At 44.8% G+C, this 127,140-nt stretch overlaps 6 protein-coding genes across 12 annotated transcripts; 4 read left to right on the forward strand and 2 right to left on the reverse strand.

Moving 5' to 3' along the window:
* Positions 1-368: 368 nt before the first annotated feature.
* Flvcr1 (FLVCR heme transporter 1) lies at positions 369-19,211 on the reverse strand. The gene is made up of 10 exons (XM_051186624.1): positions 18,483-19,211; positions 14,299-14,443; positions 8,272-8,412; positions 6,531-6,598; positions 5,480-5,583; positions 4,950-5,060; positions 4,461-4,566; positions 3,956-4,067; positions 3,224-3,291; positions 369-2,973 (listed from the first exon to the last, which is right to left on the reverse strand). Exons 1-10 carry the CDS (start codon positions 19,200-19,202, stop codon positions 2,899-2,901), a joined length of 1,650 nt encoding a protein of 549 aa, XP_051042581.1. The 5' UTR covers positions 19,203-19,211; the 3' UTR covers positions 369-2,898.
* Positions 19,212-30,935: 11,724 nt separating this feature from the next.
* Positions 30,936-34,218, forward strand: Spata45 (spermatogenesis associated 45). The gene is made up of 2 exons (XM_051186641.1): positions 30,936-31,243; positions 34,158-34,218. The coding sequence occupies exons 1-2, from the start codon at positions 30,970-30,972 to the stop codon at positions 34,175-34,177; spliced, it is 294 nt and encodes a 97-aa protein (XP_051042598.1). The 5' UTR covers positions 30,936-30,969; the 3' UTR covers positions 34,178-34,218.
* Positions 34,219-37,441: 3,223 nt separating this feature from the next.
* On the reverse strand, positions 37,442-53,091 carry Tatdn3 (TatD DNase domain containing 3). Of its 6 annotated transcripts, none has more exons than XM_051186632.1 (10): positions 52,915-53,091; positions 51,381-51,413; positions 50,450-50,523; positions 49,543-49,627; positions 48,069-48,131; positions 46,889-46,998; positions 46,459-46,514; positions 44,700-44,812; positions 42,239-42,313; positions 37,815-38,019 (listed from the first exon to the last, which is right to left on the reverse strand). In XM_051186632.1, exons 1-10 carry the CDS (start codon positions 52,984-52,986, stop codon positions 37,876-37,878), a joined length of 825 nt encoding a protein of 274 aa, XP_051042589.1. In that variant the 5' UTR covers positions 52,987-53,091; the 3' UTR covers positions 37,815-37,875. The 6 variants fall into 6 exon arrangements, with proteins under 6 accessions (XP_051042591.1, XP_051042590.1, XP_051042589.1 ...); XM_051186631.1 differs by having other exon boundaries at positions 42,239-42,316; XM_051186634.1 differs by lacking the exon at positions 44,700-44,812 and having other exon boundaries at positions 37,442-38,019; positions 42,239-42,316.
* Positions 39,754-40,656, forward strand: LOC127223934 (TIMELESS-interacting protein-like). The gene is given in 3 exon segments (XM_051186628.1): positions 39,754-40,020; positions 40,023-40,455; positions 40,457-40,656. Coding segments are annotated over 3 exon segments (855 nt in total). The 5' UTR covers positions 39,754-39,764; the 3' UTR covers positions 40,623-40,656.
* A 70-nt stretch (positions 53,092-53,161) lies between the features above and the next one.
* Nsl1 (NSL1 component of MIS12 kinetochore complex) lies at positions 53,162-72,623 on the forward strand. Of its 2 annotated transcripts, none has more exons than XM_051186629.1 (6): positions 53,162-53,386; positions 54,825-54,903; positions 59,150-59,280; positions 61,114-61,168; positions 68,759-68,826; positions 70,354-72,623. In XM_051186629.1, exons 1-6 carry the CDS (start codon positions 53,162-53,164, stop codon positions 70,630-70,632), a joined length of 837 nt encoding a protein of 278 aa, XP_051042586.1. In that variant the 3' UTR covers positions 70,633-72,623. The 2 variants fall into 2 exon arrangements, with proteins under 2 accessions (XP_051042586.1, XP_051042587.1); XM_051186630.1 differs by having other exon boundaries at positions 53,195-53,386; positions 59,147-59,280.
* A 16,301-nt stretch (positions 72,624-88,924) lies between these two features.
* On the forward strand, positions 88,925-100,488 carry Batf3 (basic leucine zipper ATF-like transcription factor 3). Its single transcript, XM_051186640.1, has 3 exons — positions 88,925-89,091; positions 91,190-91,294; positions 100,008-100,488. The coding sequence occupies exons 1-3, from the start codon at positions 89,023-89,025 to the stop codon at positions 100,188-100,190; spliced, it is 357 nt and encodes a 118-aa protein (XP_051042597.1). The 5' UTR covers positions 88,925-89,022; the 3' UTR covers positions 100,191-100,488.
* Positions 100,489-127,140: the final 26,652 nt, after the last annotated feature.

The raw sequence follows: 127,140 nt of genomic DNA on the forward strand, positions 1-127,140 counted from the left end.
TAGGTGCTAAGTCACTTTCCCAGTTTATTTATTTATTTATTTTTTTTTTGGTTTTTTGAGACAGGGTTTCTCTGTGGCTTTGGAAGCTGTCCTGGAACTAGTTCTGTAGACCAGGCTGGCCTGGAACTCACAGAGTTCTCTGCCTCCTGAGTGCTGGAATCAAAGGCGTGCACCACCACCGCCCAGCTCGCAGTCTACTCTTACATTATTTTTAAGCAAATAAAATATTTTACTTTCTGCAGAGTGATGACCACAGTGGACTTGCAGTGGACTTGTTTTCCTGTGGTTCACTCTAAAACCATATAATCACTTTCTAACTTCCCACACATACCAGACACTGGAACTTGTTTTTAAAAGACATATAAGAGTAGCATTAAAAAAATAAATTTATTTCAAGTATGAAATGATGAGGAACAAGCACATAAGGAAATTATAAATATAGTAATAATAATAACAGGAATGAAGACATAAGACACAGGTGCTGTCCCAGTTACCAGCACAAACATTTTCACACGACATTTCTCCAATATTCTCAAAAGACAAAGGCTATGTTCATAACATCTATAAACACAACAGCTTCTGAGGACATCTAGTTTTGTTCTTAAAATCATCTGAATGAAATTACCACAGATGATAATTACTGCTAATAAAATCATAACACAGAATTATATCAAATTCTCACCTGATATATTATCCATAACACCCACTTGAAATACTGAGAATATTAATTCATTTTGCCCTATTACATCATACTTTATCCCTTTTCCAAACAGTGACAAACAATGCACACATATGCTTTTCAGGCATTAAATATTCCAACCTTCATCTCTGATTTGTTCAAAGCTTCAGGAACTCAACAAGTACAAGATTGTTGTAAATAGCACTGTCAATTTAAAAAGTGAAACAGCTGGAGGGGGGCTATATTTTTGGTCATTTTTAACCTGTGACATAAATATTAAAAGAAGTTACTGATTACACAGATTCTGCCTGAACTACTACAGACTGACTAAAAAGGTTAGAAAGCTACTTAAACGCTCCCTGTCTTACACAGGAGCAGTCACACTGTTAAATTCCATTGTCCTCAGTGCTCCTCTCTAGCCAGATCCCTAAGTTCCTGTGGGACAGTGATTTGATCTACTCCATGATGAATGACACTATTTTTAAAAGATCTTTTTAGTTTGTTTAATTTTGGTTTTTCAGGACAGGGTTTCTCTGTGTAGCTCTGGCTGTTCTGGAACTCACTGTGTAGAACTGGCTGTCCTCAAACTCACACAGATCCACCTGCCTCTGCCTCCCAAAGGCTGGGATTAAAGGCGTGCCCCACCACAGCCCAGCAAATGATCTTTTAGATCAGTGGTTCTCAAACTTCTGAATGCCTCGACTCCTTAACATAGTTCCTCAAGGTTGTGGTGACCCCCAACCATAAAATTATTTCATTGATACTTCAGAACTGTAATTTTGCTACTGCTATAAAACACAATATAAATATCTGATATGCAATCCCTGTGAAAGGGTTGTTCAACTCCCAGAGAGGTTGCAACCCACAGGTTGAGAACTATTGTTTTGGATCAAAGTGAAAGCATTTATTTCATGGATCATGAAAATGCTTCCAGAGAGGTTAAATGATGTGCCCAGAATTACCATGATAGAAAACACACCAAGGACACAAAACCAGAATTCCAGATCCTAAGTGATATTAAGTTCTTCTAGTACATTTTCCAGTGTCAGATTCCACATAATTTATAGCAATTTGATGAAAGAAAATAATATCAAAATCAATGCATATTTTGCCTAAGTCAAAGTTGCATTTGCTTCAAGCATATTCACTACATGATTGGCTTTTCTGCGTGCATTTTGATATTATGTAATTTTTTGGTACAATTTACAAAATTACACTATTTAAATATTATTGTTGATAAAATGCCAGAACATCAATGACATTTAATTCTCACTGTAAACAAGACACAGTGAGAGGCACTGTGAAAACTCATGTGGTCCTGAGCATGAGTAGAGCCTGTTCCCAGCACTCACAGAACACATGACAACCATCAGAGAGAGAAATTCTGGAAACACAGCAGGCAGTATTTCAAAGGCTCTCCACAGAATGGAGACACGTGGGCTCTCTGAAGTTATCACAGACTCCTTATCTTAGGTATCGCCAAGGCAAATATAGATGTGATATAAGAAATTATGAACTAGCCATAACACAGATGATGCAATTTTCTTGAGAGTAATAGACAATGGGAAGAAAACTATTGTATTTCAAGTTGCACCGAAAAATACAGAATTAGCATTTATCTGTATGAAGGCAGCACAGAGAAGAACTCCAGATGATCTGTGTGGGCCTCAGCTCCTTAGCTAACCAGAGTGTAATAGATTTAACCTGTGTATTCAACTATTGTTTTGTGTGGGACAGAATGTGTCACAACACACTGTATAACAATACAAAAGATGGGGGAAATCTGAGGGCTCTTCTGGAATCCCAATCCCAGCAGCACTTCCTAAAGGTATGCGGTGCTCACACTGTGATGTTTGACGTGGTCAACACAGTGAGATGATAGCTAATTGGAAATGCATTGGGCATGCTTATATGTGAATTGCACATATTCTTACATGTCTTGTAGGAACTAAATCCCCATAAAAAACAAAACATCCTGAAAAAAATGTCCAGAATGTTATTTCCATACACACAATACACAACTGAAAATGGACAATATTAGATGAACAGTAGTGTTAACAAGATGTAAGCAAGGGCCCTTTAAGCAAAATGTTGCTTAAATTAACAATAAAACAAAATAATATTCAGACTTCATCCCATAATTTCCAACAAGTGTCCTCACACAGCTCCCCAAGGACCATGCCACATCCCCATGCTGAAGGACAAATGATGTGCTCTCTTCAGAGTGAAGATTCTGACTGCTTGGACAACATCACCACTTTTGGTTTCTGATCTATCAGACTGTCAACTGGTACCTGTAGAAATAATTGGCACTGAAGAGTTACATATACCACATCTGGCATGCTATCTAACAGCCGATCATTGACTGTCGTCTAACAGTCAACTGACTAAGAGTCATTCGTTGACTGTTTAACAATTGTTGACTGCCTAGCAGTCAATCGTTGACGAAAAAACAAACAAACAAAAAAAGGTTGGCGATAAAACAAGAATGGTTTCCCATTTACCCCTATACACTCAGAGTACAGCCATTAAAATGCTACTTACAGCTTTAATGTCACCATTTGTAAGCCCCATGTTTATGTTGTGTCTTCTCAGATCAGACTTGATCAATGCTGAAACAGAAGCACCAAGAGTTAGCACAAACTGGTCACCCTGTCCTTTCCTATCAGAACATGTAACACAGTGGGTGATGCTGGGACAGCCAATAGCGCTTAGAAGACACCTCAGTGTGTGTTGGGCTTGATTACCAGTCACCCCTCAGCTAACAGCTAAGGAGCACAGGGGGGATATAGTCATGGAGGGAAAGTGGTGACTTCAGAATTTTCTTGTTTAGTTGGTTGAATGGATGACAGCACTAGTTAACTGAAATAGAAAACACAAGAGAAATAGGAACAGTGAATTTGGCTCTGGACGGGGAGGTCTAAGATGCCCATATTCCCAAATGGAAGGTGACAAGACACACACAAGATAAACACCAGAGGAGGTCAGAAGAGGGCATCAGATCCTCTGGAACTAGAGTTAGACTTGTGAGCTACCCTATGGGTTCTGGGAATTAAACCTGGGTCTGGTGAGCCATCTCTCTAGCCCCAGTACTGTCTTTTATGCAGAGTAACAGTATTAAGTTTGGAATCACCAAAATGAAAGGACAGACTTACATTCTGAGAAGAAAACTGTGTCCTGCGTCTTACTCATTTTCAACTCCAGAGCTTTGCAACACCATGAAGCAGCAACACCCAGAACAGAATACAGACAGCATGGTGCACACTCAGCACTCACCTGTCAGTACGATGCCTAAAAACATCCAAGCACACACGAAAATGTTTCCTGCCATGGGACCATAGTCTGACATGAGCTTTCCTTGAGCCAATGTGAACAAAATTCCAAATATCTAAAGTAAAATCCATGAAATAACTTTTAAGTTTGTTGTTTTATAAAACAAGGACACCCCCCCCCATATACACACACCTACCCACAGAACCCTCTTTAACTGACTTTCCTTATGATTTGGTCTCTAGAAACAACCACTGAAAATCAGAGTTATTAAACCACATAGTCAGGACAAGCTCACTGCTCCCTGACCATAGGCATCACCTTGCTTTTTGTGGTTTTGTCTGCTCTGTTTTTTGAGACAGTCTCATGTAGCCAGCCTAGCCTCAAATACACTATATAGCTAAGACTGGCCTTGGACTCTTGATCCACCTGCCTCTACCTACCTAGTGCTTGAAATTGCTACCCCCAGGCCTGGTTAACTGTATGGGGTTAAGAAGAAGCAGAGGATTACCTGTGCAGACGCATTAAGGAGCCCAGAGGATGTGCCCTCAGACTCAGGGTAAGTAATCTCAACAGCAAATTCAAAGCCCAGAGGGAGGTAGCCAGTCATGAAGAAGCTAGGACAGCAAGACCACAAGAGGGTGGGTTAGGAGTGGGCAGCCACTTTGACTGATAAGGCTCATCTGTTTTTCTCCAACAGCATACCAAAATAGTTTAAACTTTGTTGTTTGTTTGTTTTGAGACAGGGTTTCTCTGTGGCTTTGGAGCCTGTCCTGGAACTTGTGTTGTAGACCAGGCTGGATTCACAGAGATCCACCTGTCTCTGCCACCACTGCCTGACCAAACATTTCTGTTATAGTTCTGAGGAATTGTACATTTATACGTACATAATGGAACTTCTAGAGTTCAAAATATCTAAAGAGCTTTTGGAGGACCTTTTGCATACTCTCTTCAGAATCATGGGGGCAGGTGTTCTTTCTTCTACACACCTGACACTTACCCAAGGATCCCACCAGTAACAAACACCACCATGATGTACTGAAGGTCCAGCGTGAAAGTAAACACAAGCATTCCAAAGAAAGACAAAATGTACACTATCAGCGTTGTCTGCCTAAAACAAAGACAAAATTACAAGTGGTTTCATTCTGATTTTCCTAAGTCATAGAGAAAAATGTAAACCACTCCTCATCTGTGGATAATGTAGCTAGCGCTTTCCCATAGAAAGAGAACATTTATTTTTTACATTTAAAAAAAGACAAGATAAAGTCAGTCTGGAACCTGGTGCTTTTTTTTTTTTTTTAAGCTAGAAACAATCTACAAAAGGGTAGCAAGGTTTGTAAAGCTTTCATGTAGGTAGATCACTGAAACACTCCCTCCAAGTCTTAGTCAGATACAATAGCCATCCTGGTAGCTGGGCAGCTGAGGCAGGATGATGCGCTCCAAGCCAGCCAGAACTACCTAGTGAAACCCTGTTCTTTAAAATCAATATATCTTTACTTATGTACCATGCATAGGTCTACTGTAACTTACTTGTAAGTTTTGGTGTAATCCAGCCATAAGCCACAAAGAATAGAGCCCACCATTCCAGCCACCACCAGCGTTAGCCCAATCCTTCCAGCATTAACCTCTTCTCCCTAAAACAATTTGATAAACAGATAGTCCTAATTCAAACTGATGGTTCATTTTCCAATTCATTTACATGGTTAGGAAATAATCAAATAAAATTAAGCACACAATAAGGAGATTCACTACATGGACTAGAGTTATGTTTTTGGAGAGGATGGTTAATTGAGGTATTCTATTTTAAAACAGCAACAACAAAAAATGATAAAATAATAAAAGAAAAAAAAAGGAAACATTTCCTGGGTACCCTGTGGCTGTGCTTACTTTCTGTTAAGACTCTGAAAACATTTATACATGTACAAACAGAGTAAAGAGCAACACTTTTACATAGTTAAGTGCCGGATCATTTTTAAGTGAGAGGCCAGTCTAACCTTAACGTTTAAGCTTAATCCCTTACAAGGTTTTGTGTTTTTCCATATATCCAAATTAAGGTTTGCCACAATGCTAATAAACTTTACTTTCAATGTATGTTTTGCAAATTAGGTTAAACAGGCTTAATAAAAAGTATGGGAGATAGTGATTTTGGATGGCGTTTATTCACAGGGGACCAGAGCAAACTAGAATGGTGATGCACCAGGCATCACACTGACAACATGGGAATCTGGCCCCTTTAACTGTGAGACCCATTCTGCCTTTTGTTTCCTGGGTCTTTCTTCAGCTTTTCCACCTCTTAGTTGTGGATGGAATGCTGCCTTTCAAAACACAGACTCAGTCTTTTGCATCAGTAAGGACCTTAATGCAAATTATACTATACGTTAAAGACAAAGTCTTGGCCAAGCATACAATTTAAAAACAGAAGCTTGCCAGGCATAGTGGCACATGCCTGTAATCCCAGCATTGGGGAGACAGAGGCATGAAAGCTGTTTCAAGTTCCAGGTTAACCTGGTCTATATAACAAATTCTAGACCAGCCAATGGTCCATTAAAAACTCAGCCTCAGAAAACAAAACAAAGCTTACCTCATAATATGTCAAAATCATTTGATTTAATAATGTTGAAACTGAATAAAATGCTCCAGTCATAATGCCTATGGAGAAAAGAAATAAGGTCATCATTCTATGAAATAATATGGAATGCTATGTAATATGTGTAATATGTAATGTTCTCAGACTATCAAGACAAGTAAACACTACCACTGTGGTTTTTCAGAAAGCAGGCAGGTGGATTTAACACTAGGTTTACTAGAGATCCGTGCTGGAATCTTGGGCTTCCCCATGGGTGGGTCAAAGGTGATGGACCCTTCCAGAGAAGGGAGGGGCCTAGAACAAGGAGATGAGGCACAGGGACTCCTCAGAAAGATTCATTCAGGTCTCATGGAGTGAGTCAGTCATTAGCTGAGGAGGCTGTTATAAAATAAGGCCACAACACCTTGGCCTACTTGGCACAAAATTGTATTTTACCCCTCTCATGATGCTCCCAAGGGTTTCTCAGCAGCGACTGAACTGATGGGACTACCTTGTTTTTAACTTTCCAAGGATATGTGATAAGTCCACCTCTTTTCTTTATATAATATCCAGCACTGGGCATTTTGTTGTAGCAACAGAAATGGAAACTAGGATTGTGTTAAACTCATTATTTTGATTCAGGCATGTGGATTACAAATCGTATCTGCACATGTAACTGCACATGGTACCATTCAAGCAACATTTAGTTGTATCGTGAGCTTCAGCCAGTGGCTTTGAAAAGTGAGACAGGGAGCAATGACAGGGTTTGCCTTGTATGCATAAGACCCTTGGTTTGATTCCTAGCCTCACACCCCACTAAACAACAGACAAACAGACAATACCTTACGGGGGAAAAAAACCTCATCATTAACAACATAACGGAATGCTTGTTTCAGAGCCCTTACCCTTGAAGCAAAGACTTACCAAAGAATGAAAGAACACAGCAAAGAATCTAAACAGCTGGTTATGAGGCATCACACGGGCTGTCTCAAACCCTGGTGTGCCCTCCCTCAAAGGCACTGGATCAGTAATGCAGCTGAGATTTAAACGTATTATTTCTCATCACTGATCTTTGTCAGATGTTAACACTATGCCATCTTTGCTTTTAATTTCCCCACTAATATACTTTCTTTTCCAAAAGTACTCCTATTTTCATCTTGGAGTTTTTCATTTCATACGTGTATTCATGAATAATTAGAATTATTCTGCATATAAACTTTATAAATAGTATTTACCTATAACTTGATCTTACCATCAATTATTGTGATTCATGGTGACACTTTATGTTCTAATTCATTAGTTTTCTCTACTACGTAATAGTCCATAGTGTGAATATATCTCAATTCAGTTACCTGTTGTCTATCAATATACATTTAACACTCTTCCCCCCAGGTTAAGATTTTACTCCTAAACACAAGGGTGGGTTTCTCTAAATATATCTCCAAGTAGAACTTCTACATTCTAATTGTAACACTCCACCAGACTCAAAAAAAAAAAAAAAAAAAAAATCATAGTACTTCGGAGATCTGTTTTTTTTTTTTTTGTTTGTTTGTTTTGTTTTTTTCTATTTTAAAAACAGAAAAGAAAAATCCCTTTAGGTACTTTTGCTTTTAGTTCAACATTTAAGTTCATAATTATGCCATGGGGTTCATGAACCAACCTCACTAATGTTCAAGCCACTAGTTTCAATAAAAAGAATCCATAGTGCTGAAATATCAATCAGTCAGTGTACACCAACAAACACAATGCCACTTACCATAACTGACCAGCAGAAGAACAAAAGGGATGTTTCTGAACAGGTTCCAGATGGAAATCTTGTAGGAGTACTCCACAGGAGGGCTGTCTCGAAGAGCTGCCTGAGCCTGACTTGGTGGTAACAGAGGCTTTTCCGTGAATGCTGGGAAGATGTGTGAAAAGGATCACATATGACTGATGTATGCATATTACACCCATACACCATACATGACTAAAAATCTCCTTTCTTAGTGAGAGGAGAGAATCTCATTTAGGAGTAACAAGTCTTTTATGGCAAAGTTGTTTTTTATCTTCACTAAGTGAAGAATAATTTGACATTTCCTTTTACCTCTCTGAACTAAAACTCAGAGATCTGGTCAATTCATTTGAACTGAAAAACCACTGGCAATGAAACCACCTTTGCCCACTGATTACTCCACTTTTACAATCAAGATCAATGTTTACTGTATCAAGGATTTGACTTTTAAATTCAGTCCCTTAAGAAAGGGGAATGCTTGGATTCGGTGACCTTCCTATGTCTCTATTATCATAGACCCTGGATGTACACATCAGCGAATTCATGAAAAAATGTGCTTAAGAATTAACAGGGAAAGTAAAAAAGTAAAGAAGCACATGTTTTCTAAAAGACTAATTTCTGCTTTTCTCTCCACTTACCTCCTCCCTTCTCTCAGAAAACCTTTACACAGCAGAGCCCTTCCCCCATCTCCCTGTCATCATTTCCCCCTTTCCCTTTTCCTAGCAAGTTCTTCTAGGTTCAAAGAGGCCTGTTTTACTTTCTATTTGAAGTGGGTTGGGTCTGATGCCTTTGGTTGGAAATTTAAAATTAATACTGATTTTGAGACTCTCTACAAAGTATAATAAGCAGAATCTCCAGGATGGAATATGAGACTTTAAACACAGAAATTCCTGGACATTCCCAATACACAGGCATATCTGAGAGTTACTGGGGAAGAAACAATCCTTCTAATGCCCACAAAATGTTATGAGTCTCTATTTGCTGATAAAAAAAATAATAAGTTTTTGTTGGAAAAAAGAACGATGTAACTAAAAGCAAACTAAGACTACTTCTATTTCAGAGGTGGGAACTAAGTCATAGGTACTCATTTGTAGCATCCTTACATTAGAGCCTGGTGAACACAAAACCTTTAGCTGCAGCAATTCTTCCTCTTCCTTCCTCCCTATCTGATCCTTGCACTGTTAGGAGGCCTCGTGTCTGTCCTGCAAGTCTCTCTGTAGCCTAGTTGGGTAGGAGATATTTCTTTTTATTAGCACAGGTAACATGAAACTTTCACAGTAGTAAATTAAGGTTTCATACTATAAATGTAGCCATGAGTCTCCAGCAAGTCTTAAATATCTTTCCTAAGTTTTAATTTACTATAGCAAAACAAATCAAAATGAACCAGACGTGGATTGAAAACTTACATAAATTAAAAACCATCATCACCAGTCTTTAGCTCCATTCAAATTCACTTTCTGAATATAAGTATCATCCTCTAGTTCCAGAGAGATGAACTATCTATCTCTAGGCAAATGTAACCTGTACCTACCAACTACACACTGTCAGAAGGGCAGACTCCTGTACCCACCAGCTACACACCATTGGAAGGACAGACTCCTGTACCCACCAGCTACACACCATTGGAAGGACAGACTCAGTGCTACATGAAGAGAATGAGGAACAAAAGGTCATCTGTCTATGATCTTTTTGTTGTTGTTGTTGTGTACCTATCTCAAAGCAGGAAATAGGGCCTTTCTTTTTTCCTTTTGAAATGGGGAACTCTTTCCCACTAAAAATCTGTGCCAATAAAAGAATTGATTATTAACTCCAAATAGCAGCTACTCTCCACTTGGCATTAGGTCCATGGGGCTGCCAAAAGCTTGAAGAGCACAGCATTCACACAGGTCCTCCTGTGATAAAGAATCAGCAACCCAGGGCTGTTCAGAGCCATCTCAGTAACTCGTGAGATGCAGACAGACACTGCACACTGTCTACCAGAAGGTAAATAAACACACTTGTGAATTCTGCCTCTGCCCTAACTTACATGTCTCAGTTTTAGGTTCTCATTTCTTGAATGGAAATAACAGTGATGCTGCTCTAAAGATCACACAAAATATGTAAAATTTTATAATTATCCAGTGCTACAGAAAATATATTGTCTCATTAGAAAAATATTCACTTAAAGTGGAACTCCTTGGTTCAAGTCTTTAACCCCAACACTCAGGAGGCAGAGGCAGGTGGATCTCTGTGAGTTCAAGGCCAGCCTGGTCTTTGTAGTCAGTTCCAGGACAGCCAAAGCTACATAGAGAGGTCAAATAAATAGATAGATAGATAGATAGATAGACAGATAGATAGATAGATAGATAGATGAATGAATAAATAAATATTCACTTTAAAAAACAGACTTTGCTTCAAGAGCTTGAAATACTTAAAGACTAAGTAAGTAAAATGCATTTCTATTAAAAGTTTTGTAGTCATGTAGACATCTTGAATAGAAGAATCAAAAATACAATTGCACATCTAGCCTATACATTCTTTATGTGCACTAATATTGAATTAAATGGTTTTTTTTTTTTTTTTTTTTTTTTTGGTGGGGGCAGAGAGTTCAAGACAGGGTTTCTCTCTGTAGCTCTGGCTGTCCTGGAACTCACTCTGTAGACCAGGCTGGACTTGAACTCAGAGATCTACCTCCTGAGTGCTGGGATCACAGCTATGCACCATCACCACTCAGCTGAATTAAATGTTTTTATTGCTGTTGTTCTTGGTGTCATCAACTTAAGTGACAAAACTTTTTAATAGATACACCTGAGTTAAATTATATAGTTTAGTGCTGATTTTAGTGCTTGAACAGATTCTAAGTTTAAATTTAAAAGCATTGCCATTTCTAAGAAGGAACTTGAATTACTAACAGTGATGTTTGGTGAATTAAACTTATGTGTGAACTTCAGTAAGATGGGAAGAGTATAAGGACTTCCTCAAAGTGGTCTTCCTTTCTTCCTTCCTTCTTTCCTTTCTCCCTTCCTTTCTTTCTTTTTTTGATGTTTTAGTTCTTTTAAGACAGGGTTTCTCTGTGTAGCCCTGGCTGTCTTGCAACTCACTCTGTAGACCAGGCTGGCCTCAGACTCACAGATTCCAACTGTCTCTGCCTGCTCAATGCTGGTCAAGAATCTTGAGGTATAATAAGAACCAACATGTGGTGTGCATTCACCCATGTTTTGGTGCACATCTACCATTCAAATGTGAGAAGCCAGATTTTCAAGAATGGGGAATTAGTGTGCATTCAACGGAAGGACAGGGTCAGTTCCTAGGATTCCTAGGGGTTCCATCCATATACTCACCCCTCGAGGACATGGAAGATTATACAAGTGAACCTTTAAGGAAATCTTTGAGGGAGACTGATGAACATGAATTTAATGTGTCATGTTACTAGAAACTGTAATTATAGCTATACATTATATGGATTTGGTTGAATTTTTAAGTAATTATCAGTAGCATCTAGAAGGCTATTAAACATCTAGTAAATAAAACATTTTAAGTTAAGAATTTCCAAATTCAGTTTTCTTCCTCAGCAAATATATCTGAGTATGACACAAGCCACCTTTCTATTTAATGTCACAATTTCACACAATAATGGTATATTCTCTTGCCTTTTTTTTTTTTTTTTTTTTTTTTTTTTTGAGACAGGGTCTTATGTAGCCAAGAAGAACCTTGGACTCCTGATCCTCCAGCCTCCACCTCCCAAGTACTGGGAATATAGTACAGGTTAACCATGACTAATTCTTAGTTTGCTTTTCTATGATACCTAGAGTCATAAGATTAAAGATGTAGGACACTAAGACAAATGGGACACAGGCCCTTTTTTATCCCACTGTTTCCACACCTCCAGCTCTGCCTCTACTTTCAACCCATAAGCCACAAGCACATCCATGACTAATTAGACGTGTAAGTAGCTCAATCTTTAATTTCTCAAACTACAAAAGGTGATAAACCAATAGTCATACCTATTTCACTATTCTTTCTCCTGTCTTTGAAAACTTACAAACCTATTTGTAAGTTTATACAATATACATATTATGTAAAAAACTTTAACTATAGATATTCTTAAATTTTTATCTTTATTTTAGACTAATTGTATGTGTATGACTGAATTGCCTGCATGTCTTCATGTGCACCATTAGTGTCTGGTGTCCATGGAGCTCAGAAGACAGCATCAGATTCTCGGGAGCTGGAGTTACAAATGGTTGTAAGATAGCTAGCTACATGTGCATGCTCGGAACTGAACCGGATCCTCTACAACAGCAACAAGGGCACAAGTGCTCTTAACCACTGAGCTATCTTCCCATCAATCAATTAATTAAAAATATCTTGACTTTTAATTACTTTTATGTGTATGTGTTGGGTTTTGTTCATGTGAACGCAGGGCATTCATGCAGAGGTCAGATCCCTATAGCTGGAACTACAGGAGGCTGTGAGCCACCCAATGACATGGGTGCTGGGAACACAACCTGGATTCTCTGCAAAAGCAGAAAGTGCTCTCAGCTGCTCAGCCACCTCTCCAGCCCTTTCCTTCTATAAATATGTTCTTATGTAATTAATTATTCATTTTTTGTAAACAGAAGCTCAACTTAACTGAAGATTCAACAAGACGGAAGCCTGAGATTCATGTGATTACACACAAATGGCTGAAAGACATTTTATACTTATCCATTTCTCTAAAGTGTATAGAAGCAATATTTCCTACTTCGTCAAGTGAGCGCAATACACCCACCGGAAAAGCAGATTTAAGAGGTCCCCTCACCAGTATATATTTTTTAAAAACTTTGTTAAAATACTAAGAGTTCAAGGAAAACTTGTGCTTTCTGCAGTGTGCACAGTACAAATATGCCACTCCCCAACTAACTGCAAAGATAAAGACTGAGAAGCCAACTAACTACATGTACTGGCATACTTCAGATGCTAGGAGAACATTCCGTTCATTATCTCAAGGGAAATTGCAGATGTGGGTTGAGCTTCCTATACCTGATCCTGCAGCTCACCACACCCAGGTAATCAGCAGATATTTCTCTGAAAACTCACTTCATATCTGGAGATCATAAAATATGAAGTTTTCATTAACATCATAGCAAGGTAAAAGTTTAATATGTAAGTCTAAAACCTCCAACTATAACATGGTTTAATTACAAACATTAACTAAAAGTCTGTGAACTTCATAGTTTCTTTCCTAATAAAATCCATCTAAGAGATACTGTCTAACCCAGGCACTACTCCAGTTACAACAACATCAATATATCTTAGATACACCTTGGCTATCTTCTCCCCTAAAATCAAAATTGCTTCCCCTTAAAAAAAATAAACTTAAAAAAAAAAAAAAAAAAAAAAAAAAAAGCAGACCTTCCCAAAGCTTCTTCCAAGCTGGTGATGGCTGCTTGCAGCTGACTCTGACTGACTCCTTCAAAAGACAGGCCCAGACGAGAGGACTCAGGGACGAATGATGGTAGCCAGGCTTTGCTGAAGTGGCCTAACAAGCAGATAGTTGCCACAGTTTGAAATTCTGAACAGCTCATGCTGCCCAGAATCATTCACAGGTCAACAACTTTAGACCCAGTTAATCTTAAACTGGGGATCCCTGGGGGAATTTCCTATGAAAGAGAAGGTGGTAGTCTATTTACATCATTTCAAAGCATGATGGGAACTAGCTGCAGGCTAGGTAAGTACAAAATGCACACCACACACATGAATATGGGAAGGGAAGCCAGGCAGCATGTTTGAAATGAACACTTACCAAGTTGAGTTAGTAGAAAGGTAAATGGGATTGATTAGTCTTCAAACCCTTTAGCATGTTAAAACAAAACATGGAGTATACCATAACATATTCCTAGAGCTGTTCCATTCAGTACCTGGGTGAGGCATCGCATGGCCAGAATAAAACAAACAGCATTGGAGACACCATCAGCAAAACTTTCCAGGGTTAGTTATTCTCAATATATTGTCATGCATTTATCTAAGCCTTAGGACAAACAATTCACTTACCAATTACTGTTAAAAAAAATAAAAATGTGGAGATAAATGCTGTTCCGTAAAACATGATGTTGATGTTATAAGCCAGAAGGTCTGTGTTATTCTGTGTGTTGGGCACTAAAACAGGTGGTAACAAAAAGCCAACTGCAGCTCCAAGCTGTAAAATAAACAGTCCTGTTAACAGCTATTAACAGGAAACAAAGAGCAAATATTAGCATCTAACAGAATATAAAGAGAAACAGTAGTACGTATAAAGATGCACTGTAAACCCCCACAAAAAAAATCCATTCTAATGTTAGTTTTACTTCTGTGTTATTAAAGAAAAACTGTTGCCAGACTTTTCCCCTATATCTGATAAGGGAGTAAAAAACTTACAACATGGGGAAAATATTTCCAAATCATATCTGATAAGGAACTAGCATGCAGAATAAAGAACTTTTTACAACCCAACAACAAAAAGGTAAGAATCCCAAAGTTAAATGGGCCAAAGACTTGAAAAGATGTTTTTCCAAAAACACACAAACAACTTAAAAGAATATGGGAAAAAATGCCAACACCTTGTTGTTAAGGGAAATACTCCATCTTACATACACTAGGATGAATATAATTATAGGAACAAAAAATGAGTATTCACACTGGGCAGTGGTGGCGGACACCTTTAATCCCAGCACTTGGAAGTCAGAGACAGGCAGATCTCTGGGAGTTCAAGGCCAGCCTTGTCTACAGAGTGAGTTCCAGGATAGCCAGGGTAGTTAGTTACACAAAGGAACCCAGTCCCATAAAACCAAAAAGAGAAGACAGAGAAAGAGAGAGAGAGAGAGAGAGAGAGAGAGAGAGAGAGAGAGAGAGAGAGAGAGAAGTGTTCACAAGAACTAGAGAAACTGGAACCCTTGTAGACTGTTGGTACAAATGCAAAATGATATAGCCATTATGATACAATTTGGTAATTTCTTCACAAAGTTAACACAGGACTAAAATATGATATTTCATTTTCACTTGTAAGTACATTCCCCCAAATTAAAAACAGATAGTCAAATAAATTATACACAAACATTCACAGCAACCCCATTCACAGACCCCAAACATGGTAATAACCTAAATTTTATCTGGCATGTTCACACAATGAAATATATTCATCTGTAAAAAAGAATGAAGTACTGACGTAGCACTGTATCATGGACTTTGAAAACACAGAGAACTAAGTCATACAAAAAGTACACATTATATAATTTCACCTATATAAAATATTCAGAATAGACAAATCCATATGTGTGGTGATATTTTATGATCTAACAAATAAAGCTTGCCTGAAGATCAGAGTGCAAAACTAGCCACACTAGTTATCCATAGAGGCCAGGCAGTGGTGGCACACACCTTAATCCCAGCACTTGGGAGACAGAGGCAGATAGATCACTCTGAGCTACACAAAATTGATCCAGTGTAAAATAGAAACAGAGCTCACACAATGCTGATCCCAGCACTTGGAGCTACAGGCCTTTAATCTCAGTAGTAGGGAGGTGGAGAGAGGAATGTAAGGAGGGAGGAGACAGGAGCTCAGGCACTCTGAGGATTCGTGGAGATGGATGCAGTCTGAGCAGCAGTCAGTCTGAGGGTTCCTAGAGACAGAATCACCCTTTGGTCTGAGGATTCAGTAGAGGTAAGAACTAGTGACTGGCTGTTTGCTATTTTGCTTCTCTGATCTCTCAGCTTCCCCAGTCTCCAAAATTGGACTCCAGTTTTTTGTTTTTTTTTTTTTTTTTTTTTGCTTTTTTTTTTTTTTTAATTAATATCTATTAGAACTTGTGCTACACATATAGAAAGTATTTAGGGGCTGGCAAGGTGACTCAATGGGTAAGAGCACTTGCTGTGCAAGCATGGGGACCAGAGTTCTAATCCCACCCAGTAGGCTGGGTATGGTCCTTTGCACACCTGTACCACACACACACAGTCTTAGGGTGGGGCAGGGTGATCTCTAAGGCCCCAATGGCTCATAGCCTAGCTGAAAAACCTGAACTCCAGGTTTATGAGACTCTTCTTCAAAAGAATAAGGTACAGAGTGACAAAGGGCATCCACCTTCCTCCTACATGTACACCTGTACACAGACACACAGACAGTCAGGCAGACAGACATAGACGGACAGACAGACAGACAGACACACACACACACAAAGAAATTCAATGAAAGAAAATAAATGAGTAATTACAAAGATGTGTGGAAGGTTACTCTGAGGAAATAATGAATAATGGGCAGTAATGAGCATTAAACATGTATACTTGTAAGTCTACAAATAATAAACAGGAGACAGTGATAAATGCTACATGCAGAGATAAAATTCAATGATGTCGTAAGAAAGTGACTGAGTAACTCTGCATGGAATCTACTGGCTTTTCAATATGAACTTGAGTGGCTCTAAGTGTTAGTCAAGTAATCTGATCAGGAAGAATACTCTAGGCATAGGAAGGAATGTTTCTGCAAAGGTCCTTGTGTAAGTGCAAGTCTGGCACTGTTTAAGAAGCCAAAGATACATTACAAAGGTTTTGTAATCCACAGCAAACACTTCACAAGTGCTCTGGGGAAACCACTGGTGAGCTTGAAGAATTTAAGTGCTGCCGTTCAGGAACCAGACACACTTTTACCTTTGGAAAATGATTCCATTTCTTCAAGTTTCGATTTCCTTATCTATCAAGTGGGGAAGCTTATAGTTCCTAACCTTATAATGTTAAGTTGAATGACACTGTAACCAAGCCACCAAGCTCTTAGTGACTGCATGATGTTTCTGAATATTATCATGCATGATCATTCCATAAATGGGGCTGAGAATGGCACATCTGGTCATAATGAACAACTACAGTTACCTTAGGAGACAATAAGAAGACCCAGAAATGTGCTGATAGGGGGAAGTTCACCTATAAGTAAATGTTTCCATTTATTATCCATAAAATTGATGCCTCATAGATAAGGAGTTGATAATATTTTTGTTATGTCAATGAAACATTAACCTTGAATGTAATTTATAAACAAAAATATATTAAGAAAGCATCTGCTATCCAAATATACAGCAACAACCAAAGTATCAGCCATAAATTATATTTATACACAGCAATTATAGTTTAAGTGATCAGTTCTGCATTTTTAGAGAAAGTAAGTAAATCTAACAAAATAAGCACACATTTCGGGGGTATTTTAGACCACCATGTTGACCCAAGTGATACTTGAAGAAAGTAACACTTTCTGTTTACATAGCTGCATGTAGCAATATATGTATAACAAAGGATACAGATTTGTTTTTAAACTAGATTTCCTTCACCTGAATGAATACTAAATATCCTTTACAATGGTACTGGTGTTACAAGTGCCCTCTACTACGAATTTAAATTACAATAAGAGAACTAGTCTGAAATTAACAAATACAAACATAACAGTAGGGTGGCTCATTCCTATGTTTGGAAGGCTGAAGCCGGATTATCAAGAGTTTGAAGCCTGCCAGGAGTATACAGTGAATTCCAGGCCAGCTCCCCAGAGTGAAAGAAACCCTGTTTCTAAATAAATAAATAAATAAATAAATAAATAAATAAATAAATAGTGCTCGAGTGTGCGTGCACACATACAAAAACAAACCTTTAGCCTAGTACTGCTTGTGAAATTCTAGCGGCATTTGAATTTATGGTGAGAAAACAAGGTCATTTCTTAAGGGAGCCTTGGCTAATTAACCACTAACCATTCCATGATCAGTGATTTGCCTTCCACTACCTGACTGTTAGAGCTAGTAACTAACTCAGTAATATTGCCAAGCCTTTATCACCAGAACATTTGTTGAACATTCACTTATACCTGTTCGGTACGTACCAGGCTGGGCTCACTACTAATATAATTAAATCGGAGCCGTTCCAAAGACATTCGATACGGAAGCAAACCTCACAGAACTCAACCCTTCCTTCTGCAGTGGGTGACAAAAATACCTACGACATCTCCTTCACTGTCAAAGCTTCCAAGTGTGTCTGTGTGTAAGCCAGAGGGCAATCTTGGATGTCCTTTCTCGGGAGCCGTCCTCCTCACCTGTCAGTGCTGGCTGGGAATACAACCTGGGGCCACCAAGCCGGCTTTTCACGTGGTGCTGGCCGCTCAGTCTTCACGCTTCTACCCACCGACCGTCGCCCCAGCCCCGCCCACGGCTTCCAGTCGTTCCAGTCTTTACCTGATTGCCCAGCACCGCAGTGGCACAAGCCGTCGACACCTCCTTAGGTCCAAACCACACCGAGGCGATGCGGGAGGGCAAGCCCAGGATGAAGACCTGGGCCACGGAGCACAGGCTCTGCCCCAGCATGGTGACCCAGAAAAGGTGCCGCTGCACGCTGCCGCACTTGACCCAGGAGCCCAGGCAGTTGAGACCGGAGCCCAGCAACGCCGTGAGCCGCAGGCCTCGCGTGTCCAGCAGCCAGGTGGCGGGGAAGATGAGCGGCACATAGGCCAGCATGTACACCATGGACAGCCAGTTGATGTGCAGTGCCGACACGCCGTAGAAGCCCTCGAACACGTTGCTGATGATGCTGTACTGGATCCAATGGAAGGCGTTCACCAGCGAGTACGAGCTGAAGACGAGGAGCACCACGAAGCGCCGCGGCGACAGCGCCGTGCGCGGGGAGCGCGTGGGGACCGGGCCGTCCTCCCCACCGTCCGCCGGCAGCAGCCGGGCCTGGGTCTCCTCCTCCGCCGCCAGCAGGGCTTGCGGCCCGTCCGGGGCTCCCGCGACCACGGGGCCGTGCGCCGGGCCTCGGTTCTCAGCCTCGGGCCCGTCGTGCGGCTCCGCGCACGCCTCCCCGTCCGGGGCGCTTCTCAGCACCGGGAGGTAACCCTTGGCCAGCGGGTGCCCGGGCACCACAGCCGGCCCCTCCTCGGCGTCGTCCGGCCGCGCCATGCCTCCCGACTGCCCTGCCCAGCGCCCCTCTGTGCTCTCGGCCAGCTCCACTCTCCCACCCGGGGAGGAGCGCTCGCCCGCGCGCCCGCTGATTAAGTGAAGCTGCGCGCGCCGCTCCAAGCAGCGGGGCAATCGCCGGCATGCCCCGCCCCCAGGGCTCCGCGTTAAGCGGGGTGACGGCCCTCTAGCCAATCACTGCACCCCTCCGGAGCCTGCACAGCCAATCGGGGAGTTGCCGGGAAGAGGGGGAGGGATCAAACGTGTGGGGAGGTAAGGGGAGTCCTAGGCAGGCGTTCTCCGCGTTGGGTCGCTGGGTCCCCTTAGGCCCTGCTCGGACGTGGTTAGCCTCGTGTTATCCTAGAGGGAGAGCACCACAAGGGCTTCAGTCCATCGAGAAAGCTATTTCCGAGGGAGCAGGCCCTTATGCAGTCGGAAGCCGCTCGCCTTCTCCTTCCCAGTGAACTATAGGCGGTGGGACAAGGCACAGTAGTCCTTGCCTGCCTCTTCTTCCTCCTGGTGACTAGAACCGGATGAGGACAGAGCTCCGGAAGCCTTGGGGTCTTCCTGGGCCACAGACAAAATCAGCCTGCTAGCCTTTGGGATGATGTGTATCTCTCCTTTCTGCCCTTTTTAAGACAGGCTCTCACTTTGTTGCCCTGGCTGGCCCAGGACTCCGTGGAGACAGTTTTTCCCTGCTTCCCGAGTGTTGGGATTAAAGACGAGTGCCACCACGCCTGGCTGAAATCTGTTTTATGGGCAAGCCGTGGCTGTGGTACTGATGAGCTCAACAGTGGCTGAGGTTGCTTGCACAGGACCCGAACAGGACTGAGGCCTTAAACTTTGGTCATTGGGAGGTAGGAGGGGAATTACTAACAGTTTGGGTCAGCAGAGTGAGAAATCCTTGTGTGCTGTGATGCACCTCCTGGGGAGGTGATCCTGCACCAGGGAATACCTCCACAGACTTTGTAAATGAATTCAATTCTTTAAGAAAAATAATGCAGCTGGGCACAGATGCCTGTAGTCCCAGTTACACAACCCCACAGATTTAAAGGTAGCCTGCCTGGTAGCCTAGGCAACACAACAGAACCACATTTGAAAATTTTATTTGAATGTTTTTTGTTTTTTTGTTTTTTGGTTGTTTGTTTCTTAATTCGGAGTCTCATATAGCCTAGACAGGCCTTGAGCTCACTGCATCCACCTCCCAAGTCCTGAGATTGTAGGCGTGTGCCACCGTGTTCAGTTTTATGAAGTGTTGAGGAGCAACCCCAGGGCTCTGCATACCAGGCAGCCACTCTACCAGTTGATCTACTCCCAGCCCAACCTGTTTTTTAAAAAACAAAAGTGTTCAGAAAGGGGATCCAGGGATTGAATGTTGTGTACATTTCTTCAGTTGCCCAGTCAAGTAAACATTCGGATTGCTTGTAAACTCACTTCCTTTCAAAAGTCCCAGACTGCAAAGTTTATTAGAGATAATGTCCCCTAACCTGGTGGGAACTAGAGATCCTCTCTTACCAAATCTTCTCTCTGTGTGACAGAGGGGTCTCTTGTTTTGCCTCCTTATTAACAGATTGTTTGACAACTGCCTAGGTTTCTGGCACGGCCAATCAGCTTTAATTTCCCTCCACAGACATTTATGTTGCTCTGTTCTCATGCACCTTCTCCGCCTGCACATAACAAAGTTCTGTTTATAGCACTATAACATTACATGGAGCTTAGTACCTAGAGGAGGCTGAAGGAGCAGGGAAAGGCATCATAACTAGACAGGCTACCTAGGTACATATGCAAGGTCTCTCTACAAAGTTCTGCTGTCCTAAAACTCACTGTGGAGATCAGGCTGGCCCCAAATCCACAGAGATCCTCCTACTGCCTCTGCCTCTTCAGGGGATGAATTAAAGGTGTGCAACACTAGCTGTATGATCTCCAACACTTTACATAGCTGTTTTGTAATAGGATGGCAGAATCCTCTATGGGACTATTATGATGATTAAAAGACTGAACAAGACTTGGTATGTGGTAGGCTTTCTCAGTAAGTAATTTAGTGAAGTGGTGAAATGCTTTAAAAGGCTAGGGTTCAAATCCTAGCTTTTTTATTTTTGGCTATATGGCCTTGGAATAATCTTTTCTCTCTCCCTCTCTTCCCATCTCCCTCTCTTCCCTGTCTCTGTGAGTGTCATCCCCCCCCTCCAGGTGCATGTGTGCATGTGTGTACATGTAATAAATATGCTGCTATAAAATGAAGTCAATGTTGATGACACTGTGAAAAATAATTAGTAAATACCACACATTCTAGGAGAACTCTTCCTATATTAATATTTGGTAAATATTATCACCATTACCTACTCTTATCTTTATGCTTATCACATATTCTTTTTGTTAATTTAGGATTGACCCCAGCTTGTCTTAAGCCTGCAATTTTCATGCAATTGTTTAGACCAAGCACTTTCAAACAATTTATAATGGTGGGACCCATCCCTAGTGAGTGTTTTTCAGGGTACTCCTGAATGAAGCACCCAGTGGCTTATCTAACAAGTTCATTACCTAACAAGGGATACCTTTCTTTCATCAGAGGCAATCAACATTTAGATGGACCACTATTTTCCTTACCTGGACAACCACGTGCTTACTGACATCACCCCCCACAAGCATTAAAAACTTGACTGAACAGGGACGTTGTGGATATTATGATTCCTGGACCCAATAGAATCCTCAGAAAACTGAGCTGTGTGATGTCTGAGATTTCTTCTGACATTGTTGCTATTGCAAAGTAAATAAGATGCTTCTAATGATAAGATTGATATGCCTGTTTCAGCAAAGCTCCATAAAGAATGGGGTACAGAAAAGGAAGAAAACTGAGCAGCATCTCTTTGGAGTTGTGTTCAACTCCTTTAACCTTGACTTTTCTGTCTTGAGGTAGTCACTTATTAACCAACACAGGCATGAGTCACACTCCATACCATATGTTAGGGTATAGAATATGACATGAACCTTAATCTCTGTTGGAAAGGACACTACTGGGAGCATCACTTGGCCAGGAGTTGAGATCAGATTAAGCTATAGCATGAGTGCTAAATACCAAGCTGTAGAGATTTGAATAGTTCCAACATAGTGATATATTATTTATGATTTATTAAAGCTTAACTGAGGATCAGAGAAACAAAGTCAGCCACAGGCCACAGAAGCCAAGGCACACACCTTTAATCCCAGCAGCCAGAAGCTAGGAGGTGGTGATAATCCTAAAACTCAGATAAGAGGAAACAGATCTCTATGAGTTCAAAGCCACCCAGATCTACACAAAAGTGAATCAGTCTATAAGGAAATTATAGTTCACATCCTTAATCCCAGGAATCATGAGCGGTATATAGGACAGGACAAGGAACCAGTATGAGGCATTCATTCTCCAGCCACACTGAGGAGAGGTTACCGTCTGAGACTTGGTGAACAGCTCATTCATGGATTAGCCTTTTCAGCCTGAGCTAGAGGCAGAGATAATGGCTGGCTGCTTTGCTTTTCTGATATTCAGCATGAAGTTTGAACCCCATTATCAGTCTCTGGGTCATTTATTTTTCATATTAGAAGTGATGTGGTTGTTCTTGAGCAAAGGTTTCCTACAGTCTGAGAAACTCAGAGGATGGGATACAAGCCAGAACAAGGCTAACAGACATGCGGTCCATTCTGCTTTATGGGGAATGGATAGATTCACCTTTATGCCACTGTAACCTTGTTCTGTGTGCCTGAGCAGCAGTGATTATGCTATTATACTTTGCAAAGAGATGGGAAGTCCCCTTTAAAGTCCTCCTACATGTATACACTTTCCCCTCCTCGCTGAGACAGTTTAACTGTGTGTCTATATTGACTTCCTAGAATAAAACTCTTAGGGATTTCCCTCCTGTTTTTCTTCTTCTTCTTCTTCTTTTTCTTGTTCTTCTTCTTCTTCTTCTTCTTCTTCTTCTTCTTCTTCTTCTTCTTCTTCTTCTTCTTTCTTCTTTCTTCTCCTCCTCCTTCTTTTTCTTCTTTTGCTTCTTCTTCTTATTATTATTCCTCTTCCTCTGTGCTTTACAGCGTTTGAAGTTGTCAGTGAAATGAAACCAAATTGGTGGATGGGAACACATCATTCTTCGAGGTCTTCCAGATAAAATCTAGGGTCAGCCATTCCACGCTTGTTCAACCTCACCATGAAGGTGACAAGAATTGTTCAATCTTAGCAACTTCAGATTCCTCTAAACATTTTAATTCTATTCAAGGTTAAACATGTGGTCTATATCCCCCTAAAGATTCTTAAATATAATGTTTGATTTATAACGAGGCAAACGTAAGCAGTGTTATACTGTCACCAGCTTGTACAGCTTAGGAGAACTGACAGACTTTGCCTTTAGTGAGGTCACTGTTGGTAGATTAAAATTGTCCATGACAGGGATAGAGAGATGGCTCAGCTGTTAAAAGCACTTACTCTTGAAGAGGACCTACGCTTGAGTCCAAGCACTCACCTGGTATTTCACCACCATCTGTAATTTTGGTTCTATGGGATCTGAAGCTCTCTTCTGGCTTATGTAGGAACCAGGCAAGATATGATATGGCAAAATAAAATCTAAAACATTCTTAATTGTTCATAATGGGAATATTTATACAATGGAAATGGAAAAATGCTACATTTAACTGTTAAACACTACTAAAATCTGAGAAAACAAATAATCTGTTATGGTTTGAATCATAAATATTCCCCCAAAGACTTGTGTTAAACATATGGTGGAACCTCAGCCCCTTTCTTTTTCTGTTACCATGAAGAGATGTGCTTTGCCCTGCCTCATGCACCCTACCGTGATATCCTACCCCATCACAGTTGCAAATTAATTCGGCTAACACATGCCCTGAACCTCTCCAACCACCAAGCTAAAGCTTTTCCCTTGAAGCTGTTTGTCTCAGGCATTTTACTACAGTCATGGAAGACCTGACTATCGCACCATCTAAAGTATTTAAAAAAGTATTTACAAATGTACTAAGTTCAAAATGTATTCTTTTTCTGGGGTAGGGGGCAGGGTTTGAGACAGGATTTCTCTGTGTAGCCCTGACTGTCCTGGAACTCACTCTTAGACCAGGCTGGCCTTGAAGTCAGAGATCCACTAGCCTCTGCCTCCCAAGTACTGGGATTAAAGGGGTGCATCAACACTGCCCCACAAAATATATTGTTTTAAACAGCAAAATAGGGGCTGGAGAGAGATGGCTCAGTTGTTAAGAACATGGGCTGCTTTTCCAGAGGACCTGAATTCAGTTTCCCTACAACCACATGGAAACTCACAACTGCTGTAACTCCAGTTCCAGGGGTTTCCACACTCTCACACAGACATGCAGACAAAACACCAAAGCACATAAAATACAAATTAATAATAAATAAATCATTTAAAATAAATAGATGTCAAAATAATACGTGTTTCTTGAAGGCTAGGGAGATGGCTTAGCAGGGAAAGGCATTTGTCCTCTGACCTACTCATGTGCATCAAAGCACAAACACACACACACATACACACACACACACACACACACACACACACAGTGATGATGATGACATAATGACCAAAGCACAAACACACAAAAAATTATGATTATAAATAAATATATTTAAAATATTTAAAATGTTCTTTCACAATTTTTGTGGTTTTTTTTTTTTTCTCTGTGTAACAGTCCTGGTTGTCCTGGCATCTGCTCTGTAGGCCAGGCTGGCCTCGATCCACCTGCCTCTGCCTCTGGAGTGCTGGGATTAAAGACATGCACCACCACCACCCAGCTCTTTCCCAAATTTTAATTGCTTCATTTGAATTAATCAAATTTTGCACTGTCTTCTTCAACTCCCTTACCCTTGGTGCAGGTATTTTAAAAAGATTTATCTTTAATTATATCCGTGTATGGGTTTTTGTATATGAGTACAGGTACCCAAGGATGACAGACCATGGTGTTGGAGGTCCTGGAGCTGGAGTTTCAGGTGGTCATCAGCCATCTAACATAGGTGCTGGGAACTGAACTCCGATCCTTTGCAAGAGCAATATTTCCTAACCCCTGAGCCATCTCTATCATCTCTATAGCCTTATTCAGGAGTTTGTTGTTGATTTTATTGCTTGGAGCTTGTCTTAGGGGGAGAAGTTAAAAGACAGAATGATATACATGGCATTCAAGACATCCTGAATTTTATAGTAAATCGACTACTCACTCTCTCACTTGTGGCAGTTGATATCCTCATTGCCAAGTTTGTGCTGAAACAATTGTGCAGCCTTTTTATATTTCTCTTTAGAGTTCACTACATTGGAATTAATCTGGCAAAACCTTGGAGAAGGAATTGGCAGACAAAAATAGACTTTCCATTTCCTTCCCTACTCCTGGCCATTCCAAAGCATGTTTCCAGAGGAGACTAAGGCATCTATTTGTGTGGAGAATGAGTATTCCCTGAAAGCTGTATTTAGAGGGACTGCCAGATGGAGCGCGGCCACAAGAAGTCATGCACCTAATCCAAAGAGGTCTAGGCAAAGGGGAGAACAGGATGAAGTCCAGAGATCAGCCAAGTAAGCCAGCCATTCTGAGATGAAGACAGAATAGAATGGAATGACTCCTACGAGATAAACAAGCAGTGGCAAGCCGTGGGTGTGCATACATGCGTGCGCACGCGCGCGCGCGCGCGCACACACACACACACACACACACACACAGAGAGAGAGAGAGAGAGAGAGAGAGAGAGAGAGACTCTTTCCATGAGGGAGATTATGAAGAAAGGTTGGTAAGGCCTTTGTAGCCTCAGGAAGGAATGTGGTGGGGAAGTGGTGAAGAGTGGGTCACAGCAAAGTGGAATTAGTGACATACTACAACTTCACTCTGGAGAACTCTCCAGAGTGTGAGAAAAGCCAGCTAGCAGGAGTAGAAATGGCATCTCAGGGAGACTGGGATGCTACAGGGTAAAGAATATGGTCTGGGGCTAAACTGGGTGAGACTCTGAACATCAGTCTCCGCTTCGTCCTCTTAAAGAACCAACCACTGACGTTCTCAACAAGAGCAGCAGAGTGAAAACACACCTGGGGTTGGAGATGAAGATGCTCAGTAGATACTGAAACACACGACGTAACTGTGGCCTGTGGTTACTGAAGGCTCCACGTTGTTCCCCAAGTATTCAGAGAAGCTTGTATAGTTATTACAAGACAGCATATATGTTTATAAGCTCACTTGTCTGCAGAATGACTTGAGGAAACATGCAAACAAATCATACATGTCCCTTCATGGTCCTGTTATATATACAATACTATTTTAGTACTATTAGCCATATTGGTATCTCAGATAACTATTAGCTGTTTGGGACAGAAACCATCTGAAATCATATTTTTTAAAAAGCTTTTTATACTGCTTATTTAAAACAAAGGTTTTTTTATTGGTCTTTTTTTTTGTATTTGTGTTGTTTATTTTGAAACAAGGTCTTACTATTTAGCCCAACCTGGCCTCAAACTCCTGCCTCTTGTCTCAACCTGCTGAGTGCTAGGATCACATGCATGCTGCACCACACACACCTCTCTTAAGTCATCCTAGTATTGGTCTAGACAGGAATGCTCAGGAGAAGTTCAGTAAATGAGTACCCTTGGCACAGCAGTAGGTATGTTTTATGTCAACCAGACACAAGCTAGAGTCATCTGAGAGGAGGGGCCTCCATAAGGAGTCTCCATATGGAGAATGCCTCCATAAGCCCAGCTGTAGGCAAGCATATAGGGCATTTTCTTAATTAGCAACTGATGGGGAGTGCCCAGCCATGGTGGGTGATGTCATCCCTGGCCTGGTAGTTCTGGGTCCTATAAGAAAGCAGGCTGAGCAAGCAGTAAGTAGCATCCTCCATGGCCTCTGCATCAGCTCCTGCTTCCAGGTTCCTGCCCCGCTTGAGTTCCTGCCCTCACTGCTTTTGATGATGAACTATTACATGGAACTGTGAGTGAGATAAACCCTCTCCTCCCCAAGTTGCTTTGGCCATGGTGTTTCATCACAGCAATAGTGACCCTAAGACACTACCATAGCAAAAAATGTCTCAGGTCCAGACCTGAGGATATGTGAATGCTAGCATGTCATCCCTTTGGTCAGACGAATGAAAGAACTGGTGTGGCTCAGTGTTCATGTCAGAATAGAATACAGTAAGGCTTTAGTGAATTGTAGGCTCATTAATGATTCAAAGTACTGGGAAGATGGGGATCAATACAGCCTTAAAGTGCAGCCTACAGGGGAAATAATCTCTGGGCAAGGAAAATCTGTTGCTTGAGAATAATCCAGGGTAAATTACTTATACAACAAATTACCACATTGTAAGATAATGGTATTTGGGATAGCATGCATACTTTTCTGAATTAGTAACCTAACCTCAAATATATATTTTAGAGAAACTAATGTTAAACATCTTTTTCAGCTTTCTTACTTAATTCTGTCAGACATTTTAATTTGTTATCGAATCCCAAAGATCTAAATGGTTTGCCTCATCACTGGATAAGCCAAAACTCACCTCCCTCCAGCTACCCTGGAAGTGAGAGAATTCAGATACAGCCCTGGGTTTGAAAATGCCAAGATCATGCCCAGAGGATGTGTCTTCTTGATAACTTTTGCATTATGTGTGGCATCCAAAACAAGACAAAGTTGTTCTCACCCCTCCAATCACTCTGCATTGGTCCCCACAGTTACCACAAGTTATCACGAGACTCTAGAGGGTGAGCTAGTGTGCATTTGCTGTCACACACCTCTTACGTCTTTCCCCTGTCACTAATTCCTGTAAGGAGATAAAAGAAATTAAGATTTTCTTAAAAAGCAGGAGGAGAGCTCTTCTGAAGAAAGATAATCTGGCTCAGTGTAATGACACACACCTTTAGTTCCAGGCTTGGAGACAGAGGCAGGCCATCTTAATAAGTTTGAAGCCAGCCTCGCCTACATAGTGAGTTCCAGGACAGCCAAAGCTACATAGTGAGACTCTAAAAACCAAACAAACAAACAAACAAAAAGTATCTAAATAGTCCTTTGTGCAAAATATAAAGGTTTTTTTTCTTTTGGAGATGAGATTATGTAATATTATTCATGTTGGCCGCAAATTCCTGGTTTCAAGTGATCCTTGTTCCTCAGCCTCTGTGTGTAGCTGGAACTTCAGGCTCATACCAACACCCTGGGCTTAAAATTTCTGGGATCCTCTAGCACATCTCTTCATGGAAGTACACTCTTATTTGTCACCAGGCACAGAATGGGTACTCAAGAAATTCAGCACACAGCAAACAGAAGCACATACAGCACAGTTTTCCAAGTGTACTTTACATAATCCCAGCCTCTTCCCTGCCATCTGTCATACAAGTCAATGAGTGTCTTTGTTCCCATTTTACAGGTGATTTACTAGTTGATATCCTGGCTTCTTCCTCTCCCCAGGTCCTGGGCAACCTGGCCCTGTTCCTGTGCCCAATTCCTCTCCTCCCTCCCCAGTGGTTTCTCCTCAGCACCTGCCTGTCACTCCTGTGCCTTCTCCTAGGGAATCTTTTCTGGTAGAGGGGGCCTCTCTAATCCTCAGGTTCTCTCCCCACCCCCAGGGATCGCTCTTCTTCTGGAGACCTTTCCTCATCTGTGATCTACCTTTGACAGGTGATCGTTTTGCTCCTCACTGACAGCTCAAAGGCTGTCAAAGTTTGCATGGCTGCCTCTGTAGGTGCTAGGTGGTTGCATAAGGACTCTGCATGCAGAAACCATGTGGAGCCAAGGCCTCGCAGAGCTGGGCCAACAGCAGCTCCACGACTCCAGGTTCAAGGTCCCCAACTGCTGAGCCTCGTTCTAAACCACTCCTTTGCCTTTATAAGCAGGCACCTCTGCCCGTCCTCTCTCTCTCTGTCTCTGTCTCTCCATTTATGCTCCCAATTAGTTAATGCCTACCCCTCCCTTCACTCCCTTTGCCAATAAACTCCATGTGGGTTTGTTGAGTTTGATGGATCATGTTTCATCGCCCGAAGCTGCAGCAAAGAGCAACATCACTGACAGTAAACACAGGTCAGGGCACTTATCCAAGGACACATGGTTAGTAAGGAAGCCGTCTCTGAGGAGACTTCCTCTGTTAAGCAGGGTTCTGAGAACAGAACAGAGATGAGGTGGCAGAGCTCAGAAAGTTCTATCCCCCGGGTACAGTCCAGTGGGTGATTCCCACTGTGGACTTCATAGGATTCGGGTTGGTGGTGTTAAAGGTAATTTATAGTTGATGTACCTATAGAAACAATACTGTTTCTCTCTGTATATAGTCTATTCTCATTATTCTTGTAGTTGTATTCATAAAACCACTGTAAACATTGAACTAGCAAATACCAGTCTTCTAGATGATTAAGTTCCTATAAGCTTTTGTAAACCAGTCGGTATATAACTTCATTTTGTGTATGTTTGTTAATTTGATAACTATATTGCCTAGTCTGTTCTTGAACTGCTGGGCTCAAATGATTCTCCTACCTCAGCCTCCTGGGTAATTTGGGACTGTAGGTGTGCACCAAGGTCACCTGTTTCTGTTTAAAGACACCCTATTTGATCTATATTGAGAACTCAAATTGAATTCACAGCCAACATCTCAGGTCCATACAATCTTCTCTAACACATCCTTCTGCAAGGGTGTCACACCCTCTGTGTGTGTAAAACACATGACAGCATTTCAGTGCTACCCTCAGCCATCTTAAACATTGAAAGGAAAAAACCTCACAAATGTGAAGAACATGATGCTAAATAGACCCCAGAAAGTAAAGTCTGAGAGCTGAGAAAAGAAGGTAGAGTGGCCACGCTTCTCACGCAGGGAGCGAGGCAGCAGGAAATGTAGACTTCTTGCTGCTCTATGATGTCCTCCATGAACTGAGACCCACAGGTACTGACTGGGGCTACAGATTTTAGTGATAGGGAAGCTTAATACAGACTCAACAAATAAAGTCTGCTGTGTTCATGCTTCACATTTTCAAATATCTTCAATGTCACAGGTTACACACACAGCTTATCTCCATCTAGAAGATTAGGAGAAATTAGGAGAACAACCTGTGGAGACTGACACAAAGGGCCACTTTTCTAGGCTTCAGCCTGTGCAGGCTGGTCCTCACCAGGGCCTCACACTGGCAGGTGTTCTGATTTTTAAAACAAGGACCCAGCAGTTTCAGCTTCACTGGGTCCCACCAATATTCATCAAAACACAAGTAAACAGATCAATGATTAGGGAGACAAACATAAACTGTTTACTTATCAGAGAGAATACATCCTTTTTTTCAAGGCACCCAATTACATGATAAATTATGTGACTGTCTGTTGAGAATGGGCAGCAGTAGAATTTGATGTGTATTCACTCATTTAGTCTATGTGATACTCTGGGCTGGCTATCCACACTGACTTGTCAGAGAACTGGGGCTCAGAGAAGGTAAGTAACTTAAACAAGGTGTGTACATGGTAGGCAGCACAGCCAGCACATAAACCCAAATGACCAGAATCTATGGTTTTACCATTGAATTATATAGCTGAGTGTTGGGCTCAAATTTGTAAGTGATATAAAGGGTTAATTGTGTGATCTCAGGGAACCTTTGTGTGTCTGTCTGTCTTTTGCAGTAGATCTATAAAATGGGCTTTTAACAAAATATGAATCCCATCTGCACTTGTTTTTCACATGTATATCCTCCAGAGGCTAATGATACAATCAAAAGCCAGACTCAGAAAGTCAGTGATAAGAGTTCTTGTGTTTTTAGGACGGCAAGAGTTAGCTGATCACCACTGTGTTAACAAAATGGCATCTATGAACAAGAGCATGGATGTGAAAAAAACCAGAGTGAGCAGAAAGCAGCTCCTGGAAGAGCTAAATGAAAAGCGTGAGTCCTACTGTCTGGTGGAGAGAAGCAACCAAGTGAGCTTCCTTCGAGTCCAGAAGCGGCACTTCAGCCAGGCCTACCAGTCCTTAGCTTGCACGCATGTCAAAGAGTCTGTTCCTGAAAGTAGCAGGACCTCCTGGGTCAAACAGGATCTCTTGGTTCACAAGGAGAGAAGGCATTTTCCACCAAAAAGTAAGAATACGGTAGGACTTTTACCAATCTGTAGGAGGGATAAACATGGAGACTCAGCAGAATTTCTGGGTTGAACGGGGGGAGGGGGGGTAATTACCTGGGGATTCTCTGAAGGAAATGTGTCTGATGGTAAAAATAGATTATTTGGTGTAAGACCCACTATAGAACAGAGACTCATTTTCTTGTGTCTATAGGACCCCAGGTCCCACCACAGGCCAGTTCCTTCAGGAGTTTGGTGTCTGGGCCCTGCAGTCTGCATTCCCAGCAGACTAAGGTGGATATTTTTTGTTTGTTTGTTTTCTTTTTGGAGACAGGGATGCTTTGTGTAGCTTTGTGGAACCTGTCCTGGAACTCACAGGCTGACCTCAAACTCATAAAGATCTGCCTGCCTCTGCCTCCCAAGTGCTGGGAATAAGGTGTGCACCACCATTGCCAGCCAACTAAGGAGGTTCTTAACTGCTAGAGGCCTGACAACCACATTTTGAGAAAAGTTGCATTCCCTTCAGAGACGTCCTGTGTCACCACTGCAACATGGAAGTAAAATGAAGTTTTAATAACAAATATGACATATAATACCATAAGTAGCAGTAACAAAACTATGGAAGGAAGTTGGGTGGGAGGTTGTTTTGGTAGTGTTACAAATATGGATTATGACTATCTGTTTTGTAGTCAAGGCAGGCAACTGGAGAAATGATGCACACGTAACTATATTCAATATAGCCAATACATTATTAATTTAGTTCAGAAAGAATTGCCCAAATTGGCCATTATGCGGCCATGACTTTGCATTTGGCCAGTGTCCTCAGGGAGTGGTATAGGAAAGTGGTACAGTGTGGCCTAGAAAGCCCAGACACTATGTTGTGATTTGAGACTATGTGTAATGATTGTATTGCTTTTTAAAAAATAAACAAAGCTCAACCATATTTACAAAATCAATGCTTTGGCATTCCTAGTTATAGAAGAAAAAACACAGTTCTTCGTTCTGGTGGAATTATTCAGAACAGCAGTATATCAGTTCTTACCACTCTGATGGTGGAAAGTCCACTCTTAGAAGAGCATGTATGGCTTCATACAACACAAAGTCTAACATGTCTAACTCTCATAATGTCAAAGCTGTAAACCAATAGCCCCCACCCCAAGCATTAAATCTTTCATATTTAGCCCTTGCCTTTGATTTGAGTTTCTATCTACCAATTTGATAAATAGGATGGGATAAAAATGTTGGCTTATTGAAAAAAAAAAAAAAAAACAGACCCTTTTGTCAATGGAGAAACTCACTATAAAGAAGTCAAGTAGCCATTCCTAAGAGCAGAACTTGAAGTCGGCTGTTCTCCTCTTGGCTAGAACAAATGGGAGAAGGAGCCTGGAGGCCAGCAGGTGCAGAGAAAATCATTTGTTAAATTAGGAGCTGGGACCTTATGGTTTGATAAAAGTGTTAATTTGGTAGGTTTCAACAAATACTAAGTTATACACATCATTTGCTACAAAGTGGCAGCCTCTCTTTGGAAGACAATCTCTCCTATCCTGAATGTTAAAAGGGTGAAGAGGTACAACTCTGGCCCTTGTGGTCCTCTTGGGAGCCTTATGCAGGCAGCTGGCGAACTGTGTGAGTCACTTTCTGTCACTGTGATAGGACACTGTGACCAAGGCACATTACAGAAGAAAGAGCTCATTTTGAGGTATGGCTCCAGAGGGGAAGTGTCTATAATGTTAGGGTGGAGGGCAGCAGCAGGCATTGCAGGTGGTACAGGATGCTGAGAGCTCCTTCAGGCAGGACCATGTCCCCTAAACATCCCCAAACAGCACTGTGAACTGGGACCAAGTGTTGGAATGCATGAGCCTATGGGGAACATTCCCATTCGAACAGCAGCCAGAGAACTTAATTTCATCTCTTCTCTGATGACCTCACAGTGTAATTTCTGACCCCTCGTCTGACCTTCAGCCATGTATTCTATCTGTCGCACTCTCTCACACTGCCACTCTACTTGAAGTCACCTGCAGCTTAGTGTCCCTGAGACAAAGTTCTTGTTATCAACCACATCACTGTCACCAGCCTAACCTTCTTTATCTGGGAAAGTAGCCACGAGTGCTGTCAGTTCCTCCTCCAAAAATCAATCCTGAATCTTAACCTGCCACCAAACTTGCCCAACCTACAATCCGAGTTTATCAGGGGCCTTGTGGCTACTCAGTTTGCACGCTTTCTGCTCCTGCATTTACTTCACAGGACAGCCCCAGCGAACCGTTCAGAACACATTACCTGCTACACAAAACTCATCTGTGCTTTCCTGCTATGGTGAGGATAAAAACCATATTCCCACCCTGTGCCACATGCTTCTCAATGAACAGTCCCAGCTGCAGACCTGCTTTGCTCACCCTGGTCTCTTCATTTGCTTTCTTCCTCTTCTGGGACATGTGAAGCTGTCTCCAACCTCAGGGACTTGGCACAGCTCTTCTCCCTCCCTCCCTCCCTCCCTCCCTCCCTCCCTCCCTCCCTCCCTCCCTCCCTCCCTCTCTCTCTCTCTCTCTGTCTTTCTCTCTCTCTGTCTTTCTCTGTGTGTCCGTCTCTGTGTATGTGTTTGTTTCTCTCTCTGTGTGTCTGTCTCTGTCTCTTTCTGTGTCAGTCTGTCTCTCTTTCTGTGTGTCTGTCTCTTTCTCTGTGTGTGTCTCTGTCTGTCTCTCTCTCTCTGTGTATGTGTGTGTGTGTGTGTGTGTGTCTCAAACATGCACTGTCCACAGTTAATCCCAGTACAAGAACAAAGAACTGCAAGAGTCACAGTCCTCTCTCCCCTTCAGGTTATTCTAAAAGCTGCAATAGACTAGTGAAATGTGTTTCTTTTTGACGTTTTGCTTGTGAGCCTAGCCTTTAATGGCTGAGTCATCTCACCAATGAATAAATGTATTTTTTATCTTTCAGATAATGCCATATTTGGATAAAGTACAAGTCCAGAGACACACAAATAAATTCTCTTCCATCAGTCTCCAATGTCTGTGAATTATTTAGAAATGCTACCAATAAAAGAAACTGGCCTGGTGTCACAGTGAACACCTGTAACCTCAGCATTCAGGAGGACAGTGAATTCCAGGCCAGCCTGGACTCTATCTCAGGACTCTAGCTTGTCCCTAAAAAGGCTGGGGATGTGTAATAAAATAAGACTAGAGCTAAATTTTCACTTCCCAACAGTAAATAGCTAGTTTCAAGAACCTTGAAGGGTGGCCTCCTACTTTCATGAGCATGGGCATTTACAGAAGAGATGAAACTCTTGGTTCACAGACAGAGAACTCTAGCTCTAGCTGATTCTCTTGCCTGTAGCCTACTGCCTCAGGACCCTCAAGGCTAGGCAATGCTGCCAGGTAGAGGCACATAGGTTTGGGCTGCACAGCTGATGATCTCCACTGGCATAAACAACCCAGGCTCTGCCTATAAGGAGACTTCATCTTTACTGTATGAGGTAACCAGGCCTACCTCTGCTCCAACAGGAGACCTTATCTCTGGCCTCTGAGGAAGATCACCTGGTACCAAGGCAGAAACAAGAGACCAGATCTAGAGTTTGTACTTTCAACAGCCCAATAGTCATGACAAAGTACAGTATTCTTTAAGGAGGAGCGCAGAGCAACAAATGCCAGGTTATACACAGTAGTTGCAGCCTCTCAAGCTCCTTTCTCCTTTCCCTGGCCCCATCCCGCGTCTCCTGTAGGTGTGCCTCTGCCTCTGCCTTGGTGGGACTGGTTGCAGTTCTCTGAGCTTGCCTTTGTCTCTGAGCTCCCTCCCCTCCTATGAGTCAAACATCCCCTCTTTTAGAATACCTTCCCTTCAGCCCTTCCCATTAAATATCTCTGCTTTGCCCTGTGTACCCTATAGCAGTCTTCAGTTAAAGCCAGAAACTCTGAAGTTCAGGTGTAGTGGACTCTGACCCTACCCGAAACAGCAGCCACTATTCTCTGGCCTCCCAGGAGGGCTTCCTATCTGCCAGTGACATGTTGCCTCCCTCAATCAGCATGTGATAACAGGCTTTGCTTTTTCTGCCCTGTTTCTGCCCTTCCTGTAGGCCCCAACTGAGCCCACTAGTGTGCATGCGTGTGATTCCTGCTGTTCCTCCAGTGTTCTGGGAAGAACATTAGTGTTACAGCATGGCCACTGTAGCACCAGGCAGCTGACACTTCCTCTCTAAGCTCCCATAAACTCCCATGTCCTTTCTCAGCACTGCAGTGTGCCCACAGAGATGGGCTGGCAGAAGCAGAGGCCAATCAAAACCAACCAGACCGTGACCGTCTAAGTAGGCATCCGAATAAGAAGGGCCCCCGGTCAATCTAGGGGCTGTAAATGGCCTGTCTGAGCAGACTCAGACACTCCACTCAGGAACAGAGAACCTGCACTTTTCTCTTGGAGATTTTGCTGGAAACACCCTTTCATGTAATGACCCCCTGTTGTAGGCTCTTCCTCCTCTGTGAGCCTGAGACTGGTTACAGAGCAGTCTGGACCTCAGGCATTGTTCCTAGGCTGGGTGATGGCACACACCTTTAATCTCGGCGCTCAGCAGGCAGAGGCAAATGTGTGCTAGTTCAAGGCCAGCCTGGTTGGCGTCTGTAGTAAGTTTCAGGCCAGCCTGGCTTACAGGGGTTGGAGGTGGGGGACAGGAATGAAAAAAAAAAAAACAATTTACTGTGGCCACATTGGGAGGAAGTCCAGGCCCTTGTTAGGGTACGTGCACGGGGTTTAGATTCAAATTGAGGGGGATGTATGTCTAAGTCACCCACCGCTGACACAACACTGTCTGGGCTCTCTGGTCTGTCCTGTAAGGTGATCTGATAAGTGGTCAGACCTGTATGACCTCCTCTGCGGAGACTTTCTCCTCCAGGTGGCACCAAGTTAAAGCCTCTTTTCTATAAGCTTATGATTTCTGGGAAAATTCCAATTCTTTGAGGTTTATTGTCTTAATATTCTGATAGCCATCCAAAAGAAGGGGTACACGTCTCTTTAGACTAATGAAAGGTCTTGGATGGGGGCTCTTGGGGACATTGGGATAGACAGTTGTGTTATTAACAAAAGGGTGATTAATGTCGCAGACAGACAACACCACGGGCAGAGGCTTCAAGGAAAGTTTAGATAACATGGTGGGGTGCTGAAGAGGAACAGCACTCACATCCCCCTTCCCCTCCCCCCCATGGCAGAAGTGTCAGTCTCTGCTTATCTCTGAGGACAGTGGAGGTTTCACAGCACAAGACAGGCTCTGATTTCCAGGCAGGAGGTGGGGAGCAAATGAGTGGCTACCAATACCCTTTGATATAAAATCACTCACCAGTGAGAGCTGCAGGAACGTGGAAGTCATTAGCTAGAAGTTCAAGGTTCACAGTGTTTTCTGAGGAGCTGTGGTGTCCTTGCGAGGGGAAGGACTGCTGTGGGCACTGTGACCCAGCAGCAGATGGAGTCTAACATTACAGTCTCAAAAATGTCTTCACCAAGGTGCCAGAGGTAGTACAAATCACAATGGCTGCCATCACCCCATTCAAACCTATTACCCAGGGCCAAATCATTGTGCCCTAACTTTTACGCTTAAGCACAAATGACAGGCTTCCTAATTTCAAGAACCAGTTAACAGGTATATGGACTCTTTTTATATGGTCTCTTTTTTCCTATCTTCTCCATCAATGAAACCAGAAAACATCCCCTTTCTGCATCACAGAGGCCTGCTCACTCCCTCAAAGGTACGAAGGTATGCAGGTGTGTCTTTACTAGCCAGGTGCTGTGGTATGAGGCTCAGGTACAACTGCTTAGGAAGCTGAGCCAGCATTACCGAGTCCAGGCCACAGAGTGAAGTTTGTTTCTTTAAGGGAGGGAGATGGGTATCTCAGTGCTCTTACAACTGCTGTTTCTTCTGGAAAAGGCCCCTCCCCCGCACAGCTGTGACCTGGTTCCTTCTTATCCACACACTTCAGCTGGGACATCATGCCCAGAGGTACCCTACCACATCTGAAGCATATAGAACTCTGCCATGTACACACTGATTATTAAGTATTCAAAGACAAAAATCCCTGGAGTATCTTCTATAAGCTTGTTAAGTGGGGGAAAGCAGGGTTGGGGGGGTCCCTTGAGGCATTCTCCCCTCAAGTGGGCAATAGCTCCACAAATTTAGCGTGTCTGTGGTATCTTCCAGTCTGCCACAGGATTCCGCTAATTGACAGCTGGAATCCAGTGTTTCAGTAGCCAAGCCAAACCTCTCTTTTTAAAAAATAGTTTTTAGAAATTGTTATTTTATTATTATTTTTGTTTATGTTTATGTGAGTCTGTGTAGGAGTATGCCACATGTGTGCTAGAGGCCACATGTGTGCTAGTGACAGACAAGGCCATAAGAGGGGATTGCATCTTCTGGAGTTGGATGGAGCTGCCAGAAGTTACAAGTCACCCAGCATGGGTGCTGGGAACTGTGTGAGTCTTCTGGAAGAGCAGCAACTGAGTGTTCCTAGTGTCCAAGCCATCTCCCCAGCCGAGAATTTGTTTTTAAGAGAAACATTTCTGTAAAACTATGAATGTCTACATAAAGTGTGGCTTCTTCATTTCAGACCATTAAAGCAAATGCTTGTTTTCCCCGGTGCTGCCCTGAGCTGCCCTGGCCGTGCAGTGGGTGGTTTTGCAGCTATTTCTGGAGCAGGTGCTGCAGCTTGGGAAACAGTTTCAAAGCATTCTGTGTCGTCACTTCTCGGACTTCTTCCACTGAGATCCCTTTCACTTGGGCGATGAATTCTGCTGAGATGGAAATGTTGCAGGGCTCGTTCCGTGTCTGAAAGAGAATAGAGCTGAACTCTCAAAGTCTATAGATCCCTGGAGACTGTAACTACGACACACACACAAGAATGATGAGCTCCTTTTCTACTCTGAAGGAACTAACATTTCTTTATTAATGCTTTTTTTAATGGGGGGATGAACTTGGCATGGTGTGGCTACAATGCTGGGTCTACGTCTGTGCTGCTCAGAAAAGAACCTACAGGTATTTGCAGTTGAAGCCCTGAGCACCCAGCATATGAGGCAGTCTATGCCTGAACAGAGCAGCTTGTCTGGGGTTAGTCATCCTTTGGTTTTTGTATACATGGGTGCTGGGAAAGGTCACTGCACTCTGCTTGGCCTCACCTCACAGGCCACCTACCCATGTGATTTAAAATGCCCCAAGGACTGGAAAGACTGCTCAATTAGGTTCTGCCATCTCACTGACTTTTAATACCTGTGAAATAAATAAGCATTTTGCTTAACTCAGTGGTGTGTCTTAATGACAAAAAAAAAAAAAAAAAGAAAAAGAAAAACAAAACAAAAACAACCCCCCAAAAAACCACACATACAAAAAAAAAAAACCAACAAACCAACAACAAAAAAAACAAAACAAAACAAAACAAAACAAAAAAAAACCCAAAAAACCAGTATTTCTGCAATCAATAGCATTTAGGCTTAATGAAAAACATTCCTGAAATTATTAATAAGTGGATACTTGGGTTAATAATTAGAGGAATAAAATCATTAAGTAAAAAAATTCTTGATAATACAGGCTAAAAAAAAATCAGAACTATGCCAAAGATCCACACTGAAGGCTGTTCGTGGTGTTTGCATTACAGACTTGCTGAACCTTGGGGGCACACACCTGCATCCCCAGCACCTGGGAGGCTGAAGTAGGAGGATCCTGACTTTAAGGCCTACCCTGGCTACATACTGACTCTGAGGTCAGTCTGGTTACATGAGACCATGTCTCAGAAAATTAAAACACATACTTGTGTACATATATGTGCATAAATATATTTATGACTAATACCAAGGGTCTTTTTTTTATGTGTATGAGCATTTTTCCTACATGTATGTGTGCCTACCACATGCCTGCCTATTGTCTGTGGAGGCCAGAAGAGGGCATTGGGTTCTCTGGAACTGGAATTACAAATGGTTGTGAGGCATTATGTGGGTACTTGGAATAGAAACCAGGCCCTCTGGAAGAACAGCCAATGCTCTTAACCCAAAGCCATCACTCTGGCCCCTAATATGAAGTTTTAACAGTGGAGCATTATGTGGTTATTAAACACTGAGAAAAAGCACATCTATAATATATATTCCTGACAGAGATGTGAAACAGTGTATTCAGAGTGTATTCAGGTGGATGCTATCTTAAGGATGTGTGTGTTTGTGTATATCTATGCATACCTGTGTATGGGTAGAATGGTCTGGAAGGACATGACACCTTAAACTTAGTGTTTTTCATAGATAAGGTTTCATTCCCTTCCTGGGATGTCTCATTTAACATCTATGAGACAGTATTCTATTCACAGGAAAGATGGTATCCTAAAAGCTAATGAAGCTGGGTATGGTGGCTTTAACACTAGCACTCGAAGCTGGGTTAGCCCAGCACTTGGGAGGCAGAGGCAGTCAGATCTCTGAGTTCAAGGCCAGCCTGGTCTACAGAGTGAGTTCCAGTACAGTCAGTTACACAGAGAAACCCTGTCTCAGAAAAACAAAGTAAACGAGTGGCCACGGAGTGTGTGAGAGGAAAATATGTTAGAACAAGAAGAAAATGGCTTATTTGAAATACCAGATTATGAACATGTAGAAGATGAAACTTTCCCTCCCTTCCCACCTCCAGCCTCTCCGGAGAGAGATCCTGCAGAAGCTCAGCCAGATGAAGAATCAGGGAGTGGAGCACCAGTTCCTGTACCACCAAAGAGAACACTTAAAAGGAATCTACCCAAGCTAGATGCTATGAGAGTAACTTCTGAGAGAGGGCTTCCAGCCTTAAGGCATGTGTTTGATAAGACAAGGGGAAAGGTCATGAGGCTAAAGACTTGAAAATGCTAATCAGACACATGGAGCACTGGGCACATAGGCTATTCCCCAAACTGCAATTTGAAGATTTTATTGACAGAGTTGAAAACCTAGGAAATAAAAAGAAGGTTCAGACCTGTTTAAAACGAATTCAACTTGATCTCCCTATTATATATGAAGATTTTGTTAGCAATAATGATGAAGCTGAAGAAACGAATACCCTGGATGCAACTGCTATTGGATTTGATCCTTTTTTGACAAACTCATCAGACAGCAACAAGTTGGCATCTGAATCAAGTAGAAGCCTAACAGAAGAACAGCAACAGAGAATTGAGAGAAATAAACAGCTGGCCTTGGAAAGAAGGCAGGCAAAGCTACTGAGTAATAGCCAGTCTCTAGAAAATGATGTGTTAATGAATACATCCTGGGCACACAGTAGAAGACAGCGGTACTGGTGAGGATCAAGAAGAGTCAAGTGGATTAAACACAGACATTGCAGATAGCTCACATGATGGTCCTTCTGCCAATACAAATGAAGAAGAACAGTTCAAAGTAGAGGAAAAACAGCTGGACCACACTAACGTAGACTAATACAGAAATGTCCCAAGTAGCCAGATTTCTACAATAGAATCCTGCAAGTTTGGGATTATTTGTAAATCTTTCTAGTTTGTTAAGTCTGAGTCATATGACTTCATATGGATTCCTGCTTAAAATACAATGTCTCCTAGCTATTTTAATACATCTATTATTTTTGGTGTTCTGTATAAATTCAGCTTTATAAGCTGTTTCTAGTTTGCACTGAATTCTTTCTCACTAAATTGGGTAATATTTTAAAATGTAAATGTGCACTGCCTATTAAGGTCTGTTTTTATAAAGAAACGGATTTTGCAAACAAAAAAAAAAAAAAAAAGAAAAACAAAGTAAACAAACAAAAAAACAAACCAGCAATAGGGAGGTAGAGGCAGGCAGATTTCTGTGAGCTTGAGGCCAGGACAGCCTGGGCTATATAATAAAGACTGTACTGTCAGGCACTTTCATATAAATATCTTCATATAATTTTTATAAAACATTTAAAAATATTTTACTATTTTAGCCATGTTTAATACCTGAAAAGTCAGATAGGCATAGTGGTTCTGGGCAACCAAGGTAGAGAACTTTGAAGCCAGGCTCATCTATACGGTGGGGTTGAGCCCATCTTGTACATAACACAATGTAATATAATGATGGGAGATGTCATTCTGTAAATATGTTTCTCATATTGGTTAATGAATAAAGCGCTGTTGGCCAATAGGAAAGCAAGACAGGCGGACTAAGTGACTAGGAGGAGAGAGGAAATAGTAGGGAGATCCAAGATGGAAGATGGAGAGAGCAGAACGCCAGCCCCTCTCTCCTGTAAGATAAGACCACGTGGAAATACTCAGATTAATAGGAATGGGTTAATATTTAAGACAGAGCCAGCAGGTTCCACCGGATGCTCTGCTCTCCTCTCCTCATCCCGACAGCAAGAGAGCTTTCCCTGGCTCCTCCTCAGACCTAGTTCCGACTCCACCCCAAATGGGTGTGTTCAGTGCCACAGAAGCAAAGTGAACATCTCACTACAATATAATAATAATGTAATATAAGACACTGTTTCAATGAATGAATAAACAGATAAAACCATAAATATAGTTTTGGAGAAATGAAGTAGCTTTCCAAAATTTAGGCAATTAACTCTTGAAATCTCAAAAGGGTCTGAATGGAAATCTTAATAATTCCAGACATGTCTTATGACACTCACATAAATGAAAGTGTGTTTCCTGTCAAATGTTTCTCTGAAACAGTAGTATTTAGAAAAGACTCTCTAGCTGAGCCATGGTGGTACATACCTTTAAACCCAGCACTCAGGAGGCAGAGGCAGGCAAATCCCAGTGAGTTCAAGACCAGCCTGGTCTACAAAGCGAGTTCCAGGATAGCCAGGGCTGTTACACAAAGAAACCCTATCTTGAAAAACCAAAACTAAACCAAAACAACAAAAAGAAAGGAAGGAAGGAAGGAAAGACAAAAGGGAGGAAGGGAGGGAGGAAGGGAGGGAGGGAGGGAGGGAGGGAGGGAGGGAGACTTCAGGAAACATGGCCTCAACTTAGCATTTGGGCACCACCACGAGTCCTGCTAAGCCAGAGCCCCAACAAAACACACATCTGTACCCCATAAACCAGGGATCCGCCTACCTGTCTTTCTGGTCCCAGTGCAGGCGAATCTGTCTCTAAGCAAATGGAGCTCAGAGGCAGCTGCTTCACAAGCTTCTGCTTCTTGGAGAGAAGAGAGAACAAGCTTTACATCGGTGATGAAATGGTTAACTTACGTGTAGAGGGGTGTTAGCCTGCAGGACTCAAAACCCATCCTTACCACAAAATTACTATACTATCTGGACAGCTATCATGCTCTCCCCATCCTACTTCAAAATGGCCACTTTAAAATAGGAATAGTAAGCCTGGTAATGATGGCACACACCTTAATCCCAGCACAGGGGTTGAGGGTAGATGAAGAGGCAGGTGGATCTCTGTGAGCTAAAGGCGGCCAGCCTGGTCTACAGAGAGAGAGTTCCAAGACAGCCAGGGCTACACAAAGAAACCCTGTCTCAAAAAAAAAAAAGCCTAAAATTGCAAACTTATCCAAAGCATCTAGGGAACTAAATTCGACCTAGTAAGAGTAAGAAATCAATTAAGAATATCAACAGTTGCAGATGAAGACATTTAAATTTCTTTGCCTGTACCACAATTCTACATTCTGTACCTACATTAGTTTTTGAATGATACAGATGTGCTTCATAGAATTGAAGACATCACTAATTATAATCTATATCCTCATCTCACAGAGTATGAGAAAATGAGTGTCATAAAAGTGATTATATATATAGCAAGTTACTAAAGATTGCCTTGTAAATATTTTGAAATGTAATTCATATGCCATAACAGTCATCCTTTAAACATATACAGTTCAGGCTGAGGGTACAACTGCCTAACATGTATGAGGTTTTGAGTTCCATACCTGGTACTACAGTGTATACATATGTGTGTGAATGTACACACACACACACACACACACACACTCAATATACAGTCACACACATTCTCTCTCACACACACATTCTCACAGACACACTCACACTCAAGACACAGACACAGACACAGACACATACACACACACACACACACACACGCACACTCATATATCACCGGTCCCTTACCAGTCATTTCTCATTCTTCCCTCCAATTACTACCAAACACTAACCAACTTTCTGTCTCCATAGATTTGTGGGGTTTGTGCATTTTCATATAAACAGAATCACACAGTATGTGGTCTTTTGTGTCTGCCTGCTTTCTCTTAATATGTTTTCAAGTTTCATTCATGTTGTGACATAATTAAGTAGTTCATTCCTCTTTATTGCTGAGTAACACTCTGTTGTATGGATGTACATATTTTGTTTATCTGACATTCATCAGTAGGCACACTTCTAGGTTGTTTCTGTTTTTGACTATTAAGCATATGACCCCATGAGCATCTATGTTCAGGGTTGTGTGGTAGGATATGTTTTTCCCTACTTTGTGGTTATCTCCCTAGGGTAAAATTAATGGGTAACGTAATTCTACACTTAATTTTGGGTGGACTCCCAGACTCAGTGGTGTGGAGTGGCATTGCTCTGCAATTTCCTGAGGGGATAACACTGAGCTTCTCCAGGCACTGATTGGTCATTTGTGTTACTTTCTTTAGAGAAATACCTACTTAATCCCTTTCATGGGCCAGGCGGTAGCACTCAGAGGCAGAGGCAGGCAATCTCTGTGAGTTTGAGGCCAGCCTGGTTTATAGAGCGAGTTCCAGGACAGGGACCAAAACAATACTGGGGAAAAGGATTTCTATTTTTGTTTCCACAGAAAATGAAAAGCTGTGGATTCCTTCCAGACTAATGTGCTTTGATCAAGCCAGACCGCCTGAAACAGAGTACCAGGTGATCCTACATTCAAAACAGCTTACAGACTACAGCCAGGATTTCTGCATCTTCTTAGAATCCCCCATGACAGCGCCCCTTACCAGCAGGAAGAAGTGAAGTAGTTTGGAAAGAACGACACCCACATTCCCAAATATTGTCTATAAATGTTTGTTTTCATTTATATGGACTTGGTTATATAAAATAAATAAATTTAAAAAAAAAAAAGAAAAGCAAAAACAAAAACAAAAGAAACCAAAAATTGGCTCTTACATTTAGGCCTTGATCCATTCTTTTTTTAAAAGATTGATTTCATTTGTGTGTAGGGGGGCAGGGGAGGTGTTGTGTGTGTGTACACAAAAGAGGGTGTCAGTTCACCTGAAGCTAGAGTTACATTTGGTTGTGAGCCATCCAACATGGGTGCTGGGGACAAAATTCAAGTCCTGTGACTCTTTTTGTTGTTGTAAGTCTCATTATCTAGGCTGGTCTGGAACTCACAGAGATCTGCCTGCATCTGCCTCCCAAATTTGGGGACCACCACTGCTTGGCCTCAGATCCTTTTTTGAGTTAAGTTTTTTATGTTTGGGTAGAAACTTAAGGATAACTTTTGAAATGTAAGTATAAGTAGCATAAGTCTGTGACGAAGCTTACGTATTGAATTGTGTCATACAAAGTGTTTAGTGGGTTTTAATGAAAGGCTTTACCTGTCCACTTCTTATGATGGACGGTGGGATTGAGAAGAAGTAGCCTGCCCTCACTCCTTCCATGGCCACAGATGGCCGACCGTCGAATGCATGCAGCAGGACCTGTTCAGCACCTCTCAAATGAAAGAGAACTCAGAGTTCCGTTTTGTCCCAGTAGTCCAGTTAAACAGATCTGAACTTTAAGTAAATATTTATCACCATGATATAAAGACCAGATTCCATAACTCCTAATTTCAATAAACATACAATGTTCAAAGGGGAGGGGGGAGATAAGTTTTTCATCTTCAGAATAAAATAGTTACCATTGAAGCACAATTTTTAAAAAAGTCATCTGAACTATCTACACCACTAGACCTTTCTAAACATCTATGAACTGTTATATTATTGCTCATAACTGGAGGGTTTTCAGTAAACTGATTTCCCTAACAGAAATGCTAGCAGGAAAAAAAAATGGACTCATAAAACCAACCCCTGTTCTTTTTGTACATTTGTGTGTGTGTGTGTGTTGCTGGGGACCAAACCCAGACTGTTACTTATAGCAGGCAGTCCCTGTAGCCCTAAGGTACATTCCTCCACACCAACTCTAGCTCTTAAGGATCGCTGTTCATCCTGCATAAAAACCATGTGTTCAGTGCTTGCAGAGGGCTCATAACTCCTTGCTGAAGAGGACATCAGTGACCATATCCATTACTTCAGCATCTGTTTGTCCAAATGGTGTGAATTTTCATTATGATCATAAATTGTTGTAAACAAATTTATTTAGTAGGTCACAATCAAACAGTGTGTTTTCTTGCATGCATACAACTGTAGACTAAACACATCTGTACATATACATGTACTGTTAATGTCTGACAGGTTTTTTTATGCAAATAGGAGTCTAGAAATGAGGTGGATCTCTTATTGTAAATGGCATTTTAAACTTTGGAAAGGAATGCTGTATATTATGTTCATGTCAGGAAAGTTAAGATTAGCTGACTGTGCTCTTTCAATCACATGATGGCCACAACCTGCATAGTTTTGTTTTCTTTTGTTTTTTACTTATTCTTTTTATATATTTATTGTATATATGTATTTGCACAAGAACCCATGTGCCATATCAGAAGTCAGAGGACAGCTCTCTAGAGATTTGTTTCATTCTTGCTATCTTATGGGATCTGAGAATTGAACTCTGGTCATCAGGCTTGTGTACAAGCCCCTCTGTTATCTGGCCCCAAAGCAACAGACAGAAAACATGCAGAAAAACACAGTGAGCAGTGGCACTGTCTTTTTCTTCTTATATATTTTTTTCTTCCTATTAGAGCCAGGGGCTGGAGATGGCTACATGGTCAAGAATACTTGCTGCTCTTGCAGAGGACCTGGGGTCGGTTTCCAAAACTCACATAATACAACTGTCTATAACTTTAGTTCTGGGGGACCTGGCACTCTCTTCAGGCTTCTGAGGACACCAGCACACATCCAGTGAACATACATATATGCAGGCAAAACACTCATACACATAAAATAAATAAATCTAACAAAATTTAAAGAAAAATAAAAATTATAGCTTCAAGTTTTCATTTGCTTCATTCGAGCCTCATAAATACATATAATTGCACAAAAACAACCTTGTGAATATTAGTCTGGCATATAAACTCACCCTAGTGGATTTCTATTTTTACTCTTGATGCATTCCCTTCTCTTTAAGGAGTCAAATGGGACACACTTGCCCCTTAAACTCTCAGCTGGAATTGTGAAGTTTGAATACTAGGAACACATGTACCTTGTTCACGTAAGAGGTTGATGGTGGGTCTTCCTGCTGAGCGTGAGTGCACGTTTCTGTTTAACAACAATAAAATTCCTTTGAAGTCTTAAATACGAAAATACTGTTTTGTTGTTTTAACAATAATTCAGGAGGCTGTAGAGAATGCTCAGCTACTCTTGCAGAGGGCAAGGTCTGGTTCCCAGCACCCACATGGCAACAGCTGGTTAGTAACTATAACTTCAGCCCCAGGGGATCCAAAGCCCTTTTCTGGCCTCCACAGGCACTGCACACACACAAACCAGTGGCATATATGCAGGCAAACACCACATACATAGAGAATGAATTAAAAAAATAGCTCAGATGTAAAGAAAGATGGAACTCATTTCAGGAGGAACAGCTGTTAATGGAATTTGCTCTATAGGTCTGAGCAGAAACACAGTTCACCTACAAAGGCACATTTAGTCTTTTGGCCAATTGAACCTGTCTGATCAGGACCTGCCTTTGTTCTTCCTTCTCTTCATCGGTGCCTGCAAATCTGGGGGAGAAGTCTAGCCCCACCTGTAACAGACAGACAAAAGATAATCGTCTTTCCATGTGTGATGAGCCCAAAGAGACACACAGGTATTAGCTATATTAAAATATTAGTCAAAGTAGATATAATTAACTTTAATAGTATATTTGCCATAGCCCAACTTCTAAGTTGTTTTATATTCCTCTTGTGGGGTACTCCAACTCTTAAAACTCACCGTTTAGGTCACACACCTCAGATTGGTACAGTAACACCACAAATTTTCCAAAGTCACATATGGTCACTACACTGAGCAGCACCAATTACAGGTGACCACTCCCATACAAGCTACCTGAGCATGTATTCTATAACCTCTATTCAGAATGTGTTTCCTTGTCTTTTATATTTAGTAGGAAGCAGTGGTTTTTACTGTGATAAAAATTCTTTGCCATTACTAATAATTTAAGCAACATGGTCTTTAAACACAAACTCAAGATTAAAGTATGCCTTTATGTTACTTACAAAGGTTGTTTGTTTTTGTTTGTTTGTTTGTCTCTGTACAAGCACCCTGGCAGTCTTCAAATTCTCTCTGTAGATCAGGCTGGCCCTGAACTCACAGAGCTCTGCTTGTTTCTGCTTCCCAAATGCTGGGATTAAAGGCGTGCACCACCACTGTCCAGCACCACTGTTGCTTTTTAAATTAAATTTACTGGGTGGAGGGGCACACATGGATGCCACAGTGCATGTGTAGAGGTCAGAGGTCAACTTTCAGGAGTCAGTTTTCTCCTACCACCACATGGGTCCAGGGCCTCAAGCTTGGTGGCAAGCGCTTCTGGCTGCTGAGCCTTTTCACTGGCCCCCTCTCTCTACAGGCTGTTTTAGCTTCTCAGAGCAATGGCTGTACTTAAACAAAAGCCAAGTCTTTAGAAATATTACATCATCATCCCTCATTAAGGTAAGTCTAGAGTAAGGCTTTCTGTTGCTCCATTCCCAATAGTATTGAGTTATTAGTGGACTGAACAGGGTGAAAATAACTGTCCACGTCAGTTAAAATTACTAGTACTGATTATATACCATGGAGATCTGGATTAGACATAATCTGATCAGCAAATGTGTTTACCTCTCCAATTGCCAACAACCGATCCTTGTACTTCTCAATAACAGGCAAAGCTACATCCAAATCCTGCGAGGAAAAAATTGTGTTAATGCTGAGAGTAGGAATAACAGTTCTTCGTTTTGGAGCATGTGCCAGGCCCTATGCCACATTGGTGCTTCACACAGTTGAATTCATTTAACCAACCTATGACAAAGGAATGTCTCTATCATGTCAGCAACTCTAACTAGAAATCTGAGTAGGACCATCCATCCTCACATCCTGGTTACAGGCCTATGGAGATCCCACCCACTGCTTGGGGGTTGTTTTCGGAAGGCCCCACCCTCTGCTGAGGAGGTGTTTCCTGAAGATCCTGCCCTCTGCTGAGGAGGCATTTCCTCTGGTTTGGAGGAGCCTGGAGAGGGTGGGAAGACACTCATCATGCACAGGGCTCTGCCTCCTCCTCTGCAATGGTTGTAATAGTGGTAGTCCCATATTCCTTTCGTTCTTTTTCATTGACTTATTTATAATCTCCAAGCATCCTCTTCTGTCCATCTCCCCAGCACTGAGATTACAAGTGTGTGCCATCACTCACCATTATTTTATGTATGTTCTAGGGGCCAGACTCAGGTCCCCACACCTGTGCAGTGGCTACTGACCGAGCCATCTCCCCAGCCCTCTGTCACTTTTTTAATGGACAAAGCAGCATGACACAGTTAAAAAATATGGAAGAAAGAAATCCTAATTCCACTATACCACCATGTCATACAATCTTGACTTGATAGAAGGTGCTGTTTCTTTGTTTTGGGGTTATTAATTTAGGATACAAATCAGAAGCTGGGTTTGTAGCACAAGCTGCAATTCTGACAATTTGGAGGCTGAGCCAGGAGAATCATGAGTTCAAGGCCAGCCTGGGCAATTCAGTGAGATCCTGTCTCAGAACAAAGAAACTTAGCTGAGATTACAGCTCAGTGGTGGAATGCTCACCTAGCATGCCTGAGGCCCTAGGTCCCATCCCACATCACAAAGCATATAAGTTAGAAATGAGTGTGGGGGTTGATGGAGGAGGTCCTCCTATATACTGTGAATATATGCTTCTCTTATTGGTTGATGAATACAGCTGTTTCAGCCAATGGACAGGCAGGGTTTAGCCAGGCGGGAAATCCAAACAGGTATATAGAAAGGGAGTAGGAGAGTCAGAGAAATACCATGTAGCTGCTGCCGAGGAAGCAAGAAGTCTGGGCATTACCAGTATGCCAAAACCACGTGGAGATATACAAATTAATAGAAATGGGTTAATAATTAAGAGATAGCCAATAAGAAGCCTGAGCCATTGGTCAAACAGTTTATAATTAATATAAGCTTCTGTGTGTGTGTGTTTTTTTTTTGGGGGGGACTGAACAGCCGCAATACTGGGCAGGATAGAAAGTTCAGTCCACAGTGGGTGATCACCGAGGCAACAGTTATCATTTTTATGGCTCTTATTTTACATGACTTTTACCTTTAATGTCACACTTCTTGGTTTTTCTGGTGAAAGTTCTTGAACTGGGTGAACTCCCAGACATGGCAGGATGAATCCAGTATACCTAAAAATGTAGAAAAGTTAAGAAAGCTACAGTAGGCCACAGTGTCTCCCTAAAGAACAAAAAGGAAACACTCTGCTTTTAGGGCTGTGTTAACACACCTGTTCTTCCTTCATCTTTTTATTTGCTTTGAGATAGGGTCTCACTATGCAGCCTTGGCTAGCCTGAAACTCACTGTGTAGACCAGACTGGCCTCAAACTCACAGAGTTGCTCCTGTCTCTGTCTCCTGAGTGTGGGGTTAAAAGCATGAGCTATCATGCCTGGCTCTCCTTGTTCTTTTAAAAAACAATCCTTTGATATTACTTAAATTAGTCATAACTGTCTTTCTTAGCAATTCTTTAAATCTCCATTAGAGTTAGTGTAGGGTTTATGCTTTGGTATCAGCACTAAGAAGGCTAAGGTGGGAGAACTGCTTGAGTTCATGAGTTCAAGACTGGCCTCAGCAGCATAAACTATTAATCTTAATTAGAATTAGCACCAGAGGTGGAGAGGTGGCTCAACAACTAGAACTTCAGGCCTGGAGTTCAGCTCCCCAGCTGGGTAGGCATGGTGGCTTCCTGTACCTCAGCCCTTGTGAGGCTCAGCAAAGGATCCCAGGAGCAAGCTAGGACAGCCAGACTAGCCAGAACCAGAGGGCTCTGGGTTTAGTGAAGAAGCTTACAACAATAAATAGAGAGGGGATCCATCAGAGAAGACACTTAATGTCAACCCTGGGCGTTCACATGCCCACATGCATACACATGTGAACATCTCACACACACACACACACACACACACACACACACACACACACACACACACAGAGGAAGAATAAAAACAACAACCTTTCTGAAAGTTGTATAATCCTTTCAAATTCTCCTGCATGTTCAGCAACTGCCACAAGGGCCATAACATTAGCCTAAAAAAAAAAAAAAAAAAAAAAAAAAACAATTCCAAACAATATACATATTTCATATAAATTAAGGGCAATGTTAAAATTTTCTGTACATTTTTATTACCCTTCTTTAGCCAGGCCCCAGTAATAAAATACAAATGATATCACTGAATACGTACTATTTTAGACCCTACCTTCAATGAGTATGTCACCTCATTAACCCACACAGAGCAAAGGTAGGCATGCTTTAATTCACTGGACAGAGACAGCTTTTGGAAGGAATCAAGTCCTTAGGCTCATGTGTCAATTAAGCTGCCATACGACAGTGTGCAACTAGTTTCATAAATACTTCCCATACTTCACATTTCTCAGTTTTAATTTATTCTGTGTGTATTTGTGTACATGCATGCTCAAACATGGGTGCAGAAGCATGTGCAGGCATATGTATGCCACAGCAAGCAAGTGTCAATTGGAGGATACCTTTCTGTGCTGCAGGGGTTGAGATCATAACACTAGGTCTGCAAGTGCTTTTATCCGATCAGCCATCTCTCCAGCCCTTGCTAACTTTTTCCTAACAACTTAAAATGTTTCAGAAGACTTCTAACAAATCCTCCAAAATAATGTGACTTTAGGACGTGAGAGACTGACTGTCCCATTCTACTGTGCTGCCAAGCATGGTGACTGTCGGGAGGCTCTCAGGCCAGACTACACTTCCTCAGAAGGGGTCGAGACTTAAAATGAGCTGATATTAGTAAGAGCTTAGCTCTATGACTGGCATAGAGCACGGGAACATAGGGCATGTCTAAACAGTACCTAAAAATAGCATGTCAATCAAAAATAGGATAGGAACAGAAGGGGGGCAGTAATGGAAAGTAACTTACTTTCTTGGCTTTTTCCAACACATCATCCAGATCCTACAACAAACATGAGGGACCACACTTATTTTAACGAGTAATTAACTGCTTGTTGGCCATATAAATTCAGGAAGGATAACAGTGTTTCTGCCAATGAAGTACCCTCACTGACCCATGTCCTGCTTACTCTTATGCTTACTGATACACACTATGCCACCACAGAAACCTCTGCTGCCAAATACACATGACAGCTCTGTCCCACCTTACTCTGGCCCTCAGCAGCTTCTAGACACTGCCCTCTCCCAACATGACTGTCTCTGGTGGCTACTCTCCAGTCTCCTTGACTGATTGTCCCCTTTGTGAGTTCAAGCTCTTCTGTTCTCTCTACCCTTGTGAGAGATCTCATATGTCTTGTTTATTTATTTAGTACCCATGGTCACACCATGCCAGCTGTCTACCACTGAGCCATGTCCTCAGCCTCCTGTGGTTTTAGAGAGCAAGTTGGAGCTCCAGCTCACCTCAGTTTTCACTCCCTTCTGAACCCATGACTCCTTACATTCTAAATCACTACATAATCTTTCCACTTGGATGAGACCAGACTTACCAGTGTGTCCCTGCTAGGGATTCTGTCTGCCTGCCTCTCCACTCCCATTCCACACCTATGGTGGCATCACCACCATAAAACGCAAACTAAAAATCTAAGCCATATTCCATTCCTTCCTTCCCCTTGCTCTTCACATCTAAGTCCCCTGCATGCATAATTGGAGTTATTTCTAAAATACATTGAGTACATCTACTAGGGCTCTCATGGTATCAGAGCACTAGCTTCTACCATCTCCTGTCTGTTTACTGAGACTTAAGTGGTTTAGCTTTCTCTCCTTCACATTTTTGTCACACTGCAGCAAATTTGTCTCCAGAATATTGTTCTTTCTTTTTTAAAAAAGGGTTGTCTTAAAACTTTAATGAGTTAAAAAGGTGCACCTAATGCAATTCGAATGTCTTACTGACCTACCTCTCCCATATCCTGAAAACCTCCCCAGTCTTTAAAAATTCTATTTTATTAATCGCTTCCAGCTGTTGGTTAACTAAAACAAACTCCATACTGATCGGTGTCTACAACCTGCCGGTGTTCCTTAGTACCGCACACTCACTATAAGCCTCACCTCCTAAGAAGCAGAGACCTGCGGCTCCTCCACCTTCAGTCTTCCTAAGTAGCAGGTAAAACCTATTTCTATCCCTACACACAGGCCCTGTTCCGTGTTACTCGTTTGCCCCTCTCCCAGCTCAGAACTGGGACCCCTGTTGAGGGCTGGGATGGATCAGCACATCTCAGGAGTGGTAGAGAAAGGACTGTTGAATCGACAAACACAAGCTCCGTGGAGATAGTTTACCGCCATCTAACATCGGAAGGAACAAGCAGTAAGACGACGGAGGTTGAAAGGGAAAGCGGCCTGGTCGCCACAGTCTAGGTAGCGCCTGAGGATTTGGGGGAGAAAAGGTTATTTCCGGGAAAGGACACGGCCCTCCCGACTCCCGCGGGCCCCAACTCGTCTTCACATACGCTGTTAAAGTCCGGGGCGGAGAGATGGCAGTGGCAGTCCACTAGCCCCGGACCCACGGTACCCACAGCCATTTCTGCAGACTTCTCAACCGGAAGCCGGCGTGGAATTCCCGGGGCCACGGAAGCCCGCGCGGAACCATGGGCCACGGAGGACGAAGTTTCCGGCCGGACGCGTACAGGGGCGCTCCACCGAGAGAAGAAGCATCCTTCCGGTCTTGGCGTCATCGCCTCAGTTCAAACCATAGAGATGGCGGGTGTTCCTCAAACGGTGCTGGCGCAGGATCCGGGTGCCCGCTCCTCCTTTGACTCCCGGGCCATGGCGCCCGCCTCTCTCCCAGAGGACTTCCGAGTGCGCTGCACCTTGAAGAGGCCCGTGGTGGAAGTGATGGAGCTGTGCGGGCGCTTTGTGCAGGAGCTCGGGGCCACGCTGCCGGAGGACGTCCGAGAGCTCGCGCTGCGGGACGCGCAGTGGGTACGGACCGGCCGTCACCCCACTAATTTTTTTTTTTTTTTTTTTTTGTCTTTGCTTTTGCTTGTTGTTTTAAGGCGAAAATAGACGAGGAAGCTGCCTTGATGTTAAATTTTACTCAGATCACTAGTAGAGCTGGACGTGGCAGTGTACGCCCGGCTCTGGGAAGGCAGAGGCGGGCAACTCTCTGTGAGTTCAAGAGCAGTCTGGTCCACACAGTGAGTTCCAGACCTGCTAGCGCTGCATAGAGAGACCCCAATCCCTCCCTACCCCATTGGCCTTTATAACCCACTTCCTCTTTCACCTGTATTTTGCAAAAACCCTGAAGATGATGGTTTCTGAGTAAAGAATGCATTCCTGCTTGTAATGCAGCACATTTGTGGCCGAATGACAACAGCGCAGAGTAAAAATAGAGGTTATCAGCCCCAAGAGAACAAACAAACAAACAAAACAAAAACGAGGAGGGGCTGGGGATGTACTTAGCAAACCTTCCTCGGATTGTAATTCTGTATTCCAGTTTTGTGTTCATTGTACAGTGTACGGTGGTTCCTGTGTTATTCCCTCCTTGGAATCAAGCCAACATCTCATTTTTAGTAGTTAATTTGGGAGACAGCTGTAAATGCAAGGTTTGTCTGATTCCAGAAAATTTCTAGGATTCTTAGTACTTAATGCTTAACCTCTTATATCCTATTGGGTGAGAGCTTAAAGAGAATGAGAAGTAATGGTTTGTTGAGAAGTTTTGACCATGTTGATATACCTCTAAGTAAAGCTCAATAATAAAGTAGCATGTTCTTAAATGGTTGGTGAAGCTGCAGTGAGTATTTCGAAGACAATTTGTATTCTCGTCCAATCTTTGAGAGTTTAACAGAGTAAGAATCTTATCCTATTAAATCTTTCTGTTCTCCGTTACTGCTGGGGATTGAATTCAGAGCCTTGCTAGTAAAGTGCTGCCCTTCTTGTAAGATACTAGTATAGGATATGTACTATGACTCATAATTATCAGTCATTTATACTTATTTTTAATTATACAAGTGACACAAAAGACATGCTCATTAAAAATATTTTCAAACAATAGCATTTATTAGGTCCTTTATGAATGCCCCATCTGAACCCCTTCTGGAAATAACTTAATGTTTTGGAGAGCACGTGGCAGAGCCTAAACCGTCTTTAGAATTTTACAGTTTACCACTCTGTGTTCTTGTTTGTTATTTATGTGGCCGTGCTGATGAGTTGTCATTGATAGAGCTGGTGCACTCACTACTGAGTGGTAAGGGTATTTAGTCTTCTCCTAATAGTTCACTTGGATTTTATTTATTTTTTTCCTCAGTGTTTCATTGTTTCCATTCTGTTCCACAGAGATTTCATTACTGTCTTGCTAAAATGTTTGAATTCAGGATTTAGACTTGCTTCTGCTGACTTGACTGCTGTAAATTTATTGCAGACTTTTGAAACAGCTGTTCAGGAGAATGTCAGCATTAATGGACAACCCTGGCAGGAAGCTGCCGACCACCATCTTATGGGTACGTGGCTTGAGTCTTTCTTGCTCTGTCATTAATTTCTGAGCTTGTTTTTGCAGCTAACTTATTTTGAATGTTGTTGTTCTTTTGCTGCAGCTAATGCCTAAGAAACACAAACACGAGACTCAGCGCCCACGTGGAGTTTATTGAGAGAGGGGAGAGAAAGAGGGGGTAGCTGGTGGCCAACCGAAAGCAGGAGAGAGAGGGAACAGAGAGAGCAAAGAAGCAGAGAGAGGCAGAGAGAGAGAGAGAAGCACTTGGCGCGCTTGCTTTAAAAGAGGCTTGCGCATGCGTAACTGAGTCCTCTGGCTGCCAGGTAAAGCTGACATAGAGATGACAAGGCCATGAGCGTCCGGCCCATCGTAGGGGCGGGGGTCAGCTGGCTGCTAGTTCCTAACAAATGTTATTTTATTATTTCTGTTTTCTTTGTCTCTCTGTGGTGGTTTGAATAAGAATGGCCTCCAAAGCTTATATATTTGAATGCAGTCACCAGGAAGTGGGACTGTTTGAGATGGATTAAGAGGTGTGGCCTTATTGGATGAAATGTGTCCCAGGCAGTGGGCTTTGAGGTTTCAAAAGCGCATGCCAAGCCCAGTGTCTTTCTCTTTCCTTCTCTCTCTCTGCTTGTGGACCAGGATGTAGCTCTTTCTTTCTTTCTCTCTGCTTGTAGCTTTCAGTCCCCATGCTCCCTGCCATGATAAAACTGTAAACAAGCCCCTAATTAAATGCTTTCTGTTATAAGAGCTGCCTTAGTCATGGCGTCTATTCACAGCAATAGAACAGTGACTAAGCCATACTCTGTCTTTAATAAACATTGTATTGGATGGAGTTCTCATGTCATGGCACACAGTGGAGGTCAGAGGACAGTTTTCAAGAGTTGTTTTTCTCTTTTCTCCATGTGGGCTTCAAGGATCATACTCAGGTCCTCTCTCAGGCTTGGTGGCAAGTGTCTTTACCTGCTTAGCCATCTCACTGGCTTCTATATCATTTATCTTAAAACACATTTAAATTATTATGGGAAAAAAGAAACTAATGTAGATTACTGAAGTCATAATAGCCCAAAAGAAACTCAGTGGGTACCTTGATCTATCCTGTCTGGTATCTGGTGTCCTAAAAGGTCTTTCAGATGCTTCTGCAGTAGGCTGTTGGAAGATGTTGTAGAATTATCCCCAGTTTAAGAAACAGACCCAGGAAATCCGTGCATTTCTTTATAAGCCAGGTTTATGTTTCTGCAATGGTTAGATGATACTTAGAATGGATAATGAAGTGTTCTTACGTGCAAAGTTAAACTGTATGAGTACCATGCAAAGGGTGTGGCAAATTTGTAGACAGCTTCTTAAGACTGTTAGCTTACTCCAAAGACTTGATTGTATTTTTGTTTGTTCGTATGTTTGTTTTGAGATAGGGCTTCTCTGTGTAGCCATAGCTATCTTGGAACTCTGTAGATCAGGCCTGCCTCAAACTCAGAGATCCACCTGCCTCTGCCTCCCAGGTGCTGGGATCAAAGGTGTGCGATACCACTCTTGGCTTAGACTTGATTGTACCTTACTAGTGGTGCTGGCATGCCTAAAGAAGGTAAAGTACTAATAGAGAAAGAAAGGGTAGAGTAGGAAGGAAACATCAATTGAAAGGGAGTGATTAGTTTGGGAAATAAGGTAGGCATCCCTGTACCTGCCGTTCTGTCCAGAGAAGGACTATTCTGACCAGAAGCTGAGTGTGCCATCTGTCCCTCTGGAAGCATTACTTAGGTTTGAGCATTATTGATGTCACTGCTTTGTGTTCACATTGTCCAGTCATTTGAGCTGATTACAGGTCTACTAGCAACTCTAGTGACTATAACTTTTTCTTCTGAACAGTAAGAGAGTGCTTCTTGTCTGTTACCTGGGACTATGTTAGTTGTCTTTTTAAAATTACCAAAACAGATTTTGGGTTTACATATTAAATGGATAAAACCATCACCATCCCTTTTGTAAAATATTAACCCAATAATTGCTGATTAGTAGGGAATATATAAAAAATTATCTGGGGTAGGAGATTTAGCTCAGTTGTGGAGCGCTTAAGGCCCTGGGTTCAGTCCTCAGCTCAAGGGGAATTTTTTTAATAGCTAGAAGTACTTTCCACATTCCACAGGTTTTCAATGGGTCTTTGTTTGAAACAAAACATACAAAAAGGCTCAAAGGAGTGAAATGTTTGGAAAGCCAGCAGTGAGTTGGGAAAAGTAATAGCAAATGTGTCAAGAAAGCTAAGTTGTAAGGGATTTGTGCTTTATCATGTGGTCTTGGAGGAATCATGGGAGTGGGGTGTGTGTGCCCACGTGCATTCATGTGTGTTTAGTTCTGGTGAACAAGCCTATAGACTCAATGTCAGGCAAGTCCTGTGCAATATACCCCAGTCTTGGGTGAGAACTTTTTGGAGAATTGTGTGAATAGATTTAATAGGCTTTGCTTCTGGGGAGATGTATAGAAGCAAAATGGAGGTTTTGAGGGGACAGAGGTTTAATCTGTTTTGTTTATTGAGGTTTCCGAGCTCCTGCATGCAATACCACCTACAAAGAAAGCAAACTATGTATGTGAAGCAGCCTCTTCCCTTCAGTTTTAACTGCCCCGGATGGGTTTGATCATAAGAAGTTTGGTCAGACAGATTTTAAGGGCAGTTCCTTGAGAGCAGAATTCTATTTTTAGAAATAGACATCCATTTGTTTGTGCATTGTGCTTTTACAAATTCTACCCCTTGGTGACTCTAGGAAGCCGCTTCCCAAGTATATTTCCCTGACAGATGTGATGGCTGAGCTGAGTAGAGTGCTTGCTGTGCAAACCTGGGCCCAGGTGCAAGGCATGAACTGATTCCGGGAGTTTTTTTTTTTTTTTTTTTTTTTTTTGACCTCTACACGAATGCTGTGGCATGTGTATGGTCCCCTGTCACACACACATAAATTTTAAAAAGAACTTTTATAAAATGTGTGCTGTTCTTTGCTGGCCAGTGACTTTGCTTTTCAAATGAACATAATATAGTTTAAAGCTGCTTATTTTACTAAGTGTTCCAAGTGAGGCTTGCTCCTCAGAAGTCCTCCAGAGAAGCCCTGACTGGACTCGGTTTGTTACAGGAGTGACAGACCATACCTGCTACATGTCATAGTCTAGGTGTGACATGTGCTTGCAGACATACACCAGCCAGCTTGCGGAACATTTCAGAAACAGGTGCCAGTAAGACTTCTTCCTGGTAAAGCTTTAGGCAGTGGGATTGACACAGACTGGCATAGCAGAGCTCAGGGTGCAGGCCATTTAACCAGAGACTTGAGTCTTTAGCATTCGTAAGTATTTTGTGTTTCTTACTTGTTTTCTTTCAGTGCTGGGGATTGAGTGCAGATCACTTCCAGTGCTTGGCAGATGTTCTTACCACTGAGCTGCCTTCCCCAACCCAGGATTTTCACTCTAAAGTTATTTTTTAGATGAAGCCCAGTGAGTCTGTCTGCACTCACTCCTTCTAGGTGCTTCATTTCTGTTCCTTATCCTAGGTCTTCTGAGTCCAGATTTACACACTGGTAACATAGTCCCCAGGTGACCATTCCTTCTTCTTGAGCTTAAGAATATTGTCTTACAGTAGAGGAAAGAGCTGATAAAATGGTTGCTACTAAATGAGAAAGCCCCCAGAGTCACTATACCTTTCATACCTCACTCCCAGCCCCCCAATGAGTCAGACATCACATCTGGGCATTCTTCTCACTGCTGTTGTCACAAAGATAAAGTGAAAGCTTGTCTACTGTATGAGATGTCCTTTATAGTTAACTATTGTAGGGAAGAGGGTATACAGGGCTGGACCCAGGGCCCTGTGAACTGTAAGCCCATGCTCTGCAGCTGAGCTGTCCTCAGCCCTTTTCCCTGTAGTTTATCCATGCAGAATGCTTCTGTTTGCAGAGACTGTGTTGTCACAGTTTCCTTCCCCAAAGATGTCTCTCCCTGTCCTCTTTTCATTCGGTGCCTTTGTTTACTCCTGGATTTCAAGCTCAATTGTTGTTTCTGTTTAATCATTCACTCCCACTGGTGGTGTTTCCTTGTTCTGTATCCTTTGTCTTTATACTCCTGATGCATTTGTCAAGTTACAATTGCCTGTCTCTTGGGGTCATGCTACACACTTGATTGGTACAGGAATGAGGGGAACTTCATTAGTTTGCCATGCTGTTTTCTTCAGTTATTTTGTGAATTGAGTGTATATAATGTTTCTATACTAATATGGACCTTTTCTGAAGTAGACTCTGACATCAAACTTCTTGAAGATGAATTTGATGAGCTCATAGTAGATGTGGCAACAAAACGCAGGCAGTACCCCAGAAGGATCCTGGAGAGCATCATCCAAACCTTGAAAGTACAGCATGAGATTCTGGTGAGATGTTTACATTTAAATCCTCACATGCTATTTTACCACAAAAAAATTAGCTTACCGGGCTGGAGAGTTGGCTCAGGAGTTAATGAGCACTGGCTTCTCTTCTAGAAATCCTGAGTTCGATTCCCAGCAACCACATGGTGGCTCACAACCATCTGTAATGAGATGTGGTGCCCTCTTCTGGCCTGCATTAATAATATGCCAACACAACACCGTATGCATAGTAAAAAATTAACCTTCTATATAGTTCAGGTTGGCCATGAACTTCTGATCTTCCAACCTTTATCTCAAGTGCTGGGATTGCAGTATGTATTGCCATGTGTTGTGTGATGTTATGCTCTTTTGTCTCTTTGGTCTTCATGAGAGACCTGACACCCAGCTCCCAAATAAATCACACATGGAGTCTTATTATTACTTATGAATGTCTGGCCATAGCTTGGCTTGTTGCTATCCAGCTTTTTTTTTTTTTTAAAGTCAACCAGTCTACCTTTTCCTTCTGGGCTTTTATTTTTCTTCTGTATATCTTACTTTCCTTCTTACTCAGTGGCTGGCCGGCCTCTAGCATCCTCTTCTTCTCTTGCTCTCTTCCTTCTTCGTTTCTCCTTCTGTTTCTACTCTGTGCCTGCCAGCCCTGCCTATCCTTGACGCTGCCTTGTTTTTGGCAGGTCAGGTGTTTTGGACAGGCAAAAAATCACAGCTTCAAGGAGTTAAACAAGTGCAGCATAAACAAAAGTCACACACCTGAAAATAATATTCTAGCACACTACCACACCTGGCTGGCTCAGCTTTTCTGATGGGCAAAGCTGTAGGCCTGCTTTTTCCTGTAGGTGTCAGTCACCATGCCAGTTACATGCCCTGGCAGATCAGACCTGAGTCTTCTGGGTACTGAGATTGATTGTGGGTGGCATTGTCCCTCTTAATGACTATGCCGGCTTTAGCTTGTGCACGCCTTTAGCTTTTTAAATCTGAATATTCAAAGTCATATCATGATAGGGAAAGGGAAAGCCACGGGAATGTGTCGTCTTTCTCACAGCATCCCTCCTTAGAGAGGAAGAATGCTCGATGTGTAGTGACTGTGCTGTGCACCCTCCCCACCTCTCTGACTTCCCTAAAGAAAACCCTGAAACTAGTCAGTGAGGCAGGGGGTGGGGAGAGCATTAGTTGTCTCTCCTTTTTTACACTCTGGTTCTGGTTATCATTGAGCAAGAGTAAGAAGGAACATTTCCCTTTTCCTTTTGCCTGACTGTGGGATGGGCCAGCTGGCCTGTATGCTATTGAAGCTGTGAACAGTAATGGGCTGGTGTGTAGTCTAGCCACTTTTGTAAAAGTGTCTGTGGAAATACAATCCTGAGTGCCAAACATTTGTCCTGAATGAACTTCCATCGTACTTTGGTCATTGCCCTGTACTTTAAATACCGCTGTGCCTTCACTTTGTTTTTTTCTGATTATAATTTTCATCATGCTGTATGCACTGTATGCAGCAGGTGGCAGTACACAAAAGGTATTCAAAGCCGGGCAATGGTGGCACACACCTTTAATCCCAGCACTTGAGGCGGAAGCAGGTGGATTTCTGAGTTCAAGGCCAGCCTGGTCTACAAAGGGAGTTCCAGGCAATTATACAGAGAAAACTTGTCTCAAAAAACAAACAAAAAGCTATTCAAATCTAAGGACATTTTCCTTACAGAGTTCAGGATCTAAAAAGAGAAAAGCCTTGAAGCTAGCACTGTAGACTGGATTAACATAGCACACTTGCTTGTGCTAGCTGAAAGACATGCTTATTTACCTGAGACATCACATGTCTAAGTTAAATGTTTTAATTTGTGCTGTGTTTAGAAGCGGTATCGTCCTGTTGTACATCCCTTGGACCTGAAATGTGACCCTGACCCAGGTAAGCCATTGGAGAATGTGTTAAATGAGGCATCCTTTATCATGGTCCCCAGCTGTGTGTGGCCTCTCCTCCACAATCAATACATAGCACTTGTTTTTAGGTTTGTATAATATTCTTTGTCATTCTGCAAGTTTTCCCTTTCCAGTATTACATTCATTCACAAATGCTAGATGCTCCTGAGGTGCGACTGCACAGCTATTGACTATTTCTACTAACAGGAACTCAATTTTCAGTTTTGCTGTAGGTTTATTGTTTTGGTTTTTTTGTTTTCACAATTCAGATTTTATCTTTAATGTGGTCTTCCTGGTTTTGTACAATTTGTGTTATATTTAGCTTGTTGAGTTAGTTTAGACAGTTTTAGTAAATGCAGTGAAGGCCACAGTTGACGAGTCCAGCTTTATGTTCAGATTTTTGCATGTTTCCAGTTTCTGATCCAGGCTCTCTTTACCAAGCCCTGCCTTTGCTGCCTTCTGTTGTGCAGATACAGTGTTCTTTTTCTTTGTTTCTTTTTTTATAATTTTTTATAATTTTATTTCATGTGCATTGGTGTTTTGCCTGCCTGTGTGAGACTGTCAGATCCCCTGGAAATGGAATTATGGACAGCTGTGAGCTGCCATGTAGGTACTGGGAATTGAACCCAGGTCCTTTGGAAGAACAGTCAGTGCTCTTAACCGCTGAGCTGTCTCTCCAGCCCCAAATATAGTGTTCTTTACACTCTTACTTTTGTTTCTGAGTTTAGAAGAGGCATACTCTGGTTCTGTTCCTTTAATGTCTCCTATAAAATTGTAACTGCTGTAGTAAAGTTATCTGACTTTATCCGGTCCTTTAAAACCCTTGAGCAAGAAATGGACCTTTGTACCCTCTGCCCATTGAATAAGGACACCCTCACTCCCAGTTTTCTGTTTTTAATGTCAATTTTATTTTTTCTGGTTAAATAAAAGATAAAACTCACCTGTTAGGATTTTTTTTTTCTTGCTGAGAATGGAACCTACGGCCCTGTCCCTGCTAGACAAATGCTTGCCACTGAGCTATATCCCCAGCTGGCTTTGTTTGTTTGTTTGTTTTTGTTTTTTGAGGCAGGGGGGTCCCATTATTAGCCCAGGCAATCCCTGAATTCATGATCCTCCTGCCTCCCATTTTCTGAGTGCTGGAATCCTAGGTATAAGCCACCATGTCTGGCTCAGTAGCTACTTTTTTGTACTTGGTGATTAGTTAGATTTGTCAATCAAATTTTCAAAAGTCTGAAAGAGCTTTTAATTTTAATTTGTTGGCTGCCTTCTAGGTTTGCTTCTTGCTAGTACTTCCTTAGGTAGCTTCAGGTAAAGGTTGTCAAGCTCTGAGATTTTATTTCATCTTTGCTTTTAAGTTTTATTTGCTTTCATCTTGTTGAATATATTGAACCCATTATCTTTGTAACATTTTTATTTTTAAGCAATGTGTATGTGGGTGAATATGTAGGAGTGATTGATTGCAGGTGCCATACATGGCCAGAAGCAATGGATTTCCCCGGAGCTATAGATACAAGTGGCTGGGAACGGCCCAATGTGGGTTGGGTGCTGGGAATTGAACTCAGGTTCTTTTCAAGTGCAGTTTGAGCTCTTAACTGCTGAACTGTCATTCCAGCTCCTGTCTTTTTTCCTTTTAAATAGTGGTTTTACTGGGATGGAGTTCTTGTGCCATACAGCTTTGTGTGATCTCTACTTGGCCTGGTGTTCCACACCTGTAACCCTTGCTTACAGTGCTCTAACCTTCATTCTGTGTTCCAGGCTGTACCTGGTATGCACTGGGCCGGTGCCTTTCAAACTTGATGTATAAAGTTACCTGTCTGATCCTCTCCCTTCACTAAGCTCTCTGTTCACACCGTCACCTCACTAGAGAGATTGTCCATGTAACCTGCATCAGAGTCCTTTATCACCCCTTGTCGGACCTACCACTCAAGGTATCCTGCCATTCCTTTAACTGAACAGGAAGGAGTTCCCTGGTTCAGCTGTGCTGGCCAGGGAGCTGTCACGAGCCTTCAGTCCCTGCCTCACCAGCACTGGGGTTGCAGACATGTGCTTCTGCACATCTAGCCAGGGATCGGCACTGGGCTCCTCATGCTTGCTCAGTAGTCATTTTACCCCCCCCCCATACCCCCTCCCACCATCTCTCAGCCCTGAATGTATACCTGATTGACTTTAGTTCCTGAGGATCTGGGGCTTTGATTCACTGCATCACCTCTGCAGGAAGTCCCTCCCTCCCGTGTCAGCTAAGAGTTCCCTGGACTGGCACTTCCTTGTGCTTGCTTGCTCTGCTCTTCTCCCCTGTCCTGCCACCAGGTTTGTGCTGCCCTCACCTAGTCACGAGCAGTCCAAGGCAAGGGCATGGCCTAAGAGGCTGTGCATACCTGCCATATTGGAGATAGTGGACCTGAGCACAAGGCAGTGGGTAGGCACATGGTGCAGGTCCAAGCCTGAAGATGTCACCTGTCTCCCAGCACTTACAGAGTAGCTTGAGGCATGTTTACTTCCAGTCTGTTTCTGAGTAGGGAGGCTTATTGCAGCCCTTGGTTTTGAACAAGGGCACTGATGATTCCCACTTCCTACCATGCTGGTGCACATCAGTCCCTTCCATTTTACAGAGAGGCAAATCTGCAGCTTCTGTCTGCTAGCCAGGATCTGCATAATACAGTAGTGCTGGCCAGGTTGTTCTGGTCAGAATTCTAAAGAAGCCCTAAAGGTGTCGCCCTGGCTGAGGGTTCAGCCTCCTCATGCCTCCAGAAGCAGCATCTGGCTGGCCTCTTGTAACACTGTGCTAGAGGGTGGGTAACGTGAGCCTGGAACAGTGTATTCAGGAGAGAGGAAGCGTCTGTGGCAATGGCAGGTGGGCATTTATGTGGTTACTTACAAGAGGAAAAGCACTGAGGAATGAACTCAAGTCCCCATGGACAAAAGAATTGGCAAATAAGATCAGACACTTGGCTGAGGCCAGATAAAAACCCTGGGTTAAGGGTTTGACAGGCCCAAAGGAGGCTGTTGGGTTTTTGTTTGCTTGTTTTTACTTTTTTGGCTCTTTGACTCTTTTGGGGGCACACTACCCAGCTCCCATATAAATCACACACAGAGGCTTATTATTATAAATGACGGCCTTAGCTTGGCTTATTTCAAGCCTGGTTTCCTTAACTTAAATTATCCCATCTACCTTTTGTCTCTGGGCTTTTTCCTTTTTTTTTTTTTTTTTTTTTTTTATCTATATCTTACTTTCCTTCTTATTCCATGGCTGGCTGAGTGACCGGCCTCTTACATCTTCCTCTCTTTCTGCTCTTGCTCCTCAAGCTCTCTTTCTCTTCTATTTATTAGCTCTACCTGCAAGCCCCACCTATCCTTTCTCCTGCCTCACTATTGGCCGCTCAGCACCTTATTATACCGTCAGGTGTTTTAGACAGGCAAAGAATCACAGCTTCACAGAGTTAACCAAATGCAGCATAAAAGGATGTAACACATCTTGGCATCATTAAAACAAATGTTCCACAGCATAGAGAAATGTAACACATCTTAAACTCATATTCCACAAGACCGGCATTACCACACAGTGCTGCAGAGGCATGAGTGTGTGGGCTCACAGGTCTGTGACTGGTTTGTATTTTCAGCAGGAATGCTGATTTCCATCCTCACTGACTCAATGGCATCGCAGGCATCAGTTGCCTCCTTAGAAACTGAGACAAGCTGGTTGGGCTCTGAGCATGCTTGCTTGTTCGTTCTCAGGAAATACATCGGAGGTGCATGGGAAGCTCTCCACTGGCGCATTTCTGCTGAATTTGCAGGATTTGGAGGTTCATGTTCCCTTGTTTAGTCAGGCAGTGACCTGGAAGCAAAACTGGGCTTATTACTCAATCTTTCATTTCCACTTTTTCATTTCCCTCTGTTTTGGAAAGCAGGCTATGTTCTCAGAGGTTCTGAACTTCCACATTTTGTAAGGGCAAACTTTTTTCCCCAGCTATCTACTGATTAACTATTTACCAATAAGACATGGTTCTCGTTTGTCAGGAGCAACCTCGAATAGTCATCAGTGTAAAGCCCCTGGAATGAAAAGGTTCTTTCCCATTACCCTGCATTAGACATGTAGTGATGGCAGAGATGTCTCAAGTTCTCCTGTAGCTCCTTGAGCTCTAAGCCTTCAGGCACCCCCTCTTGTTTCCTGGCAGTGCTGTCTGTCATCGGACACTGGTAACTCTCACAAGTACTTGTACTTCAGAGTCCACATTTGCATCTAGGATGCAAACTTTTAGTTTAAAGGGGGAAAGAGATTTCATTTTGGAGATAAATATCAGTGACCATGGCCAGGGAGTGTAGAGTTAGATTACTGCAAATTTCATGTTGTAATGTGGTAACAGTTTTGTGGAGTTTTACAGTAACACTAGAGGAAATCATAAATGAGATATTTTTAATGCACTGGTAGAAGTGTCAGGCAGGTGGTTACAGATGGGTCTAAGGTGCTGTATGCCCGCCCGTGGCTTAGCTTTCTGGTTGATAGAAATGGTCTGTATGTACATCTCCAAGGATTTATCTAATGGTCTAAAGATTTTGGGTCATTTACAAAGGAGGCACACATTGCTGTGTAGGTAAAGACAGCTCAGATAATGTGGCTCTGAACTGGAAACATTGTATCCTTTCCCCCATTGTACTAATTAAGTTAATCTGTTTTGGAAGACTCCCTGTGGGGTGTGGTCCTTTTAGGAACTTTTATTAGCATTGGTAAGAATGGAACACATTGCCATCATGAAGATGTCCTTGTTGAGCCTGTGGAAGAGGAGGCATGGAGAATGCTTCTAGGGGAGGCTCACACAGCTTCTTAACTGGACTGGGCCAGCCATAGCACTAGGAGACTTCCTAAGGCAGACCTCGTGTGTCAGGAGTGTTTCTGTGTTCTGTTTCGTTATAAACTATGACAGATGGACTCAGAACCATTGTGAGCAAGGGAGCAAAAAGCTTATTGCTTTGAAATTTTCTCAGGTATTCATGTTGGGAAATGATATGTTTAGCTTCCTAAAAACTTATTTATTGTGTGTGTCTGTGATTTCTGGGGGAGTGATATTTTAGAATGTTTCTTTGGATTCTTGAAGATGTGAGTTCTAATTCTATCCAGTTGCAATTCCCTTTCTAGGGTTATTTGTAAAGGTGGCCATGAAGCCTGTTCTGAAATGGCCTGAGAATGGCAGGGTGTGTGGTGGCTGAAGCAGATGAGGCTTCAGGGTGTGTCTGTCTTCCCTGTGCTTTGCTTTCATAGGCTAGTTTCCCAGAAGACTTATTGCACTCACCAGAGTCACTTTTTGTTTTGTTTTTGTTTGAGGCAGGGTTTCTCTATGTAGTCCCAGCTTTCCTGAAACTTGCTATGTAGACCAGCTGACCCGGAACTCACAGAGATCCACCTGCCTCTGCCCCTGCATCCCTGGTGCAGGGAATTAAAGTCATGTGCCACCATGCCCAGCTGTCTACTAGCTTCACTTCTAATCTTCCTCATCAGTCCGGTGTTGGGTCCTTAGACTTTACACTGTATACACACCCTTAGACCTTATACTGTATACACACCCTTAGACCTTACACTGTGTACATATCCTTCAGTGTGAGCGTTATTACTGCAGTCCTCTAACCTGACAGTTGCTTGTTATGAGCAGTTTTCCTGCCAGCCTGGTCCCAAAGCTGTCAGCCCCAAATAACACACAGAGATGCTATATTAGATATAAAGCTGTTGGCCTGTTACTAGCGTTTCTTATTGGCTAGCTCTGTCTTAAATATTAACCCATTTCTATTGATCTAAGTGTTTCCACAAGGCCTTACCTTACCTACCAGAGAAAGAGTCTGTTCCTCTTCTCTCATGTTCCTACATCTTGACTCTCCTCTACTACATCTCCCAGAATCCTCCTTGTCTCCTAGTCCCACCTATCTTGCCTTCCTATTTGCCAACAGTGCTTTATTCATTAACCAATAAGAGAAACATATTTACAGAATGACATCTCCCACCAGTTGCTTCTCTCTGGTTTTCTCCCAGACTTGTAAATTCCTGGGTGTGGCAAACACTTGAGGCTATCCATCAGTCTATTTTTAACCTTTCTCTTCAGCTGCCCTTGCCTACAGTGAATCTTCATCCTGTCTACTCCTTCTGTCGTTACCCTGATAACCCCTCACTTCTCTCCCACTGTGGAGCATGTTTCCCTGTTCCTGTTTTCTCCTGTTTCTGATATATTTCCTTATTTGGGTAGAGTATATCCTATCTACCTGCCTCCTACCCTGTACTCCTCAGTCCATTTGGCACCAGGTCCCTGATTAAGGCATATCTATAATGTAGTCCCCCTGTGAGTTGACATCACCCTCTTTAATTAATGAAGTGCTTGACATCATGGCTTCGCACTGTCCTAGCTTTTGAGTTCCTGTTCTCAGGTACTGTGATTACCACAGTATTAGATCCCATAGTTAGAGAACAGTCCTCCCAGGAGAGGCCAGACTTCTCATTGGTGTGCACACTGCCCTCTAGTGGTCCCTTGGAAAAAGTTGGATATTTCGGGGAGAGGGATGGTGTCATTTGTAAAATTTATAAAAGGGATTTGTAGGTATACCAAAAATACTAAATGTCTTATTTGTCTAGCCCAATTTTAGAATACCCCATCACACACTTGGGTGTGATAATCTATAAGTATGCAAGCCTAGAGCCTAGCTCCATTTTACACATAAGCCCATACCACTCTTGGGCTTACATGTTTTTATTGTTTGTGCAATGTGAAAAACAGGTATTGTTTAGTAATGGGAATGTAAAGACCAAAAAAGGTGGCATGAGGTATTTTAAGAATTGTCTGTAGTAGTCACTGATAGAATGAACTTACTTTGTAAGAAACCTAGAGAAGAGGTCACAGGCCAAGGACTGTTTTCATCTATACAGTCAATACAGTAGTTCACCTATGGCTGTTTCCCCATGCAAAGGCCAAGGTAGCTGTTGAGTCAGTTTCCAGTCTGGTTCTGGAGTCCCGGGGATAAGCTGTTGGTCTTCAGTCTACATTGAAATCCTAGAGACTAGGAGTGCCTCGGCAACAGGAAGTACAGAATGTACATGAAGATCAGAACATGGTTTTGTGAAGTGGATTCCCTCCTGCAACCTTGCAGCCTTGTTCTCAGTTCTGGGATTGAACTGTTTGCCAACCCCCTTTGCAGCCACTTTGCCTAGTTATCTCACTGGCCCGTGTTTTGCTTTTGTAAAATTCAGAATCATTTAAAAATAAAGTCTTAACCTGTGCTTGCTTAAAACTTGATGATGTACAGAGATGTCAGCTACAACTATGTTTATAAAACAGATGTCAGGTGCTCTTGGGGCACAGCGGGGACAGCTCAGCATCTGGCCTGTGTGCACACCTTTGAATTGCACTCTGCTGTTCTCCTGGTCCTCTTACTTATCTTGATAAATTGGGTAGGACATTGTCTTTAGTGGATTATAAAATACTGTAAGAAAGATTAGACTAAGGTGGATCGTCCTAACAGATTTCTGTCTGGATTGCATCTAAACGTCTTTATGGTTGGGTGATTAGATAAAGAACCTAAAATGCTGTTTGGTATTTTCTTGCAGCTTCTCATGTGGAAAATTTGAAATGCCGTGGGAACTCCATAGCTAAGAAAATCAGTGATGCCATGAAGGTAAAAGCTGTGCTAAGTACATAGAGTGGGAGAGACTGGTGCTTGCTGGTCAGTGGGCACCAGGCAGTGTTTGGGGCTGCAGGAGGATGCTCAGGAATCTGTTAAGTGACTCAGTGTGTTAAGCAACAGTAACATCTGGAGTTCCATTTATCAGGTGCCTACTGTGTGCCACATAGCCTGCCTGGCATGTGCTCACTGTGAGCTGTGTATCCCACCTGGCTTCTCTAGAGAGATTACACTTTATGAACGGTGTTAACAGGCAGCTTGTTGGGCACTCTGGGATAATACTGTTGGTAACGTTGATGGATGTGGTGTTTGCTTTATGTTTGCTGTCTGTGTAATCCTCATACTAACACTAGAGGATAGATGTTTTAATCCATGACTTATGGATGAGAAAACCAAGCCACTAAGAGCCTAGATAAGTTGCCCAACCAAGTTCCTGAACCAGGATATCTGGCTTCAGAACTTGTGTGTTGTTCCTACTTTTGTGCTAGACTTGGACCCAGGTCTGGCATATGCTTATCATACACTGTACCCAGAGCTGTGTCCTAGCCATAGAATTTTGCTTTTGTTTGTTTCTCTGTGTAACAGTCCTGGCTGTCCTGGAACTTGCTTTGTAACCAGGCTGGCCTTGAACTCACTGAGATCTGCCTGCCTCCGCCTCCCAAGTGCTAGGCCTAAAGGTGTGCACCACCACCGCCTGGCTGGAACTTTGCTTTTAATCATTCTATTACACTACTCCAGCTGGAACAGCTCAAGGTCATCATAACATGGTTTTTACTGGTATATTTATTTTACCTAAACATAAAAATAAATTCCTAGTACATGGAGATTATTTTTAAACTTTCAGAACCTCCCTAGCTCTTATGTCCATTTTCTATAACGTGTTTTTTTTTGTTTTGTTTTGTTTTGTTTTGTATAGGTTCCATGTTTTTCTGAAAATTGATCACCTATTGCTTTTATTCTAGTCTTGATTCAGAATTGGTGGGCCAGGTATTCAGCTTGCATCATTTTTGTAAACAAAGCTATATTGGAACACAGGTGGAAGCATTCATTTATTTCCTGTTTGTTGTTTCTTTTATGTTCCAATAGTGGATTTGAGTTCTTCTGTTTCGGGGATAGGGCTGGCTTCAAGCTTGCTTCAGTCTCTTGAGTGCAGGGATTATTTATGTACCATCCACCATGGCCGGCCAAGGTTGAATCCTTGGGCAGAGAGCCCCAGAATCTAAAATGCTTGCTGTTTCATTTTCTACAGTCAGAAGTGCCTATCCCTACTCTTGATGGTCAAGATCTCTAAAGTACGTTCCTCAAAGAAAGGGACTTTAGGCTGTGAATTAGTCTTAGCTTTTAGTTTAATTTTTCCATTTAAATGGGCATTTTAAAACATAAAGTTAAATATCCATGCCCCTAAGAAACCAGGTATCAGTAATAGACTTGACTTAAAAGAATTATAATTCAGCGTTTCTATGTCTGTGTGTAGTGTGTCTTTGTGTGTTCACCTTTCAACCTGAGCTTTTCTTTCCCAAGGCTTTGCCTGTGTTAATTGAACAAGGAGACGGCTTTTCTCAGGTCTTAAAGATGCAGCCTGTCATCCAGCTGCAGAGGATCAACCAGGAAGTCTTTTCCAGTTGTTACAGAAGAGCAGATACCAAGCCCAGCAAGACTGTAACACAAGTAGAAACCACACCAACCGAGACTGCAGCCAGGAAAGCCTCGAACATAGTGCTAAAGAGAAAGCATGCCCCAGACTGCTCCCAGAGAAAGCGCTACCCAATGCGGCCAAAGAGAATTAATCTTGATGTATAAGCTGTGTCTCTTGGGGAATTGAAAGTTGGTCCTCTCAGCGTTCAGGTCGCTGTCTGCTGCTGGGAGACTTCATTTAAAGTCACTGACTCTGTACAGGTGCAGTGCACTGTTCTGCTCATCCTGGCCTACGGTGGCATCCTCTGCTTACCTTGAATTCCCTCTGCGGTAGGTAAAAGCCTTTTGGGCCTTGCACAGACCTGTCCGTGTCCTTAGATGCCATCAGTCCCTGTAGCTTTGCAGCTGTCGAGGCATCCCAGGGTCATGCTCTGAGGGTTTCTTGGTGCACAGCTTTCTCCTATGCAAAGCCCTGAGGTGGTTCTTTGACTGGCGTTGGCTCTGTGCATTGCTAGTGTAGTTCACAGATGAATGCATGGAAGATGGACCTGCCCTTGCCTTGTTCTGTAGGCAGTTAATTTACAGTGTTAGAGCTTTATTTTGTAAGAACAAGGAGAGAGCTGTTATTTGTGCAGGAAATATTGTTAAAAAGAAAACATGAGGCAGGAGCCTCTGTTTCTTGCCTATGCTTTCATTTCTGTTGGTCTTTGAACATAATTTGACTGGGAACTGATAGTTTCTTTTAAAGTCTTCATTTCCAAATAGATTCTCCCAGTTCAGAGTATATATTATGATTGACTGGCAGATCTAAGCAGAGTGAACTGCTCCAGGGAAGGACATTTGTGTGTAGCCCATATAGTGTCAGACTTGAAGGGTCTCAGCAAGCTTATACTCTGAGATTCAGCCACAGCCTCTTACAGCTTGCATTTTGTCTCTTACATGGTGCCTTGTAGATAGAGCCTCTAGCTTCCCACCTATTTCCTTTTTTTTTTTTTTTTTTTGTGATTATACACTTTTGTTCATTTTCAGAGGAATTTTCTAATGGCTTGGAAAATCTGTATTGTTGTTGCTCGGTATGTCCTAATGATCATAAACATCTAGGTTTGTCTAGTTTTTCTCCTTTGGAAAAGCTTAATAGTGAGGTCACTTCATGGAACTTCTAGATTCTGTTTTAGTGTTAAAATCTGAAATCAATATATTTGTACAGAGCAATGTTTTGTATTTTAAAATAATATATAAAGATCAAATTTTTGACACATGCTTTTTCCAGCTAACAAGGCATTCTTGGTACTGACTTTAGTAGGACAGCAAGTCAGCCCTCTGCATTTCCCAGTGAACTGACCTTTGCCTTAAAATCACTTTGCGACTTCAGAAGATGGCTGTTGTTCAGTGCCTCTCATGGCATTTATGTTCTGTGATTGATTTCACTTCATAAGTACCCAAGCAGGCAAGGCTAGGACAGACTCCAGGTGATGAGGTGTCTTATATGGCAGGTGCTGTATGTAAGATGGAAGAACAAGCTTGGAGGGTCCACTGGATGGCTCTGCTGAACTTCACAAAGCCACGCCTTGAAAGGCTTTCCACACTCGGAATCTGAGATGGCTCCAAGAGTTTGGAGTAATTACCTTTGTCTGGCATGAATGCGACTTGACCCTGTAGCTAAAGCACAGTGACCTTTGAGAGTTGTTCAGTCCCCGGCGCAGAAGCTGAGTGACTGGGGACTCCAAGGATACTTGGGGCCCACTCTTAACGGTTCTTGATGCAGGGCTATCTTCCAAGGGGACCTTTGGTAAAGGAGAAGATTTTTTTTTTTGGCCTGTTGTAACTTGAGATGTTTGTGTGTGTGGAGGGTACTGCTGTCATCTAGTGAATAGAGGCTGCACATACCCTGGATGGCTGACACACTAACGATCTCCAAGACCAGTGATAGCAAGGTAGAAAAGCCTGTTGAGCGGAGAGAGGTCCAGCAGCCTAAGATGGTGTGATCATTGCAGCTTTCCAACCACTCTAGGAAGTGCTGTTTGTGTCTGTTGCACTTAATTCTTGCCAAAACACCCCACTGTCAGCCTTCACAAGACAAAGTGTAATTTGTGACATTATATAAAACTAGACTGTAGAATATGTAAAAAGGGCCCCCAAATAAAAAATGAAATGTCGATTCTAATTGCATTTTTACTGAATTTACAGGGTTGCGTGTTGATAGAGTTAAATGATGTCATATCTTGGATTTACTCTTAAGTATTTAAGCAAAGAGTATAGATTAATAGGTTAAGCAATTGTATAGGAAGTGTTGATGGGGGCTGGAGAGATGGCTCAGCCATTAAAGGCTAGGCTCACAACCAAAAACATAAGAAGTGTTGATGGCGTTGAACCTCTGTAATACATTTTCTTTGGGCCTAGAAATTTTATATATATATATAATTGTTTGTTTTGTTATGAAACAGACAGACGAGACTAAGTCTTGAGAAACTAGCTTTGTCCTGCAGGCACAGCAGTATAGAGTATATACTAGTGCTGAGTAGGCTGTTACGGGGTGGGGGGGGTGGGGGGGGAGTTATGGTTTCTTAGGCCATGGACTATCAAGATGAAAGTATAGAAGCAAAAAAGACAGAGCTGAAGGGAAAAACTATTGGAAAAGGGAGACTGAATAGGAGAGGGTCTTAAAATTCTCTTTGAGGGCTGGAGAGATGGCTCAGCAGTTAGGAGCACTGGCTGCTCTTGCAGAGGACACAACACAAGCTTGATTCCTAGAACCTACTCAGTGGCTCACAGCCATCTGTAACTCCAGCCCAGGGGATTTGATGCCCTCTTCTGGCTGTCTTGGGCACTGCACACATGTGGTTCACAGCCGTTCATACAGGCCATGTAGACCCTGGGCAGAGAGGGCCCCAAGAAGACTGCAGATAATTATTGTCAACACTTGAGGGCTGTGAGATGCATTAGCAGGAGAGAGCATCTGCTACCAAGCCTGGTGGCCTGGCTTTCATCTCCAGGACCTGCCTGGTGGAAGGAGAAAACTGACTCCCACAAGCTGTCCTCTGACATCCAAGTGCACGCAATGTATCACACGTGCTGCCCCCCCACACACACATACTTTTTTTCATTTTGAGATGGTCTTATTAAGTAGTCTTGGTCTGTAGCCTACTGTGTAGACCAGGCTGCTCCCAAATCCTTGAACACAGAGATCATCTGCTTTTGCCTCCCAAGGGCTGGGATTTTGCCAACCATGCCCAGCCATAAAATGTTTTTTGCAATCAATGGTTGTGTTGGCTTTTTGGTGCATGTAGTCAAGCTACTGGGTGGTTCACTGGAAAGGCAGTTGAGTAGGCAACACATGTCTCAGAGAACACAAAGAAACGGAAGCGTGAGTAGAACAGCACCAAGTGCTGTGATGTGATTGTGGGGTTGCCTGGTCCCAGCATGATAGGCTGAGAGGTGGTGGGACTTTCAGGAGGTCATTAGGCCATGGTGACTTCACCTTCATCCAGGGATGAGTATAGTTCTTGTAAGAGCAGGTTGTTTGACTTCCCAGCTCACTCTCTGTCTTCCTGTCTTGACGGAGCATCTCTGCACAAACCCACTTGCTCTCCTGTTTCTCCACCCTTCAAGGATAAGCACATGGGCATGGCTTTTCCCAGAAGCTGGGCTGGTACCCTGCCATGCTCTTGGACTTGCACACCTTGAGCCAGATCACTAATTGGGCAGCAAATATATTAAAAGCAATGGGCTACTTATTCAAGGAAGTAAATATTTGTACAAGGAGACAACATTTGTACAGACAGTGTTACTGATCCGAATTCAGTGAAGAGTCTGAGCAGTTCTATTGAGAGACAATGAGGTTGGGAGTTAGCCGGCACTGAACAGTTAGATTACATTAGCCAAAGACTGAAACAGGTTCTGCAACCTCCTGGGGCTGCAATGTCCCTGGACAGTCGGAGCACTCATAAAGCACAGCTCTTCCCTCAATGGGAACAAAAGAGTTTATTCTGGAACCAAATGTGAGTGAATATAGCCCAGGAGGAGACTCAGACTGGTCCAACACGGTAACAACTTCCTGAGGTTTTTATAGCAACAGAATGGAGGATGTCAGAAACAAGGCACTTTTAAGATTGCTAGAGGCCGAGGTTGATGGGCTGCAGCCACGTGGGGAGATCTCTGCTGTAGGCCTCCTTTGCCATCCAGGGTTGAGAGAGCTGATAACTATACATTTCCAAAGGACTTAGCTAATGGTCACCAGGACTGTAGGTCATACACAGAGGCGAGGAGCTGACATGGCCTTGTTCCAGCTCTCCACAATCACCAAGGTTCTGACCGGTGAGCCCTGTGGAGTGTTTCTAAGTATGACTTTTCTCTGGGAACTTCAGATAACAGAGTGACCCAAGTGATCCAGGGAGGGCTGGGGTAGCCGTGAGGTAGGAGCGAAGCACTGAAGAGTTCAGATTTGAATAAACAATGTGGGCATCCAGATAACCCCAGGGTCAAACTGTGGGGGTGGGAATCTTTGCCCATCCCCACTCGTCCTTAGTGACTGATCTAAGACTGTGGAAGTGAGAATGGTTCAGAGTAGACGAAAGTCATCAAATCCCAGTAACAGAAAGGTACTAACTAGACAAGCTCAGGTGGTGACGGTGGCCGTGGGGCCACTTTAGTTACAAGTCTCAAGGGAGGACTTAAATAATATTCTGGTATGGTTTTTAAATGATTATAAAACGACCACAAATAGCAGTAAGCATGAATCATCTCTGCTCTCTTCAATTTATTATCTTGAAAACAAGTAAATTCTGGGGCTGTAGTGCCTCACTGGGGAAGGCAAAGCATGAGAAACTGAGTTTGGAGCTCAAGCATGTATGTAGAAGCTGTAGTCACATGTCAGGCACCAGAAGCTGCTTGCCAGCCAGTGTAGCAACTGGTGAGCAGCAGGCTCAGTGAGAGACATAAAGGAGATAGCTGTAGATAAAGACACCTGACATTGTCTGGTTGTGGTGCACACCTTTAATCCCAGCACTCTAGACACAGAGCCAGATGGAACTCTGTGAATCTGAGGCTAGCCTGGTCTATACAGAGAGGCCAGTCAAGGCCATGTAGTGAGACCCCTGTCTCCAAAAAACGTGGCCTTATGGTCTCCATATGCACACAAACACACAGGCAAAAAGGGAAAATAAAAGTCTGTAAAAGCTGACTCCGGAATTGCATGTCTGGGTTTGTGCATGTGAGTGCAATGCACAAACACCAGGAAAGGGGATCAGATCCTCTGGAGCTGGAGTTAAGTCTGGTGGAGCCTCCCCTCCCCAGGTGGGAGTGGAGATCCTGACTGAGCCCTGTGGAAGTGTCTTTAACTGCTAGGTCATCTCTCTCCCTGTAATATCTATCTTTTTTGAGAATTTTAGTTTTGGTTTCTATGGGGCTTTGTTTTTCTCCTGACCTTTTTTTTCTTTTTGGAGACAGGGTTTCTCTGTGTAGCTTTGGAACATGTCCTGGAACTTGCTCTGTATACCAGGCTGGCTTCAAACTCAGAGATCCTCCTGTCTCTGCCTCCTGAGTGCTGGGATTAAAGGCGTGCAACACCAACACTTGGTTGACTGTTTGTTTTGTAATAAATGTTATTCTCAAACTTCAGTGTGCAAAAATGAAGGGGGAGGACCCTTTTGATAACCACCGGGTTCAAAGGTTTGGAGATGTTAGTATTATTCACCTGGAGCTACAGGAAAAAGTCTATTGTGGCTGTCCCCGATTGCTGATGCCTATGGGATCTCTCCCCCGCTACTCATGTATTGCAGTTTAATAAGGATCAAGATAAACAATTAGGCCAAACAGATGTTTATTCAGGGAGAAATAACTCACAACATAGACAGGTGAACACCAACAGGTTCCTGCTTCCAAGAATTCCTCTGGACGTCCTCCTGTTCCCGTGCGGCTAGAGCGCGATCTCCCGGACCTCCTCCGACCTAGTTCCCCAGGTCACTTCTGCCCCTGGCTCCACTCCCCAATGGGCATGGTCAGTGCCACAGAAGGAGACAAAGTGAATATCCCACTATACTCATGAAATGTCCAACTTCTCAAGGCCCTATCACAGCCTCAGATGTTAATGACCATGGTGTGCATGTTCATGGATTGAGTTTAAAGGATGAGTTTAGTGGCAAAGCATCGTGGCCCACACCCTTAACCCCAGCACTTGGAAGGCAGAGGCAGGTAGATCTCCATGAGGCTGAGGCCAGCCTCATCTACCTGGTGAGTTCCCAGAAAGAAAAGAATACAAGGTTGAGACCCTGAGCCAACAAACAAACAAAAAATCCCAAAAGATAAGCTTGTCAATCACAAGGACGGTGGAGGTGGACAGGACAGAAGCAAACCACTGGGAAGTCACTGCTGTTGGGACCCTGCCTGTGTGCACGTTGGCTTCCACCTCCATGACCAATCCAGCCAACCCAAACAATATTTAAAAGCAATGCTTCTAAAAGGCAAGGTACCAGATATTTTAAAAGAATTGCTAGGTGTGTGTGCATGTGTGTATGCTTGTGTTTGTGTATGCATGCGTGCATATGCCTGATGGTGTGAGTACAGGTGCCTATGAGCAGGCTTGTAGAGACAAGAGTAGGCCACCAAATATTTTCCTGTCACTCTCCACTTGGACTGTCCCTCAGGAAACCTGAAGTCCTGTTTCAGCTTGGCTGGCCAAGTGACCAGTGAGCTCCCAGATCCTCCTGTCTCTAGCCCTACAGCCCAGTTACAGGCACCCACGATCATTCCTGGCTTTTTATGTGGGTGCTGGAGATCTCAATGCAGGTCTTACCTTGTAAGTGTGTTTACCCACTGAGCCATTTCCCCAGCCTCTAGATTTCCTTTTTCAGCTGGATGGTGGGATTGTGGTTATATGAATGCAGGTTTAGGTAACTGTTGATATGTATTTAGAAGTGATGACCCAGCAGGAAAATTTAAAGAGTAAGACGAATAAGGAGGCAGGCTTCATGGCACAGTTCCACAATCCAAGTACCTGGGAGGCCAAAGAAGGATTGAGTTTGAGGCCAGCCTGGGTGGCCTGGCAATACCCTGTGTGTATGTGTGTGGTATCCACCTCCCCCCCACCACCACCAGATAAGACTAATTTGACAAAGTTTAACTGTTGAGACTAGCTGGACTTCTTTCTACGTTGGAAAGTTTATAATAAAAGTTTGAATTAAGTAGTCATTTTTCATGTGCATTCCTTTCCTCCACTTAGTGAGTCCACAGTAGTTCTAGGGGCTGGGTGGAGATCTCCACATGTGCAAACAGCTTCTGCCAGTCCAGTGTGCTCCTGTCTCAGGACATCAGCCGTAGCTGAGGACCCAGTGGTGGAGAGTAGATTCTAAGAGAAACAGGAAGAGTCCCCTGCACTTTGACCTCCTGAGGGAACGTGGGAGTGAAAGGCTTTGCCAATTTCTGTGGAATCAGATGTTTGCAAGAAATGGCCTCATCTGTTTCTAGAAACTGCAGTAAAGTATTAAGAAACTCATGAACAAACACAGTCCCCTCCCTGGGGTGACAGGCTCTGTGTTCCCAGACCAACCCCAGCACCCCCAAGCTTGCCCTCCTTGAGACACCAGTGGCTTCAAGCTGGAGTCCTGTCCCAGGGTCCATAGGAGTGGAGCAGGAGCCTGTCAAGGTGAGGCAACGGAACCATGGCCAGTTTCACCTGGTATCGTCTGTGAAAGTGGCTCTGCCCACAGATGTCACCTGGTGCTGCTGTGTGACACCTAACACAGCCCAGTACCCGAAGATCTCACAAACACCAATGTCCTCATGAAACCCCTTTTCTCTTTCATGCCTCCCTGAAATCTGATTAAAACATTATACAGATTTGCTCTAGCCACTGGGTCACCCGTTCATTCTACTCTTGTTTGTTCAAAATAAAAGGTGGCTCAAAGAATAGAGGGGCCATTAACACCGTGTGAGCTGGGCTGGGATGTAACTCAGTGGTACAATGCTTCCCAGACCCTCAGGGCCGCAGTTCAGATAACAGCACTGTGTAAGCAGCATGTACTAAAGTCCCATTCTGTAGCCTGAGCTGGATAGAAGCTCACTATATAGCCTAGGCTGGCCTCAAAATTTTGTTGATCCTTTTACTAAGTCCTCTGAGTGCTAAGAATTCAGGGTATGAACCACCATTCTATTTAGAGGGTTTTCTCTGCTGGTTAAAGAATTAAAGGCAGAGAAAATCTAGAACATAACTGGTAGCAGCAAGGAAATCTCAGACACAGTAGGCAGAGTCAGCCAGTGGAGAAAGGCTATTATTAGAGGTGAGGACACATACAGCAAGGCACACAGAGAAAGACACTCTGCTTTGTAGAACCGGGACCCCTGACCCCTAAATCCAGTCTTTCCTTGAAGGCTGGGGATTTTAAGGGCCTTCATCCCCTAGTTTAGTGTTGGTCAGTATGAACACAGACAGAGAGGTTGATAGGCCCATGACTTTGGAGTAAACATGTCTTGATCCAGCCTTGACTTTTTGGAGCAGTCTACAGTGGAGGCAGCCCACTGATGGTACAAAGCCCACCAGGTCAGGAGTGTGAGGAAGGGGCCAGAAATTTGCCATCTTTAATTGGATTAGCAGTCCCTCTTTTGTCTAATTCCTATCCGGGATCTGTCTAGTCCTTCACCACCACACCTGAAAACTTTAATTTTGTGGTGCTAGGGACCAAAGCTAAGGTCTGGGTGCAGAGAGAGAGAGAGCACCTGCCACTGAGCTCATGTCCAGTCTATATTATCAACATATTCGCTGAAGGGAACGAAGGTGCCAGTAATCCTCACACACTAGATGGGGTTTTCCCCACATGCTAAGCTCCTCTCACCCTCAGAACCTCCTGAGGTGGGCCAACGGGCAGCATCACCCACATTGGCATCAGAAAGATATGGAGCTGAGAGAAGCTAAGCCCCTTGCTGCCTGTCAAACAGCAGACATCTGAGCAGGCCCAGCGAGGCCCGGTCCAGCCCGAGGCTCTCAGCTAATAGTCTGGTCTCAGATGTACTCAGTGTTGCATCACAGCCTCTTGTCTGTTTTGTGTTGTTTTCAGCAACACAAACCAACATATGATGACAAGTACTGTTTCTAAATGTCCTAGGAGTGAGGCATGGCTAATGTAAAGCAATAGGGGCATCTGCGAAAGGAAACGTTTGTTTAAAACAGGTCAAATGTGTGTTTTGCTCTTTGTGGCCAGGGTTGTACCAGCCACCAAAGCCAGGCCGGCTTCGTTACACAATGTGAACAGTTCTCACTACTCAGACACCAGTTACAAGAAGCTCTGAATCACTGAACAGATTTAAGGTTTTGAAGTGATTTCCAGACAAATGTATGGTCACACTTTAGGAACAGCGCAAGCCTCACATTTAATCCATTATCCTTCCTCTTCAGAGAAACTAAATTTTTAACTGTCATTTTAGTGGACCATCATATCAGTCTTCCAAGTATATATGCTTTGAGAACATGCTGACTTCGTCCACTTTCTGGGTTAAGCCTGCTCCCTCCTAACTGTGCCAGGGGCTAGCTGGCTGGCAAGATGCAGGGTGAGCACCATGCCCTACCTCCACAGAGCAGACTTTTCCATCTCTGTGAGCTCCTTCTGACACCAAAGACCCAAGCCTGGTGCCTTCATAGGACTCCTCACTTCAAGTTTATTTGTAAAATTTTTATTTTTACATGTCTTGCCCACATGTATGAATGAATGTGCAGCATGTGTGTGCAGTGTCCACAGAGGCCAGAAGAGAGGGTCACAGCCCCTGGAACTGGAGTTACAGGTGGTTACAAGCATCCATATGGGTGTTGGGAACTGAACCCAGGTCCTATGCACTCACAACTTTACCACTGGGTCATCCTCCAGTCTCACTCCATTCTGTTAAAAAAAAGATCAGATCACAGGCCAAACCAGACTCAAACTGGGCCAGGTGGGTGGGGTTTTTTGTTTTTGTTTTGTTTTGTTTTCCTTTTAACTCTTTGGGGCCTGCCACAGCTCTCAAATACAAGGAGACTTATTCTTACTTGTGAATGCCCAGCCTTAGCTTGGCTTGTTTCTAGGCAGCTTTTCTAACTTAAATGATCCCATTTCTCTTTAACTATGTTTTGCCCCTGAGTTTTTTTACCTTTCTTTATTCTATATATCTTTCTTTCCTTCTTACTGTGTGGCCAGTTCTGTGGCTGTGTAGCTATGTGGCTCCATGGCTCCGTGGCTCCATGGCCGCGTGGCCGCGTGGCTGTGTGGTTGGCTCCTGGAGTCCTCCTCTCCTCCTTTGCCCGCTCCTCAATCTTCTCTAGGTTTCTCCTCCTATTTATTATCTCTGCTTGCCAGCCCTGCCTATCCTTTCTCCTGCTAAGCTATTGGCCGTTTTTAGTCTTTATTAGGCCAATCAGGTGTTTTAGACAGCTTTACAGAGTTAAACAAATGCAACCTAAGAGAATGTAACATATCTTTGTGTCATTAAGCAAATATTCCACAGCATGAACAAATGTAACACATCTGAAACTAATATTCCACAGCAGGCAGGGAAACACACAAAGACATGGACACTGAAGAGTGGCTCACTGTGGCCACCAGATTCATGGTCCTCTACAACAACCTCAAACACTTACACTGGAGCCTAGGGCCATCTAGATGGTCAGTGGTTAAAGCGCTGACTATTCTTTCAGAGGACCTGGGTTCAATTCCCAGAACCTATATGGTCATTCACAGCTGTCTGAAACTCTAGTTCCCTGGGATCCAACACCCTCTTCTGGCCTCTTCAGGCACCAGACATGCATGTGGTATACATACACACATGCAGACAAAACAAGCCGACTTAACCCCTGCAATCCCTTCATTCAGTTGCATGTCTTCTAGCACTCAGGAGGCTAAGGCAGGGAGGTCAGAAGTTTGAGGCCAGCCTGCACTACCTAGTGAGACTGTCTCAAAATAACAAATCACAAACAAAACCCTCAAAATCTCACGGAGACTCCATCCCCCACACTTAACACAGTGCTCCTACTGATCCTCATGCAGGTGAGTGAATGCTGGTGAACCACATGGTGGACGCTGCAAGTATAAGCAGTGGTCCCCTGGAAATGCAGTTCAGGCTGGAGGAGCAAAGTGTCTGCAGCTATCCGTGAAGTCTGCAGCAGCAGCCATGCTGGTGGATGTTACGGTCATCCCATAACCAGTTAGATGCCATCCCGCCGCTCAGAAGGCCAGTGGCTATGTTTAGGGCCTTTTTGTAATCCATTTGAGACACGAGGAGCTAATAGGTAAGCTAACTGCAGAATTCTGTGGAAACAAAGGGGAAGCTCTAGGAGAGGCTGGTCACATACAAGGCCTAGAAGGTCCCCTAATGAGCTTGGTCAAGGAGGACTTCCTTCCTAGAAGAGGTGGTTTCAAGATCCTCTTGAATAATGGGAGAACACAAACACTCACTGTGGCTATTTGGAAAGGAGGTGTGAGGCAGATAGAGTAAAACAATGAAGTAAAATAAAATCCAGAGACCCAAGAGTCACACATAGGAGATGATGAACGAACCCCTTTTCCACAAGAATGGAAGGCCACTTCAGGCAAATATTTGCAAGAACCATCTGTGCGCTCTCTCCAAGTACTTTTGCAGCATCAAGCACCTCAGCAAAGGCTGGGCTCCCAGCAGGTGACGACCTATTCACACTGACAGCACTGCCAGGGCCCTGCGCACACAGCCTCCCAGCTACTCCAGCAGGATTCAGTTTGAGGCGCAGAGCAGCCGAGGCTATGTCTCTGGGCTCCTCTGGTACCCAGTGGTACTACATTTAGAAGTGGCTTGCAAAGAAATGAGGAAGCGGGAGGGAGCAAATGAGCTTCAGCTTCCTGGAGCTTTCAGAGCTTCTTTGGGGTGGGGGTGGGGCTAAATCATGTCTTCCAGGCTGGCCTGAGATTCACTGTGTAGCTGAGAATGACCCTGGGGTCCTTGTCATGATGGCAGGCAGGGGCTGCACCACAGCTGGCTTATACTGTGCTGGGGACTGAACCTAGGGAGCCAGCTGTGCGGCTTCGTTCTTGTCAGCCTGTTGCAAACAGTCATTGAGAAGAGGGGCCCTCCCTGAGCTGCTCCCATTGGATTGGCTATGGGCAAACATGCATGTCTTTTTCTTGATAAGTGATTGATGGGTGAGGACCTAGCTCACCGTGACTGTTGCCACCCCTGGGCAGGTGGTCCTGGGTGCTACCAGAAAGCAGGCTGAGCAAGCCAATAAGCAGTGTTCCTCATGGTCTCTGCTTCAGTTCGGGCTTCCAGGCTCCTGCCTTGGCTTCCCTCATACATGGGCTGCAAAATGTAAGATGAAGTTGACGCTCTCTTCAAGTTGCTTTTGAGTCAAGGTTTTATCAGAGCAATAGAAAGGTCATTAGGACACTATGCAATCTACGACCCCAGCTGGTGGCCAGAGCTCTCTAAGAACATGGTCCCCAGACAGGTCCTGGCCTGTTCTTTGTAACCAGGCTTTCCAGGACAGCTGGGAGGAGCCATGGCTGGTAACAGGAAATCTATACTGTTTTTCCTTCTTGATCTCCCATTCACTGAGAAACTGGCCAGTTCTGGGGACTGCCTGTATGGTTCTCTATGGCTCTTATTAGAAAGTTCATGCTTCAGGCACAGGCTCTAAGGCTTAGCAAGAACTGGCCACAAGATGATCCTGAGCCAGAGACACAGAACAGAAGAGAAGAGGGAGACAGGAACAGCAGAAAGAAAGAGGGAAAGAGAGTGGAAATGGGTGGGGTCTTTCTTTTGAAGGGGTCCTTTGCACCTGCATGAAGGCTAGTAGTCATGGAACCCTGGGCTGACCAGAGTACTGCCCGAGTGCATTCTGCCAGGTGACAGGGGCAGGTCGGCATAATGCCTGAATCCTTACATTGGGAGGATCATGTGTGGTGGTAATGTCATGGGAGGTAACATCATTAATTTTTAAGAGTTGGCAGACTTGGAAAAGTATATATATATATATATATATATATATATATATATATATTTATTTCAGGATGAAATTCCTAGAACTGATGTTTAGTTAATTAGTCAAATTAGTCATTGGTGTCCCCAGGACAGTGCTCACAAGCTGGGTATTGTCCTCACGTGTGTGAGGGTTGCAGGTGGCAGTAGGGAGAACTGTAAGTGCTTTTGTTTTACAGACCATTCTTCCCCAGGACTGGACCATCCAACAGTGCAATCAGCATTGCTCTCCTCCTCTGCTTGAGCTGCTGTCTCTTGCATAACCTGAGATTCCTCATAACCGGTCTGTGGGTATGACATTTCTAATGATTGCAATTCCCTGAAATCATCCTTCTTTACATTCCCTTGGTTTCATGAATTTTAATTTTCTTCAGTTCTTTCACATGCAAACCATTTAGAGGGACATTTTCTGTGCCCTTCACAAATGGATAGACAAGTCAGGAGTCTGCCTCTGTTAACTTGTTTACTGAAATATTCTAGTGTATTTCCAAGTAACAGTTAAAATGTCATGTTCAAGGGGCTGGAGAGAAGGCTCAGCAGCCAAGAGCACTGGCTGGCTTTCCAGAGGGGCAGGTTTGATTCCCAGCACCAACATGTGGCTCACAACCATCTGTAACTCCAGGTCCAGAGGATCCAACGACCTATTCTGGGCTCCACAGGCACCATGCAGACAAAACACTCATACACTTAAAATAGTAATAAAAAAGAAGTTAAGTCATGTTCAAGCTTTGTGAAAAGTGTCATTCATGTTAACAAGAAACACACAAAAAGACCAGGAGGTACTTTACATGAGTATGTGCTGTTTGTATTAAAGTCCTCAAAGAGCAAGCTCTGTTTTGAAGATTGTAAACAAGAAGAGACTCTGACGCTTACTGATTTCTATTTGATGACACAGAATTTTCAGGCTGGATGCTTGGGGTGTTTGGTTGAAATCTGACTTCCCCTCCACCGCCTACATAATTTTGGTGCTGGGATGTGTGGGAGGTGTTTTCATCTTAGTAGAACATATGCTGTTGAACAGTTTAACACTGAGGACAGTGGAAATATTCCTGGAGGTCATTTGAAAAAAAAAAAAACTGTCTTTATAAGACAGTGTCTGTAAACCACATATATAGACCTCCAAGTGTTAGCTTCCCTGGCTCTATGCCTTCCTTGTCTGGGTCCTGCAAATTCTTGCAGTCACTTCAACATGGATAGCTCTAGGGGGTTAAGGGATGAGGAGTTGAAAAGAGACAATGGTTTTACCCATTTGTGGCTTAAGTATCTCATTTTTACAGATATGTTGGCCATTGGAACCGGTCCCCACGGGCTCCTGTTTTGAGTGATTTTCCCAGTAGGTGGCACTATGTTGAGACACTATGAAAGTTTTAGAAGGTAGGCTCACACTGGTGGGACTAAGTCACTAGGGCAGGGCCTTGGAAAGCTGTGCCCCACCCTAGGTTCAGGTTGGTGTTCTCTTTACTGTCCAGTCGGTCAGCAATGAATGATCAGTCCACTGCATGAACGGTTCTGTGTCTTCTTTGGCATGACTGACAGGGGCCTCTGGAGCTTAGAGCCCAAAACAAGCTATTTTCCTCCATTACTTTTCCCCCCTTATTTCATTTTCTGGTTTGTGTTCATGGTGTGCGTGCATGCATGCGTATGTGTGCGCATTGTTTGCATGTGTGGGGGCACACGTGTGGGTGCATGTGAAGGCCTGAGGTTGAGGTAGAGAATTGGTCTTGATCACTCTTCCACTGAGTGATATGGCTGGTCTCACTAACCTGGTTGCTCTGGGGACCCCCCCTTCATCTCTGCCTCAGAAAGCTGGGCTTCCAGGTAGGCCACCACACCCATTGTGAATTTATAAGAATTCTGGGAATCTGAACTCCTGTTCCATGGTTCCCTCTCACTTTATTCTAACCCCTGAGCCATCTCCCTGGGCCCCTTAGGTCGTCCTGACAGGCATTTTGTTCAATGTGTAGCAAAAGTGACCAGTGCATTCATGAACACCTATTGCCTGGTAAACAAAGGCAAGGCCCACTCTGGGTCAGGAGGGCCTGTGGTAGTGAGGCACTGTGAACCTTCCATTCAAGGAGCTTCCTGCAGCCTGGCCTTGGCCTCCACCATCTTCCCAGCCCTACCCAGCTTTCTTGGATTACGGCCTTTACCTCCTGTGTCTCTTTGTTGCTTTCAATTTTCTCCTAAGATTTAAATATCCCCATTGCAAATATTACTGTTCCAGCTTGGAAGGACACCCACAGGCTCCTGCTTTGGATGCTGGATCTCCATTTGGTGGTACTGTTTTGTGAGGTGACCAACAGGAGCCCATAACAACTTAAGTCAGATCATGCCATTCCTCTGCTCAGACCCAGGAGTCTCCTGCAGTTTCTTGAATGGCCAGGCTCTTCCATGAGACCTTTCTTCTGTGTTCATGCAGCCTGGACGACATCCTCCAGGTGTCCCCACAGCCCAGCAGAGGAGCCTTGTTTGATCTCTGTTTCAAAACACACCACACACAGACAACACACACACACACACACACACACACACACACACCACACACTACACAAACGCACACACAGTGCACCCTCTCTTCCAGCCATTGCTTTTCTACATCATGAAGCAGACTATATGTTAAGTATTCCACTGTGTTTATGTCTGACAATCTGGACAGTGAGTTCCCTGTGGTGTGGCTGATACACAGTGGCCAGTCTCCAGTGAATGCAAGGTCTCTACCCTGGGGTTCTCTCTCCTAGCCTCTGCAGAAGCCCACAGGGCTGTCTCCCAAGAAAGGCCATGAGAGGATGCTCAACAGAAGGCAAGGGTCCTAAAGAGAACAGCAGGAGTGAACTGCTAGCAGAGATTTCCAAGCATCTAAGCAGCTTGTTATTGGAAAGAACCATTTTCAGGTGAATCGAATCGCTGGAGCACTGAGCCCTGACCTATGGCACCCCCCCCCCAGGATATAATCAAGGTGGTCATGGTATAAATAGGACACTGACACATTGTACTATGTGTATTTTAAGTTCAAGGAGAAAACGCAAGGGGGGGGGGAGAGAAAGATTTGAAGCACTTCTTTGCTCCCCCTCCCCTATGTATTTATTTAGGTTTTTGGAGACAGGGTCTCTCTAAATTCACTATGTAGACCAGGCTGGTCCCAAATTCACAGAGATCTATTTGCCTCTGCCTCCAGAGTGTGGGGAATAAAGGCCTGGGCTACCACACCAGTTTGTTTGCTTGTTTTAGGGTCTCACTATGTAGTTCTGACTGGCCTAAAACTTGATATATAGACCAGGCTGGTATCCATCTTGGTCAGGAAAGGGTTGGGGCTCTGGTGTTGTAAGTGAGCTTAGACTATAATAGTATTATGGAAATAATATAGATATAATATGTTATGTTATAAATGTGGTATGTGTAAGGAATCCAGCACCAACCTTTTCAAGAAGTTTAAGAAAGCAAATGTGATGGTAATTCCAGCTCAGAGATGACTCAGGAGCAAAGGAACTTGATGCTCTTTGAGAAGACCCAGGTTCCATTCCCAGCACCCACACAGTGGCTAACATCGATCCATAACAATTCCAGGATGTCTGACACCCTCTTCTGACACTACACACTGGTGGGGCACAGACTTACACAAAAAGAAAGAAACCATCCCATACCAGTTGAGGTGATACACACCTTTAATCTCAGAGCTTGGGAGGCAGAGGCAGGCTAATCTCTGTGAGTTCAAGGCCAGCCATGTCTGCAAAGTTTTGTGGTTTCATAGGTAGACTTTGCAGATACAAGTCCAGGGTTCTGTGAGAACTTAGAATGTGGTGTAGCTTAGCAAGAACAGGAAAGGAACCATAGCTAAAAGGAAAGCATTGGAGTGCACTGACATGTCAGGAATTTTTCCTCCATTCTTAGACATACAAGAATGAAACTTCTAAAAGTTATTTTCCCCCAAAGTTGTTTATTTTGCTTTGTCTTTTGCTGTTGTTTTGAGATCTTGTCTTAATATATATCGTTTGATAGTCTGGAATTTACTGTTTTCCCAGGCTGGCTTTGAACTCATTGAAAACCCTGCCTCAGCCTTCTGAGTGGACAAACTGTAGGCTTGAGCCACCATATGCAATTAACAGAGTCACTTTAATTTTTAAGAACAGAGGTCCTGGGCTGTTCCACACAAAGCTCAGGATGCTGTGCTGGGTACTCCTGTATATTGTGTGAGATGTGATGGTCTCTGTCTTTCTCTGTGTGTGTGTGTCTGTCACTGTTTCTCTCTGTCTCTCTCTCTCACACACACACACACACACACACACACACACACACACACACACACACACACTATGTCGTTGATGGAAGGGGGTCAAAACTAAAATCTATGTAGAACACCCAGCATGGAATGGCTCTGCTGGTTAGTTGAGGTATGTGGACAATCCTCCATCCTACTAACACATATGACCATCCCTACTCCTTTCATGCCTGAAGCCAGGCAGCCAGGTTCAAGCAAGCTCTTCTCTTAAATTCTGGCAGAAATCCATGCACACTGGGTTGGCACTCAGAAAGGCCACCTCCCCTATTGCCCAGAAACAAGAAGGCCAAAACGAAAACCCCAGGAAGGCCCCTCTTGTTTGGTTCCCCCCCCCCTCCATGCGCAGACCACAAACCTGCAATCGCTAGTTTGTTTTTTTTTTTTTTTTCTGGGCACAGTCATCTTGACTTCGCAATTTTAAAACTGCCAGGTGAAGAGGGACGCACTATGCCTCTACATGGTCGGGCAAGAACATAGCAACCATGTCTTAGTCCTTAGCCAGGTGCCATCTTAATCTTGAAGAAGCAAAAGTAGCTGGTTCATGGAACCTTAGCATGGTCTGCCCAGATCCCAGAATGAGTGACGATGGACCGACGTGTAGCATGGCAGAAACATTCTTGGGTCGCCTTTCGTGGTTTCTGCTTCTGCTCACAACCTCCTCTTGCCCCTCCCCCGCATCAGAATTCACCCTCGGAGTCACCCCGCCCCCTCCCTCCTACTGGACTGGACGACGCCCCAGTACAGAAGCCCTAGGGTGCCTGATGTCCCCGCAATGCCAAGGGACTCAGTAGCGGTCCTAGTCCCCTGGCGCCTCTGGGCCACAGAGAGAGTGAGAGTGGTCCAGGTGCGGCCTCGGGAAGAAAGTCCCCTCCCTCCCCCATCGCTGGTGACCTGTGCTGGGACAGGGAAGCCACCCACCCAAGCCTCTCCAACGAACTCCTTAAGAGTGAGTGGCTGGAGGACCCCAATGGCTGTGCCGTGCCAGCATTCCGTCCCCACCCACCCGGCGTCTCCTCCCGTGGGTGGGCTTCGAGGCTGCCACGTGACTTCCACTAAGCACAGGGCCCCTAACGGAAAACAGCGACTTGGGTGGGATCTTGGACCCCGAGGTGCGGCGAGAGGGCGGGGAGAGGAGGAAGCGGGGGCGGGGTGGGAGCAGGGGGCGGGGACGGGACGCGCGGGGTGGGGAGGCGGGCGCCCGGAGCCGGGAGAGCGGGAAGCAGCGGAGCGGGGCGGGGCGGCAGGTGCGGGGATGCGGGCGGAGCGCGGGTAGCAGAACCCCGCGTTCAGGGCGCCCCGTGTGGTGAGCGCGCGGCATGTCTCAAGGGCCCCCGGCGGGCAGCGTCCTGCAGAGGAGTGTGGCAGCGCCTGGAAACCAGCCGCAGGTAGTGGACACTGGGGCCGGATGCGGGGAGGGGAGTGGAGGTTCAAGGCACAGCTCGACGTGCGCTCCAGTCGAGCGCCTCGGGCACCTGAGAAGAATGCAGTCCATTCCCACTCCAGCGCCCGACACGTGGGTCTGAGCGTTGCCGGGGCCACTGCGTCCTTGCCCAGTGTCAGCGCTGGAGTGAGAGTGCAGGAGCTCACGATACTGTGAATTCAGCCCAAAGGGGCGGTTCGTCCCTGCATCCAACCCACCCGGCTAAGGTCAGCATGGGGACCGTATGCCTGCTATTGTGGGGTTGTGCCTCTAGTGGGTAGACTCCACCCCCCAGCGCGGGTGGAAACTCCTCGCCCCCATCTGATCAGTCCCTTCTGCTGTCCCCAACTTTCACAGCTGCATCGCAAGAAGCTGAAACAGCTGGGGAACCCTTCTTGGCTAAAGCAACTAGCTGGTCTTATCTTAGTCCCCCATTCCCAATTATATGCTTGAGATATAGTGTCCTGGGCTGACTCCGAAGTCTGAGCCACATAGATGAAGGAGCCTTGTTCCATTTGCTTCGCCTCTTCGAGCCTCAGTTTCCCTATCTATAAGTTGAACCCTGAGGGTTTCTGCACAGATTATTTGTGTCTCCATGCAAGATTTCTGCCGAGTGGGCAGGTGTGATCTGCAGGGACAGATCCTGAGGACAGGAGGCATACTGTCCCTTGCGCTGAGACATGTTGGCTTTGGAGAATAAAGAGGTCAAAATCTGTGCATCTCAGGCCAGCCTCAGCAGCTGAGACTGACCACCGTTGGGGACACCTAAGGAGGACTAATGGAGTTCTGAGTATAACAAGTTAATACATACACTGGAAAGATGGGTGAATTGTGTGTATAGTAGGATCTGTGAGGGTGTGGTGCAGAAGTTCAGTCATTTATACGGCCTCTCCACCTGGATGTTTATCAAGGCTCTTTGGATTGCTGGGTGTAGTGATGCAGGCCTATAATCCCAGAGCAGAGGGAAGGGGATTGTTCAGGGACAGCCTGGATTACATGAAATTCTGTTTAAAAAAAAAACAAACAAACAAAAACCAAGACTACTTCTAGAAGCCACATTTTGGCACCCTTCTGTTCTCCTGAACCGTGTCTCCATCCCACTCCCCTTGTAGTGCAAACTTTCTATTCTTACCTATGCTGAGGGTTAACCCTGAGCCTATCACTAAGTTCCCGACTCTTCTAGATGCCTTTTGGACTTAATCTTGAAGAATATTTTTTCCTCCTAATGCATTTCTAGAAAGCAAACCTTTTCCACGAATAAGTTTTCATCATGGTAGGTGTATTTTTCTGCCTGCCCACTTCATGAAGAATTTTTGGATATTTGGTTAAGGACTTTCAGAATACATCACAGATTTGCATTTGGAATAACCCCGACCTCTGAAAGAAAATGTCAGCCAAGCATTGTTCAAGTGAGCATGTCCTCATTGGCATTCCATGCACTGGTAGAATTTTGTGGCTGCAATTAGTAATAAATGCATGATTATGGTCTGCACAGTTTCAAAAGGAGTTGCCAGTGTGTGGTAATATAAAGACTGTGCACAATAAGTTCCAGAGAGCAGATACCCTGGCCTTTCCCACTCCCAGATGAGCTGTGAACCTACAGCTCTTCCAGGCAAACGCCCTGTGGGGTAGAGGTTTGTGAACGTTGGTTTGGAGACCAGCAGACCTGAGTTCCACTTCCCGCTCACCCCATGCTGGCCATGATACCTGGAGAACTTCCCTAACCTGAGTTTCTTATTCCTGTCTCTTGGTATTTTTGTTTTTTTTGTGGTACTGGGTATGGAACGCAGGGCCTCACATATCCCACACAAACGTGACACTACTGGGCTGCACCCAGGCCCCATATTCCTCATTTTAAAATCTCACTGTATATTTCTCAGGATGGGGGGTGGAGATTAGCAAAAAGCAGAGCCCCAGGACAGATTGGGTGCCCCTTTAAAAGGACCAGCAGCAGCCCACTAGAGTTACAGGGGGTACCATCCATGGTAACAGATGAAACAGTGGAGTTCAGTGAGCAAATCTGAGAGGACTGAGCTTGTGTCTTTGCCACATGTCATCCCCAGAGCCCTGAGGATGATGACAGGAAGGTTCGGAGGAGAGAGAAAAATCGGGTTGCTGCTCAGAGAAGCCGGAAGAAGCAGACACAGAAAGCTGACAAGCTCCATGAGGTGAGACTGTGGTCAGGGCAGGACAGCCACAGGGACAGCCATCCTGTGCCCTGGGGAGGGGGCCAGGGATGATGACATCATCATGCTCATCACAGTTCTACACATATGATTATGCTGGGTCTTTCCAGCCTACTTGTTTGCTTCTTTATTCACGGGCCTCTTCCCTTCAACCCCAGCCTCTGGGTGCTTCCCACATTGCATTTTCTCTCACTAAAGAATCAAACAAAAGCTGAGTGTGGAGGCATATACCTGTGGAGGCAGGAGGATACCCAGTTTGAGGCTAGTTTGACCTATAGAAAGACTGTCTCAAGAAATTACAATAATAATGGTAAAAGTTAATGTGCTCGGGGAGCTGTTCAGTAGAGTGCTTGCCTGGTATGCACAAAGATGTCCTGGGTTTTAGTCTGAACCCCACATAAGTCAGGCATGTAATCCCAGCACTCAGGTGTAGAGGCAGACAGTCAGAAGGTTAAAGTCAGCCTCGGCTACATGAGTCCTTACCACACACACACTACTGGGAGTGATAATACATACCTTTAATACCAGCATTCAAGAGGCAGAGGCAGAGTTTGAAACCAGCCTGTTCTACAGAGTGAGTTCAAAGCTAGCCTGGTCTACAGAGTGAGTTCCAGGCAAATTAGAGCTTTATAGTGAACCTTAACTCAAAAAATAAAATAAATATATATACAAATAAATAAACAAAAGAAGCTGGGTGAGGTAGCACTTGTGCTGATCAGGAAGGAGTTCAAAACCATTTTTGGCTACACAGCAAGTTTGGGGTTCAGCCTAGGCTACATGAAACCCTCTCTCAATTGAAAATAAAAACTGGAAAAGCTAAACGAAATGGCTCTTTGTGCTTTTAATTCCTTTTTCAAATTCTTGCCTCATCCTACGTGTATGGTTTGAATGAAAATGGCCCCTATTGGCTCATACCGTAGATGCTCAGTATGGAAATTGCTGAGACCATTTGGGAAGGGTTTAGGAGGTGTGGCCTCGTTGGAGGAGGTGTGTCACTGGGAGTGGGCATTGAGGTTTCAAAAGCCCACACCTTTCCCCTTTAGCTCCTCCCTCTCTGCCTGGTGCCTGTGGATTAAACGTAAACTCTCAGCTACTGCTCCAGTGCCAAACTGTGTCAAATTGTTCTACCTCTGGTTTTTGGTTTTGTTGTTTTGGTATAGTTTGTTTTTGAGAGTCTTGCTATGGAGCCTATAGAGTCTCCGTCCTGCCTCAGCCTGCCCACAGTACTGTGACGACAGGCGTGTGCCACCACTCTCTCCCACCTCCCCCCCCCCCCCCACTTTCTGTCTGCTTCCCCCTCCCACACTTTTTTTTTTTTTTTTTTTTTTTTTAGTTTTTCAAAACAGGGTTTCTTTGAGTAGCCCCGGCTGTCTTGGAACTCAATCTGTAGGCCTCCCTTTGCTTCCCGACTGCTGGGCTTAAAGGTGTGCGCCGCCAGCTTTAGCATCTGTAGTTTTCTTAAATGTTGGTGTTGATTAAGGTTTGATGTTCCACTGCTTTCTCCTCTTGGGGTGGCGCGTTTCTCTACTAACTTGTCCTTCCATCTGTATTAACATTCCAAGCATTGCTCACAGGCAGGCCTAGGGCTCAGTCACTTCTGCTTCATCCCCCGGCTCTGCGGCAAGCTCCTTGCATGCACTTTCTTGGCAGAATGTGGTCTCTTCACCGAGACTTTCTCTTCACACTACCTCCACATGGTAGCTCATGGAGCTTAACTTAACCACCTTGCTTATCTCTCACACCAGGAGCCTGTATCTAGTCTGTTTTCTCTATTGCTGAATACCACAGATTGGGTCATTGATAAAGAAGAGACTATTGGCTTAGAAGTCTCAAAATACAATACCATATCTACTTGGTGTCTGCAAGGCACCTAGTGAGGGCTTTGTGCTCTGCACCTAGTGGGGGCTTTGTAGTATGTGGTCATAGAGTGGAGGGCATGAAGGCCAGATAGCAAACAAATCAGAGAACTTGCTTCTGTAAACAGCCACTCACAATTGTAGCCCAACCACCGTGAGGGCATAGCATCTGTGATTCATCTCCCCAAGGTTCTCCCTCCCAGTACTGCTGTTTGGGGACCAAGTTTTCAGGCCAGCCATAGCACTGCCATTTATCTAACCCCATGGTTGTGTAAACATACACAGTCCCAAAGCCAGGACTGGGAGCTGCTCCTCTTCGGGACTGGCGAAGGTGGGTGTTGTTTCCACTCCTAGGGGACTGGCGAAGGTGGGTGTTGTTTCCACTCCTAGCTGTGCACGGCTGGTGTGCAGAGTTAAGGTTTAGTGAAGCTCACTCCTGCTGTGCAGTGGCCCCTCCCACTCTCGCCATTCCCAAAGCTGGTCAGGGCTTCCACAGCTCAGATATTCAGTTGTTAGGAGAGAAGAAAGAATTCCTGGAAACTCCCTCACTACAACTGGAACACGTTTAGAATGCACACACTCCAGGCAGCAGACTCACGGATAGAAACACACAGCATGGCATACACTGCAAGTGTCAGAGTCTTAGCTGCAAGCAGGAAGGCTGAAACCTGAAGGTCAGGGTCTCCAGACAGGCTTCATGGAAGGTGTGTGTCCCCCCCACCCCGTCTTCATGAGATCTGAAAACTTCCACAGAAGACTGGCGATGTCCTTTGCCTCCATCCTTCCCTCTTGTACATAAGATCGTGGTTCTTAGGTCCTACAGTCCTAAGGGTCTGTGTTGCCAAGTAGCCTTTTCCGGAAACCATTAGTGCCTAGCCCTGTATTCAGACCATGTGTGCTCGCTGGACAGCCAGGTCCCTCCCCTCAAGAAGCTTTCAGCCCAAATCAGGTTTATTGCCATTTGTAAGTCCTGAGTGACAGTATGTGAAGAGGTGACCAAGTATCTGAGATAAGGCAACACAGTAAATCCAAAGATGCTTACCAAGCACTTCCTTGGATGCAGTGTTGCTGTGGAGTCACAGACAGGAGAGACCTCATGTGTGTCTTTAGGAAGCATAGGATTCATTTCCTGTAGTGAAATCCAGCAAATTCATTGCCCTCCAGTGCTGGCAGTGAGCCGTCCAGAATGCATCCCACTGTGCTACAGTGAAGATGTCGACAGCTGTGTTCCTTCTGCGCGCTTGTGAGAAACCCACTTCCTTGCTTTTGTCAACGTCTAGGGAGTTCCATGTCCCTTGGCTTGTGGTCTTCCATCTTCAAAGCAACATTGTCCCATGTTAAACCTCCTCCTCTCCCCTGATGCTATTGGACCTGCTTGGGCGATCACTCCCCACAATTTGCTCTCACCAGCAAAGCCCCTTTGGTTAAATAAGGCCCCTGTTCATAAGTCCCAAAGATTAGGCATGAACGTCTTTAGGGGTCAGTGTTTTTCCTGCCACAGAAGGTAGCAAATGCCCTTATAAGTGCCAGGAAAGGCATGCAAAGGGCACGTTCATTCTGTGTGTGTCATAGCTGACCTTGATAACCAAATGAACCAGGGACTTAGGAGTGGTGCTGCTACGCCTGCCTTGTCCCTTGTAAAGCCAGGGGTGACATGCCCTTGAACAGGGCCCTGAGATGTTCTTTAGCCCAGCGTCTGTGGCCTGGCAGCTGTGCCCTCCTCAGGACAGGACAGATTGATCTGACGCCAGTCCCTTCGGGGGAGGATTTGTCATTCTCTTCTTCACTGGGACTAGACACACAGGTGAGGAATGCCACCCTATACATCACCTCTGCAAGGCCAGCGTTGTTGAGAGATGCTGTCAATAGGTCAGGACAGTGGCTGCATATGTTCATGGACTCTTCCTCATTAGTTACTCTGAAGGGTCACTGGTCACAGGGGATATGAGCAAGCAAGAAACTGTCTTAGGAAAGTGAAAATAAAAGACTGTCAGCTATGGACCCAAAGACACCCTGTGGGAAATCCCTTCATGGTCACCCCCTTACAGCCTTCCATAGGATGCTATAGCTATGGTAATCTGTGCTTTTTTGCTGGGTAGGACATTGCTTTACTTACTGTGCATCCTGGAGGTAAATAGTATTGTCACTGAGACCCAGTGAATGGCGTGCAGGCACTTAGCACATCACTGTAGATCATTTTGGAAAACTCAGGGAACCTGGGTCTCCCAGGGTACATTTAGGTCGAGGAAAGGACACCATTCTGGAAATTTCACACCTGGTGAGAAGCCAGCTGTGGGCTCATGAAACAGCCACCTGGTAATTGAGCCTGACTGATTCTATGTGGGGCATGGCCCATGGCCTGGGTGCATCCTTATTCTCTCCTCTCTCAGTCCCAAAGTACAGAGTAGAACCCTGAATGTCACCGGGGCTCTGGTGTGCTTTTCTTCTTTGAATGCCACAAAAAGACTGTTCACAACGGTCATCTATTTCTCCTGTGCCCCTCACTCATGCCAGGTGTACCTGACACCAAGATGCCTTGTCCTCTCACGTTTGTGAATTTCTTGGCTACTTCCCTTTCCTCCTCTGGGCCAAACTGGGGGATCCTAGGAGTTTTCCTCAAGGTTATGGTTGCTGATAGTTGTGACAAAAAAAGTGTCCCTGACCCTCAGTGTTCAGTGTTGACACTTCTTGTGGCACTTGAATCTGCATTTCTGTCTGGGCAGCATTATGCTGAGTCTACATTCCCAGATGGGAACCTCGATGAAGCCTCAGGGCGCCTGTGCCACGCTGAAAGCTGGCTTACAAGTGGGTCAGATTTGACCAGGCACCCAAAGACGTCAGACCAAGAAAGAATTCTGAGTCAGACAAGGGTGGGAACAATGCCAGCCTTAGGGGCCTTAAATGTCACAAACGGGCATATGGCTTGGGCAGTGTGATTGTGGTGAGTGTGGTCATGGGGTTAAGTGTCACATGTTCAGAACTGATGACAGCACACACAGTCTAGAAACTGTGACACTAATTCGTACGGCTCTTGCTGGTGGCACTTTTTTCAAATGGGAACCCTCTTTATTTAAGGCGTAGGACAGACCAACTGTAGAGTCCTGAAATCTCAACTCTAATAGTGACTGTGGGGAAATCCAGGCCCACATTGACAAAAGAAGGCAAAATTGGTGATGCATGAGTGTTGGGGTTGGCCTTGACACTGGGGACGGGGTCCCAGGCCTCTGGGCCTCTCAGAGCTTAGCTGTCTCGCTTGTGAAATGGGTCCTCTGTGTGGCCATGTCCTGAGGTCTCTGCTTGCTCCTGTCCATCATGTCACTTATTCTGTTCATCCTCATTTTTGTCCTCTGCCTCAAATGACTCTGGCCCTAGAGACCCCCAAAAGACCTCTCAACCTCAACCCCAGAACAACTGGATGTGGATAGGGGTTGGGCTGGACCCTGAATGATTTTGAGCATGATCCCAGGCTTTGCCTCCTGGATGGAAGACCACCGAGCACTCATCAGCAACTCGTCCTCAGATGTTCTGTGTGAGGACCACTGTCTTATTACATCTTAGTTTGTCTATTGTGTACACTTGAGTGTGTATGTGCCATGGCATATGTGTGGAGTCAGAAGGTACCTGCAGGAATCAAAGTCTCCCACCCAGTTATTCTGAGACAGGGCTTGTGTACCCCAGACTGGCATCAGACTGAGGTTGGCCTTGAACTTCTGATCCTCCTGACTCCTGAGCGTTAGGATTACAGGGTACTGAACTCTGGATTTCATGAACTCTAAGAAAGCTGAATGTATTCACAGCTCAAGCAGCTTGAGTTTTGAGGCTTACCTGATATTTGTAGTAGTTCCCCCACCCATGTTTGAAGTCCCTGCTTTGAGAGTGTGACTTAGATAATGGGAGGGTTGGGGTAGCAGGGAGCTCTGATGCTCCCAATTCCCTGGGCACTTGAACTAGCAAGCACAGCAGAGGGTGTTTTGACATGTCACCGGTGGGCTTGAACCAGTGACTTCTTGATCTGCAGTCAAATGCTCCACCACTGAGCTATAGTCCCTCTTGCTTGTTTATTTATTTGTTATTTATTTTGTCTAGGTTTAGTCCTCTCTCATCACTGAGAGATGGTTACATTCTTTGCTCTTTGCTGCTACTCGGTGTTGGGTGGCCTCCGCCTCTCCTTCCAGGGATTAGTCCCTCCTGTTTGTTTTTACTGCTTCTCTTTTTTATTTTTCCCTCCCATTCCACCAGATCAGTAAAAGTCCCTCAGCCGACTTAAGAATAAAACTTAAATCCCAGGAAAGAAAGTCCCTGTGGGTGACAGGAAGGGACCGGTGGAGAGGCTTGGGTCACAGGAGAAGATGGGGTGGAACAAAGTGCGCGGCACACGTGGTGATGAAATCCATCATTTTGCACAATGCTCGTGTGTGGAAAGAGACTAGGCAGGGGTGGTGGTGCTTTCTGGGACCAGACCCCCCTGTGGGTGGTGGCAGGTGCAGGGCCTTTGCCAGAGGACTCTGGCAACTTTCAGAGCAGGTCTGGGGAAACAGCAGCACCTCAGGTGGAGTCAGGCTTAGGCTCCCTGCTGAGTCCAGAGACAAAGCTCAGAAGTTCCTGGCATCTTGCTGCAGACTCAGGAACTACAGAAAGGTGGTCCCGAGTATGGAATCCGATGAAAACTGAAAACCCAGCGAAGTAGCTCATTGAAACTACTTGTTTCTGCCATCTGTATTATGCACAGCTGCTGGGCAACAGATCTGGATGTCAGGACTCCAGCTGGCTAGAGGTTAGAGGTCACAGGGACTAGAGGTGTCTGCAAGGACGGCCACCACCCTGGTGAAGCCATACTGACCCAGGATAGCCTACAGGAAGGAGGAGGCAGAGGCTGCTGCCCTGAAGAGACCGTTCCTGAGATGGCCTCTGCCTGCAGTCCCTCTTGGGGCCCCGAAAAGGAGAAAGATTTCTAGAGATGGGAGGAGACTGACAACATGGCTGAGTGGTTGCTGGCACACAGGTTGGACCACACAAGCTAGTTCAGAAGAGCGTAGCTGAAGTTCCTGAGGCTTGGCAACTCTGGTCTTCAGGGAGAGACATTACTTAATGTAAATGAGGTCCAACAGTGTACGTCTGAATGGAACTCAGAATGAGGAATGTGAGACCTGCACGTGCTGTGATCCCAGGGGAGCCTTCCTGGAGGTGGTGAGCTCATGCTAAGTTCACAAAGAAAAGGAAAGCTGTCGGGATGAGGGGAGCCACACAGGCCGAGCTGAGGATGCGTGTGTCTTGGGGGCTCTAAGGCCAGACCTCTTAGCTGATGTTTATTAAAAATGATTAATAATTGAGAAGGTGTGATGGAAAATGAGGCGGGGCCCTCAGCACAGCAAGTGCCCAGTGTGGTTGAGTCAAGCTAGACATGAGTGGAAATGATGGCTCAGCAAGACTGAAAGACACCTCAGCCCTGAGATTCCCACTGATGGTGAGCTGGGGGCTATGGCCTGGATTAAGAGGAAGAAGTTCCCAGATAACATAAAGTTGTGTGACAGCATGTATCCATGAGATGGCTCCGTGGACATTCAAAATGAACAGAGTGTGATTCAGTGGTCCAGGGAAGCCCTGCCTTCAGGCTCTGATAGTCACTCGAGTGGTGACAGCAGCTCCTGCACTTGGAGCTCGGCTTTCTGCACACTCAGGGAAGTCTCCTGTGACTTAGGTCCAGCATGAAGGAGGACGATCCAGGCATCAGCCCCCTGCACACTGCATTCCGAGAATAACGTCTCAGTGAGTCTGGCAACTTGAGATGTGTGCCAGGGGTGGTGGCCAGGAGGGCAGAGGGGCTAGCAGTCCTTCACAAGGAACTCAGAGGACTCAAGACATTTGGGCTCAGAGAACATCTAAGGGGGAGGGATGAGTGTGTCACCCATCATTTTAAGAACTGAGGTTGCAAAGTACTGAGTTTGTCCTGTGTGGCTCCATTAAGTTGAGCCCAACTCAATGGAGGGATGTGGAGGAGTTTTTGATCACTACAAAGAGAATAGAGTATTGCAGAAATGGCAAGGACTGTCCCTTGAAGGAGGGGTGCCCAGCCCAAGATGGATGTGTGAGCTAGCTCTGCATATGAGAAGTTCCTCCACAGTTTGGGGGAGACAAGAAGCTCTTTGATCCCTTTCAGTTCTGAGCCTCTTCGCCCTGATACAGTAGACATAGCAGAAGAATGCTGAAAGGGACAGCATGCAGCCATGCATTTATTAATGCAGCCAAGGCATGCTGCTCCAAGAACTGTTCTTGGTATTGGGGTGGCCATGAGCCCACCAGAGACCTTCAAAAAGCAGGTCAGTGTCGGGGATGTGATCTGATGCAAATGGTAGGAGGGACCACTTTGGAGTGATGGAGATGGGAGCTGATGCTCTGTATATCAACACAGGTATGCATACATGTCTGTCACAAGTCCCTGCATTACAGACACTTCATATAGACACGTTTCATGATATTCCAGTAGTGTTGATTCAAAAAGGGAAGTTGTGCTGTTAGGACCATTTCATTCTTGTGGGGAGACAGAGCTCAGAAGTCAGTAAACACCAAAGTGACCAAACACCATGGTGCACATCTGAAACCCTAGGACATGGAAGGTGGACAGGAACATGACAAACTTGAAGCTAGCTTAAGACACAGTGAGCACCAGGCTAGCCTGGGATACATAGTAAAACCCTGTTTCAAAATAAAACAAAAGGGAAGAGTCTCCTGTAGCCCAGGCTGTCCTTGAATTCTTGATCCTCCAGCCTCTACTTCCCAAGTGCTGGGATCACTGTCCTGCACCTCCTCACACACCCCTACCTTTCCTCTCTCTTGGACAGGAGTATGAGTGCCTGGAACAGGAGAATGCCGGGCTGCGCAGGGAGATTTCAAAGCTGAAGGAGGAGCTGCGACACCTGAGTGAGGCTCTCAAGGAGCACGAGAAGATGTGCCCGCTGCTACTGTGCCATATGAACTTTGTGCAGGTTCGGCCAGACCCTGTGGCCAGCTGCCTGCCACGATGACACCACAGCTCATCCCTCTTTTGTCCAGCTCAGAACCTTGGTCTGCACACCCAAGAGTTTTAGTACACACCTGTGTCCAGGAGTACCTGTGGCTGTGCCCCTCCTAGGAGCTCTGGGGCCAGCCCGGGCTTAACATGCACTCTGGGGCACCTGTCCTCACACCCTAGAGCAGTGGGTCCAGAAAGCAGCCCGTAAGAGCTGCCCGCAGGAGTCACTCCGCACCCACTTTGGCAGCTAGCTGGTCCTGTCCTTAGGCAGGACCTTCCCTCTAGAATTTGGATAATAAAGATAGTGACCCCAGTTCCTTTGTCCAACTTCTTGTGATGGGGAACACACAGAGTTCTTGCTCTGGGAAGGTCATCCTGCTGCAGGCAGGTCCCTCTCCTGTTCCTCTCTCCGATGGCCACATGCATAGCAGACAGGGAAGGGTACCCTTGCCTATGGCAGAGCATAAGACAGTGGGATTTCTTTTGCCACCGAGGCTTCCAATACGTTTTTGACCCAGTTTTGACCCAGTGGGTGAGCTGGCTGTGACTCACACCTGTCTTACGTTTTACCCAGCCTTCTATCTGACCCAGCGCACCTCATTTCAGCTGCAGAATTTTTGTTATGGTTTTTATTTTTTTGAGACAAGATCTTACTCTGTAGCACAGGCTGGCTTGGAACTCAGAAATTCCCCTGCTGTAGCCTTTTAAGTACTAGGATTACTCCCCACTGATGGCATTTTTTCATTTCCTTCTTTTCAAAAAAAAAAAAATAATTGCTTTTATTTTATGTGTATGTCTGAATGCATGTCTGTGCACATGCATTAATAGCAGGAGTCCTCAGAGGTCAGAAGAAGGTGTTGGATCCCCTGGAACTGGAGGTTCAGGCTGTTGTGAGCCACCATGTGCCATGTGAGTCAGGGACTAAACTTGGGTCCTCTGCAAGAGCAGCAGCGCTTTCACTGCTGGGCCGTCTCTCCAGCCCTGAGAATTTTCTTTCCTGGATGGGCCTCCCGACTGCTCAGCTTGCACAGTCTGTCAGGACAGGGTCAGTGGACAGACTGCCCCCTCCCAAGTACCAACTCTCCTTGTAGAAATGCTGGAGCAATGCCAAGGAAAGCTGTGGGAAAGGCCCCAGGGGAGCAGTCGCCATGCTCTTACATTTCCCTTGGCCCTTCAGCATTGTGGAAGGTGGAGTCTTGTTTGTTTGTTCGTTTTGCTTTTCCAGACAGGGCTTCTCTGTGTAGCCCTGGCTGTCCTAGTACTCACTCTGTAGACCAGGGTGGCCTCAAACTCACAGATCCACCTGCTTCTGCCTCTCAGTGCTGGGAGTAAAGGCATGCACCACCACCACCAGGCTAGGTGCAACCATCCTATAAAGGGAACAAGAAGTGGGGACAGAAAGGAAAGGACTTTGTTGTGTGGATGCTAAAGAAGAAAAATGAAAGAAGAAAAAAGGGAAGAGAGGCTGCGCTGCCCAGATCATGTAGCCAGTGAAGTGCTCATCACATGAGCCAGAGGCCCCGTGTTCCAGTGCTCACATCTGTGTAAATGGGAAAGGCCAGGTATGTGTGGGGCACGCCTGTGACCTCAGCATTGCCAAGGACAGGCAGGTGGGCCTGGAGCTCAGTCGGTGAGTGCTGGGCTTAGTGGAAAGGCTGTCTGGGGCAGGGAAGAAAGTGGAAGAAGAAAGAGTGGGGGAGGGGCGGCGAGCAAGGAGAAGACATCCAGGGCAGACTTCTCCTTCTAGGTGCATGAAAGCACAGGTGCTGGCACACATGAACACGTAAACATGTGCCACGTGCACACTAAAAAAGCAAAAGTTGGAGAGAAGAAAACACGATGAAGAAAGAATAGACTGTGGTCCCACCTAGGCAAAGGGCTGGTCCCCCTGTCCTGGAAGGCACCCATTCCCCTTGGTCTCTAACATGCAACGGCTAAAGTTGCATAATTCCTTTATGAGGCCTAAGAAGCTAGTGTTAGAAGACAGGTGTATGTCTGCTGGGAGAACCACAGAACGGCGTATTTTTAAGTACATGAGATGTTAACATCATCATGTCTACCCTTCAGTTTGCAGATGAGGGTTTTGGGGCCAAGATGAGGAAGTCACTAGTTCAAGAGTGCTCCCTGCTGGGTGCAAAGTTCAAGAGTGCTCCCCGTTGGGTGCCTTACAGTCAGGCCAAGGTCCCTGGCCAGCAGCTGGCTCCTGTTCCTAAAGTCTGAATGTGAGGTGTTCTGGCAGCAGAATGCCAGCAGGGGACTGTGGTTGAGGATAACCTATCAGTGAGGGGTGGACTCTTAGCTCAATCTACAAATTCTGTTGATTCTTTCCTAAAAGTCCCATAGCCACCCACTTAGTTCCAATATGCAATTGCTCTATCTGCTATCAATAACTATATTCAAATTAGCTTCTGAACTCTTGAAACTTCCTCTCTATCAGCAGTGTGTTCACTGAGGTTTGGCTTGAATTGGAGGAGGACGCAGAAGGCCTCTGCCTGTTCCCTGAGCAGTGGTGTGGTAGGCAGGGAACCCAGACCAGGATAGCCCAAGGTACTGGGGATTGAATCCCCTCTGAGAAAGCAGGAGAGGACAGACATTGTGAAAACCAAACACTCGCCAAGCTACCTCTACTCTGAAAAAGTAAAAGTCCTGCATGGTGTCAAAAATGACCTCGTATCTAGGAAAGATGAGGGACAGGGGACTGGCTGAGGATGAGAATCAACCAGCTGTCTTCACTTCTGCTGAGGCCTCGGAGGGGTCTGCTGGGTTTGGGGGAGGGGAGGCTGCTGAACAAGGTCCCCAAAGCAAAGAAAGTGTCAGAGAGGGAGGAAGCTGGTCCCTCACACCCACACAACCACACAATTTCCTGTCCGAAATCTTGCTGCACTTTGCACCAGCCTTTAGCAGCTCAGGGTTTTCAGGGCTGAATTGGGACCCAGTTTTGACCTGGAACCTTGTTAAGAACATTGACCGTACTGGACAGGAAAGCAAAAGACACCCCACCTTCCTACTCCCACTCCCAATTGCCTTTCCCAGTGATGGGTCTCTCTCTGCAGCCCAGGGTACATTTACTGACAGGAGGCTGTAGGCTTTACCCCCACTAGAGCTAAGAGCAAAGGGGCAGCCCCAAGACTCCCCAATGTGCCTGTCTCCCCTCTATACTCAGGAGGTCCTGGTGAGGTCATCCATGCCTCACAAGAAGACATTTAAGAGAGGGGAGAGAAGAGAGAGAGAGAGGGAGAGGGAGGGAGAGGGAGGGAGAGAGAGAAGGAGGGGAGATACAGAGAGGAGAGAGGAGAGACAGAGAGAGGAAAGAGAGGAGAGGGCAGAGGGAGGGAGATAATGGTGACTTAAGTGTCCTGACCTATGTGCCCCCCCACCACCACCAGGGCAGTCCCGATGAAGCAGAACAAAGCACTGTTGGGAGCCCTCAGAAATGCAGTACAAACTTGGAAGTGCGAGCATTCAAGGCCAGAATATGAGTACTGCACTGCTGCTTAGAGGCAGCAACTTCTCAGGACTGCTCATCCAGAAACCACATGGCCACACTTTAACATTGCCAGTTTGACGGGGTCTAGAATCACCAAAGAAGCAAACCTCTGTCCTCGTCAGTGAGGGGCTTTCTAAATTGGGTTCACTGAGGTGTGAGGACACATCTTAACTGTGGCAAGATCCTATGGGCTGGGATCCCAGGCTGAAGAGAAAGGAGAAAGGCTGGCCACCAGTGTTCCTCTCTGCTTCCTAACGCAGACGAAATGTGTCCAGCCGCCCCACGCTCTGCAGCATCCCTTTCCCGACATGATGGGCCAGAGCCTTTCTTCTCTTGTTTTTAAAACTTAAAACTTATTTGTTTGTGGAAGGAGGGGCACATACATGAGGAGGTAGATGAGGTCTCCCCTTCTACCATGGGGGCCCCAGGGATTGGAGTCAGCTCATCAGGCTTGACAGCAGACACCTTTACCCTTTAAGCCATCTAACAGGCCCCTGATCTTTCTTAAATGTAGCCCAAATCAACCCTTCACCCTTGCCAGGAGTTTGGTCGCAGCTACTAGAAAATAGGTTGGGGCAAGGGAGATGAGTGTGGCTACTAGCCTCCCTGTTGTCCTCACCATCGACATTAGAGTGACTCTTATCAAAAGTCTATCTGTAGCCAGTGTCAGTGAGCTCAGTGGGACTTCCTTGATGGGCTCCTAGCCTGAGACCACTCACCTGAACTTTGGGTGTTCTAGCATGACATTTTCTAGTCCAGCATTCTTAAGAAGACCAGAAATGTCACAGAGATCAGACAGAAGACTACTGGCTCAGAATTGTGACCACAGCCCTGAGGGAAAGTGTGAGGGAGAGTCCAGTGTTTGCACCCTGAAAGGCCAAAGATGTGCATGGGACATCCCTGATTCCCCTTAACAACCGGCTACCTCTCTGCTATTCTAGACATCTGGTCTAGGTTTCCAGTGCCTGGGTGCTCCCCTCTGTGCCCAGCCCTCTGGGTTCTCAGGCAGTGAGGCTGAGAAAGCACAGCTTTCTTCTGAGCATCTCCAAATTTCACAAAGCCTCCTCCAAATCCTTCCTCTAGACCAGCAGCAGGGCCCAAAAGTACTTTCCAGAATGTCACAAACTGACAAACACACTGCAGGCTCCATTTCCCAGGTGGTCCATCTTGAAACAGAGAGAAAGCAGTTCGAGAAGCGTCAGTGGTGGCTAGAGTCCTTAAAGGGTGGCAGAGTCCAGTGCAGAGGTACACACTTGTAACGCCAGCACTCGGGAGGTCAAGTCAGGAAAATCACTGCAAGTTTGAAGCCAGCTTGGGCTACAGAAAGTACCAGGCTACAAAGTGAGAACCTGTCTAAAATTAAAACAAAGAATGGAATGTAGCTCATTTGGTAGATTTGCTTGTGTAACACGCACATAGCTATGGGTTAGATCCCCAGCATCTTATAGTCCAGGTGTGTAATCCTAGCACTAGGAGGTAAAGGCAGGAATATCAGATGTTCAAAGTTAGTCCAAAGTTATCCTCGGCTACGTAGATTGAGGCCACCTTGGGATACAGGAGATCCAGTCTCAAACAAAAACAAGCAGTATCTAAAACAAGGGGAAAGCAAGTGAATGCATTCTAGGGCAGTGGTTCTCAACCTTCCTGACACTGCGACCCTTTAGTACAGTTCCTCATGGTGTGCTGACCCCAACCATAAAGTTATTCTTGTTGCTACTTCAGAAGTGGAATTTTGGTACTGCTATGGGTAATAAATCTCTAATGCGCAGACTCTGAAGGAGTCCAGTCCCACAGGATGAGAAACACTGCTCTAGATGGTTCTTTAGTGGTTGCAGGGGCTTATGGATGGCCTGTTAGCTATTATTAATCAGTTTCTCATGAAAATCGGTTATCTTACAAGTCAAAACAACTGGGTGTGGTAGCACATGCCTTTGATCCCAGTACTTGGCAGGCAGAAGTGGATGAATCACGGTGACTTACCAGGCCAGCCTGGATTATATAGTGAGTTCCAGGTCAGCTAGGGCTACATAGTGAGACTCTGTTCAAAATGACAAAATAAACTGAAGATAAAATTATTAATAATAATTTATGAATTATTGTCCAAAGCATTAGTGATCAAATGTCAAGGAGGAGTAAGACCAGCAAGGGAAGGACATGCATATCTCATGGGGTCTGTTTGATCCTCAGTCTTTCCAAACCTTCATACGTGTTTCAGCCTCCCCAGAGGGGTCTCGTGCCTTACTTCTGATGATTTAGTCAATCATTTGTTCCTGTAGTTCTTTTTTTAAGAATTTTTAAAATCTTTCTCTCTCTCTGTTGCTTTAGGTAGACACCTGCAATAAATAAATAAACAAACAGATAAATAAATAAATAAGTAAATAAATAAGTAAATAAAGCATCAAATAACCTAATACCACGCTCTGCCTATGCCTCCCAGGCAGAGTCTCTCACTGGTCCCAGGGCTCAAATTTTCCTCCCTAGGCTAGAAGCCAGCAAGCCCCTGCCTTGCTCTGTCTCTGTCCTCCTGGGAGCTGAGGTTCCAGCATGTGCAGAAGGCCCAGTTAGGTAGATGCTGAGATACAAACTCTCCATGGTTACCCAGCAAGTGCTTTTATCCACCAAGTCACCTGTAGAGTTCCTGATCCTATAATTCTTCTAGCTCAGTGTTCCTGTTGTAAATTAGGAATCCCAACAAGTCAGCCATGACATTGCTTAAGAAAGGCCATGTGTAACAAGGATGGGAGCAACAGTAGGTAGATGATGGGAGCTGAGATGTGGCCATGGCCATCACTCAGCACACAGGTCTCTTCAGTGCTGTGCAAGGGCTGTAAATAGTCACGGGGCTTCACTCACCCTACAGCTGCTTCTGTTTGTTTTACAGCAATGACTGTTTCAGCCCTTACTATCTACTATTTACTAAGACCTTCTTTGTAGCAGGCTTGCTTTTGGGCCACCAAGTAGCTTCCAAACCGTGACACAGAGACTTATTAGTTACAAATGCTAGGCCTTAGCTTATGCTCATTTCTTGCTAGTTCTTATAACTTTACCTATTTCTGTTTCTCTTCATCTACATTTTGCCTCAGGGCTTTTTACTTTTCTTTCCTTCTGTATATCTATCTCACTTTCACAGCATCTGGTGTCTGACTGGTGGCTACCTGGCTTCTGGTCCCAGGCATGTCTGTTTCTCTCTCCTTCTCTTTCATTCTGTCAAGCCTATATTTCTCCTACTACTTATACTCTCTGCCCACCAGCCCCAGTTATCCTTTCTCTGCCTAGCTATTGTCTGGTCAGTTTTTTGTGAGAACAATCAGGTGCCTTAGGCAGGCAAGGTGAAACAGCAACACATCTTTTCATAGTTAAACAAATGCAGCATAAAAAAATGTAACACAGTTATAGTAATATTCCACAACACATCTTCATGTATCATCTGTGCATGGGAGAATCAGATACACAAATCAGTCGTCCTGGCCACAGGACAGAACGTTAAAATGTGAGGGTGACCTTCTGGGCCCTAGAGTCTAGGGAAGATGTCTGAGGGAAATTGGAGTGGCATTACCCAGAGGACACCCCTCAGGCAACTGTAGTCAAAGACACTAGGTGAGAGCTCTGTCAACCCTAGCAGATTTATTGACACAGAAATGTAATTCGTGCACTGTCCTGTTTTTTTCTCTCCTCTCCAGAGCAGTCTTTCCTCGTTTGCACACTGTGAATGCACACAAATTGTAGAACTTGGCCATTTCATGCCAGAGTAAAAAGCCAAGGTTTGTCTGCCCTTTAAATATTAATCAATGCACTACATGCAAGTGGTTCATAACATTAGTGCAGGAAAAATACCCATAGGCAACAAATAAAAATAAATCTTTTTTTAAAATATATAATTTATTTTTATCTTGTGTTCACTGGTGTTTTGCCTGCACGAATATCTGTGTGAGAGTGTCAGATAACCTGGAGTTACAGATAGATGTGAGCTGCTATGTGGGTGCCGAGAATTGAAGCTGGTTCTCTGGAAAAGCAAACAGTGCTCTTAACCGATGGGCTATCTCTCCAGCTCATAAATTAAAAAAAAAACTTTTTTAATTAAAAAATTAAAAATTGCTTAAAAAAAAGAAAAGAAAATGGCTTTGAACTTCAGATTCTTATGCCTCCACCTCCCAAATACTGAGTGCCTCCACAGGCTAAAATATATTGTTATTATTGAAATACGCACGTGGCAGGATCCTGATGCACCAGATCCACTGTCCTCAAGGTTCCTCTTCCCAGGTCTTCCCAATGAAGAAACCTCTTGGGCCTAAAGGGAATACTTGAAGAAATTCATCGTGTGCACTGGGTGTTGTTAATCCAGGGGGACCTGGCAGGGTGCCCACCTCTGCACGCATGGCAGATGGTACCCTGGCTCTGTACATAGGGGCAAAGGTCCCTTTAAGAGAGAGACTCTGCCCACGCCTGCTCTGTCTTTCCACCATTTCTCTGAGGAGGCAGACAGATGTCATCTCTCTGTCTCCTCTCTCTCTCTCTCTCTCTCTCTCTTCCCTCCTCTTCTCCTTCCCCCCACTCCCCTTCCCAATAAAACTTCCTTCCCATGTGAGTTCTGCCTGATGGCGTGTTTGTCCCCCACCATGGGACCCACCACAGTCCCACCTATGACTGGGTGTGCGTATGTGCATGCTTTTGCATGTTTGTGACATGCCTGTGGAAGTCCCAGGCTGATGTCTGGAACTGCTCTCACTGTTCTTCCACCTCCTTCACTGAGGCAGGGTCTCTCAGTGGAACCGGGGCTCACTGCTGTCTGTAAATCCATTTCCAACTTCCAGCAAGTCCACTTGGCATTTTACATGAGTTTCTGGGGATTTCAGCCCTGTCCTTGATGATTGTGTGACAAGTGCTGCATGAGCCATCTTCCCATGCTTGGGCCCCTTACTTCGCCTAGGCTGTCTCCCTCCACTCATTTTTTGGGGGGAGCTTCATCTTTTGGTTTTGCTCTGCCCTATCCCAACCACAGAAGCCAAAACAGAATTTGTATTTGTGAACACATGCTTTGAAGGTAGCAAGACTTCTGGCAGTTCCCTCAGGATTCATGGGTGCTACAAAGAGGCTGGCGTCATTCTGAGGTTACCCTGAAAGTGACCCAAAGGCTGTGTACTTGGGTCCATGAAAGCCACTCTTTGGGTTTCCCTGAGTTGTATGAACCCTGTAGAGGATTAGGAAAGAAAAAGCAGGAGATGGCTAATAGAGCCCTGACCCCACTGTGTAAATCTGTGCACTTGTTCAAACCATACCTTTGCATTAATAAAAAGAAACATGAGATCTTTCACAGCCAGAGGGACACTTCCAAACCTAGATTCTCTGCACCTGGCCCCTGGACCATGCTGAAGTGGTTGGCAGTCACTGCAGACTGTTTCCAGCCCATTAGGTGAGAAACTATGGAATCCTGTGTCTTTAAGAACTGAAACAATCTAGAAACAGGATTTGATGCCCCATAGGAGCCTGGAGACTTCCTTTTTGCTGTTCAAGTTTCAGCTCTGGTTATCAGGAACTGAGTGGGGGTGGGGAGGCAGGGCAGCCTCACAACTCTGCGAAGATACTGCACTCTGGAGATGAATACATTCTTCTTTCTTTTTGAATGTGCCTCCCTGTGGTGAAAAGAACGTTTGAGAAAGTCCCTGGTTGACTCTGCACATACCATAGGTTCACTGGAAGTTAGCACAAAGGAAACAATCAAATAAAACTGTTTTTTTTTTTTAAATGTATGTGTATGAGTGTTTTGTCTGCATGCATGTGAACACATTGTAAACCTGGTATTCATGGAAGCCAGAGAGGGCATGAGATCCCCTGAAACTGAAGTTACTTGTGAGCTGCCAAGTAGGTGCTAGAAACTGAACCTGGATCCTCTGCAAGAGCAGGCAGTGCTCTTACCCACTGAGCTATCTCCCCTTTCTTTTAATTGATGACTACAGTCATAAAAGCCAGATTGCCTGGCCAAGGGAAGCTCTTCTGGCCTGGCTTGATTGTAACCTCTCCTCCAACTTCATATCTGGAAGACAGAGAAGAAAGCAGATTGTAGGAGACAAGAGGGGCTAGATGCCAGCAGATGGGATTCTGAGCCCTGAGGCCAGGAGAGGAGCCTGCCACTCAGAAATGCTCACCCCTAGCTGGGGACCCATGAAGCCCACAAGAGTTTCATGGGACCTTACCCCCTGACGGTTCCACAAGAACCATCCTCAGTTGACTAAATGAGAAAGATTCCAGTCAGTGGATGACAGCAGAAATTAGACCAGGTCACACTTGGACAAAATGAACAAGAGTGGAGTCAATCGACCTGAGTGCTGGGATTACAGGCACCAATGCCAGGTTTTAACTCTGCCCCTGTCTGTCTCTCTCTGCATGTATGCGTATGTGGAAGCCACAGGAGGGTGCCCTGTGTCCTGTTCTATCACTGCCTCACTTCCTGGTGGGAGGCGTTTCATTGAAACTGGAGCTAAGCTCATGGCCAGCAAGACTCAGTGACCCTCTTGCCCATATCCCACAGTGCTGGGATCACAGGCATGTGTAGTCATGTGCCAACTGTGAGTGCCTGCTTTATGCATGTATAACACATGTGTGCTGATGTCTACAGGACGCTAGAAGAGGTTGTCCAGTCCCTTGGAACTGGAGTGACAGGTGGTTGTAAGCCCCTTAATATGGGTGCCAGGAACCAAAGCCAGGTCCTCTGTAAGAGCAGTGAATACTCTTTACTGCTGAGCCATCTGTCTGGTTCAACTCTTTGTTTAAAAAAAATCAAAAGACGAAACTCTATTACATTTATTTGTTTGTTTATTAGCAGGGGCGTGCATTTGTGCTGAGATATGCATGTTTAGTTACTTATTGGTGGGCATGCATTTGTGCCAAGGTGTGCACCTGGAGTCCGAGGATAATTTGTGGGAGTTGGTTCTCTCTTCTCACCACTTATGTCTCTGGATGGAATACAGCAGGCTTTTCCCTGGGTGCTGAGATCTGAACTCGGGTCCTAATGCTGGCGCACAAATGCTCTTACTGTTGAGCCATTTCCCCAGGCCTCACTCCTTGGCAGTTTGAATTTTTGAACAAGTGAACCACTTTCACATCATTTCTTACCATGACATTCTATCTCCAACAGCCCCAGGAAGCAAGTGACAATTCATTTGCTCACACACCAGCTCCCTCCTAGAGCGTCCCAAGGTAGCAAGGTAGACTTGAGCCTCATCACTAAGCTGTCATGTTCTTCATGGTCTAGACTAATGACACCACCCCCACCCCACCCCCGGTCACAAAACCTGGAAAGGGAGCAGGCTTGGGTGCCTAGGTGGGAACAGGGAGAAGGGAAGAGGCCACTTTGAAAGCTGCTAAGTAAATAGCTTTGCGGTTTCCTCCTGGGTCATCAGGGCAGGCGTGAGGTTGGAGCAAGGGGTTTTCCTGCCCGTATTTGGGTATGAGAGAATACAAAGGGTCCTGGCAACCAGCAGCACACATGATGCTTGGCCTGTTCTTATGCTCTGGGGAGACTTTTCTCAGGGGTCTACAGAAGGTCCTGCTTTGTGAGCATGTAGAGCCTGGGGCTGTTGGAGCAGGGAGTGTCTGGTTTCCTCTGTGGCTGTGGTTAAACATTCTAAAAGAAACGTAGGGAGGAAAGGGCTTATTTAGTTGACCATTCCAAGCTATGGTCAAGGCAGAAGCTCCAGGCAGTGGCTTGTCAACAATGTGTGGAGGAACCGCTTGTTGTCTAGCTATCCAGTTCATTCCCAGGTTCATGCTTTGCCAGCCCAGGTCCACCAGTCTGGGCTGGGCCCTCCCACATTGTTCTACAACCAAGACAGCCCTCCAGACAGCCACAGGCCAAGCTGACACTGGCAATCCCTCACTTGAGACTCCCTCAGATGACTCTAGGCTGTGACAAGTTGACCTCGGAAGCTCAGAACAAGCAGGAACTTTCTTTTTGACTGGTTCCTCATTTCTACCCTTGCAGCAAGGTGACCTGTCACTATTGCACTTGTAGCTGTGAAGTCAGAGTGTGTAGCTGGGGGTCCAGCTTATGAACAATTTCATGGAGAGCCTTTGTCACTGGAGTAGAGAAATAGGAAGACAGTTAGGAAACAGCCATGCTTGGCTGATGTAAGACCCTGAGAAAGCTTGCTAAGAAACTTCTGTGCAAAGGGGCCAGACCAAACCGAAGCAGAGGTGACTAAGTAGCTGGGCACTCAGGCCTCAGCTTCCTCCTAGGACAGTGAGGTCTGTTAGTGCTTCCTTGCTCAGGCACGATCAGGGTTAGAAAGGACAATACCCACAGACGTCTGCAACAGTGCCTGTCTCCAGGTGATCATCGCTGTGAAGAGCCAAACTCTAGGCCAACCAGATCCAGCTGGTAGATGATTCTGCCTCCTGGCATCCAGCTGGTAGATTCTGCCTCCTGGCTATACTCTCTGTTGTGAGTTTTTTTTTTTTTGGGGGGGGGAGTCCTTACCTGTGAGTGAGTGGCTGGCCGGAGCACAGGAGGACACAGAAAGCCTCCCAATAGAAGAACCAGGATGTGGCTATGTGAGTGTTCCTAAAATCCCTTTTCCCTCCTCCTAAAGTCCCGACAATAACTTAAGATGTGATTCTACACAGTTCACAATGGAACCATGAGTTTTCTTACAGAGCAGAGAGGAGGGGTCATGGGCAGAAATGCAGATGACCTCCCTGCAGCTGCACAAATAAAACTCCCCTCCCATTGTTCTTCCTACCTACAGCTAAACTCCCTCCCCCAAGACCATGTGCAACTAAGGCAGCAATGCATTCAGCTGGGTGGCAGGGTGTGGCTGAATGCTCAGATGGGGGTCTGGTGACCTGCCATCAGGTCATCCCCAGTGACACACCTCCTCCAACAAAGCCACACCTCCTAATCCTTCTCAAATGGTGCCACCCTCTGGTGACTAAGCATTCAAATATGAGAGCCTATGGGGGCCATTCTTATTTATACCACCACAGAGGTCAAAGGAGCGTATGTGTAAAGAACCAGAAGGAAACTGGTCAGTAGGTAGAAAACTTGCCTAGCATGCAAAAAGTGCACGGCTCAAGTGCCAGCACCACATTAACAGGTATGGCAGCACTTGAGAGGTAGAGGCAGGAGGGTTAGAAGTTCAAGGTTATGCTCCAATACATAGGGAATTTGAGGCCTTCTTAGGATACAGAAGAGGTGGTGCATGCCTTTAATCTCAGCACAGGCAGATCTCTGTAAGTACAAGGCCAGGCTGGTCAACAAAGCAGATTCCAGGACAGTCAGGGCTACACAGAGAAGCCTTGTCTTGAAACACCATATGCACACACACACACACACACACACACACACACGTGTGTGTGTGTGTGTGTATGTATGTACATATGTATGTATACATATATACACACTATATATATGTATGTATATGTCTATATGTATACATACACACGCATACAAGAGGACCCAGTCTCAAACAAGCTTTTATGTGTAGGTGCACTTGCACACTCACAGAAACAGACACACACATGTACACACAGGTACACAGGCATACATGTATCACACACATGCTCACACACATCATTACATACACACATACATCTATTAATATACAGCCACATACATACATGCATGCACACATGCATTATACATATACACATGAAACATACACATGTACTCACCACACACACATGTGTAAGGGTGAGCATGTTTAGAAATCATGGCATTGATATAGATACCCAGAATAAATAATCTAAAGCATAGCTGACGCCAGACACATGGGGGGCTATGAGTCAGCATCAAATGACTGATACCAGTTGTCTGGGGACCCCAAAAGTAATAGTGATGTAATGTGTAATATAACTACTGGTTGGCAGAATGCCACTTTTTGTGACTCTGTACAAATATGGCTTTGAGGTCAGGACCCTCTGTGGGGTTGTGTGCCCACATCTGTGGGACCTGTGGCCTGGTCTGTATGTGTGCTGCTTACGCTTGCCTATGTGGCCTGTATGTGCTGGCTTGTATCTGGGTCCCTACCATCTGCTGCCTGCTGATGGCCTCCCTGGTGGCAAATAAAGTATTTCTTATCTGTGAAATCTCTTCAACACCTCCAGCTTCCCTTGACCCTCATCACCACCAGGCATGAACCCTACTTGTGCTTGGCACAGAGTTCACATGATGCCCATTCTAAAGAGCAGGGATCCTTGAGTGTGAAAATCTGTCTGTCTGTCTGTCTGTCTGTCTGTCTGTCTATCTATCTATCTATCTACACACAACACATACACAGTTAGTCTTTTGCAGTGTTCAGGGCTCTGGTAGTATTCTACCATTAAGGTTACATTGTAGCATGGTCTTTGGTTTTTTGTTTTGTTTTGTAAGATTTATTGATTTCACTTTATGTGTATGAGTATTTTGTTCACATGTGTGTTTACCATGAGAATCCTGGAACTGGGGTTATGGATGGTTGTGACCTGCGTTTTGGGCACTGGGAATTAGAGCAAGTGCTCCTAATATCTGAGCCATTTCTTCAGTCCTGTCTTAGATCTTTTTTGACATGGCCAGAGGTGAGTCTACTAGGTGATTTCAAATCCAGTGGAGCTGATAAAGAAGGTTAACCATAACACGTTCTTTTCTTTCCACTTCACACTCTACTTTTTTGCATCTGACAACATCTCAGCAAGTAGCTCAGGCTGGCTCCAAACTGGTGAGCCTTCTGGCAATAGCCTCCTTTTCTTGAAAAGAATCTTGCTATATTATGCACGTTGTACAAAATCTTCAGACATTTCTGGAATAAGCAGAGAGTAAATAAATACATAAACTTGTCCTTCAAATTCATGTTTACTTTTCTGGGTACTTTATGAACCAAAAAATTAAATACATATTCTTTCCCAAGCCCTGGTTCTGAGTTCTGTTTGTAAACTGTTGCTCTGCTCTATGGAAACCACACTGCAGTGTCTGATGTTGTTTTAAATGCAATTAAGGAAGTGAGATAGTTTCTTGTGGCCTTTTGGACAGATAACCTATTGTTGGAAGATATGAATTCCCTAATAATGAATATTAGTCAATCACTGATGGGATAGAACAATAAACAAAACAAACTCCTGTTTGCCCTGTGATGCAAGGTACTCACTTAAAGAGTTTCTATGCCCAGGGTGGGGGTACATGAGAGTCTCTGTGAGTTCAAGGCCAGCTTGGTCTACACAGTGAGTTTACGACAGCCAAAGCTACACGAAGAAATGCTGCCTTGAAAAGCAAAAAACAAACAAGAATTTACATGACTTCAGCTGGTAGTAATAGAATGAAAACAGGCACTAGATAAAATGTGGGTCTTCAGTATGAAATATATAAAAAGAGTAAAACTTAAAGATGTGGTTTTTTGTTTGTATTTTTGCACAGGGTTTTGATAAGTAATTTTGGCTGGCCTGGAACATTCTGTGTTCCAAGTTGCCTCAAACTCACAGAGATCCACCTGCTTTTACCTACATGCCATGGTTAGGCATGTGCCACCACATCCTGCCTAAAGGTAGTTTTGAAATTGATTTTCAACCTCTCCCCACCAAGCTGTGGATCCCTCATTCTTCAAACTGTTTCCACTTTCTGACCTCTCACCTTCTGTATTGAATCCCCTCTCCTCAAATCCTCTGAAAGTTAAAATGGGAGGCTAGGGCTTAGAAGATGGCTCAGTTGGGAAAGTACTTCCTGAGCAAGCAGGAACACTTGAGTTTGATCCCCCAGAACACAGGCTTTAGAAAGAAAAAAGGCCAGTTGTGCCAGTAATGCTAGCACTCAGCTGACAGAGGCAATATCCCTGGGCCTACTGGCCTGCTACTCTAGCATAATATCTGAGCTCAGAGTTCAGTGAGACACTTTGTCTCCAAAGACTAATGACCATAAGGTAGCAAGTGGCTGAGCCTCTGGCCCACACACACACACACACACACACACACACACACACACACACACTTGCATTCACAAGTAGGAAACAAAGGACAAATTCTCAATATCTTCTTATGCTCTGATGCAATATACTTTGGTCTTTCCATCTCCTTTTGGTAAAACCGGACTTTCTATTTCAAGAGAAAAACACTACAAGAAGAAATGAAATGAAGGCAAACCAAAAGTTCTCCCAAGACGCCCACGGACTCTTGGCAAACCTCATCTTGATGAGTTCACAGTAAATGAGTCAGAGTGCTCACTGGCTTCGATGCCCCTCTCCAGGTCCCTGGAGGGAAGTAGAAAGGTTAGGGACTTGGAGGTCAGTGGGCTTAGCCAGCAAGAGGCCAGGAGACCCATGGCCTCTCTGCCCTCCCCTGGGTTCATCTCATTTCTTATTTGACTATGTCTCTGAGGTTGTAGAGCCATCAAGGGACCTTTCTGAAGGCAGACAGGAGCCAGTCTTCTCCAGACCCGGATGGATTACCCTTTGACCTCTGCCACTCATCCCAGCTGCTGGCAGGTAGGGTTCTAAGAAAGACATGTGGGGGTGAGCTTGCTCTCTGTGGACGATTCCAGGAACTGAGCCTGTTTCCTGAAAGATGTCACACTCTGGAATGTTTCCAGTGGCTGCCAGGGGAACTCTGGGATGACTCAAGCAAAGACCTGAACCAGTAAAGGATGAGCAAGGGCCTAAAACCACACTCTACCCCTCCCCCCCCACACACACTTTGTCAAAAGACACCAGCTTCAGCGATGGCTTGAGCCTGTCACCCGACCACCAGGAAGCATTACTAGACAAACCAGAGGTACTTTCTACTCTAAGGTGGCCTCACACCTCCAACACTCTCGTTTGCATATGTGGTTAGCTTTTTAATGAGAGTAGCTTCAGCATGGCCCTCTGACAGAATCCAGTGCAATAGATGGATGGCAGCTTCCTTTAAGAAGTGATTGAGAGCTGGGCATGGTGGCAGACACATTTGACCACAGCAGAGGCAGAGGCAGAGGCAGGCAGAAGTCTGTGAGTTCAGGCCAGTCTGGTCTACAAACAGTGTTCCGGGGCATCAAGGGCTACACAGAGAAACCTGTCTCAAAAAAAAAAAAAAAAAAAAAAAAAAAAAAAAAACCAACCCAAAAAACAAAACAAGAAAAAAGAACTGATTGAGGTTCACCTTAATAAAGCCTGAAAACCAGTGTGTCAGCTGACTCTTCAACACATACAGCTTGATTGTACACCTCAAGCTGTCCCACTGGGCACGGGTCACGGGGTAGTGCAAACCACAGGGTTGTTGAGGGTAGACTTGATCTCAAAGTGGACTAGGCACCTAGGCACAGTACAGCGGTGAGGTAGTGGAGTGAAAGCAGGTGGGTCCCAGAGCAGCTGGCTGACCAGTCAGCACAAATTACTGGGACCAGTCAACCAGCTAGATCCTGTCTGGAAAAAAAAAAAAAGTTAGGCGGCATCTAAGGAATGACAACCACGGTTGATCTCTGGCCTCCACACATCCACGTGCATCTGCAATCACATAGCACCTGCCCACCCACATGTACAATCATATACACTGCACACACATGCTCACACCCCCCACACGCATACACACACCCCCACGTTCATCTGAACTCACGTAGCACAGACAAGCACCCCCCCCCGCCCCCACACACACGCAAGAGAAAAAGCAGGAGGCAAAAATACAATTCCCCAGAACATTCCAGATGCCTACAACTACATGTTGACTTGTTTCCCGGTGGGACCATGCACAGGAGCTGTGAGAGTATCCACAGTGCAGTAAACACTGTTCTACTACATGCCAGCGGCTTTTGCAGGGGCGTAGTCTCTCTTGCGCTGAGTAGAAAGTGAACCTGATGTTTTAGTCTCCTCCTGCCCCCAGTCTATGTCCTCCTCCGCCTTCACAGGGGCCCAAGAGGAACAAAAAGTTGCAGCACTCTATCAGAACCGTAGGGAAGCAGACAGAGAGGCAACAAGCCCCTGTGTCTGCTCACTGGTCTATGCAAGATGTAAACAGAATTGCAGGTTTCTGGGCAGCCACTCTGGTCCACTCTCAGGACCAAGCGCCAGGAGAGGAAAGGACTTTGGGAGACAAGACAGCATGCTCAAAGCTTTACTCCTACATACTTGTTTGTTTGGGGATCCAGGGGAGGAAACCCAAGACTCCATGCATGCTAGCTAGTGCACTAGGGCTAATCCACAGCCTGTTGGTATTAAGTTATCTTATTTGAATGTGGACAGCTGAGTCTCCAATAGGAATGGGCCTTGTTAGCAAAGTTTCTTCTTCCGTGGAGTTGTGCAAGGTTTAAAGCTGGCTGAGATGCGAGCGAGCTCACACGCAGAGGCTGCTGCTGGGAAAGAGGAAGGAAGGAGGTCCACCAGGGGTGCAGCCCACGGGGCGTCCAAGAGGCCATCGGGGCCAACCACGGCTTGGGCTGCAGCTGAGGTCTGCGCTGGTGGGGGACAAGGGACCGGGTCCGCCGGGAATGGGACAGCAGCCTCCCACGGTTAGCCAAGCCTCCACCCAGTCCACCTCGAGTTACCCGGTCCTCGAGGTTGGAGGGTTTGGGTCCTCCAGAGGCGCGGACTGCACTCGGGAGTCGCCGGCATCGCAGCGCCACCTGGTGGCCACCAGCGGGAATACCGTGCCCAGCCAGGGGCGCAGAAGCTGTGTGTCTTGGGTGCTGGACTCCAGCTCCACATGGGTTGTCTTTGAGACTGCTTCCCCACACCCTCCCGCCTCTCACGGATACAGAGCTGCGAGCCAGAACCCAGACGCGATAGTGAGTCGCGGCCTCTGACCTAGGCCTCAGGAAGCTCATCCATGAAGGGTGTTACAGTAAGGCCCTGGGGCAGGTTTAGTGCAAAGCCCAGTCTAGGAGAAATGCCTCGGGTCTTAGGAATGCAACATCCTTGGTGACATCATCAGTCAGTAATTACCTCAGGTCCCAGGCTGCTGGAGCTCATGCTCCGCAGGTGACCGAGGCCCTGAGACTTTTGCAAAGAAGCAAAGATGCTTTCTTGGTTTCCATTTAACAGTGAGACAGTAGCAGAGCTAAATATTCTAAATAGCTGGCTGTTCCTGGGTGTTGTGTAATCTCAACACCCCAGAGGCTGAGGCAGGGAGATCATACTGAATCTAGACCTGTCCAGTTACACAGTGAGACTCTGTCTCAAAAATCACAAAACAAGGAACTGGTTAAGCTCAGTGGTTAAGAGTACTGGCTGGTCTCTGTAGGAGCCAGGTTCAATTCTTAGCATCCACATGGTGGCTCACAACCATCTATACCTCTAGTCTCTGGGGGTTCAATGCCTTCTTCTGGCCTCTGCAGGCACTTGCATGCACATGTACACAGACACACATTCAGGCAAACACTCATACACATAAAATAAATAAATAGTAATAAAAATCTTAGAACAAAAACCAAAACCAAAAGCTGGGCCATGGTGGCACATACCTTTAATCCCAGCACTCAGGAGGCAGAAGCAGATGGATCTCTGTGAGTTCAAGTTCAGCCAGGTCTACAGAGCTACAAAGAGAAACCCCATCTCCCCCAAAATTAAAAAAAAACATAACAAAAACAAAACAAAACAAAAAACAAACAAAACCAAGTACAGCAAGCACAGGAGTGGGTAAGAAGACAGAGGTTGGCCTTGAGAACACCTTTAACCCCAGCATAGGGAGGCCCAGACAAGCGGATCTGTGAGTTCAAGATCAGCATGGTCTACATAGTAGACCAGCCAGACTAGACATAGTAATCTCTATCTCAAAAGGGGAGGGTAATGAAAGGGCAAACATAATCAAAATATCCTACATACATGTATGAGATTGCCAAAGAATAATTCCTGATTTAGATTTATTTATGTGTATGAGTGTTCTGCCTCCGTGTGTCTGTGTACCGTGTGCATTCCTGGTGCCTGGCGTCAGGAGAAAGCTTCCATCCCCTGAAACTGAAATTATGGTTGGTTGTAAGCCGCCATGTGGGTTCTGGGAACCATACCTGGGTGAGGGGTGAGGGCAGCAGGCTTCCTTCCAGGCCAGTCACTGACTTCTCCATGCCTTATTTTTTCATCTGCAATTTGGGGACACTAATTCCTACCTTCATGGAGTTTGTGTGATTTCTCTCTCTCTCTTTTTAACATTTTACTTATTTATTTTTATTGTACACACACACACACACACACACACACACACTCATCCATGCCATATTGAACACACGGACGCCAAAGAACAACTTGCAAGGGTCCACCCCCTCCTTCCACCATGTAGGTTCTGGGTGTCAAACTTCTGTCATCTGGTTTGGTAGCAGGCACCTTTACCAGTCCAAGTTCATGAGATGTGTTAGCACAGAGGTTTGACTGTGTGTCTCTGATTAAATCCCTCAGGCCCCTCCCTGAGTCAAGGTATCTGTAGTGGAGCTGAGGTAATGGCTAATTTGCACCTCAGGAGATTAGGAGGCAATCTGCTCAGAGACCAAACTTGGAGAAGAAATAACCTAGTGCTCATTGTCATTCCCCAACACCCAGTACAAGTCAATAGGAAAAAGGAGGACAGAGATCCGCTGTTCGCACAATCCAGTCTAGTGAAGGCTGTAGGATGTAACCTATCAGAACACTGCATCAGAGGTTCCCTGCACATCCTCACTCCATCTTGCCCCTGTACCTCACTGACCGGCCTTGATCACATGATTTGCATACAGATCCCTAGGCCTTCAGAGAAGTGGGTGGTTTGCTCCAGGTACAGGGCACCCTCTCGGGTGGAGTTAATTGGAGGCAGCATAGAAGGACAGGGAGAGTTATGGGGCTGTGGGAAGGAGGGATCCCTGAAGCCTGTGGTTGGCTGAGAATCCAGAATGCAGGCATGATTAGTGGCAGTATTGGCTCTGAGGGTTGCTACCACCGATGCACAAATAACGTCCTTTCATGTGTAGATATTTTATGTTAAAATACACTGGACCAGCTTAAGGCCTGAATGCAAGGCTTCATCTTTTTCCTGCCCATTTTCTTTCTTTATTTAAAAAATAATTTATATATTTGTGTTTTATATGCACTGGTGTTTTGCTTACATGTATGTCTGTGTGAGGCTGTCAGATCCCCTGGGACAGGAATTATAATAGTTGTGAGCTGCCATGTGGATGCTGGGAATTGAACTCAGGTCCTCTAGAAGAACAGCCAGTCTCTTAACCCCCAAACCATCTCTCCAGCCCCAGACATTTTCTTTGAGTCTCAGATGGATCCCTGACTTTGTTTAGGGTAGACACACCCTCCCGTCTGGCTTCCCAATGATTTAGCCATGTGGTCTCCCTTTAGGCTTTTTCATAACCCTTTGGTGTAGATGGTTATGGTGAAGACAGTGAGTTGGGACCCCAGAGCTGCCCAAATTCATGCGCTTGGTTGGGTCATACCCTCTTTCCAGGTTCCTTCTTTGCTTGTAACTGTCCTGCTTGAAATCTGAATTAAAATTTCACTTAATATCAGCTGTGCTTCACACTGGCTGGTCCTGAAATCCTCCCTTGTGTCAAAGCCAAGGATCCTGAGCTTCCCTTGTGTGGCTGTAGGTGATGTGTGGTGTGCTGGGCTTTGGGAATCTCAGCCAGGAGGGAGGGGACTCGGAGGGGAGAGCTGATGGCACGATGCATCCCACTCCCATGCTACCCCTGCCCTTATATCCCCTCGTTGCCAGGTTCCGCTTGCAGTGGCATGGAAAGTTAAAGCTCGAGTTTGAGCCTTTCAGTCCTCTGCCTCCTTGGGTGGTGGCAGAGACTGGCAAGGGAAGTTCTTGAGACTGGCTGGGCCTGAGTAGCTCCTGGAAGGGTGTAGATAGAGGAGGAGGAGCCAGCCTGGAATATCAGAGGGGGCTGGCCAGAGTTAACCTGGAGAGCCAAGGCACCACATCCATTTGGAGTTTCCTTTTTTATGTCTGTGTGAGCATGTGCCAGCATGCCATGGCACCCTGTGGAGGTCAAAGAGACAATACTGGTTCTCTCCTTCAGCCATGTGGCACATGGGGATTGAACTCAGGTTGCCACGCTTGGTGGTGTGTGCCTTTAGCTCCTGAGTCATATCACAGGCCCTGGGTTTTTGTTTTTGTTTTTTTGTTAGATTTATAGAGTAGAGAAGTTCAGGATCAGTCAGGGGTTGGTGGATACAGCTAAGGATGGAAAGACAACCAAGGCCTCTGGGGCTGTGCACTTAGCTTCTCTGTTCCTCTGCCCTCCATGCCCCTTTCTGCTCCTCTTCTGTAACTAACTCCTCCGTGCTCCTCCTCTGTAGCTCCGGTGCTCCTCCTCTGTAGCTCCTCTGTGCTCCTATAACTCCTCCGTGCTCCTCTTCTGTAGCTCCTCCATGCTCCTCCTCTGTAGCTCCTCCATGCTCCTCCTCTGTAGCTCCTCTGTGCTCCTATAACTCCTCTGTGCTCCTCTTCTGTAACTCCTCCATGCTCCTTCTCTGTAGCTCCGTCGTGCTCTTCTCACCAGATGACAACAGAAAACTTCTATGATCCAAACCTTCATTCTCTGCCAAGATCATGCCATCCCATGATCAGGCCTATTTATATCATATGTCATACATCATACATCATACATCATATATCATATATTTGTCTCTGATAGAAGCCCCTCCCTCTTCAGTCTCTTCATAGGGATCATCAGCCTGCCCCTTAAGGGACTTAACTGCCCTCACAGCCCTCTGGCTCTGACTCTCCAGTGCATGCTTAGTCAGCAGGGCTTATAAACAGAAAGAGAGACAGAGAAAGGGAGAGAGAGAGACAGAGAGAGAGAGAGAGAGAGAGAGAGAGAGAGATCGGCTGTCTCTTGGCACCACCTCATTCCTCTAGTGTTTTCTCTCTGCTTCCTCTCTGTTTTAGCCCTCTTGAAAGGATCACAAAAATACACTTTAAAAAGCAGAAAGAGGGACCACAAGTGGTACGTGAGAGTTCAAGGCCACCCATCTACATAGGAGTTTAATGCCAACTAGGGCTCCCTTGTCTCATTTTCTTTTTAAGTCTAAGGAGGGGCTGAGGTCTCAGAGTGCCTACCTAGCATGCATGAGTCCCTGGGTTTATGATTTACATGGATAAAGTGACTGTGGTGGTGCAGATCTGTAATCTCAGCACTTAGGAGGTGGGGGCAGAAGGATCAGAAGTTCAAGATTATCTGTGGGCAGGGAATGGAGCCAGGCGGCAGAGCATGTGTGTGCAAGCACGTACAGGGTTGGAACACCAGCGGTTCTGACAGAAGGTACTGGGGACACACCTTGCCTGTCTTCTGGTCTCAGTATCTCAGCCACCTCTGGCCACAGCCCTGTCCAAGCCTATCTGAGGCTTCTGTGCCTCGTTTTCTTCTTTTGTCCTCAATCTGAGAGGCCAGGACCCAGGCTCTACCCATGGGTTCCCTTCTCTACTGGCCGGGGACTCATGGGGCCCAGGGTCTCCCTGATTTCACCTCTGCATCTGCCCCGTCTCTGGGATCCTGCAGGTCTCTTGCAGAACCTACAGAGTGGGTTAATTATTTGAGAAAACACTGCAGTTTGGGGAATCAGTTTATCCGGGTGTTTCAGATGTAAATGTCAAAACAGTGTAAAAGAACAAGACAATCAGGGGTGATCTGCATAGGAACTACAGGCAAAAGGGAGGGAGTCTTGGATGTGTGTGGCATGTCCACCAGTTTTCAGAACTTCCTTTTGGTAATAAGATGTCCGTTGTGGCCCCAAGCTCCCCTGGAAATAAGAGGAAAGGGGGCAGGGCACAATTTATGAAGAAAACATGACCAGAAGCTTCCAGCAGTCACCACCAATGTCTTTGGCCACAGCTAGGTCACAACATCAAACTTTGGAACAATTATGAGACAGGGGATGGGACTCAGCAGTCAGTATGTACAGGGGAAATGTGTGAACAATAAAAAGTTGGGGTTCTGTTAACGAGAAGAAAGGGAGCCACTGGCCGGTGAGTCACTGACAGACAGTCCCTCTCAGCCACAGAGGATGCCTTCAGAACAAGAAAACCAGTGTGTGTGGTGATAACCAGGGAGGGAGTGTACTGAAAGGAAGGAACAGGGTGAGACTGGAGGAAATGGTAGGAAAGAGACAGGAAGTTCAATAAACACCTTGTAGCCAGGCTTAGCTTCCTCATCTGAAAGAATGCTTGTGCCTCTGGGCATTGCTCAGATCTTCCAGAATTGAAGTCTGGCACAAATGCAGCCTTTGCTAGGTCTAGGGCTCAGAGCTGCGTCAGACTGAAGGAGGCCTTGGCCTTGTTAATCTGCAATGGGCCATCCACTAATGTCTCACATCATGGGAGATTCCCCTCCAACAGGAAGCAGTGGTCGGTTGCTGTAGACAGATAAGCCAAGCGGCTGAACTCATCTGCAGGACTTGGAAAAGCCTGTGTTGAGTCAGGACCTGATGGTATAAACCTGTCATCCCAGCTACCCCTGAGGCTAAGGCAGGAGGATCAAAAGGACAGCAACAAAACAAGTTCAAGATCTAGACAACTCAGTGAAACCATGTCTCAAAAGTAAAGGGCTGAGGCCACGGGTCTGTGGCAGGGTGTTTACCCAACATAGACAAAGTGCTTCATTCAACCCTCAGTACTGCCAATAGTGAACCGGGCCTGAGAAATGGCCCTGTAGGTCAGGGTGCTTATAATCCTGACAATCCATGTTCAGTTCTGGGAAAAGAGAGACAAATCCTGAAGTTGTCCTCTGACCCCTACATGCACCCCACCCCTACCCCCGATAAATAAATAATAAGTCAAGAATAAACCTAATAAAAGAATTCTTTTTAGGGCTGGGGAGATGGCTCAGAGGTTAAGAGCATTGGCTGCTCTTCCAGAGGACTTGGGTTCAATTCCTATCACCCACATGGTAGCTCACAATTATCTGTAACTCCGGTTCTAGGGGATCCAACACCCTCATGCTGGCATGAATGCATACAAAACATCAATGGATATAAAATAAAATTAAATAAAAACCTTTAAAATTTTAAAAGAGCCTGTGGACCGGGCAGCATTGCTGGGGAAGGCAGTAGTCAAATTCATCTGTAACCACTGTGATTAATTTCCAGGTGACAAAAGCAGAAAGCAATGACTCTGTGCTTCCTGTCACTTCACCACAGAGTCTTAGTGAGCATTACAGAGAATGTGGGACATACAAGCGTCTCATTTGCCACTGTGGTTGGCTGCCTACAGCTTCCAGAAAATTTGAGTATCATTTAAAAACAAAAGTAAGTCAAATGAGAAGACACGGGCAGAAGTATTGCCCAAGGAAGCTGCCCTGAAGTGAGAGGCTTCAAAATCTCACGACTGTGGGTGTGGATCCTGGGAGATGGAATATAGGCAATGTCTTCCTCCTCATCAAAGAATTCTGCTGTCCTGGGATGTGGGTGGCACTGCCCATACAGGACAAGCCCTCAAAGAGAGCTTGCAAGAGGAAGGCAGACAGTTCTCAGTTGGCCTTTGCCCTCATGCCTTTGGGGGAAGGCCATCAGACTCTCTAAAACCTGTGTGTGGTGCTGGGGTGATCACAGGAATGGGAGGCAGGACAAGGGAGAATTGTCTCATTGCTACCTGCTTCATAGTGCCCATGGGGAGGGGCTGGGACCTCAAACCATAGCCTGGGAGTGGTGGTCCAGATCGGTGCTGAGGAAGTAGACAGGGCCTCGTGTCATAATGGTAAATTTGATTGGACTGAGGCATCTAGATTAGTAAAGTATGCTTCCAGATGTGTCTGTGAGAGCATCTCCAGTGGTAATTAGATCACAGCAAGAATGGAGTCAAGTTTGAGACAGCTGTTGGGAAGTGGTGAGCTATGGAAGGAAGCATTTGGCTAGAGAAAACAGATGAATGGAAGAGCATCCCTAGGGAGTGTGTCTTGCCCTGCTTCTTCGGAGACCACTGCTTTTGTGGCCTCTGTGATGTGAGCTACTCTGCTCTGTCATGCCTGCTCTACTGTGATGGCTTGAGACCTGTGAAAGCTTGAGAAAACAAATCTTATGTATTTGGTTATAGCAGTGGGGAGTTACTCAATGTGCCTATGGAACTCAGACTTTAAGTGTGTTGGCTCTGTGTGTCATCATCAATGGGTGTGTCTTAGTCTCTCTTCCTATTGCTGTGACAAAATATCCACGCAAAGGGAACTTAAAGAGACAAAGGGTTTGTCCTGACTCAGAAGCTTCAGTCCACCACCGTGGGGAAGTCACAGCAGTAGGAGCTTGAGGCAGCTGGCTACATTGTATCTACAGTCAAGAGGAGCTTCAGTACCATGCATGATAAGTGCTATGCCAGCCACTAGCTGAGAAAAAGGTATCAATGCTATCCCTCAGCCAACCCTACACAATACAATATTGCCTTGCCTGGAAAAATGTGATCACTGATACAATAATAGCTTGAAGATTATAGAGGCATGTTGGGTACACGTCTGTCCTTGTACCTACCTGGAAAACAAGGAATGTTAAGCTACAAGATTGTCTTTTCAATGGAAAAGATGTAAAACTTGTTCTTCCCTCCAGAAAGCTGAGAATTAGAGGTGATTAATAGCCGGGTGGTCTGCAATATCTAAGAAGCCAGGCTATATCAAGCTTCCACAACCAGGACTGGAGGTGGCTACTCATCTAAATGACCTTTACATTATCTACATAGCCAGGCGCTCCCCCAAGCTCCCACAACCAGGACCAGAGATACCTAATGGCCCCAAGGACCTCTACGATATCTGTATGACAGAGAGCATGCCAGATGTTTCCTTAGTCTCCCAAACTAATACAAATAGCCTATCTCTAGAACCCATCTTCCTGGGAGAAATAACATATTCTTTGAGTTGAATTTTGATATGTTTATGGCTCCTTGTGCACTGGGGCTTATATTACACCAGGAAACTTTACTCCAAATTGTACACTGTTTAAATATGCTGTCAATAAACTGCCTGGTACCAGACTCTTTAGAAATTTGATCCAGCCTGATAAAGTCAGGCTGAACCAGGTTCTTATCCTTACTTCTTCGTGGTTTGTTTCCCTTTCTGTCTGGTATGACACCTTTAGGTACCCTCATGGAGGTAACCAACTACATTGGGATTGGGTTTGAGACCTGCTCCCCAGAAAGGAATTCAGGTCTAGTACTGTAAACCTAGTCAAAAGTCCCGGGCTCAGGAGGTCACAAGACTTAGGGAGGAACCTATTACTGTTGTTTTGCTAAATAGGCATGCTGTCAAGCTGCCTTTTAAATATTTATGTTCTTAACCATCTGTTACTGCTGCCCTCAGCCTTGGCCAAAGAAGCTTCTATCTGGAGTGGTCCCCATTCAAGGCAGAGGCTCAAAACTGGTCAAAGTGCTCTATTAAGATTTCTCTAGAGTCACAGAACTTACAGCATGATTCTCTCTCTCTCTCTCTCTCTTTCTCTCTCTCCACACACACACACACACACACACACACACACACACAGAGTTACATGTTCAGATCTTAAATGGGGCATCTGAACCAACCCTTTCCCCCTAGGCCTGGAGAACATTGTGGAAGGAATGTAAGAGCTGAGGAAGGGTATGGGATGCTGTCTTCAGAACATGA

This window comes from Phodopus roborovskii, unplaced genomic scaffold (assembly GCF_943737965.1).
Source record: "Phodopus roborovskii unplaced genomic scaffold, PHOROB, whole genome shotgun sequence".
In the NCBI taxonomy this organism is placed as follows: Eukaryota; Metazoa; Chordata; class Mammalia; order Rodentia; family Cricetidae; genus Phodopus; species Phodopus roborovskii.

Bases quoted from the DNA above. Each gene is read 5' to 3' on its own strand.
- Flvcr1 (XM_051186624.1), bottom strand. From the start codon at position 19,202: ATGGCGCGGCCGGACGACGCCGAGGAGGGGCCGGCTGTGGTGCCCGGG. The intron at 14,444-18,482 runs GTAAAGACTGGA...TTTATTTTACAG, and splicing joins CTGCGGTGCTGGGCAATCAG to CTTGGAGCTGCAGTTGGCTT. The intron at 5,584-6,530 runs GTAAGCTTTGTT...AAATTGTTTTAG, and splicing joins TGATTTTGACATATTATGAG to GGAGAAGAGGTTAATGCTGG.
- Spata45 (XM_051186641.1), top strand. From the start codon at position 30,970: ATGGCATCTATGAACAAGAGCATGGATGTGAAAAAAACCAGAGTGAGC. The intron at 31,244-34,157 runs GTAAGAATACGG...TTTATCTTTCAG, and splicing joins AAGGCATTTTCCACCAAAAA to ATAATGCCATATTTGGATAA.
- Tatdn3 (XM_051186631.1), bottom strand. From the start codon at position 52,986: ATGGCTGTGGGTACCGTGGGTCCGGGGCTAGTGGACTGCCACTGCCAT. The intron at 51,414-52,914 runs GTATGTGAAGAC...TGTTTGTTGTAG, and splicing joins CCGCCCCGGACTTTAACAGC to GATCTGGATGATGTGTTGGA. The intron at 46,999-48,068 runs GTAAACACATTT...TGTCTGTTACAG, and splicing joins GGTTGTTGGCAATTGGAGAG to GTGGGGCTAGACTTCTCCCC.
- Nsl1 (XM_051186629.1), top strand. From the start codon at position 53,162: ATGGCGGGTGTTCCTCAAACGGTGCTGGCGCAGGATCCGGGTGCCCGC. The intron at 53,387-54,824 runs GTACGGACCGGC...AATTTATTGCAG, and splicing joins CGCTGCGGGACGCGCAGTGG to ACTTTTGAAACAGCTGTTCA. The intron at 61,169-68,758 runs GTAAGCCATTGG...ATTTTCTTGCAG, and splicing joins GAAATGTGACCCTGACCCAG to CTTCTCATGTGGAAAATTTG.
- Batf3 (XM_051186640.1), top strand. From the start codon at position 89,023: ATGTCTCAAGGGCCCCCGGCGGGCAGCGTCCTGCAGAGGAGTGTGGCA. The intron at 89,092-91,189 runs GTAGTGGACACT...TGTCATCCCCAG, and splicing joins CGCCTGGAAACCAGCCGCAG to AGCCCTGAGGATGATGACAG. The intron at 91,295-100,007 runs GTGAGACTGTGG...TCTCTTGGACAG, and splicing joins AAGCTGACAAGCTCCATGAG to GAGTATGAGTGCCTGGAACA.